Source organism: Trachypithecus francoisi, unplaced genomic scaffold, assembly GCF_009764315.1.
Source record: "Trachypithecus francoisi isolate TF-2019V2 unplaced genomic scaffold, Tfra_2.0 Lachesis_group8, whole genome shotgun sequence".
NCBI lineage: Eukaryota > Metazoa > Chordata > Mammalia > Primates > Cercopithecidae > Trachypithecus > Trachypithecus francoisi.
Genome location: NW_022681473.1, coordinates 1,618,813 through 1,755,195, shown reverse-complemented (window position 1 = coordinate 1,755,195; position 136,383 = coordinate 1,618,813). Strand labels below are relative to the sequence as shown.

General features: G+C 58.1%; 5 protein-coding genes and 1 long non-coding RNA gene across 41 annotated transcripts in view; 1 reads left to right on the top strand and 5 right to left on the bottom strand.

Annotated features, from left to right (window-relative positions):
• Positions 1-10,321: 10,321 nt before the first annotated feature.
• Positions 10,322-19,452, bottom strand: MRPL23 (mitochondrial ribosomal protein L23). Its single transcript, XM_033204707.1, has 5 exons — positions 19,298-19,452; positions 15,777-15,899; positions 14,603-14,685; positions 13,987-14,060; positions 10,322-10,574 (listed from the first exon to the last, which is right to left on the bottom strand). The coding sequence occupies exons 1-5, from the start codon at positions 19,312-19,314 to the stop codon at positions 10,410-10,412; spliced, it is 462 nt and encodes a 153-aa protein (XP_033060598.1). The 5' UTR covers positions 19,315-19,452; the 3' UTR covers positions 10,322-10,409.
• A 104-nt stretch (positions 19,453-19,556) lies between these two features.
• LOC117080790 lies at positions 19,557-43,025 on the top strand. Of its 2 annotated transcripts, XR_004435956.1 has the most exons (4): positions 27,586-28,728; positions 35,996-36,124; positions 36,497-36,649; positions 41,707-43,025. It is a non-coding gene; the product is annotated as an uncharacterized LOC117080790 (long non-coding RNA). The 2 variants fall into 2 exon arrangements; XR_004435957.1 differs by lacking the exons at positions 36,497-36,649; positions 41,707-43,025 and adding an exon at positions 19,557-20,472 and having other exon boundaries at positions 28,540-28,728; positions 35,996-36,042.
• A 6,530-nt stretch (positions 43,026-49,555) lies between these two features.
• TNNT3 (troponin T3, fast skeletal type) lies at positions 49,556-69,558 on the bottom strand. Of its 26 annotated transcripts, none has more exons than XM_033206320.1 (18): positions 69,436-69,538; positions 66,310-66,344; positions 66,142-66,155; positions 65,634-65,651; positions 64,092-64,109; positions 63,915-63,935; positions 62,650-62,670; positions 62,418-62,432; positions 60,109-60,132; positions 59,427-59,445; positions 56,781-56,826; positions 54,435-54,551; positions 54,264-54,341; positions 53,855-53,968; positions 53,531-53,640; positions 53,297-53,387; positions 51,989-52,029; positions 49,556-49,824 (listed from the first exon to the last, which is right to left on the bottom strand). In XM_033206320.1, exons 2-18 carry the CDS (start codon positions 66,324-66,326, stop codon positions 49,770-49,772), a joined length of 819 nt encoding a protein of 272 aa, XP_033062211.1. In that variant the 5' UTR covers positions 66,327-66,344; positions 69,436-69,538; the 3' UTR covers positions 49,556-49,769. The 26 variants fall into 26 exon arrangements, with proteins under 26 accessions (XP_033062211.1, XP_033062210.1, XP_033062217.1 ...); XM_033206319.1 differs by lacking the exon at positions 51,989-52,029 and adding an exon at positions 51,258-51,298 and having other exon boundaries at positions 69,436-69,536; XM_033206326.1 differs by lacking the exon at positions 60,109-60,132 and having other exon boundaries at positions 69,436-69,537.
• A 5,523-nt stretch (positions 69,559-75,081) lies between these two features.
• Positions 75,082-114,975, bottom strand: LSP1 (lymphocyte specific protein 1). Of its 5 annotated transcripts, none has more exons than XM_033206313.1 (11): positions 114,743-114,975; positions 87,353-87,490; positions 86,134-86,298; positions 84,155-84,296; positions 83,684-83,776; positions 83,383-83,426; positions 83,125-83,206; positions 80,430-80,564; positions 79,982-80,059; positions 79,726-79,828; positions 75,082-75,574 (listed from the first exon to the last, which is right to left on the bottom strand). In XM_033206313.1, the coding sequence occupies exons 1-10, from the start codon at positions 114,793-114,795 to the stop codon at positions 79,739-79,741; spliced, it is 1,020 nt and encodes a 339-aa protein (XP_033062204.1). In that variant the 5' UTR covers positions 114,796-114,975; the 3' UTR covers positions 75,082-75,574; positions 79,726-79,738. The 5 variants fall into 5 exon arrangements, with proteins under 5 accessions (XP_033062204.1, XP_033062207.1, XP_033062208.1 ...); XM_033206316.1 differs by lacking the exon at positions 114,743-114,975 and adding an exon at positions 97,879-98,228; XM_033206317.1 differs by lacking the exon at positions 114,743-114,975 and adding an exon at positions 95,444-96,757.
• An 11,406-nt stretch (positions 114,976-126,381) lies between these two features.
• TNNI2 (troponin I2, fast skeletal type) lies at positions 126,382-129,328 on the bottom strand. Of its 4 annotated transcripts, none has more exons than XM_033205537.1 (8): positions 129,210-129,328; positions 128,563-128,592; positions 128,412-128,418; positions 127,810-127,851; positions 127,598-127,726; positions 127,341-127,430; positions 127,043-127,219; positions 126,382-126,604 (listed from the first exon to the last, which is right to left on the bottom strand). In XM_033205537.1, exons 2-8 carry the CDS (start codon positions 128,568-128,570, stop codon positions 126,509-126,511), a joined length of 549 nt encoding a protein of 182 aa, XP_033061428.1. In that variant the 5' UTR covers positions 128,571-128,592; positions 129,210-129,328; the 3' UTR covers positions 126,382-126,508. The 4 variants fall into 4 exon arrangements, with proteins under 4 accessions (XP_033061428.1, XP_033061429.1, XP_033061430.1 ...); XM_033205538.1 differs by lacking the exon at positions 129,210-129,328 and adding an exon at positions 128,716-128,820; XM_033205539.1 differs by lacking the exon at positions 128,412-128,418 and having other exon boundaries at positions 129,210-129,325.
• Positions 129,329-130,723: 1,395 nt separating this feature from the next.
• SYT8 (synaptotagmin 8) overlaps positions 130,724-136,383 on the bottom strand; it is a 5,683-nt gene continuing 23 nt past the window's right edge. The window contains exons 1-10 of one of the 3 annotated variants that reach the window (XM_033205534.1): positions 136,164-136,260; positions 133,487-133,674; positions 132,904-133,009; positions 132,636-132,799; positions 132,171-132,269; positions 131,871-132,029; positions 131,632-131,799; positions 131,385-131,490; positions 131,155-131,288; positions 130,724-131,053 (exon numbers count right to left, since the gene is read on the bottom strand). In XM_033205534.1, coding sequence (XP_033061425.1) covers positions 130,814-131,053; positions 131,155-131,288; positions 131,385-131,490; positions 131,632-131,799; positions 131,871-132,029; positions 132,171-132,269; positions 132,636-132,799; positions 132,904-132,997 — 1,164 coding nt within the window. In that variant the 5' untranslated portion in view covers positions 132,998-133,009; positions 133,487-133,674; positions 136,164-136,260 and the 3' untranslated portion in view covers positions 130,724-130,813. Of the gene's footprint in view, positions 131,054-131,154; positions 131,289-131,384; positions 131,491-131,631; positions 131,800-131,870; positions 132,030-132,170; positions 132,270-132,635; positions 132,800-132,903; positions 133,010-133,486; positions 133,675-136,163 lie in introns of all 3 variants that reach the window. The other 2 variants (XM_033205532.1, XM_033205533.1) reach the window with 2 other exon arrangements.

Genomic DNA, 136,383 nt, shown 5'->3' with positions numbered 1-136,383 from the left:
GCCAGAGGGCCTTCCCCAGACTTCAGAGCTGAGGCCTGGGCCTGGCAGGCACCCCCTCCTCCAGCAGGACGGGAGCCAACCATTCACTCAAGCCACGAGCACCCCATGGGCTGCCCTGCAGAGCTGTTGGGAGCGAAGGGGCCATGATCCCAGGTTCTGAAGACCTCTGTGCCCAGCAGCAGGGCCTCTGGAGGGTGAGGAGGGACGAGTGTTAGGAGCAGTCCATTGCCGGCTGGTGGGGTTTATTTTGTTAAACAGAAAGAAAAACAGCAGCAGTAGCACAGAGCCCCGGGGCAGTTGACCTCCTGAAGCCAGGCAGGGTGCCTGGGCAGGGCCCCCAAACCACAGAGGAGCCCCAGTCAGCCCTCTGGGGAGGAGGGTCAGGCAGCCCCGAAGCCCCCCCAACACCTCCTCACTGGGGACCAGCCTGGCGGCAGGAGGCAGCCCTGGGGGTCTGGGACACAGTGCTGAGGAACACTAGGACCTGTAATGCTCCTTAAGGGAGTGAGGCACCCCTGGGGGGCAAAGCTAGGTCCTGACCAGGGTGGGGGCTGCAGAGGAGCTGAGCTGACTCCAGCTGGTGCATGACTGGCTGTCTAGGGGCAGCACAGAGGGAGGTCCCATCCCAGGCCAGCAGTGGCAATGCCATCTCCGAAAAGCGGCCCATGCCATGAGGCCTGAGCCTCCGGTGCCCTTGCCTGGCATGCTCTGCCACACCGTGGCTGCGTGAGGGACAGACAGTGAGGGACAGAGCCCCACCTGGCAGGGAGGTGGTGGGCTTGCCATGCACCAGCAGGCACCGGGGTAGGAGGGGCTGGGTATCGGGGGCGGGGACCTGGGGGTGCGAAGCTCGACGTTAGGCGGGCTTCTTCCGCAGGCCCGTGTCTCCTGGGCAAGCGTTATCATCTCCACATTTTATTGTATTATATTATTATTTATTTACTGAGATCGAGTCTTGCTCTGTCATCCAGGGTGGAGTGCAGTGGTGCAATCTCAGCTCACTGCAACCTCCACCTTCTAGGTTCAAGTGATTCTCCTACCTCAGCCTCCCAAGTAGCTAGGATGACAGGCACCCGCCACCACACCTGGTTAATTTTTGTGTTTTTAGTAGAGATGGGGTTTCTCCACGTTGGCCAGGCTGGTCTCGAACTCTTGGACTCAAGTGATCCAGCCGCCTCGGCCTCCCAGAGTGCTGGAATTACAGGCATGAGCCACTGCGTCTGGCCTCATCTCCACATTTTAGACAAAGCAAGACAAGGTGGCAGCCAAGGGCCTCAGGGTTACAAGGTGGCAGCTCCAAGTGGAAACCCGGACTCCTGGCCCCTCACCCAGGCCGCATACCTGCAGCCAGGCCTCCCTCCCAGAAGCTGCTACCAGGCCTGCTCCTAGGCCCCAGCCTCCTGTGCTCCCGGTCCAGGTGATGACCATTGTCTGCCAGCCACTAGGAGCCAGCTGGGGGGAGTGCCGTGCCCCAGCCCCTGGGCAGCCCATGTGTCCCTCCTACACCCGTGGGCAGGGCCCTCGAGTCCCAGGTCCCAGTGGCCAGCCATCGGTCCTCTCACTAACTGCAGGATGGCCACTGAAGGCCAGAACGGTGGGGGCCTTGGGGACCACCCGAGAATCTCACCCACCATGGCCCAGGCCCATGGGCGTTCTGTGGCTCCAGCCTGTGGCTCGGGTGGGGGTGGGGGACCTGGGATTTCTGACCCCGGTGGTTGGGAATGAACAGCAGACCCCTGTCTACGCCCCTGGCCTGCGGCTCGCTGGCCTTCCTAATGAGCGTGTGTTTCCAGAGCCCTTTGATCTAGGGCTTTAATGACCATCCCCTACCGAGGAACCACCAATCAATGGGCCCGCCCCCTCCCCGGTGTGCCCACAACCAAAGCAGGGCTTATCCAGGCCCCCTGACCGGCAGCCCTGAGGCTGAGGGCTCCTGCTCCCGCCCGGGGTCACCAGGATGTCCTCAGTGGCATTCCAGGTGGGACAAGCCTAGCTCCTCCTCAATGCCTCCATGCCCACGGTCAGGCCCAGCTGCCCTGGGGTCATCTGGGCACCTCCTGGCCCTTGATGGGGGAGGGAGTGGCCGAGCAGTGCTGGCTCCCACCTTCGGGCACCGGGGGTCTGCTCGGAACACTGAGAGAGGACAAGACACGGCCTCAGCTCCGACTCAGGGCATGGGAGCGGCCTGCGCTTCCCAAGGTCGGTGCCCCACGCTGCCTGGGGGCCTCCTCCTGAGCTCCATCCTGGGTGGGCCAGGGCCCTCTCCCCGTGGGGTCTCCAAGCACCAACACTTGGCCCGCAGTGTCCGGCGGGTGTGCCGTCCATACTGTCCTGCTGGCAGAAGCTGTGCCCTCCACCGGCCCTGAGGAGGCCGCTGCTGCTGTTCCTGCCACGGGGGACACCGTGACTTCCAAGGCCGGCTCTCCTCCCGTAGTTAACAAAGTGGGGGCACAACAGGCTGTGTCTCCAATGTGGCGATGGGGGGACCCACGCCGTCCCACTGATGGGGAGGCAGGGGCCACAGGGCAAGGCGGGAGCCCCAGGGGGGACTGAGGGGTCCAGTTCTTCGGGGCCACCCTTCCCCCAGGGCACCCCTCACTCACGCCACGCACGCACAGGCGGGAAATGAGACCTGTGAGGCTGGGCTCGGCCCTCCCCCTCTCTGGCAGCAGGCATGGGGTTTTATGAGTGCTACAAATCAGATATCACACAGTTTGGGGCTGACATGGTTTTTGTAAGAATTATTTAAGGCCCTGGCCGCCGGTAAAGTCCCAGGGAGAATGGGCAGGGCGCGCCCAGCTGCGGGGCCGTCGGAATTCCAAACACTTCGTAAAGCTAAGGTACTAGCCGGAGCACCTCGTTCTGTTTAACAGGCTGCTTCACCCCTGCCCCGGGCCGCGTGGGCTGCTGGGAACACCTCCCCCAGGCCGGGGGGCGGCGGGGGCCGCCCGCAGCTGTGAACGCTGGGGCCTGCCTGGGCGGCCCTGGCTCCAGGCTGAGAAGCTGAGAGGGAGTGAGTTGAAGGGTTGGTCCCACTAGCATCTTCTCCCAACCCCGAAGCTCTGCCCAGGGTCCTGCTATCAACGCCAGATACGGGGCCCAAGCCACTCCTGGTGGTCTCCTGTGCTCCATCCTGGGCCTGGCTCCCTCCTCCTGGCATCTGTGGCAAACTCCTGCAGGCCGGGACCATGCCCAGCGCCCACACGCTGGGAGCACGACGGTGTCCCGGCCTCGAGTGGGCCTCACTCGGCATCTGTGACTAGTCATTTCCGCCAGCTGAGCCTGCTGCTAACTGGGCCCAGTCACGGGCTCAGGCTACCCTCTGGCTACTTCCCTGCTCCTTCCCTTCAGTGGGCCCAGGCCAAAGCAGGGAGCACAGATGTGCACAACGTCACCACTGCCGGAGGAGGGACGGCCATGTGGGTGGCCTGGGGCACCCCAGGCACACCCTAGGAAGCTGCTCATGGGTGCCCGTTGGCAAGGAGGGTGCAGGGGGAGGCACATGCCAATCCACCAACCTCAGGGATGCGCCCAGGCTTCTATCCTGGGACATTTGAGCACTTCCATAATTATCCAAATACCGGTGTCGTCTCCTACTGTCAGACAAGGACACCTTTCCTTCTGTGATCCTCGCTAAAATCCATGACACTGTCATCACACCGAGGGCTGAGTGACCGCGCTGAGAATATGGGACACAGGGACACGAAGCTCTCCCAGTGAACCTGCGGGAAGGAGGCGAGCAGCATCACGTGACTGGGGCTGGCCCAGCTGAGCAGGTTCTGTGGGAGCAGGGCCATGGGCTCCCCAGTCTGGAGGGGGAGCTGCTCACTCATTGCCTGGCCTCTCCACCCACTGGAGTGGGTGCCCTCAGGGGAGCTCAGAGGACCGTGTAAAGGTGGGCTTTGAGTCCCTGGCGCTGCGTGGAGCACTCCTGCCATGCGGACGTTGGGCGGGAAGGAGTGGAGAACCAGGAAGGGGCGTTAGTGTCGGACCCGATGGGCCCATCCCTTCCCAGCCCCCAACTTCCCTGGGGTGATGGGGTCTGGACTTGTGGATCCCTGTCTCTGCGGGAAGTGTTTGCTGCAGGCCCCAGGGCTGCACCCTCCAGGGACAGGCTGGGGACCCTGCACATCTGAGCTTCTGTGAATTCCATGGAGAAGGGCCACAGGATTTCTGGAATCTTCTGTCTCATGTCTCTCAGTGAGGGAGGATGGGGTAGCGGCTCTGTCCTGGGCCTGAGGCCAGCACCCCCAGCCTCCCTCCATGGGAGCTCCAGAGCAGGGGTCACTCTAACCACGGGGTGAGTCCTCTAGGGTCTCAGCTTTGCAGAGCTGGGCTCAGGCCAAGGCAAGGAGTGCGGATGTGCAGGGGGAGGATGGGTGGGAGGTCTCCCACCCTCTCGCAGAGCTGGCCTCGTGCAGGGAGAATGCAGGCCCGGCTGGCCCTCCCCATTGGACACAGCGTCAGGGCCCCAGCAGCCACGGAGGCCAGGGCCAATCAAAGCCAGATGTCGAAGAAACAAGAAAAGCTGACTATTTTGACTAGAAAAAGCCCTATATACAAAGAAATAATGAATCGATTTGGGGGGACTGGTGCTGGGGATGATCTCAGCCGGGGTGGGGTGGTGAACGCAGACGGCAAACAGGTCACTCAGGGCCTGGTGTCCCCACCCGGCATGGTGCGGTCTGAGGCCTCGAAGGGTGCGGCTCCTGTCAGGCTGAGCTGGGTGGGAACCTTGAGGGACATCCCCTCAGACACCCAGGCCCAGGAAGCAGCAGCGTCTGGAGGATCAGGAGAGGCTGGAACACGGGGGCCCCAGCAGTCCTGTCCTCCCAGCGTGCCATGGCAAAGAGCAGCATCCACTATGGAGAGTGTCCTAGGGCAGGCAGAGGGGTGGAAATACGGTCAAAGAGAAGAATTCTTGGCCTTGAAAGAACTCTTAGCCGGCTATGGAGATGAGACGGGCATCCACGTGCAGCGCAGCCCAGGCCCCGGCCGCCATGTACAGGGGCACTGCAGACATTGTGCTTGCTCCCAGGGCCCCAAGACACAGAGGCGACAACGCAGGGAATTCCAGGGGTGTGGAGCTGTGAGTGGTGCTGGAGATAGAGAGGAGGGGACTGAGGGTGCGGCACCTGGGGAGGAGGAGGACAGAGACGCTAAGATGGGAGAGAATGACAGGGAAGGGAGCAAGCACAGGTGGCCAGAGCCCTGGGGCTGGGCCCCTCGGTCGAACTCCTGAGCCCCAACCCAAGCCCCAGCCCAGGCCAAGCTCCCAGGGCCCTGCAGGAACCCCCTGGGGGCCGCCTAAGAGCAAACACGCCATCCGCATCCACGCCTCTCCCCAGCTTCCAGGCCACTCGGGAGCCCACCTGCGCCCCTCGTGAGAAGCAGCCCAGGAAGACGTCGCCTTCATGAGCACCCCATCTGGAGCTCCACAGTAGGGACGTCTGTGGAGCCGGCCCCATCCCTCGGCCATCCTCCGGCCCCTTTAGAGCCTGGGACAGTCACTTCCTCAGTGAGGCTACAGTAGCCTTACATGCACACCACGGGCAGGAAAGTGCCCCATCCCTCCAAGAGGAATGGCAAGCTCACATCCACGTCAAAGTGTGCACACGCGTGTGCACCACAGCTTCGCTCACGAGAGCCAAAAGGCTGAAGCCGCCACGTGTCTGCTGATGGACGGCGAACGAACATGACGACCGTTCACACAGTGGAGCACGACTCAGTCCCAGAGGGAAGGAGATCCTGGAGCAGGCTGCGACATGGGTGCGCCCTGAAGATGCCACACCAAGTGAAATAAGCCAGACACGAAAAGCCACACAGACCCTGGGTGGTTCACTCATGAAACATCCAGAACAGGCCAATCCAAAGCAGACCAGTCGTAGCCAGGGGCACAGGGGAGCAGGGAGCTGGGAGCTCCAGCTAAGGGGTGCGTGCTGCTTTCTGAGTGATGAAAATGTTCTAGCAGGCTACACAACTCTGGGAATATACCAGAAGCCACTGAGTGGGTGGACTGCAGGGTACACGAACTTCATCTCAATAAAGCTGTTCTTCAAAAATAGAAAAGAGCATCCCAAGGCCAGTGCTCTCTCAGATCACTGCAGCCACAGGCCTCCTGTTCTGGGGGACCCACCATGGGCAGGCAGGGATGCCAGGCGGTGCTTGGCTCATGCCACCTGCCCACCCAGCCAGACCCTGGCCAGGAGCACCCATCAAACCCCAAGGAAGAGGATGACAGCCCAGCTTTCCCACCTGGCCAAGCTGACTTCCTGAATCGGGCGGTCACTCACTCACTCACTCATTCACTTAGCTAATACGACTGACGGTTGCATGAAAGGTGGGAGGTGGGAGGGCAGCCCCGAGATGGCAGCCACTACAGCTACCTTCAAGGGGCTGGCCTGCTCCAGCCTGTCCTCACTTTAAGCCCTGGAGTAGACCAGGAGGAACCGCTGTGTCCCTGGCCTTCAGTCCCTGCTGGACGCCGTTTAAGTTGGGAACCCCAATGCAGACGGATGACCAGGAACGTGACTTCAGGCTCTAGACTGCAGAGACATGTGTTGGCTAGCTTGAGGCAGAGGGGCCCAAGGAGGTGGGAGGGGGCAGGACGGGGCAGAGGAGGAGCCCGGGGAGCCAGGGCCAGGAAGAGCCCGTTCCTGCCCCAGCGCCCGGCTGCCCATCTGCCACCAGGTACAGAAGTGATGCCATTTCGAGACGGGACACTGTCGAGCCGCCCCAGGAACACCGCCAGCTCCCGAAGAGAACCAGATGCCCACAGGAGGGAGGGTGGCCAGGGGGTTCTGCTCCATTCCGGCAGCTTGGCTTACCTGGAGCTGCCAGGGCATGGGCTCCTGTGGGCTGGAGAGCTGGGCCCATCGTGGCTGTAACTCGTCAGCACAGACAAGTGGGGCCATCCAGCTCTGAGCACAGCCTGGTGCGGTCCTGAGGGCCCCCCCACCCCTTCCCATGCACGCAGTGGGGCACTGCCTGGACCTTGCATCACTCCAGCATGGCACTAAAGGAACATCAATGGGGACACGCAGCAGTGCGGCCGGCTCTCCTCGTCCTATTGCCTTTGTCTCTGGCTGCCCCCGACCCTGCTCCCAGTTGGAGATGTCCACAAGGGGTAGGGCTGTCATGTTGGGGCGACGGAGGCAAGGCCGCAGGCCCGCTTGCCATCTCTGGGGTCAGGGTTCCTCTCCCACTCCTGCCACGCTGAGGATGTCCAGACACAGGTGGGAGTGGTCTTGTCAGCACTGGGAGATTAATCTTTCCGGGCGAGTTCCTTCTGCAGGAACAGCCTGTTTGGGTTGGACGGGGGTCTTGCCCAGGTGTGGGGGTGGTGAGGCTGACGCCCAGGCCAGAGGGGCCCTGTGAGACCCTCTCTGGTCCCCATGCATGAAAGAGCCTGTGTTAGCACATGAGCCACTACAGTGGGGCCCTTGTACTGGGGAAAAGACAGACCTGCCCAGGTGCTGGTCCCTCCCTCCCCGAGCCTCCAGGCAGGAGCGGGTCATGGGAGCTGGCACGTCCAGCCAGTCCCTTCTCTGGGCTCTGAGTGTGCCTGGGGTGGTGGGAGCAGACTCCCGGCTGAAGCCCTGAGCATCCCACTCCACCCGGGGCCCTTCCCGTGGGCCCTCCCCGTACGGCCCTGGTTGGCTATCCCAAGCTCAGCTCCACGGGTGCAGCATGCAGGGCTCCTGGAGAGAGGCTGAGCCTTCCAGACCCCGAGTGGGGCCGCCTGCCCACCCCAGCCTGTTCCGCGCTCCTCTGCAGCAGGCATGTGAGGTGGGTGTGGATGCTTTGGGGAGACTACCCAGTGACATGGCTAGGTCATGCACACGTGGCTGGGACAGAGACCTGGGGGCTTCAGTTCTGACACCTGGCTCAGACCAGAAACCACTGGTCAAGTGAATGACCCAGAAAGTGGGGTCTTGTGTGAATTAGCCGCCCCAGCCGAGGACTGGCAGCCCCGTTTCTCACACTGGACAGCCACATGCCCGTTCCTATCCTCCATTCTTCAAGAAATGCGCTCAGCCTCACCCCCGCGCTCATCCCCGCGTTTTGGTCTTGCCTCCATCTAGGCACTCCCTAGGACTGGGCCCAGGCCAGGCACTTGGGAGGCCCTTAAGGCTATTATCTCCCCTAAGGCTCTGCCCTCAGCCAGCCCCTTTCCAGGGTCAGTGGGCTGCCATGCAGAAGGATGCCCAGTGACAACTGGGGAGTGGGGGAGCCCCCAGCGCGCTGTGCAGTAGCTCCCCAGCCCCTTTCTCCTTCCTGGCAGGGAGGCCTGTGGGAGACATGGGGGCTGCAACAGGACAGCACAGGCCAGGGTGAGATGGGGCGGGAGGAGGGTCTGGAGGCCCAGGCGGCTGGAGCCGGAGTCAGGGCTGCGTCTGGGGGCGGCGGCCGTGATGGAGTGTGCCTGGTGCGCTGGCCGCCAGCAGGGCTGCTAACAGCCTGGCCCCGTGTGCGGGGCTGGACAGGCCGCGGATGAAAGATGGGATTCTTCTTCCCCTGCCGTGAGTTAGGGTCCTCAGAGCTCCAGGCCCCATGAATTATTTCTCTAAGGAAAATACAGTTGACTCCATTTCTCCGGCTCCACTTCCTGACCTTCCCCATCCCTTTAAATCAACACTGAAGGGTGAGCTTGCCCGGGCCTTCACCCCCTAGCCGAGCGCTTCCCCCGCTGCATCTCATCCTGCCTGCACTCCGGGCTGGGGGAGGGGAGGCTGAGCCAGCTGCCACGCCATCTCCTCTTGCAAGACCCTCGTAGGCTGCCCAAGCAGAAGCAAAGGCCAGGACCCTCACTCAGACCGCAACAGGCCCACGCTGCAGATCGGGGTTGGTCCTGAGGCCACGTGACACCTGTGTCCTCCCGAGCATTCGGATGGGGAGGCTCACACGGCAAACCCAACTTTGTGCAACAAAGCTGTGCCGTGGGCTTTCCCCCAGATGCCCGAGTGCAGCTCCGTCCTGGTCAGGGCAGATGGCTCCCAGCGCACACGTGGGCTCTAGCTTTGGTTCCCAAGCCGTAGCTGCCTCCACACAGCAGGGAGGGGCCTTGCTCTGGCCTCCATGTTGGGTTTTCTGGGGAAGCACTGGAACCAAGGGCAGGTTAAGAAAAACAGAGGACCCCCCAGGCCTCTGGAACCCTTTCTGAGAACGCACCAGCTGCTGCACGGAGACGGGGCCAGAAGGGGCTCTGGAGGCCACGGGCCCCACCAGATGCAGGGGTTCTGGGAAGAGGGGCTGGAAACCATCCGGGTTCCTTGGAAGGTCCTGAATAATACATCATTAAAACCAAAAATCAATTCTGCATCCAGCTCAGGGCCCCCTGGAGGCTACCCCGGCCGGCCTGTCCAGCTTTGCTGGAACAGGAACCCAGGCCAGTCTGCCAGGTTCAGGCCCCGTAAACGGCGGCCGGGCAACCCCCTTGCTCCCACAGGCCAGGCCAGGCTAGCAGAGGCAGCACAGCGCCTCTGGCAGGGCCACAGGCTTCCATACAGAACTCTTTAGACAAGAATCAGAGGCAGCAGCTGCGCGTCCTGACCTGCCCTGGGCGACAGAACGAGGGTCTAGACGCAGGCATCCACCCAGACACTGCGAGGCCACCGGGCACCTCCAACAGGACACTCAAGCCCACCCTCTCCTCTCTCGCAGCCCACAGAGCTGTTTTGCAGTGGTTGCTGCTCACACCTTTCCAGGCTGGGTCCTCCCTGTCCCCTAGGCCCAGCCCTGGGCCCATTCCCGACGGCACCTCTCCGCCATGGCTCTCCTGAGATGCTGCTGCCCTCAGATCCCTTCCCGGCCCTTCTTGGGTCCTTGCTGCCAACTGTGCCAAACTGAAACCCACAGGCGGGCCAGAGTTCCCTCACCAGTACCCCTGAGGGCTGCTGACCTTGCAGCCCCTCCCCAGAACTTCTGTCCAGGCCAGGCCGTTCTCTCACCCAGCACCGTCCTGTGCTCTTGCTGACCCCTCTACTCCTCCCGACGCCTCTGGGCTCAGGCTTTGAATGTTAGCGCTCAGAACTATCTTCTGGGTCATTTCACCTGCGTGTCTCATTCCCCACCTGGCATGCAGCACCGAGCCTGTGTGTGGCCCTCTCTCTGGCCAACCCGCCTCCCCAGCATGGGGCCACCACGTCTCTAGTCTGCCCACCCTCAGTTCCTTGTCAACTCAGAGACCGGACCCCGGCCGCAACCACTGCCCAGACCCTGGAAAGCAGAGCCAGGCCACGTGGCACTCAGAGTTGGGGGGGTGGCTGCTGAGTGTCTGTCACCCAGAGACCCAAGAGAAGAAGGAAACAGAGCTTCCTGCTCTTTCTCCTGCAGCAAGACTTTTATTTAGGTGTCAGGGCTGCTCTGCCACAGTGCCCACCTGGGGCACATCCCTGATGGCTGCCCCGTCACAGCCCGAACCAGTTGGGGACGCCGCCCCGCCGAGGGTCACTGCTCTGCCTCTGCTGCCTCTCCTCCGCGAGCATGTCGTGGAGTCCATCGGCAGTGCTGCCTTCGGGGCTCTGGTCTTTCTCGGGAAACAGATCTGGGAACGTGAAGGTCTGTCCGTGGGCCTAAGTGGGAGAGCAAAGGCTCCAGCCAGAGCTGCAAAGACTCCTCAGCAGAGGGGTCCGTGGGGAGCCTCATGCTTTCTGGCAGCCCCTTTCTGCCGGCGCCGGATTCAACTGCTCAGAGGCACCTCCCTGGGCCTCCTGAGGCAGCGTCCCTGCCTGGAATGTAAGCAGCCCTATAGCCACGGCCCCCAGTGTCATGCCGCAGCAGAAGCCACAGCTCCAGGACAGGGCCGTTTTCCCCACCATTGTCTCTTTAGGGCCTGGTGTTTGCCCCCACCCTGGGTGCACCCATTTACCAGCACAGGGCCACCTGGCTGGACTGGGGGGCCAGGGACAAGGCATGGAAAAACATGACACAAATCACGTCTGGTACCACACTGAACCTATCCATCCAAAATGCCTCAGGCTGTACTCACATTAGAGCTCCCCCTCCTCCCAGCCCAGAGCCTGGCAATTAAAATGAACATCACGTACGAAGAAACATGCACGTGCAGCAGCTGATAAATCAGGACCGGCTCTGCCAATTAACTGGTCTTACATCTTTTGCTGAGAGTTCAGAATATGTCTGTGTTGGCCAAGCACCAGCCCAGGCCACGGCATGTGGCTCGGGTTCACGAGAAGGAGGGGATACTGCTCTTTGGGGACCTGAGCAAATATGAGGAGCCATTTTAACTTGCTGATTACTAAGTAGCTCCAAAGATAAGGGGCAAGAGCAGAAAGAAAGAGCAGACCAGAGGAGAGGGAAGGGAAGGGGGAGGAGTGGGCCGGCACATGTCGGGGCGGCCAGCCTCCCTTCTCTTTCCAGACAGGTGGAGGAGTGAGGATGGCACCCGAATCTGGAAACCTTTAGTGAGTAAAATCAGTCAAGTACATTTGGCTCTTGCAGACCCTTGTTGTGTAAATAAATTTGGATGTGGGCAAGCAGCCAAGTAGGATCGGAAACAGGCCCAGATTCCACCCTGCGAGGGAGGTGGATGCACCCCAATCCCTGGCGCAGAGCGCAGGGGCTGGTGGGGAAGGTGGCACTGCATGCGCTACAGCCGACCTGCAGGAGGATTGGCTTACACAGCTCTAAACTTTGCGTCTTTTAAAATACCGAGGGGCAGTCGTTTACATGTGAGGCTGATTGCCCTGAACGGGAGGTTTGCCTTTACTATGTGGAGGTGACTCTGCTAGTTGTCTGAGGCAGCCAGACATGAGAGTTTAAAACACAAACACGGCCATTTGTCAGTTTCGGGAAGAAATGGGGGAAGCTGGTGAGAGAAAATCTGTTTCTTACAGAAGACAAACACCGTTTGTGGATGCCAAGCATGGTTTCCCAGGGGGTTCCCCTTTCTAGAAGCGTTCACCTTGTACCTAAAAAAAAAAAAGCCCTTGATCCTTCCAGAAAGGAGAGAGCCAGTTGATCGGAGTAAACAACAGGAAGAGAAAAACGTCCTAATGACAAGTAAACAAGGCAGCCCTGCCTTCAGGAATCTCAGGGCGCCCTGGGGGCTGCTGCCCGCCTGGAGCCCGGAGCCCCGAGCACAGAGCTCAGCCCAGCTGGCGGCGGCGGCTTGTTCTGGAGTTGCCTCTCATGTCCTGTGCCCTTCATTCCTGCGCTGCTCAGCGTCCACACAGGCCTCGGGGCAGCGGGCGGTCAATGGTCTTTTTGTTGTGTGGGTCACTGAGGCGCTGGTTACAGCTCCCAGGACTTTGGGCCAAGGAGATGCTTATCAGGTTGTCGGAGAAAAAAATGTGGGACTCCCACCATGTGGGACAGGGCCTTTCCACAGCGGCCAACTCCAAATAAAGTGGATAAATTTATCTTTCTAATGCTCCCTCCCTGGGCTTTGCAATTAGCAGTGATTCTAAGCCCTGGCGCAGGGCCCAGGGGGACACGCTGAGCAAGGTCTCAGCAGACACGAGACAGGAAAGGGCCTTGAGAGTCCCCTTTGCGGGGGGACAGGGACCAACGGCCATGGCCCATTTCTAGGCTGTGCAAAGATCTGCTGGAGTTCAGGAAGGGGATGAGGACCCGTTACAAATTTTAATTCTGGAACCGGAGGAACCATGCCCAACAGGGACCCTCCAGGCTCCCAGTTGCCCTGCCCTGTCTCTGGCTGCCTGGACTTCACAGAGGGAGAACAACACACGGGCAGCAGCTGCAGACACCGGATCCCGGAGCTGCCGGGTTCAGTTTTCATGGGAGGTGGGGCCCAGAGGAAAAACGCAAGGGTTCGGATGACTCGAATGCCACTTGTAACCGTAGCTGCCTCTGAAGTGCCCGTGGCGGGGCCGGCACACGGGATGTCCACCCACATGCCATGACAAAGACAGATGGGCCCAATTGACACTGAGCACACAGAGGCCTTTATGAGGCCAACGGCTGCTCTCCCCACCTGGATTGGCTGATTTCATGCACGGCAAATATTAGGCCAAATTATTCCGGGGGCCCCTGTTTAGAACAACAAATGTGACTGTTTTCCAGAAAAGCTGCCACGCTAACTTGGCCTTTTGAACAAACTGCCTCCTTAGCCCCAAAATAAGCCGGCTGGCCCAGGAGGCGGTTTTCACAATAGTGTTACTGCCATCTAGTGGCAGGGGCCACTGGCTCGGCCTCCAGGGACTGTTGACGCCGGAAGAGAGCCCCATCCCCACCCAGTAAGGCCAGCCCCAGGGGCAGAGCGGGGAGGCCCAGGAGGCGGCTGGGGCGGTCTGCAGACATCTTGGCCCAGAGGGACGGTGCCTCTGGGTTTGACTGGGACTCAAAAGAGCCCGAAGAAAGGCTTTGAAACGGTGGGTCTCACTCCTGACAAGTATGCGTTTCAGAAACTAAGGCCCAGGCAATGTGGGGTGAGGGTCCTTCTTCCCCAGAGCCCCTCCAGGACACATAAGCAAGCACCTGCTCAGAACCAGCCTGTTGAGCCCCAACAACTCTGTGGGACCTGCTACCCGGCAATGCAAGGCATGGGCCTCAGCCAAGACCCCGGCCAGCCAGACCTGCCTGGGCACCAAAGACCTTTGCCCTCAGGGGCCTCTGTCTGAAACCTGGCCAAGGACAGGCTCTCCAGAGGCTGGGGCGTCCCATGCTCAGACACCCTGGTGTGTGCTGGAGCTGAAACCCACGAGGCCTGTGATGGCTGCTTTTGCCCAGAGAGAATTCAAACTTCAAAATCACAAAATGGCTGGACGCTGAGACGTGCCCCATGCGCCCCAGCGCTCACGTGCTCCCAGCGCCACCAGTGACACCCCCAAGGCCGTGACGGAGCGTGACCTTATGTGGAGACTGCCTCTGCACTGCGGCCCTGAGATCCGGCCTCATGGGAGCTCCCTGGGCCCCAGCGCAGCGTCTCTGGCACAAACATCCCCAAGGACACAGTTGCAAGGAGCCCCTCGGAGGCCCCGCCGGGGCTGGCCAGCTCACACGCACCAGCTGCACGTAGGCGACCTTGTAGTCCGGCTTCTTGATCCTCACATTTCTGTGATCTCTTCTCTTGTTAGAGCCTGCCGGAAGGGAGCGAAAAAACAAAATCAGAACTTTAAAAACTTATATCCTCAGAGGCCAATGCCACGAAAACGAATCTCCGCTCTCTTAAAAATGCAAAGATGTTTTTAAAAACTCAAAAAGGCTATTTCTCAGGGAAATGGGCATGGAAATCAAATGAGCCGGCACAGCAGGCTCGCAGGCTCGTCCCATCTCCAAACAGAGGCCAGCAGGCTCTCAACAAAGGAGCGGAAATGGCACCAGCCAGAACACACGACATGGGCTTATGGAATAGCGAGCGCTTTGCTGCCCAGCCTCAGCCACTGCAGTCCCACCTCGGAGTCAGGGCTCAGAGTGGACCCCAGGCCAGCCCAGTTGAATTCCAATCCCTGCTCTGGCATGTAAGCACCATGTGACCCTGACAAGTCACCCTGTGCCTCAGTTTCCATGAGCCAAGTCAGACCAAGACCCCCAAGCAGTGGCTGAGGCTGTGGCTCGGCAAGGTAGGCATGTGGCACAGATGGGCACGACACCAACAGGAGAACCTCCTGTGGGCACTCACCATACTGCACCCGTGTCCGCACGGCAGCCACGGGCACGTTATAGATGCTCTCGAGGTAATTCCTGAGGTCTACCCTTGTCATTCTGGAGGCGAAGGAGAGAGAAAAGGGCATCTTAACCAGGCTAAGCCAAAAATACTGTCCCAGACAAACAAGGGTAAGAGGCCGACAGACCAAGGCCCACAGGCGGCAGGGAGGAAGGCTGCGCACTGGTGCCCAGCACCAGCGGGGTCAGGCAGCCCCAGCAACACTAGTGCTACTGGTCACAAGGCTCCCTACTCTGGACACACCAGCATGGGGTGGCAGTGGCACAGACCCCAGGGAGTGGGAACACTGCCCAACCAACCCCTGGCCTGCTCCACAGCCCCACATGGCTCCCTACTCCGGGCAAGTGCCTGTGAGAGGTGACAGTCTCCACACACTCCTGGCTGGCAGGTGCCCCCCCTTGTCTGCCCTGGGGCCTGTCGGTAGCATCAGGGTTAGGCCCGCTCTGTGGCTGACGGTGCTCTGCGGTTCTAGGAAGGGCCTTCTGGAAAGGCCTGCCTGGGATTCGGTGCGTTAACTGCATGTTCCCTCTACTGTAGAACCTCACGGTCACTGTCAACTCAGCTTCTGGGCCTCTGCAGGTGGTACAGTCCTGACCTCTGCCCCCAGGGGAGCTCACGCTGCTATCCCGCCTGGCTCACGTCAGCCCTGAGCTGGGGACTTGTGGTCTTAAACACTGCACAGCAGCACCCCAGTTTTGTTCGCAGGGACTGTGCATTTCTCTGACAGTCAAGGAGGCTCTTCTGAGCGGTTCTGCACATCATGGCCTGCTCCCAACCCAGCCTCCCAGGACGCCTCTCCTAAAAAGAAGTTGCAAGAACTCAACAGAAGACGTGAGCACAGAGGTCCAAATTTTAAGGCTTCCGGTGAAGTCCTCCCCAGCGGGAGGGCGGCGTGCAGCATGCCGGCTGGGCTCCCTACCTACGCGCACTCCATCAATACTTGCCGGGCAGGGCTGCCTGAGGTGCCTTCCCAGCAGGAAGAGGCTAGCACGTGAGCTGAGTTGTTTAACTCAGGACCCAGGTCCCCCGAGGGCGCTCTCCCAACCCAGCCAGACTCCTTCTGGGTTCATTCCATGGGGATCCCCCCGAGGGCGCTCCCCCACCCCAGCCGGAATCCTCCCGGACTCACTCCATGGGGATCCGGAACTGCACGGTGTCCTCGGGTTGGGCCACACCGGGCCGCACCAGCTGAATGAAGAAGTTGGTTCGGAACACCCGAAGTTGTGGACCACCCAACTGGTACAGGGGGTACCTGTACAGAAGAGATTAGGTCCATGTCACACACTTAGGCCACGGCAGTCCGACATGCCAACGCTGCAGACCTCCGAGTGTCCACTAACAGGGCTGGCAGGAAAGGGGGTAGCTAACCCTGCAGATCCCCCCATACCCCGCATGTCCACTCACAACAGGGGCGGGCAGGAAAGGGGGTAGCTATCAACAGGTCACCACCCAAGGACACAGAGGTCCCCACAGCCCCTTTCTTACATGGGCCTGCCAAGGAGGACAGCCAGTCCCTAGCACTGACTCAGGGAGCACAGGCTGTTGACTCCCAAGGTCAGACTTTAGAAAGGGCCAATGAACAAAAATCAGAACCCCGCAGACAGCATTCCCCCAGTAAGCTGGTGGCAACGCTCAAGGACGTGTGTCAGGGCACTGATACCCCTGGGAGAGCAGACCCTACACGGCCGGCCCACTCTCCTGTTGCTCAGGTGAAGTGGAGCCGGAGAGGACCACACGCCATGGGACAGAAAGGCCAGCTCTGCACTCTCCTGGTGGCAGCAGGGCCTAGCTCCTCAAGATGGAGAACGCAGGCAAACCAGGTTCAGGCTCCTGGAAGATGGTGCTGCCAGCAGACTCTGGTTCAGTACACTAAATACAAGCTGACTGCCACACCCCACCACCCCGCTAAAAGCCAGCGGAGGCAGACTCTGATTTGGTACACTAAATATGAGCTGACCGCCATACCCCACCACCCCGCTAGAAGCCAGCAGAGGCAGCTGGAGAAGTGCCAAGTGGCTACCGAAAACTAGGCTGGCACTCAGCCTGGGCTGGTGGGCCATGTGACAATCGTGCAGAATCTCTAGTCAGTTGGTTTTGTGCATTCTCCCATGTCCAGCTGGGTGGACAGGCAGCGCCTTCCTAACATCCCCCGCCCCCGTTCCATCCCCTGCCACTGTCCACACATCCTGGCTCTATTTGGGCCTCAGAGCTGGGAGGAGGGACACAGGAGAAACTCAGGTCTGCAGGGTCTCAGGGGATGTGGGGTCTGAGGGCCCAGGTGCAGGTCTTGGTGGTGGTGGGGGGGGAGCAGAGGGGCTCTTCAGGGGTCCCTGGTGACCTATCTGAGGCACTGCACACGGCGCTGACCTTGGGGAGCACCCAGCAGCAAGTTAGAGAGAGGCTCCATAAGGCTAACACTGCCCCAAGCCTCACATGAATTTCACGCTGGTCTCTGCCTGTCTAGGGAAGATGAGGAGGAAGTGAGGGTCAGAGGCCTTGGGTGGGGTGTTCCTGAAGGGCCAAGAGTGATGGGCAGGGCTGAGCCTCTGGGCCTGGGGGCCTGGCAGGGGCCAGGAGCTGTCGGGAGCTCTTAGAGGCAAGGCGCCTGTAGCAAAGCCAAATCACTAATAATGTCCACCCCAGGCCTCCTGATGGCCACACTGACACATGACAGCCTGGTGGCTGGGCCAGTGGGGCTGAGTCTTCACTCCCCCAACCCCAGCAGAGCCTCCTCTTGGGCATGGCCTTGGCCTTTCCAAGCCTCGGAGTACAGCCTTCAGGGGTGGGCGCCAATGAGAGGCCGAGAAGGGTGGGCTCTGGGTGTGGAGGGGCCTGACTTGTTTTACCCACAGGTTCAGACTAGCCATGGCCACCCAAGGGGTTCACACATTCTCTCTGGTGACCAGCTATGGGATTGCAGGAGGGGAGACAAAGTTTGGGGACTCCCAGGAAATAGTAGAAAAGAGGGTACAACAGCTCCCAGGCCATTAATTGTCGAGTCTCCAGGCTTGGGGTCTGAAGGGCACACTTTGCTAAGGGTCTGAAGAGCTGTGTGCGGGCTTCAGGTGAGAGGCTGGTAGGGGTTGGGCCAGGACTATTCACTGTTCTTGTTCTCACAGGCAGAGCCTCTCCAGGCTGCAGCGTAGGCTGTCTGCGCATGGAGCCTGCAGATCTGGAACAATCTGCACTGTCGACACCCAGGGCTGCAGGACAGGGCTCTAAGGCCTCTCTGTAGGACTCGAACCCTTATGGGCCCACCAGCCCTCAGTTCCCTCAATCCCACTCTCCCCAGGGAGCACCCCAAACACTCCCCATGGTATTTCACAAGCACCTCCACCATAACCTATCTCAAGTAGAACTCTGCACTAACTTCTTCCTCAAAACACAAAAACCTGGCTCACTGCCACCAGCCTGCCTCCCCACGGCCCCACGAGTGACTCACCCAGGATCCCACCCTGTCAGCACCCCCGCCCCAGCTGCATCCAGTCCACAGCAAGTCCAGTCAGCACTCCCTGCAAAGGCTCCCCAGCAACAGGAGTGTGTGCACTGCCAGGCGTGCAGGCCTCGCTGCCTCCAGGGCAGCCACACCTGATGTTTCCAGGAACCCACCACCCTTGGAGTTTCAGGAACACCCCACCAGGGTCCTCTGACCCTCACTCCCTCCTCATTCTCCAGGGACAGGCGAAGGGCCAGCGTGCAATTCACGTGAGCCTCAGGGCAGTGTAGGCCTAATACCCTTTCTTCCTTGGTGCTGGGTGCTCCCCAAGGTCAGGGTCACGAGCAGCACCGGTCCCAGATGTCTGCTGAAGGAAGCCTCGTCCACTGAGGGTCCCACCTGCCACCCTCCCCTCTCTCCCCAGCTATGTGCAGGGGCCTCCAAAGCCACACCCTGGCCTCTTGACCCTCTCTCTCCAGAAATACTGATTACTGTTCTCCAAACCCCACCCGGGAGCCCACATCTACTGATGACGCCTGAGTCATTCGTTCACCAAGAAATATGTAGGGTTTCCTGCTTCAATTTGGGGAAGGCGAAGTGGGGCAGGACAGCACCCTGATGGCCCCCTGGGAATCCAGAGAAGATGCAGAGTGGGCGTGGGGGGTCTGGGCTGCGCAGAACCGGGTCTTCGGCCCTGCCTGCCCCAAAGCCGAGGGCTGGGGTCAGCTGCCCTTTCCCACTCAAACCCAATCTGGACTCCCAGCTCCTCTGCCTCAGGCCGCGCCCGAGCTGCGGTGGGGACCGCCCGTGCCTCCCGGCCTGGACCCAGCAGCCGCCGTGGCCCCTGCCCCGTGACGACCAGAAATGTCTCCAGACAACGCCCTCGGCCCTGGCAGCGAGACCACCCCCGGGCCGCCCTCCCAGCCCCCGCGCGGGGACACCGTGGCCTCCGCGGGTTTGGCTCCTACCCTCTGTCCCCAGCCCGGCCACGCCCGCCCCCCGGGGTTGCCCTAAACCTGGCGGGGGGCCTCTTCCGCCACCCGCCTCGCGTGCCCCAAGCCACGATGGGGGTCCCGGAGGACCCCGCCTCTCCCGGGGCAGGAGGGGACCCAGGGACGCCCACCCCACTCCCTGGAGTCCGCGCGCCCTGTGGGGTCCGTCTGCTTGTGACACTAAGGGGCGCCCCGCGGGGGGGGGCGACGACCCCTACTCACACCACATTCCGCGCCATGGCGGCCGCGCGCGCTTCCGGGGCCCGCGAGGCGGAAGGAGCAGCACGCCCACCCCGCACGGCCGCCGCCTGGCACAGCGCCCCCTCGCTTCCGGAGGCCGCGCCGCCCGCCCCGCACGCGTCCGCGCCCGCGCCGCCTGCCCGCGCCGTCCCCCGCCCCGCGCCGGCTTCTTCCACCTCTCCTCCCCGCGCCTGTCCCGCACCCCACGTTCCACCCTGCCCCGACCCCCACTCCCCGCGCCGCAGGCTCCGCAGGACGCAGGACCGCAGCAGTCCCGCCCCGCACTTCCGCCCCCACAGCCTGAAGCCGGGGCCCGCGCCCCTGCTGTTCGCGCCCCGCCCACGCCCGCACCCTCCCCAGCCCCAGAGGCCTCTCGCCGCCGTCGTACTCTTTTGGGCCTGTCTGCCCTACCTCCCAGCACTCGGGCCTGCACGACCCCCACACCCGTGCCCCTGCCCTTTGGCAACTCCAGGCTACAAGGCCCGCACCGCTGCCCTTGCAGCTGCCCCCGGGGGCTGGAAGTGGAGACCTGGGGCTGTAGTGCTGGGGAGGGCGGGTCCCCGGGTCTGGGGTCTGAAGCCCCTCTCTCCATCTGGCTGTTTTCCCCCCCGCGTCCGGAACCCCAGGGCCCCTCCCCTCGCCCTTCTGGCGAGCCCGGTTGGCGACCCCCACACCGGCCACACTCTCCATCCCCGGTGCTCCCACCACGCCTCCTCCAAGAGGGCCACGGACCTCTCCAGGCCTTGCCATTTGCCCACGCCCTCTCCACCCTTCTGGCCAGCCCCCTCCAGCCTCTGGCAAGGCCCTCTCTACAGGGACCCCCGTCCAGGGCCCAGTTCTCACTCCTCTCCTTGGGTACTGCTGGCCAGGAGGGCTGCTGGGACCTTTCAGGGTAGGGCGGCAGCCTCCCTCCCCTGTCCCCAGGCCTCTCCCTCCTCCCGTGGTTTCCTCTGCCTGGTGGCTGGATTCAGGCCACTTGATCTCTTTCTCAGGCCACTTCTCAATCTGTTTAACTGCCCGTGTCCCCCCACCCCCAAGCCTGGCTTGTTCCTGCACCCAACAGCACCCTAAGTGCAAGAGGCAGGGGTGTTGGGGACCCTGAGAAGCGGGGCCATGGGTCCTGGCTGCTGCTGGGGGCAGAGGGCCCAGGCCTGCAGGTGAGGACAGGGCTGCGGGAGGGCATTTGGGTTGATGGAAACTGGAGGAGGAGAGGGCGCTGTGCCCCTCCGAGGGCCTGAGCCGGGTAGGGGCTGGAGTCCGCCTGATGGGTGGGTTTGAGTGGAAATGACTCCAGGGGGTCTATCTAGCATGAAGGCATTGAAGCAGGATGGAGTGAGAAGTGGGACAGAGTGGGCAGGGAAGGTGGTGGCAGCTGTCCCCACTGTTGTCCAGGCCTGTGTGGGGTGGAGAAGCTCCAGGCTGCCAGTGGTAGGGTCCCAGGAGGCTGGTGACCAGACAGGCCTTTGCCCAGCAGCAGGTGCCCTTGGCCAGGCCCAAGGAGCAGACCGCAGGGGGGTAGGGACAGGAATGGAGCTGGAGAATGGGGCGTCCTGGGGCCAGGGGTCCTCAGGCTTCCTTTGATTTTCATGCAATGCTGCCTTTTTTGGCAGCCACATTGTGCAGTGTGCTTAGAGATATGTGGCTGCTGGAAATTGGGTTCAAAGTTGTGGGTGGCTGATGTGGAGAGGAGAGTGACTGGAGGCCGAGCTGCGTGTCGGGGGTGGGTGCTGCTCAGATCACTGGGGCTCCTGGAGGGCGGGAGTCGAGCTGGGAGCTGAGGTCCTTCCTCAGGGAGGGGCAGGGATAGGGTCTCCATGGAGCACCACTCCACTCCGTCCATCCTTTCACCACTCCTTCCAACCCTGCTTCTCTGATCATCTGCTAATGGGATCCTCCGGAAGGCATGCTGAGTATGGAGCGTCTCTGAGATGCCTGGGGAGCCAGTGGGGACCTCCTCTTCCTCCTTCCCACCTGCCGTTGAACGCAGATGCCGGGGTGACTTCCGCTCTGCCTGCCCCTCCTGAGATCAGTGATCTGCACGGGGTTGAGGCTGCCGGATAAATACAGGCCCAGTTAAATCTGAAGTTCAGATGTTTATCTGAACAACTAATAAATTGTCATTGTTTATTTATTTATTTGAGACGGAGTCTCGCTCCGTGGCCAGACTGGAGTGCAGTGGTGCAATCTCAGCTCACTGCAACCTTTGCCTCCCGGGTTCAAGCAATTCTTCTGCCTCAGCCTCCTGAGTAGCTGGGACTACAGGCATGCACCACCACACCCAGCTAATTTTTGTATTTTTAGTAGAGACAGGGTTTCACCATGTTGGCCAGGATGGTCTTGATCTCCTGACCTCATGATCCGCCTGCTCCGGCCTCCCAAAGTGCTGGGATTATAGGCGTGAGCCATCACACCCGGCCCTTATTTTATTTTATTTTATTTTATTTTTTATTTTTTGAGACAGAGTCACTGTGTCGCCCAGGCTGAGTGCAGTGGCACAGTCTCGGCTCACTGCAGCCTCTACCTCCCAGGTTCAAGCAATTCCTCTGCCTCCAGAGTAGGTGGGATTACAGGTGCGGGCCCCTAAGCCCAATTAATTTTGTATTTTTAGTAAGGGTGGGGTTTCACCATGTTGGCCAGGGTATTCTCAAACTCCTGACCTCAGGTGATCCGCCCGCCTCGGCCTCCCAGAGTGCTGGGATTACAGGCGTGAGCCACTGCACCTGGCCCAATAATTGGTCCTTTTTAAGTAGACCTTATCTTTTAGAGCAACTTTGGGCTTACAGAAAAATTGCTCAGGGAGTATGCAGAGTTCCCACAGACCCCCTCTCCCTGAGTCCCCCTCTGTTATTAACGTCTTGCATCATGTGGTGCGATCTGTTCCAATTGATAAACCAATATTGATACATTACTATTAAGTCCAGAGTTTACCCCAGGGTTCATCCTTGCAAAATGTCCTTTAGCCACCATTATGGTGTCAAACAGAAGCGTCACTGCCTGAAAAGCCGCCTCTGCCCCGCCTGTGCCTTCCTTCCTCCCCCAGCCCCTGGCAGCCGTGGGTCTTTCCACTGCCACCTTGGCTTTGCCCTTTCCAGGCTGTGGTGTCATTGGAATCATACAGCACGTAGCCTTTTGAGATTGGCTTCTTTCCATGAGTGAGATGCAGCTAGGGCTCCTCTGGGTCTTTTCATGGTTTCATAGTGCATTCTTCTCGGGCCGGATACTGTTCCATTGTCTGGATTTACCTCGGTGTATCCATTTGCCTGTGGAAGGACTTCTTGCTTCCTTCCAAGTCTCGGCAGTCATGAATAAAGCCTCTGTAAACGTGTGTGCAGGTTTTAGGGTGGACACAAGTTTTCAGTTCATTTGCAGACACCCAGGAGGGCCATTGCTGGTTGTATGGTAGGAGGACGTTTGGTTTTGTAAGAAACTGCCCCGCGACTTTCCAAAGTGGCCACACCGTTTGGCGTTCCTACCGCAGTGATGGTGCTTCCTGCTCCTCCACGTCACCCACGTGTGATGTTGTCAGTGTTCTGGGTCTGGACCATTCTCATAGGTGTGTCGGGACACGCTTTTCTGTGTCCACCTGCTAGACCTGAGCCAGGAGCCCCGCTGCAAGGGCAGCCCCTAGGCTGAGCTTTGTGAGTCAGGCTGGGGGAGCTGGGGCATTTTTACAGTGAGGGGCCCTGAAGGATTTTAAGGGAATGGACGGACAAGTTCAGCTGGGAAAGCACCTTCAGCCTGCAGATGAGAATCAGGTCAGAAGGTGGGGGGAGGGGCCGTTCACACATACACTCATTCATTCATTCATGCAGAGGGTGGGGGAGGGGCCGTTCACACATACACTCATTCATTCATTCATGCAGAGGGTGGGGGAGGGGCCGTTCACACATACACTCATTCATTCATTCATACAGAGGGTGGGGGAGGGGCTGTTCACACATACACTCACTCATTCATTCATAGACTCATTCATTCGTCCAGCCAATAAATGCACAAAAAAAGTGCAAACACTTGTAGTGAAATCAGTATAAGCGCAAACTGGTGAGCCACCATGTTCAAATGCAGGTTTTCAAAGGTTAGGAAGAATGGCAACCCCCTTGCTTTTTTTTGGTTTTGTTTGGTTTTGTTTTAAGACACAGTTTCGCTCTTGTGCCCAGGCTGGAGTGCAGTGGCGCAATCTCGGCTCACTGTAAGCTCCGCCTCCTGGGTTCACGCCATTCTCCTGCCTCAGCCTCCTGAGTAGCTGAGACTACAGGCGCCCGCCACCACGCCCAGCTAATTTTTTTATGTTTTTGATAAAGACAGGTTTTCACTGTGTTAGCCAGGATGGTGTCGATCTCCTGACCTTGTGATCCGCCTGCCTCGGCCTCCCAAAGTGCTGGGATTACAGGCGTGAGCCACCCCACCCGGCCCGTTTCTGCTTTGTGTGTGTGTGTGTATGTGTGTGTGTATGTTTTGAGACAGGGTCTCACTCTGTTTCCCAGGCTGGAGTATGGAAGTGCAGTGACACAACGAGAGCTCCTTGCAGCCTCAAAGCTCCTTGCAGCACCAGCCTGCGATCACCAGCCACACACGTGGCCACCTGGCATTTCTCCCAACCAGAAGAGAAGGCCCCCCACCCATGTGGGAGGCTGCGTTTGGGCAGGACCAGGACAGCAGGTGGGGGTGTGCTGGTGCTTCCCTCACGAAGCCCTTCAGAATCAGCTGCCATTGGAGACTTCTTGTCTCCCCATCGACCCCTCCTGCTCCTTCCCCTCCCTCCTCTCTCCCTAGCTCCCTCCCACCATCCCAGGCAACCTGGCCCCTTTGCTGCAGCAGCAGAGCCCCTGCCCAGCACCTGCTCCTGGTGGCCTAGGGCTCAACAGTACCCCCATTCTAGGAGCCCCTTCTTAATCCCAGTTCCCCCACCATTCTTACCCTCCTAGGAACCCTGCTCTCAGGTGCCACAAAGAGGGGGTGGCAGAGGTAGTCAACCCCTCACATGGCGTGGTTGGGGGCCTTTGAGGGTCCACATGGCCTTTTTGTGCCCCTGTAGTCCTTGGGATTCCCAGGCCTCAGGGCCTGGGCATGTGCTGACCCTCTCCTCCCAACCCCTGACACTTGCCACGCTCTCTTCCCAGGGAGTCCTCATTCACCACCTCATTGAAAACTGCAGCCTCGGCCTGGCACGGTGGCTCACACCTGTAATCCTGACACCTTGGGAGGCCAAGGCAGGTGGATCATTGAGCCCAGGAGTTTAAGTCCGGTCTGGGCGACATGGTGAGACCCTGTGTCTACAAAAAGTAGACAAGTGAGCCAGGGGTAGTGGCGTGTGCATGTCGGTTGCTCGTATTTCTGACCCCAAGGCTTGGCTGGTGCTGTCGCTCATTTTTTCTACAGGCTGAATGGTGTCCCCCTTAAAATTCTTACCTTGAGGCTGGTCCCTGTGGCTCATGCCTATAATCCCAGCACTTCGAGAGGCCGAGGCGGACGGATCAATCACCTGAAGTCAGGGGTTGATCAGCCTGGCCAACAGGGTGAAACCCCGTCTCTACTAAAAATACAAAAATTAGCCGGGCGTGGTGGCGGGCATCTGTAGTCCCAGCTACGAGGGAGGCTGAGGCAGGAGAATCACTTGAACCTGGGAGGTGGAGGGTGTAGTGAGCCAAGATCATGCCACTGCACTCCAGCCTGGGCGACAGAGCAAAATCCATCTCAAAATATATATGTGTGTGTGTGTGTGTGTGTCTGTGTATGTGTGTATATATATATATCGTATGTTGAAGCCTTAGTCCCCATTACTTCAGGATGTGACTGTTTTTGCAGATGGAGTCTTTAAAGACATAATTAAATTAAATGGGGTCCTATGGGTGGGTCTTAATCCAACAGGACTGGTGTCCTTATAAGTAGAGGAGATGAGGACACAGACATGCACAGAGGGCTAGCCCCGTTGGGGACACAGGGAGATGGTGGTATCTGCAAGCCCAGGAGAGAGGCCTCAAGAGGAACCAGCTCTACCTTGATCTCAGACTCCAGCCTCCAGGACTGTGAGAGCACAAATGTCTGTCATTTAAGCTCCCTGGACTTGGTGCTTTGTTACGGCAGCCTGAGCAAATTAGTTAGGGTGGGAATGTTTTCCTTACGTGTTTTTCCAAGTGCCTTTAATGTATGAATGACCTTACTCCTTCTCTGTCATACTTGATTCCAAGTATTTTCCCAGTTTTGTCATTTGCCTTTTACTTTTTAAAAACATCTTCGTTGGGAGTGTCATTGACACGCAGTCATTGCCATGTTTAAACTGTACAATTCCTTCCGTCTTAATCTACAAAGAGAGCCATGAAGCCAACCCCATCAGGAGACAAACGCACCCATTGCCCCAAAATTGTCCCAGTGCCCTGTGTGACTCTCCTTCCCACCCTGGACCTCCCAGTCCTGAGCAACCGGTGTCCTGGTTGGTTTCTGGTTTCTGCTTGTGTGTGTGTGTGTGTGTGTGTGTGTGTGTGTGTGTGTGTGTGTTTGAGACAGGGTCTCTGTTTCCCAGGCTGGAATGTGGAAGTGCAGTGGTGCAATGAGAGCTCCTTGCAGCCTCAACCTCCTGGGCTCAACGGATCCTCCTGCCTCAGCTCGCCGAGTAGCTGGGACCGCAGGTGCACACCACCACACCTGGCTAAGTTTTTTATTTTTTTTTTGTAGAGACAAGGTATTGCTATGTTGCCCAGGCTGGCTTCAAACTCTTGGGCTCAAGTGACCCTCCTACCTCCACCTCCCAGAGTGCTGGGATTACGGGCATGAGCCCTGCACCCAAGTGTTTGTGCTTTTTTACAGAGTTACATAAATGACATCCTGCGGCACGCACGCACTCCTTGTCTGACTTCTGTCACATAGCGTAACTATTCTGAGATCCATGCTTGCTGCTGTGTCTGTTGTAAACACTCATTTTTATTGCCGCAGCATGGGCACACCCCACCCCGCTCATCTGTTCATCTCTTGGTGGGCATCAGGGTGGTTTCCAGTTTTGAACAATGGAAAGTAATGTGGCCATTGGCATTCACACGCAGATTTTCAAAAGGACATACATTTCCTTTGCTCTTGGGGAGAGACCTAGAAATAAAATGACTAGATGCCGTGGGAGGTGTGTGTGAAACTTGTTCAGAAATGGCCTAGCTCTCATTTCATGTTGCAGTTGGAGTGGTTCATCTCGCTGACTTTGGCCCTTCTTAGACGTGTAGGGTGCGGTCTGTGATTTTGGCTTGCGTGCCTCCAAGGACCAACGGCGCTGTGCAGCTTTGCACATGCTACTTCACCACTGATATATCTTGTTGGGGGAAGCATCTGTGCAGATCCTTTGACTGTTGCTGTAAAAGTGGGTTATTTGTTTTCCTATTGTTAAGTCTGAGAGGTCTGTCTTTCTTCTTTCTTTCTTTCTTTTTTTTTTTTTTTTTTTTTTAGTTTTGCTCTTGTTGTCCAGGCTGGAGTGCAGTGGCACCATCTTGGCTCACTGCAACATCTGCCTCCCGGGTTCAAGCAATTCTCCTGCCTCAGACTCCCGAGTAGTTGGGATTACAGGCATTTGCCACCACACCTGGCTAATTTTTGTATTTTTAGTGGAGATGGGGTTTCACCATGTTGGTCCGGCTGGTCTCAAACTCCTGACCTCAAGTGATCCACCCGCCTTGGCCTCCCAGAGTGTTGGGATTACAGGTGTGAGCCACCATGACAGTTCTTTATCTATATTCTGAATCGGTCCTTGATGAAATAGATTTGCAAAGAGTTTTCTCCTGGTTGGTGGCTTGTCTTCTCACTGTTAACCATCTGAAGAGCAAATTTTAAACATTTTTGATGAATTTCAGTTTGTCAATTTGATCTTTTAGGAATTGTGCTTTTGGTATCATGTCTGAGAAATGTTTGCCTTATCCAGAGTCATAAACATTTTCTCCTGTGTTTTTATGGTTCCAGCTTTGCATTGAGACCCACGATCCTTTTTGAGTTCATGTTTGTGTATAGTATGAGGTATGAATGCAAATTCTTCTTTTCTTTTTGCACGTGGAGATCCAGTTGTTCCTGAATATGAGATTGCTGCAGCATGCTTTCTTGAAGAAGCTACAAGTGTGCACCAAGTCGCCTTTGTACCTTTGTCAAAAGTCTGAACTGCGTATGGTAGTGGGTGCCTGTGGTCCCAGCTACTTGGGAGGCTGAGGTGGGAGGATCCCTAGAGCTTGGGAATTTGAGGCTACAGTGAGCAGAGATTGCACCACTGCACTCCAGCCTGGGCAGCAGAGCGAGACCCTGCCTGAAAAAAAGTCATCAGTATGTATGTGTAAGCTTATTTCTGGACCATTTTCTTTTGGATCTATTTGAGTATTTTTACACCAGTATCATTCAGTTTTGATTACTCTGGTCTTAATATGAATTCTTAGAATGTTAGCTCTTCAGTTGTGTTCTTTTTCCAGATTGTTTGAGCTCTTCTACCTCCTCTGCTTTTCCATATGCATTTTAGAATGGACCTGTTCATTTATACAAATGTAGGGAGAGTTGACATCTTAACAGTATTGAACTTACTAATCCACAAACCCTGGATGTCCCTATTTATTCAGGTCTTCTTCAACTTCTTTCAAGAATGTTTTACTCTTTCAATTTGGGGGTCTTTCACATCTTTTGTCTGATGGACCTCTACGTGCTGTCTATTTTTATACAGTTAGGAAGTGGTATTTTCTACTGTCAATATCTGATCGTTGATTACCATTTTATAGAAACACAATGGACTTTGTATATCAGTCTTGTTATTCTATTAACCTTATTAATCTCACTTAGTAATTCTTGTAGCTTTCTTTTTGTTTTTTATTCTATCGGGTTAGATGGTCACGTTATCTGTAGATAAGATTGTTTTCTTTTTCCTTTCTCGTCTGTATGGCTTTTATTTCTTTTTAGGGGCCTAATTGCACAAGCAGGAACCTCCAGGTCAGTGTTGGGTGGAGGTGATGAAGGCAGACATCCCAGCCTCCTTTCTGTTCTTGGTGAGACGATGTTCAGTCTTCCACCATTGGTTGTGGGGTTTTCATAGATAATCCTGTATTAGGTTGGGGAAGTTCCCTCTATTCCTAATTTACTGAGTGGTGTTTTTTAAAAAAATCGGTAACCGATGTGAGATTTTTCAAATGCTTTTCTGTACCATTAAAAGAAAAACCTTGGACAAATTAAACTTAACAGAGTTCAATTAAGCAAAGAACCCCTCGCTAATTGGGCAGCCCCCAGACCCAAATAGGTTCTGAGAGGCTCCGGTACTGCTGCATGGCTGAAGATTGGTGGCCAGAAACAGGAAAGGAGATACAGAAAACGGAAGCTAAGCCCAGATACCACCGCAGGGGCTGCAGCTCGACGCTTGCCTTATCTGAACACGGTTTGAATGGCCGGCACCCTCGATGCGCGGAAACCCGGTGAGTGGCACAAGGGCGGGTTTCAGTCTGTTTACATCTCCAGTTAGGTTTCAGTTCATGGTGGATGGAGAAGGCGGAACGTAAACTATGTCAGGAGGCAGCTTTACGCCAAAATTAATTTAACGATTTCCCCCTTTAGACGTTGACGTCCCTGTCGCCATCGTAAATGTAGGTATTTGGTCCCAAGTCCCGCTGGGAAATAGCAGAACAATGGGTTTCGTAAGTGGGAACGAGGACCTAGGGTTATATTTTTTGTAAGGAATAGAGAGGAACCTCCTTGTGCTGGAATTTCGTGTGCTCAGAAAAACAAACCCTGGTCTGCCTTAGGACCCATCTGCTTCCGTAAAGCTTCAGTCTGATGGTGTCACATTTAGCTTGCGTGACTCCATCTGGGTTTGGTCTGATCTGTTGGGGCCTCTTGCAGGAGCTCAGTTCAAAACAATGGCTTCTTATAATGTTGTTTAAAAATTCCCTGCCTTTGGTCAGGTTCTCATTTAGTGGAAAGTGTAGCCAAGCCTGGGGCCTTCGCACCCCCCTCAGTTACCGCCACTTTGGGCTTCTGGTCACAGCATGTCATTCGTGGGTTACGATGTCCTCATGGCCATGTGTTTCTTTGAGTTCTTGTTGCTCCAGTCAAAGAGACACCATTTAACATCCTACAGATGGCCACGTGCAAACATGTGAAACTTCTGAGAGAATACAGAGCACCAGGTAGACGAGTATTATGACTGTTAGGAAGATCATATTTAATACCAAGAATTTGGAGCATGCTTCTTAGGTGGGGTCCTGTGAACCAAACCAACGAAAATCAAACAGATCAGAGAGTGAGCTAGATAAAGAGTCTACTCATTTCAAACAAGCAGCCTGTTTGTTAATCCCCCACAACCGAACCTTTCTAATACCCGATACATTCCTCCATGTGCAACAGAAAGTGTCAGCGATGGCACAGATACTCCTCTGTTTAGCTGGTAAGGAATCCAGAGCAAGTCTATCATCTCACACGCCTTTAGCAAGAGAATTTAAGGACTGTTGTATAACCATAGCCTTTGGAGTAGAATCTGTTCTAGAGCCAATTACGAGGGATACTTTTTATTTATTTTTGTTTTTTTTGAGAAGGAGTCTCGCTCCGTTGGCTGGAGTGCAGTGGCATGATCTCGGCTCACTGCAACCTCCACCTCCTGGGTGATTCTCCTGCCTCAGCCTCCACCCCCTGGGTGATACTCCTGCCTCAGCCTCCCGAGTAGTTGGGATTACAGGTACCCACCATCACACCCAGCTTATTTTTTATATTTTTAGTAGAGATAGGGTTTTGCCATGTTAGCCAGGATGGTCTTGATCTCTTGAACCTCGTGATATGCCCGCCTCGGCCTCCCAAAGTGCTGGGATTACAGGCGTGAGCCACCATGCCCGGCAGAGGGATACATTTTAAATCTTTGCCTCGTTTACTCCAAACTGTGGAAAAAGAGGCCTCAGAAATGATGCCCATCTAGAAGATTGAAGCTCTTGCCAAAGTTCTCTTTAAGCTGTGATGTAGAGGAACGGACCGATGTTTGTGACTGATTATAAAGCAACAAAGGCACCATTAACATTTTTCACCCAGGCTGGGCACAGGAGCTCATGCCTGGAATCCCAGCACTTTGGGAGGCCGAGGTGGACACTTGAGGTCAGGAGTTCGAGACCAGCCTGGCCAACATGGTGAAACCCTGTCTCTACTAAAAACACAAAAATTAGCTGGGCGTGATGGTGGGTGCCTGTAATCCCGGCTACTCGGGAGGCTGAGGCAAGAAAATTGCTTCAGTCCGGGAGGCAGAGGTTGCTGTGAGCTGAGATCACACCACTGCACTCCAGCCTGGGCAACAGAGTGAGACTCTGTCTCAAAAAAAAAATTTTTTTTTCCACCTACATTGACCCTTCATCTTCCAACTGTCAAGGCAAAAGGTTGGCCACATGTAGGATTGGCTGCAAAATCCTCCACAAATAAAAGTATACCCCACGAGCACACATAAGAGATCCCTTTTTAGTTCTATTGTTCAGAGGCATTAACAGTCTCAAGATAAGTTCTTGGGGAAAAGCTGTTCACATCTGCGATGCCATCTGCTTCTGGGCAGAGAATTCCCTGATTAGTTTTACCTTAAAATCTCCGATGGGGCTGCAGTTCCTAGAGTCTGGCGGTGCCCTCTTGAGCTGTGAGATAATGAACCCAGGGTTCAAAGTCCTAAAGTGTCACTGCAGTGTGGGTGGTGGCAAGGGCAGACTTCCTGTGATATTCTCAGAAAACCAAATGTCTGAGTTTTAGATTGTGAAGGGCTTAGTAGAGTCCTCAGTGTACCATGAAAAGCTTTCTGTACCTGGTGAAAATATACTCAGGCATAATGCATTAAGGCCTTGAAGCCTTTAGTCATATCAGAGATGAGGAGTGGAAGATACATGAGGTTCTATATAGGCCTTCCAGGGACTATTTCATAAGGTGTCAACCTATGATTTCCACTGGAAATGGACCCGATGGCCATTTACCTGCAACACCCTTGACCAAGGCAGCCCGCTTCGTTCAGTTCCCTTGCTTTTAATATTATCGTATCTGCGACAACTTATTTAGCAGTTTTTCCACTTGAGCAGTGGAACAAGCACCTCTGTCACTGGAGATTTCTCAGGGAACGTCCCATGAGAAAAACAATTTTCTAATAATCTTTTAGCTACTGCTATAACATCATTGCTCTTGCCTGGGAAAGCTTCTATATAATCAGAAAACAGGCATTGAAAATGACAATGGAAGGAAATCCCTCCAGTAATGTTTAAATGGCCCATCAAGTAGCAGAAGTATAATTGAAGTTTTGATTGTCCTCCCAGGATTATGGGTTTGGCAAACTAAACATTGGTCGTAAACCATTTTAACAACTTACAACAGTCACCATGCCAAACACATGTCTATATGATGTATATATAATTTGTATATATAAAAAATATATATAATATATATATATTTATAATTATATATAATTTGGATTGTTTTGTCTCTTCCATGATGAGTCATGGCATGCAGAGCATTAATAATAGAAGATTTAAGGACACAGGAAGAACCAGGTGGCCGTCTGGGCTATCCGTGTGTCCATGCTTGACACTGGACTTATATCTTCTTAAATACCAATTTTGTTTCTCCCACTCAGGTGTATAGCACTGTTTATTGGAAGGTTATCATAGGTAATCTGACTTGGACTATGGATTTTATTCAAATTGGGTACTGGCTGATTTAGCATGAAAAGCTGGCAAAGTATTTTCTTGGTATTCAATTAATTTTTGTCCTGCCCAGCTTAGCCATTTTATAAACCAGTCGATGTTTTCGTTAGAGTTCCAGGAATTTTTACCCAGTCCAAATGGTATTACACTAAAGTTATCAGAAGCCTATTCGAGGGGGCTTACCAGGGTCCTTTCTATCCTTTGAAGAACCTCCTAGAAGACTTAGTATTGTAGGATTGTGCATGCTTGTGAAGAGTTTTCAGAAACGTCAGAAAAAAGCAATTAACTATGGAAATGACTTAAAATGGCCATGGTTAAAGACAGAATTGACAAGGAATTTTGGTTATTTCTGTGGCCTACAATAACTTAACATAACAACATAATTATGTGACACACTGAATAACATAATTACTCAAATGTAATTATGAGTGACAGCATATACCAAGATGTATCAGAATTTTAGGAACCCCATACAATTTTGGAGCACATGTTAATGAGGGATTCATAAACAATATCTCAAATAAGGTTAGACATCATTTCTTATTTGGCAGTGCTTCCCATGTAATTTAGTTTATCAAATACTTCTGTCACTCTGTTGTTTGGATACTATAGGGGCCCTTGGTAGCATCCCAAAATTAGTTTGAAGTTGAAAAGATACCTGATTTTACAATTTAAGTGTGATTTTGGGAAACCTGTCAAAAATGTCAAAGATCTAAAACACTCAAGCAAAATAGGTTTAAGGTGACTGTAGAATTGTCATTCTTTTAGCCAAAGTGTTATTTCTAAGATTTTAAAAAGCAAAAACCTGTATTCTTTGTTAGAGAAGGGATTCAGTTTTTTACACTGAGAAAGACAGCATGAGACAGAATCTCTTTTCTCTCTCTCTGTCTCTTGCAGTTTACTCAAAAGATTAACAATCATTATTACTATCTCTTACTAATACACATAAAAATTCTTGTTCAAAAGAGAGAAGCAAATTTTACTTTTAGACTAGGATATTTATCAGTACTAAAACTAATTTTCATAAAACCTTATAAACAAATAAATCTGGCCGGGGGTGGTGGCTCACGCCTGTAATCGCAGTGCTTTGGGAGGCTGAGGTGGGTGGATCATGAGGTCAGGAGTTCGAGACCAGCCTGGCCAACATGGTGAAACCCTGTCTCTACTAAAAATACAAAAAATTAGCTGGGCATGGTGGCGGGTGCCTGTCATCCAGGCACTCGGGAGGCTGAGGCAGGAGAATTGCTTGAGCCCGGGAGGCGGAGATTGCAGTGAGCTGAGATGGCGCCTTTGCACTCCAGTCCGGGCAACAGAGCAAGACTCGGTTTCAAAAAAAAAAAAAAAGTCCATCCAATCTCACTCATCTCATGACTAAATAAGGTTTTCCTAAGCCTTTTAGAATCTTACATATAATTTTAAAATTTTTCTTCTTAACTTTCTATATTTTTGTTTTACCTGCATCTTTTTATTCTTTTGATTTTTTTTTTTTTTGAGACAGAGTCTTACTCTGTTACCCAGGCTGGAGTGCAATGGCACAATCCTGGCTCACCGCAACCTCTGCCTCCCTGATTCGAGCAATTCTCCTGCCTCAGTCTCCCGAGTAGCTGAGAAAACAGGCAAACAGTACCACACCTGGCTAATTTTTGTATTTTCAGTAGAGACGGGGTTTCCCCATGTTGGCCAGGCTGGTCTCGAGCTCCTGACCTCAGGTGATCCAACCTGCCTCGGCCTCCCAAAGTGCTGGGATTACAGGCATGAGCCACCACTCCCGGCCTATTCTCTCAGTTTGAAATGAGCTTTAAGTAGCTTCAAACTAGAAGGAATGATTTTTAAACACACATTTTTCATGCCTTTATACCTTTTCTCACCAAAAGCATATCTTGATTTTTTTATATTGTCTGTATACAGCATTGTTTTTCTTATATCTATAGTAGTCTTAATTGCAAATATTAACTACACTTATATCAGTAACCCAAATCCCAGTGAAAACCCTAAGAAATAATTGTGAACTATTTTATATCAGTATTTGTAGAGGAGAACCACCTCATAATTTTTTTAGAAAGATGTTACTTCAAATATTTGTTTACAGATCTAAAACATTTAGTTTTGTTTGTTTGTTTGTTTGTTTAAGATGGCGTCTCATTCTGTCACTCAGGCTGGAGTGCAGTGACCTGATCTCAGCTCACTTCTACCTCTGCCTCCTGGGTTCAAGTGATTCTTCTGCCTCAGCCTCCCGAGTAGCTGGGATTACAGGCACTGCCATCACGCCGGGGTGCAGGTGTAATTTTTGTATTTTTGGTAGAGACGGGGTTTCACTATGTTTTGCCCAGGCTCGTCTCGAACTCCTGACCTCAGGTAATCTGCCTGCTTCGGCCTCCCAAAGTGCAGGGATTACTTTTTTTTTTTTGAGATGGAGTTTCACTCTGTCACCCAAGCTGGAGTGCAGTGGTGCGATCTCAGCCAACTGCAACCTCTGCCTCCTGGATTGAAGCGATTCTCCTGCCTCAGCCTCCCAAGTTGCTGGGATTACAGACGCAGGCCACCATGCCGGGCTAATTCTTGTCGTTTTTAGTAGAGCCGGGGTTTCACCATGTTGGCCAGGCTGGTCTGGAACTCCTGACCGCAGGTGATCCATCCCCCTCGGCCTCCCAAAGTGCTGAGATTACAGGTGTGAGCCACCGCACCCAGCCTACATTTAGATTTTCTATACATGTAAAATAAGATGCCAAAGTATTTAAATCTAAGCTCATGAATCTCACGCCTGAAATCCCAGCACTTTGGGAGGCCGGGGTGGGTAGATCACGAGGTCGGGAGTTCGAGACCAGCCTGGCCAATATGGTGAAACCTCGCCTGTACTTTTTGTAAAAAAACAAAACAAAACAAAATTGTAAAAAAATACAAAATTAGCCAGGCATGGTGGCACTTGCCTGTAATCCCAGCCACTTGGGAGGCTGAGGCAGGAACTGCCTCCCCCTTGAGCCCAGGAGGTGGAGGTTGTGGTGAGCCAAGTTTGCGCCATTACACATGATCCTGGGCGACAAGAGCAAAACTCCATCTCAAAAAAAAGAAAAAGAAAGAGGCAAGATGGAGTCAATTAAGTTGGATGTCTTTCACCATCTCAAAGAGACAGTGCAAAGGTGGTTTCAGCTTTATTTCCTAAATATTATCAGATACATGTAATGCAAAGAGACATACAGTCGTAACAGACACAGATAGAAACAGATCTTACAGATTTCACAAAGAATTTTCATTTGCCAGCTTTCAGATAGTTTTTCTTTTCCCCCTTTAGACGATCAATCTTCTGATTACTTGTTTTATCATACTAAGCAATTGTTAGCTAGGGAACAATTTGCCTTCAAAAAATATAACTCTTAGGTGAAACAAGGCAGAAAATGTGTATCTGAAAAGTACAGAGCTGAGACTTTCAGCTTAAATACTGTACCATCATTTGCTCAAATCAAGAAAAAAGCAAGGCCCAGTTAAGACAAGATGGCCAGGAAAAACACGTTAAACAAAGGTAAGACTTGTTATGTAAATTTAAAACCAAGGTACGTCCCTCCCAGACATTGCAAATGGAAATGTCTTGTGGAGATGTAAATTTCTTGCACAATATGGTTTCAAGATAGTAGTTGAATGTCAGAAAGGTGCATTTGAGTTATTAGGCTAGTTGAAAAGTAATTGCAAAAACCACAATTACTTTCATACCAACCTATGGGTAGGTGGTCCTTCTAACTGTAACTACTATTTCTTAGCTAAAATTACTGAGTACAGGGTGGGGCCCATGAAGGAATAGGGCAGAGAAAGCCTCCCCTCTGCCTGGGCTCCGCGTGGATGGATCTGAAGTAAGCTTGCTGGATCTGAGAGACCTTTTAGAAATCCTTCATCTAGGATAGCTTTCTGTCCGGGATAGTAACCAGGCCAAAAGCCCAGAAGATTCTTTTTTTTCTTGTCAACTGGTCACTTAAGCTTTTTATTTGTCTTAATTAATTAATTTACATTTATTATCTTATTTTGTCTTTATCTTATTTGGCAGGGTGTTGCTCTGTCACCCAGGCTGGAGTGCAGTGGTGCCATCACAGCTCACTGCAGTTGTTACAGGAGAAGGGTCCTGATCCAGACCCCAAGAGAGGCTGCTTGGATCCTGTGCAAGAAAGAATTCGGGGTGAGTCCACAGCGCAAAGCAAATACAAGTGTATTAAGAAAATAAAGGAATAAAGAATGGCTACTGCAGGGACCAAGCAGCCCCGAGGGCAGCTGGTTGCCCATTTTTATGGTTATTTCTTGATGATATACCAAACAAGGGGTGGATTACTCATGCCCCCCTTTTTAGGCCATATAGGGTAACTTCCTGATGTTGCCATGGCGTTGGTAAACTATCGTGGCACTGGTGGGAGTGTAGCAGTGAGGACGACCAGAGATCACTCTTGTCACCATCTTGGTTTTGGTAGATTTTAGCCGGCTTCTTTACTGCAACCTGTTTTATCAGCAGGGCTTTTACGACCTGTATCTTGTGCCGACCTCCTGTCTCATCCAGTGACTTAGAATGCCTGACCATCTGGGAATGCAGCCCACTAGGTCTCAGCCTCATTGTGCCCAGCTCCTGTTCAAGATGGAGTCGCTCTGGTTCACACACCTCTGACACAGCCTCTGCCTCCCGCCTCAGCCACCTAAGCAGCTGGGACTACAGGTGAGTGCTATCGTGCCCAGCTAATTTTTTTTTTTTTTTTTTCTGTAGAGATGGCAGGGCAATGGGGCGGGGGCTGGGGGGGCGGGTGCCTCACTGTGTTGCCCAGGCTGGTCTCAAACTCCTGGGCTCCAGCGATCTTCCCACCTTGGCCTCTCAAAGTGCTGGAATTACAGGCGTGGGCCACCTTGCCAGGACTTACTTGCCTTTTGTGGAGACACTTTTAAAAGAGGGAATAAAAATATTGAAATCATGTTAGAAGCTTCTTCATATCAATCAGCGTCCCCGATGGGACTGATTAGGAGGCCTTGTGTTTAGGTGCACTTCTTTTTTTTTTTTTTGAGACGAAGTCTCGCTCTGTCGCCCGGGCTGGAGTGCAGTGGCCGGATCTCAGCTCACTGCAAGCTCCGCCTCCTGGGTTTACGCCATTCTCCTGCCTCAGCCTCCGAGTAGCTGGGACTACAGGCGCCCGCCACCTCGCCCGGCTAGTTTTTTGTATTTTTTAGTAGAGACGGGGTTTCACCATGTTAGCCAGGATGGTCTTGATCTCCTGACCTCGTGATCCGCCCGTCTCGGCCTCCCAAAGTGCTGGGATTACAGGCTTGAGCCACCGCGCCCGGCCAGGTGCACTTCTTAAAGTGCAGTGGTGTTCACCTGGAACATCCCACCGTAATTTCCATTCACTGTTAGTAAGATGCCACCATTTCTTTAAACATTTGCTGCGTCCGGGACCTAACGCGGATGGACGTACAAGCCAGGAGGTGCTCGGTTTCTCAGCGACGAAGGATCCCATTTTACATTAAACCTTGGCTTTGGCTCTTAGATCCCCTCAATTAACTTAGCAATGATTTTTCCCCACCTTAGTGTGCACGAAAAAGAAACCAAGAGAGTAGAACACGAAAATCCTTGTGAGTGTCCAAAAGCTGGAGCATGCACCATTTACAGTCCTGCAGTCCTGCCATTTACAGCTAGTTTCTGCCTGACCCAGTCAGACATACATGGGCCTCTAACTGGATCCAAGCCAGTGGATGATCAAATCAGATTCCATCCTGGACCCAGTCCAGTTTCTGTCACGACTTCTGAACCCAGTTTAGATAAAAAATTTGCTCAAGCAAACTCAGAGAGCTCAAAACACACATCCATGAAGCTTTGGAATCCAAGAGAGAACTTCCCACGAACCGCGGCTGCTCTGAGAGAGCAGAGGGCACAGTGGGCCCTGTGGGTCCTCCTTTGGTCAGTCAGAGCTTCTGGGGGCCTCTGGAAGCTCTACGCCAGATCCACTTCTGATGCCATCTGTTTAAAGAGAAAACTTGGCCGGGCGCAGTGGCTCACGCCTGTAATCTCAGCACTTTGGGAGGCTGAGGCGGGAGGATCGCCTGAGCTCAGGAGTTCAAAACCAGCCTGGCCAACATGGTGAAATTCTGTCTCTACTAAAAATACAAAAATTAGCCAGGCGTGGTGGCAGGCATCTGGAATCCCAGCTGCTCGGTAGGCTGAGGCATGGGAATCACTTCAACCCCGGAGGTGGAAGTTGCAGTGAGCGGAGATAACACCCCTGTACTCCAGCCTGGGCAACAGAGCGAGACTCCTTCTCTAAATAAATAAATAAATAAACAAACAAAAATTAGTCATGCATGGTGGCACATGCCTGTAATCCCAGCTACTCGGGAGGCTGAGGTGGGAGAATCACTTGAACCCGGGAGGCGGAGGCTGCAGTGAGCCGAAATCGTGCCCCTACACCCCCGCCTGGGCCACAGTGGGAGACCCTGTCTCAAAAAATAAATAAATAAATAAAAATAAAGAGAAGCCTTAGATAGTTCAACAGAGTTTACTTGAGTAAAGACTCGTTCACACGTCAGCAGCCATGTGGGGCCTGGATTTTCTTTGTGGGAGGGTTTTTGCTGCTCTCTTTACGAGAGAGTTATTTAGGTGAGTTGTTTCTTCTTGTGTGAGCTTTGGCATTTTCAGTTTTTCAAGAAACATATCCGTTTCGTCTAGCTTGTCAAATTAATTTGGCATAAAGCTGTTCACCAATATTTTCTTCTTTTTTTTATTTTTATTTTTATTTTTTTAGACGGAGTTTCGCTCTTGTCGCCCGGGCTGGAGTGCAGTGGTGCAATCTTGGCTCACTGCAGCCTCTGCCTCCCAGGTTCAAGTGATTCTCCTGCCTCAGCCTCCTAAGTAGCTGGGATTACAGGCACCCACCACCACCCCCGGCTAATTTTTGTATTTTTATTACAGATGGGGTCTCACTATGTTGGGCAGGCTAGTCTCCAACTCCTGATCTCAGGTGATCCACCCACCTCAGCCTCCCAAAGTGCTGGGGTTACCGGCATGAGCCACTGTGCCCGGCCTCTTTGTTCTTTGAATTTCTGCAGAATCTGTACTCACGCCACCTCTCTTGTTCCTGATATTGGTAATTTCTGTCCCTCTCCTCCTTTCCCTCGGCCCTCCCCCATCAAGTTGGTGAAAGGTTTATCAGGATTATTGATATTCTTAAAGAACCAAGTTTTGCTTTTCTCAATTTTGTTCTATTATTTATTGTTTTCTGTTTTATCAGCTTCCACTTGATGTTTACTATTTCCTTTCTTCTGCCCACTTTGGATTGAATTTGCTTTTCTTTTTCTGTTTTCCTTAAGCTGAGAGCGAGGTTGTTGATTTGAGACTTTTCTTCTTTTGTTTTTCTTTTTGAGACCGAGTCTTGCTCTGTCGCCCAGGCTGGAGTGCAGTGGCGCGATCTCAGCTCACTGCAACCTCCGCCTTCTGGGTTCAAACGATTCTTGTGCCTCAGCCTCCCTCGTAGCTGGGATTACAGGCGTGTGCCACCACACCTCACTAATTTTTGTATTTTTTGTAGAGATGGGGTTTCTACCAAATCCTGGTAGAAATGTTGCCCAGGGTGTTCTTGTCCTCCTGGGCTCAAGCAATCCTACCCCCGCGGGCTCCCAAAGTGCTGGGATTACAGGTGTGAGCCACCACACCTGGCCAGTTAAACCATATTTCTTATTGGCAGTGCATAGTTGGGCTTTGCTATTTTATCAGTTAGACAACCTCTGGTTGGGGGTGTGCGGACAGGGTCTCACTGTTGCCCAGGCTCGAGTGTGTTGATGCAATCACAGCTCATGGCAGCCTCGACCTCCAGGGCTCAAGGGATCCTCCTGCCTCAGCCTCGCAAGTAGCTGTGACTACAGGCACCGGCCACCACGCCCAGCTAAATTTTTTTTTGGAGAGATACATTCTCCCTCTGTTGCCCAGGCTGGTCTTGGACTCCTGGACTCAGGGGATCCTCCTCTACCAGCCTCTAAAACTACTGGAATTACAGGAGTGAGCCACCATGCATGGCCCCTCTGCTTCTTAATCGGGGAGTTGAGCCCATTGATATTTAACGTGCTTACTGGTATGGTTAAGTTAGAGTCTGTCACCTTGTCACTCGCTTTCTATTTGTCGCATCTGTTCTTTTCTCCCCTTTACTCTTTTTTCTGCCTCCCATTGCGTTCGTGAGACGTTTGATTCATCACGTCATCTTGTTCGTTGGCGTTTTCGCTGTAACTCTTTGTGTTGTTGTTTTAGGGGCGGCCGTAGGGTGTTAGTGGTGAGCTTTAGCGTCCCACAGTTGGCTTTGAGTGACGGATATTTCCTCTTTTTTATGGGTCACCCTTTCCTGCTTCTGTGTCTTTTTGATAATTTTTTATCGGAATGCAGACATTGTAAACTTTAACTCGGGTGGGAGCTGGATCCTTTTATATTTCCACAAATATTCCTGAGCTTTGTTCTGGAATGTAGCTGTTTATCTGCAAGCAGTTTGATCCTTTCAAGTATGACTTTGACCGTTCGTAAGGGAGGTCTGGAATAGTGTGGGCTGACTCTTCCCCACCATGGGGGCAAGCTGTTTCTGAGCACCCCACCGCTGTGCGTGATAGGGTTTTCTGCTGTGGCTGCTGGGAGCAGACACAATTCCTAGGTCCATGCGAGCGCCCGGCACCGCCCAGCACTGGTCTCTCTAGTCCTTTCTGATAGTGCTTTCCTGTCTTGGGACGTTTCCCCTGGCATGTGCTGATGGCTCTGTCCCTAATACTCCAGGGGGACTCTCGGGTCTCAGCTTCTCTCTCTGGGCAGCTCTCTGAGCTTCGTGAACTTCAGCTGCCTGGAGACCCCCAGCTCTGTCTCATCAGCTCAGGGACTCTGTGGCCTCCATCTCAACTCCCTCTTCCTGCACTGAAGCTTGGAGACCCACCAGAAAGTGCACAGGCAGCGAGAGGCCCCCAAGGCCAGTTCCCAGCCCGGGAAGCCCTGTTGTGCACCGCCCACCTGTGGGGTCTTGAGAGCCATTGTGTTGTGTGTTTGGTCTGTTCTGTGTTGCTGTTTGGTCGTTTCATTGTGTTGTGTGTTTGGTCTGTTCTGTGTTGCTGTTTGGTCGTTTCAGGCAGGAAGATAAATCCAGTCCCTGCTACCCCATCTCAGCCAGGAGTGGAAATCTGCCTTTTAATGTTGGTGGACATGTTTGGGTAGACAGAAACTTGATGTGGTGAAGTAGTGAAATGGGCTGAGGTGCCCTTTTCTTCCATCGTGTTTCCACTATTCTAAAGCTCGAAACATTGTTCCCCAGCATGAAAGCAGATGAGTGTGCACCACACATCTCTCTAGCTTATGTATTTATGTATTCAAGATGGAGTCTCGCTCTGTTGTCCAGGCTGGAGTGCAGTGGCATGATCTTGGCTCACTGCAACCTCCGCCTCCGGGGTTCAAGCGATTCTCCTGCCTCAGCCTCCCCAGTAATTGGGATTACAGACGCCCGCCACCATGCCCAGGTTATTTTTTTATGTTTTTAGCAGAGACAGGGTTTTGCCATGTTGGCCAGGCACGTCTCGAACTCCTAACCTCAGGTGATCCAACCGCCTCAGCCTCCCAAAGTGCTTGGATAACAGGGGTGAGCCACCGCGCCTGGCCTCTGGCTTTATTTTTAACTTTTTTTTTTTTTTTTTTTCACATGTCATGGCCTCTGTAATTCACCTGGAATGTATTTTGGCATTTGATGTGGAGAGCAAATCACACTGCCCCAGTGCACACCTCATTTTCTCGACCTCTTTTATGAAATATCCCCGCAGCCTTCCTTGACCCTGCCACCCCGAGGTTCCCGTGCACACATAATATTGCGGGATAGGTATTGTGGAATGAGGATCCGTGTTACGACCTACAGAAGGTGTGGTCGTGAAGTCAGGAGTCACAGTCTCAGAGTTGACAGCACTGCCTTGTAGCTGTGTAACCTTCGGGATTTTGTTCACCCCCCTCTGAGCTTCGGTTTGCTCTCTGGGAAGACTCCAAGGGTAAGAGCATCTACCTCCTCAGCCTGCTGTGAGAGTTACGGGGCCTGGGCCAAAGACGCTTTGTCCGCCTGCTGGTCTGCAGGGAGCTCTAAATACGAATCTGCTACATCACCTTCACTTCTGAAATCTGCTCTGATGTTCCAAATGTTCTTGGCCGTTCCTCTGTGTTTCTCCTGTATGAATTTCAGCTTCTTTTTGCCAAGTATCTCCCACCCCCGCCCACCCCCACCCCCAGATAAACTCACTAGAATGTTGGTTGAAAATCTGATAAGCCTACACATTGATTTGGAGAGAAATGATTTTTTGTAAGAGTCAAACTCCCTACCCATTTTTTTTTTCAAAAGTTTTTTCTTATATTTGTCATTCAAGTTTGTCATTTTCTTGCTACAGACTCCACACACTTTTCAAGAGGACCATCGCTAAGTACTTTATACTCTTGTTTGGGTTTTTTTAGAGTAAAAAATGTTCAAATTCTACCTTATCTTCTAGCTGGTGGTTGTTGGAAAATAATTTTAAAAACGGATTTAAAATATGTATTTTGCATCTGGCCACGTTCCCGAATTCTCTCATTCTTTCTGAAAGCTCTTCCGCCGACTCTCTGGGGGCTCCTAGGAATGTGCTGTTTTGGCTCCTCCTTTCCAGAAGTTATACGTCTCATTTCCGCCTCACATCACTGGCATTGTCCTTCATTTCCAGACCAGGGTCGAATAGTAATGGTAAAAGCAGGCATCCTTCTTGGGTTCCTGTCTTGGACTGGAATGCCTTAGTGTTCCAACAGCAAGGGGAGATAAAGGAAGTGCTTATTTATAGTTTTCTATAGTTTCTTGAGCTTTCGTGTTGTTTTGCCTTCAGAAACAAGAATTGACTTTTAGCAAATGCCTTTCCCCCTATAGTTAACAATCAGGAACTATTTAAACTATGCCAGTAGGCGTAAATAAAGTTAGGAAGAGCCCCCATCTACCCAGCCCCCACTTAGCTTAAGAAAAACAACATGGCTGGGCATGGTAGCTCAAGCCTGTAATCCCAGCACTTTGGGAGGCTTAAGTCCAGGAGTTTGATACTAGCCTGGGCAACATAGTGAGTCTCTACAAAAAATACAGAAGTTGGGGCCAGGCGCGGTGGCTCACGCCTGTAATCCCAGCACTTTGGGAGGCCGAGGCGGGCGGATCATGAGGTCAGGAGATCGAGACCATCCTGGCCAACACGGTGAAACCCCATCTCTACTAAAAATACAAAAAGTAGCCGGGTGTGGTGGCGGGCGCCTGTAATCCCAGCTACTTGGGAGACTGAGGCAGGAGAATCGCTTGAACCCAGGAGTCAGAGGTTGCAGTGAGCTGAGATCGCCGCTGCACTCCAGCCTGGTGACAGAACGAGACTCCGACTCAACAAAAACAAAAACAAAAAAGTTAGCCAGGCATGGTGGTGTGAACCTGTAGTTCCAGCTACTCAGGAGGTTGAAATGGGAGGATCACCTGAGCCTGGGAGGTTGAGGCTGCAGTCCGCTGTGAGGGTGTGAGTGACTGCACTCCAGCCTGGGCAACACAGTGAGACCCTATCTAAAAAAAGAAGGAGGAGAAGAAGAAGGAGAAGGAGAAGGAGAAGTACAACATGATGACTTCATGTGAGTTGAGTGCTCTGTGCAGCTCCTTTGCGGTGGAGCAAAGGCCCCTCTGCTGGCTGGGACCTTTCATCATAAGTGTGTATTCTCTATATCCAGGTGCATGTGATATTTTAAAATATAAAAATATTGTTTAAATGTCATGTAAGTAGCGTGAGTTTTCCTTTTGCAACTGTTTCACCGCCACCCCAGCGTGGTTGCTGTGTCTGGGACTTCGCCATTGGTGGCTCACAGCCGCAGGTCAGTTTTAATCGTGTAGAACCCATCTATGAATACACCACAGTGTACCTGTCTATTCTCTTCTTGGTGAATGTGTGGAGGTTTTCTGATTCTTTGCAGTGACCAACAGCAATCTGTACCCAGCAATGCAAATGCCGGACTGAGGGATGCACCCTGCATGCTGGCCGAGGTGTCACTGGGCGCCATTGTGGTGTTTTTTTGTTTTGAGATGGAGCCTCGCTCTGTTGCCCGGGCTGGAGTGCAGTGGTGCGATCTCGGCTCACTGCAACCTCTGCCTCCCGGGTTCAAGGGATTCTCCTGCCACAGCCTCCCAAGTAGCTGGGACTACAGGCACCCACCACCGTGTCCAGCTAAGTTTTGTAGTTTTAGTAGAGACAGGGTTTCACCATGTTGGCCAGGCTGGTCTCAAATTCCTGACCACATGATCCGCCCACCTTGGCCTTCCAAAGTGTTGGGATTACAGGAGTGAGCCACCATGCCTGGCTGTTGTTCTCTATTTTCAAGACACCCTTTTAACTTTATAAGTAATCAGTCAGATGGTTCTTTGAAACTGCACATACTGGCCCCCGTTAACTTTCACCTGTGACTTGGGCATCCAATGATAATCCTTGTCTCAATCAGTGATCCCATCAGTGGTTGCAAAACAGTGCATTCTTAATGCTGTCATTTCACCTCCATTTAGCTGATGTTCTGCAAAAATGAACTTTTCCTTCTCCAGACTGATGTTTATATTTTGTTCATCCACTTTGCAGTTTTAATTTAGTTTCCCCTTTCATGCGTGTGCTGACAATTCAGCTTTTCTTCTCTGCCAGCTACCTGTTACCACCTCTCGCTCATTTTTCTATTCAATTGCTTGCCTTTTCTTCTAATGGCATCCTACGTTCTTTTTAGATAGTGAAAACTAATTCTTGATCAGTGATATGTGTTACAAACACCTCCTCCCAAGAGATGGCTTGTGTTTTTTTGGCTTGGTTTATGGTGTCTTTTGATGAACAGATGTTCACTTATTAAAAACCTTAGTTTTTTCTTGTTGAATTTACCAATTTCTTTATTCTTTGGTTTGTGGTTTTTATATCTTGTTGAACATATGTTCCTTGCTACTAGCTGGGTGTGGTGGCTCACGCCTGTAATCCCAGCACTTTGGGAGGCTGAAGAGGGTGGATCACCTGAGGTCAGGAGTTCAAGACCAACCCGGCTGATGTGGTGAAACCCTGTCTCTGCAAAAAATACAAAGATTAGCCAGGTGTGCTGGCAGGAGCTTGTAATCCCAGCTACTGAGGAGGCTGAGGCAGGAGAATCGTTTGAACCTGGGGGACAGAGGTTGCAGTGAGCCGAGATTGTGCCACTTCACCCCAGTCTGGGTGACAGAGTGAGACTCTGTATCAAAAAATAAAATAAAATAAAATAATAAGTGGCACGATCTCAGCTCACTGTAGCCTCCACCTCCTGGGTTCAGTTGATTCTCCTACTTCAGCTTCCCGAGTAGCTGGGATCACAGGCACCCGCCACCATGCCTGGCCAATTTTTTTGTATTTTTGGTAGAGACGGGATTTCACCATGTTGGCCAGGCTGGTCACAAACTCCTGACCTCAAGTGATTCGCCTGCCTCGGCCTCCCAACATGCTGGGATTACAGGTGTGAGCCACTGCGCCCGGACCTCTCTTCTGTTCTTAGTTGACAAGAATGTCTGTCTATGAGTGATGGTATATTTTATCCAAATTATTTTTTAGTCTTTACATTCTTTATGTGTTGTAAACATGAATCACTACGTCATTCAGTTTTCTGATGTAAAACTATTATCACATTAAAAGAACTCCCAAGGCCGGGAATGGTGGTTCTCACCTGTAATCCCAGCACTTTGGGAGGCCAAGCTGGAAGGATCACTTGAGGCCAGGAGTTTGAGACCAGCCTGGGCAACATAGTGAGACATCTCTAAAAAAAAAAAAAAAAAAGTAACCAGGTGTGCTGGTACGTAGCTGTGGTCCCAGCACTGTGAGAGAGTGAGGTGTGGGAAATCGCTTGAGCTCAGGAGTGTGAGGCTGCAGTGAGCCAGGATCTCACCACTGCACTATAGCCTGGGTGACAAAGTGAGACTTCATCTCTTTAAAAAGGTAAAATTTAAAAAAAAAATAATAAAGGACCCCCTTGGTCATAATGTAATTTTAAAAATTCATACTGTTTTTTGCTTGGTAGGAGATTTAACTACTGGTTCAATGTCTTTTTTTGTCTTCGCACCCCTGATTCGGAATGCAAGGTCCAATGTCTTTAAAATGAATTAGTCTATGCAGGGTTTGAACTTCACTTTGAGTCCATTCCATGTTATATTTCTCCTGGGAGTGGGCTGTTTTGCTCAGTTTTTAAATTGTCATAAAGTTGTTTATGGAATTCTTTCACCACAATGTCATCTCTGCAGCCTTTGTCATGGCGTTCCTCTTTTCGTCGACGTTGCTTATTTGTGTCTCTTCCTCTTTCTGCTAATTTTGTTGCCAGATGTTAGACTATTTATTAGTCTTTTCACAGAAACAATTTTAAAATTATTTATTTATTTTCAAGCCAGAGTCTCACTCTATCACCCAGGCTGGAGTGCAGCGGCAAGATCACGGCTCACCGCAACCTCTGCCTCCTGGGTTCAAGCGATGCTCTCACCTCAGCTTCCCAAGGAGCTGGGATTATAGGCACCCACCACCACACCTGGCTAATTTATTTTTATTTTTTGTAGAGACAGGGTTTCGCCATGTTGCCCAGGCTGATCTGGAACTCCTAGGCTCAAGTGATCTGCCCTCCTCGGCCTCCCAAAGTGCTGGGATTGGAGGTGTGAGCCACTGCACCCGGCCCACACAGCAGCGATGTTAAATTTGATTGATCTTCATTAATTTTTATTTTTCATTCTGTTAACCTCTTACATTTCTTAATTATTTTCATTCTTCTCTTTCCCTTGGTTTTCGTGTTTTGTTCATTTCCTAAGTTCATAAATTAGATGCATACTTATGAATACTTTCCCCTCTCTATTTTTTTGTTCGAGGGTAATCCATACTTTGTTTTCTTTGTTTTTTAGTCTTCCCCCTTTCTGATGTAAGCATCCAGGGCCCCATGTCCCTCTGTCTTGTTTTAGCTGCACCCAGGGCTTTGCTCTGGGGTCTCCCATTCTCCTTCAATTCCAGCCTCGCCCACTCTCCCTGACCACATCCTCTCTGATCCCTGAGCGATTCAGGTGTGTTTTTACTTTCTCACCCTTGCTGAAAGGGCCGCCTTCCACTTAGTTGGGTTCTGACTTGGCTGCAGAGGGCAGATAGTTGACTGGGGCATTCTTGTGTCCATGGCCAGCTTTGGTCACTGTCTCCCACGCGTCCTCTGGTTTGGAGGCTCTGCTTCTGTCCCTGTCTGTTCCACCAAGCCAAGTCGTTTCATTCCAGTCCCAGATGCCTCACCCTGCGCTCTGCGGTGAGCACGCGCTGTGTTGCGCACTGGGATCGCGGACTCCTTTTCCCTTGTGATGCTGCCACGGGCTCCCACCGCGCTCCCAGTCCCAACTGTGCGACGCGTGGGGGACGGAGCCCCTGCCCGTGGGTGGTGACCACCTCTGTCCCCAGCATAGCTGCTTGCCTCCTGTTCATTTGGTGCTCCTTGGGGGCCTTTCAGAACCAGGCAGCACAGCAAGACTGGCGACATCCAACCAACGGATTTCACCTGGGGGTACCCCGGTTCCCACCTTTGCATTACCCAGTGAACACGCCTCGTCGGGCACAGTGCAGCTGAGACTCCCGCGTGCAGGCCTGCTGTGCGGGTGCAGGCTGACGGTGTACATTGGTGTGTGTTGTGGGGTCACACACCTGGGATGACGTTGTTGTGTGTGTGTCTGTGTGTGTTGTGTGTGGGGTCACGCTCCTGGGATGTTTCTGTGTGTGTGTGTTGTGGGGGGGTGATGTTTTTGCGTATGTGTGTGTGTGTGTTGTGGGAGTTGATGTTTGTGTGTGTTGGAGGTGATATTTCTGTGTGTGTGTGTTGTGGGGGGTGATGTGTGTGTGTTGGGGGTGATGTGTGTGTGTTGTGGAGGGTGATGTGTGTGTGTATTGTGGGGGGGTGATGTTTTTGTGTGTGTGTCGGGGTGTTTGTGTGTGTGTCGGGGGTGATGTGTGTTGTGGGGGATGATGTTTCTGTGTGTGTGTTTTGGGGGTGATGTGGTGTGTGTTGTGGGGGGTGATGTGTGTGTTGGGGGTGATGTGTGTGTGTTGTGGGGGGTGATGTGTGTATGTTGGGGGTGATGTGTGTGTATGTTGGGGGTGATGTGTCTGTGTGTGGTGTGTGTTGTGGGGGGTGATGTGTGTGTTGGGGGGGTGACGTGTGTGTGTTGGGGGAGGTGATGTGTGTGTGTGTGTTGGGGGTGATGTGTGTGTATGTTGGGGGTGATGTTTGTGTGTGTGTTGGGGGTGATGTATGTGTGTTGGGGGTGATGTGTGTATGTTGGGGGTGGTGTGTGTGTGTTGTGGAGGGTGATGTGTGTGTGTGTTCTGGGGGGTGATGTGTCTGTGTTGGGGGGGTGATGTGTGTGTGTGTGTTGTGGGGGGTGATGTGTGTGTGGGGGTGATGTGTGTGTGTTGTGGGGGGTGATGTGTGTGTGTGTGTGGGGGATGATGTTTCTGTGTGTGTCTGTGTTGGGGGGGTGATGTGTCTGTGTTGGGGTGATGTGTGTGTGTGTGTGTTGGGGGTGATGTTTCTGTGTGTGTGTGTTGTGGGGGGTGATGTGTGTGTATTGTGGGGGGTGATGTGTGTGTATTGTGGGGGGTGATTGTGGTGTGGGGGGTGAGGTGTGTGTGTGTGTTGTGGGGGGTGATATGTGTGTGTGTGTGTTGCGGGGTCTGCACACGTGTGATGCTATCTGGAGGTTCTGTGTTGTCCTCCAGGTCCTGGCCTTGTCCCCATCCCCATCACAGACTGAGGAGGCCTTGCTGGGCTGCTCCCCCATCCTTCCCTCCTTGGCCCCCTTCCCCAGCAGCAGAACTCCCAGATGTGGCCGCCCGCCCCGGAGTCTTTCTGGGGCCCGTTCTGGACTCCAAACCTTCCTCTGTGAATATTTTGCTGTACAAGTCTCTGCGTCTTGATCCAATTTCTGTGATTTATATTTTCCATAATTCTCTCTGGTCAGGATTTTCAGATTTACGACCCGCATGCGCTCTGCTGTCCTGCGTGCTGGAGAAGGCCGTCTGTCTCCCCTGCCTGCTGTCTGCTGGGAGTGCGCTCTCCCGCACTGTTCTGTCCCCACCAGGGCCTGGGGTGCGCCCCTCACGCGGGAGCCGCTCCCGCCTGCCTTCACCTTTCTGGGGGGTGGCGAAGTCTTCCTTGCAGCCCTGCCCTCCTCCATCACCCCCTCCCGAGGCAAAGTTTCTCTGTCCCCAATGGATTGACAGCTGGCACAGAGGGACGGGGTCTGGGGCTGGGGGTGTGGCCTGCAGATCCCTCCTGCACAAAGACCCCAGGGAAGTGGAGAGCGGAGGGTCCTACAGGCTCGGGCGGGCGGGGATGGGGCCTGCGTTTTAGAGGGAAAAGCCGTGGGCAGCATCTGATGGGCATCCAGGCACCACCCTGGCCATAGTAACAGGTGGCACGTGCTGGCCAGTGCCCTCCTGAGCTGGCCCCGCGGATGGCCAGGACGCTGTGCCCTTGGCTAGCCGCTACCCGCATCCCCCCCGTGTCCCCCAGGGCCCCCCATGCAGAAGCAAGTGCACACCGTGGAGGGGGGTCTGCGGCTTTATTCACAGGCCCCAGGGGATAGAGGCAGCAAGGACAGAGATGCGGGGGGTGCCCTGGGATGGCCTCTTCACCCCCAGGATTGTCAGGGAGCCCCTGACAGGATTGTGGGGGCTGGAGGATGTGGAGTCCCACGGGCGGCCCTGGTGTGCACGAGGGCGGAGGGTCTCTGCCTCGAGGGGCCTTCCTGTCCTCTCTACTTCCAGCGCCCGCCGACTTTGCCCTTGGCTGGGGTCCCAGCCTTCTTGCTGCTGCAAATGGGAAGCAAGTGATCCTTGAGGGTCAGGACCTCTGGCCGTGCCGCTCCTGGTCCTCCACTCCGGGTGGACGCTCAGCCCGACCCCACGCTGCTCTCCGGGCACAGGCCCGGCCCAAGCTCTCAGCACACACCCAGCTTCAGTCCAGGCAGTGCCCACTCACCTGTGCCTGGCGGGCCTAGGTCATTAGTGTGGTTAGGGGGCTGGCATGTGAGCCCAGGGCACCCTCCCTTTGTCCTTCCTTCCTTGCCTGAGGTGCCACTGCAGACAGACCCCGAGCTTGGGAAGACTGTCTTGGCAGATAATGATAATCCTTTCACTTGGCCTCGAAAGAGCCCTTGCCCCTCCAGACGGTGGCCTCTGAGGGGTGGCAGTCCCAGGAACCTGCCCCGTTTGTCTGAGGCCTTCATGTGGCCGAGAGCCAGGAGGAGCGGTTCGGGTGAGGGATGGTGGCAGGAGAAGGACAGGAGTGCTCCGGCCCGCGAGGCCAGCCCCTTTCAGACGCAGCTGCTCAGCAGGACGCCTGGCTGGCAAAGGCCGTGCCCTCACACACGTTCCTGAGCACCCTCAGCACATGCACACGTGCACACACGCAGGCACATGCACACCACGCCGACTGCCCGCCCTCAGAGGGGCCTGCAACGACCCCTGATGGCACAACAGGGAGACGGTGAGGTCGCGTGCACCAGGGAGGAGCCTGCCCTGGGCGCCACAGGGAAGCCAGGGCTACAGGAGGAGGGAGAGGAATCCCAGAAAACAATGAGACTCCAAGTAGCCCCCAAACACCGCGGTCCTTGGAGAAATGGAACTGGCCGCACAGCTGGGCTCAGTGACAGGATCCCCAGTGTGGCGTTGCCGGGGGCACCCTGGGTGCAGCCCCGTGCGGGTGGTCAAGTAGCTGTGCCAAGGGATCCCACAGCCCCCCGGGACACGATTTGATGGACGAGGCGTCACCCTCCTGAAGAGTCCATGATTTTGCCCAGCGTCACAGAGGGGCTGGTGATGAAGACCTGGCTGCTTAATTCCCTGTCCTAGGTCCCCTTGGAGGGTGGGACACTGGCAGATACCCCGGGGCCCAGGTTGGCTACACCAAAGGCCACCCAAGCAGCCCCTTCTAGGGGTCCCCTGGCTGCCCTCTCCCTGCAGCCAGTGCCAGACTTGGGGCGAGGGCGTGACAAGCAAGCCCCATTGGGTTCCCTCCTCCTGACTCTGCCATCCCCCAGGGCTCCCCTGCGTGCAGGAGAGGGAGGAGGCTCCGGGTCCCTGGCCACAGGCCTGTGCATGCTGGCCTGGGTGGCCTGGCCGGGTTAGTCTCGTTACTGCCTGCCCAGGCCGGCCACCACCGGCCCTTGTTAGGTACTGGTGACAGCGGCCGGCCCGGAGGGCCCCTGTGCCCAGCGTGGAGTGAGGACAGCAGGGCTACTCACTGCTTCTGGGCCTGGTCGATGCGGCTTCTGAGCGTGGTGATCTGTGAACAACATGAGTGACTCACTGCGACGACCCAAGGGCCAGGCCTGCGTGTCCTGGGTGAAGGCCCGTCTCCACCGCAGGGTGGGCTGGGCTGGGCGACCCAGGGCTGCTGGGCCCCCACGAGGGCTCCTCGGCTCCCTTACTGTCTCCTGGCTCCTTGTGCAGGGGGACACTGTCCCTTGGCCCTCGGGCTCGTGCGTAGACTTACTCTCGCCAACCTGTACTGGCCTGGACTGCCACACACAGCAGCCCGTAGCTGGCCACTTACCTTCAGCCTGCGGCAGGATGTGGGGCAGGGGGCACGGAGCATGGATGAGGGGGTGGGGAGGGTGCAGGTGAGGCCTGCGGACCCCTCCTTCCCAGCTCCAGCTCCCTTCAACTGCTGAGCTCTGAGCTCCTGGGCCAGCCGCTCCTGCCCTCCTGCCTGCACCCGGGGGCACTCCGTGGCCGCTGCCGGCTTGAGGCGGAGCTCCTGGGAAGGTGGGGGCCCTTCCTCGCTTGCCAACAGGGCAGCGGCCACTGGGAAGCCCCCGGCTGCAGGCCCCAGGGGAGAGCGGGGGCAGGAGGAAGGCTCCAGGCCCCCTGCCACCAGCATCCTGAGCGACCCAGGTTTTTGCCATGCGAGAGGTTCACCTCACCGTGCAGCGCACACCCACGGGCCTGGCCCAGGGTGGACCCGGCTACTTACAACTTGGCCAGCATCTGCACTCTGGCCCGGACATTCATGATCTAGAAAGACCAAGATGGGTACAAGGCTGGATGGGCGGCTGAGGCATCAAAGCTGTGGGCTAGCTTGGCCTGGTGATGGCCCTCCAGGCTCTGCAGTCCCTAGAGACCCGCTGTGGCCACGTCTATCCAGAGCCAGTGGGTCCCTGACTCCGCTCTGGGAACACAGCCTGGGCCCTGTGCAGTGAGGCCCATCTCAGGGCCAGCCCCTCTGGGAGAGCCTCGAGGGTGAAGTAGGGCCATCCCCCGTGCCTGGACCCCTGGGGACAGCTCTGGGAGGGAGTGTAATCATCCTGCTTCTGTCGGAGGGGAGCTCGTGGAAACTCGGGTGGAACAGGTGGCATGCCCAGAGCCCCTGAGAAGGTGCTCGGATTTGCCTGGCTGGCTTGGATGGGTCGTCCCGCACCCCCTGCACCCGAGTGGAGCACAGGCCCCGTGGGCAGGCTGCTCTCCCCTGGGGCCTCTGGCGGTGCTGGAGGGTGGACATCGTGTCCTTGATGGTGATGCTGGAGTGTCTGCATTCACCCCGAGCACACAGGTCACCCACGGCTGCGCCCCTCGCCCCTGGAGCCCACACGGGTGTTTGGGAGGGTGGGAAGCAGCTCGGCCTCCATCCTAGCTGCCACATTGCAACCCAGCCCCTGAGGCCACCCAGGCAGGCTGCCTTCCTCAGCCCCAGCTTTGCCTGCAGCGATAATGCCTGCATGGGATGGGGGCTCTGCTCCTTCCCGGAGGGGCACAGTCTCAGGCCCCCTTTTCCAGCCGCAGGTGCAGCGTGTCACCCCTCTCTGCCTGCCCCGAGGAAGCAGATGTCTGGGGCCCTGGTGGAAGCCAGAGCCTGGGTTTGCGGAGGAGGCTTTGTGGAAAGGACGCCCCACACCGGACGGCCTCGGTGCCCCGGGCCTGAGCTCGGTGATGATGGGGACTTTCTTTAAGCTTAAAGGGGTTCAGAAAATGAACCCTGAGTCCACTCGGCCATGGCTGCTCTGCCATGACAGTCCTCATGGCAGGGGTGACAAAGGCTGCCCACAGGGGTCAGGTTCATCGCTCAGGGTGCTGCGTGGCCAGCCAGGAGGACGGGCTCTGGCCACAGTCCCCAGCAGGAGAGCAGCCTCAGCCAGGGGTCAGTGGCGGCAGCCTGTGTGGGCCTCTCAGGGCCCAGGGCCCTGCGATGGGCAGGTCCAGAGTTTGCCAGGGACGCAGGGAGTGGCTGCTCTGGCTGGTGGGTGAAAGCTGCTAGGGCCCCAGGGCCGGAGGTGCCAGGACTCACATCATATTTTTGGCGTTTCAACTTCTCCCCAAACTCGAACTTGTCAGTCTCCAGCTGGTGCAGGGTCTCCCAGAGCTCCTTGGCTTTGTCCCTGGGGCAGAGGAAGCGGGGAGGCTTTGTTGAATAAGCCCCAAAGGCAGGGCCGGGGCCCTGGAGTCCTCCTCCAGCCACTGAGGCGCACAGTCCTTGGCGGCTTGGGGAGCAGTCGGCAGCCCCGCAGCAGCCACCCCTCACCTCAGTTTGTCTTCACTGAGGTGGTCGATGTTGAGCGGCTTGCGTCTCTCAGCAAGAATCTTCTTCTTCATTTCACGGGCCGTCTGCTTCTTGCCTCTCTTCTGGTCAGCCTGGAGGGGAAAAGTCCAAAGAGAGGGGCTTGGTTTCAGGAGGGCGCAGGACGCAGCCCACAGGGAAGGCTGCCACCATGCTCCCAGCAGCGGCACGCGGGAGGGCGCAGGGCGCAGCCCACATGGAAGGCTGCCACCATGCTCCCAGCAGCGGCACGTGGGAGAGCACAGCCCACACGGAAGGCTGCCACCGTGCTCCCAGCAGCGCACGCACCTTGGCCAGGTAGCTGCTGTAGTTGGCTCCCATGGAAGACAGAGCTTTCTTCTTCTTCAGGTCGTCCTCTGCCCTCCTCTTGGCATCCTCCTCCTCCCTTCTGGCCTTTTCCTCCTGTGGAGACCCCATCCCCAAGACGCTCAGGGGTGGAGAGAGGGCTGTGCTTTCTGGGCAGGCTTTAGGGACCCACCCTGGGCTTAGAACTATCTGGAAGGAAGCTCCAGGTCTTGGCCAGGATTTGTTGTCTTGCAAGGGGTTCTGCAGGGCATGGGGGACTTAGCCAGTGGCTCTGATCATTGGCCAGTGACAATGGGAACCCCAGGAGGAGGAAGGCCTCGGTCCCCTGCATTTCTCTGGGCCTGGGGTTCATTCGCTGATGAGACAGTGGTAGGGATGGTGCCCTCCTCACCGCCAGTCTGTTCTGGCGCTCCCTCTCCTTCTCTGCACGAATCCTCTGCTGCTCCGCTCTCTCCGCACGGCGCTTCTCCTGCGGCCAGAGAAGTGCGTCTGCTTAGCCCTGTCCCCAGGTCCTCCGAGGGTGTCCACCAGCCCCTGCTGCAGCCTGAACTGCCCCACTCACGATTCTCTCCTTGAGAGCGACCAGCTCTTCCTCCTCCTTCTTCCGGGCTTCAAAGTGGCTGTCGATGAGGGCCTGGAGCTCCATTAGGTCTTTGTTCTGACGCTTCTTCTGGATGTCCTGTGGGCAGGGGCAGTGGGCGTCAGCCCCACCCCTCTCCCCAACCCCTGCCCTGCCTGGCCTGCCTTGCAGCAAGAGGCCCTTTCCCTTGCCCCAGCAGATAAGCCCTGAATCCCTTGGCCACCATGAAAATGGCAAGTGGCAAGGAATGTTTTGCCTTCTACACATTGCCACAGCTGCTATCCTCATAGGGGCCAAGGGTGGCCTGATTTCTGAGCTACAGAGCAGGGATGGTGCCCAGCCATAAGGTCCTCAGCATCCTTAGGATGAACTGGCCCTGACTTGGCTCTGTCATCATCCTCAGAGATGCCCTGCATGGGCCTGGCAGAGAGAAGACTGCTGAGTGAGAGAAATTGTTGGATAAATAGATAGGCATGTGAACAGATGAACTGATGGATGGGTGGATGAGTGAGAGAGGATGGAGACAGATGACTGGGTGGATGGATGAATGGATGGATAGGTAGATGGGTAGAGGGATGGATATGTGGATTAATGGTAGAGGATGTGTGGATGGTGGGTGAGTGGCTGGGTGGGTGGATAGATGGGTGGGTGGATGGGAGGATGAATGGGTGAATGGGTGGGTGGGTGGGAGGGTGGATGAGTGGATGGTTGCATGAGTGAGTGGATGATACATGGATCGATGGATGGATGAGTAGATGAATGAGTGGGATGGATGGATGGATGGATGGATGGATGGATGGATGCGTGGGTGGATGGTTGGGTGGATGGTTGGGTGGATGGGTGGGTGGATGGGTGGGTGGATGGGTGGGTGGGTGGATGGATGGATGGATGGATAGATGGTTGGGTGGATGGATGGATGGACGGATGGTTGGGTGGATGGGTGAGTGGGTGGATGGGTGAGTGGATGGATGGGTGGGTGGATAGATGGTTGGGTGGATGGGTGAGTGGATGGATGGGTGAGTGGATGGATGGATGGATAGATGGTTGGGTGGATGGGTGGGTGCATGGGTGAGTGGATGGATGGATGGATAGATGGTTGGGTGGATGGGTGGGTGGATGGGTGAGTGGATGATACATGGATCGATGGATGGATGAGTAGATGAATGAGTGGGATGGATGGATGGATGGATGGATGGATAGATGGTTGGGTGGATGGGTGGGTGGATGGGTGAGTGGATGGATGGATGGACGGATGGTTGGTGGATGGGTGGTGGATGGGTGAGTGGATGGATGGATGGATAGATGGTTGGTGGATGGGTGGGTGGATGGGTGAGTGGATATACATGGATCGATGGATGGATGAGTAGATGAATGAGTGGGATGGATGGATGGATGGATGGACGGATGGTTGGGTGGATGGGTGGGTGGATGGGTGAGTGGATGGATGGATGGATGGATGGATGGATGGATGGGTGGGTGGATGGGTGGATGGATGGAGGGATGGATGGATGGATGGATGGTTGGGTGGATGGGTGGGTGCATGGGTGAGTGGATGGGTGGATGGATAGATGGTTGGGTGGATGGGTGGGTGGATGGGTGAGTGGATGATGGATGGATGGATGGATGGATGGATGGTAGATGAATGAGTGGGATGGATGGATGGATGGATGGATGGATGGATGGATAGATGGTTGGGTGGATGGGTGGGTGCATGGGTGAGTGGATGGATGGATGGACGGATGGTTGGGTGGATGGGTGGGTGGATGGGTGAGTGGATGGATGGATGGATAGATGATTGGGTGGATGGGTGGGTGGATGGGTGAGTGGATGATACATGGATCGATGGATGGATGAGTAGATGAATGAGTGGGATGGATGGATGGATGGATGGATGGATGGACGGACGTTTGGACGGATGGTTGGGTGGATGGGTGGGTGGATGGGTGAGTGGATGGGTGGATGGATGGAGGGATGGATGGATGGATGGATGGTTGGGTGGATGGATGGATGGAGGGATGGATGGATGGATAGATGGGTGGATGGGTGGGTGCATGGGTGAGTGGATGGGTGGGTAGGTGAATGGGTAGAGCTCATGTGCGTGGGTGGATGGATGGATAGAAGGATAGATAGAGGAGAAGGGAAGAGAGAAGTTTAGTTTTAGAGGGGTTTCCTCTGGTCTAGGAATAAGTTATGATAGAATTGCCCGGACCCAGGAGGCCCCAGCTCTGGCTGCTTGGGAGGAAGTGACCATCTGAGGCCTGGCCTGGAGCCCAAAAGCTGGGGTGTGGGGAAATCGTGGCCATGTTGACCAGAGTCCTGTAAACTTACATCGAAGTCCACTTTCTCCCCTTCTGGGATCTTAGGAGCAGTGAGTCTGAAGAGGAGACAGAGAGGCCCATGAGCAGAGACCCAGGAACCCACCCCAGAGGGTCAGCCTGGCGCTTTCCCTACTGGCCCCTACTGACCCTGGTGCCCTCCTGCTCTGGCCCCTAGCCGAGGGTGCCCCGCCAAGCGGCATGTTTGCCCCAGCTTTATTCTTACAAGGTTTGTAGCCCACCGTCCTGAGAGTGGCTTGAGACCCTCAAGAATGCTTTAGCTTTCAGCGCTGCCATCTGCCTTTCGGCTTCTGGCCGTTGCCAGTGTCGCTGCACCCCAGCTACCAGGAGGGCACCTCCATTTCCTTCTCAAACAGATAAACAGACGCAGCCAGGTCGGGTGAGAAGCTACAGCCACTGTGGGTGGCGGTGACCTCCCTGGGCAGGAACAGCCACTGCGAGCCTGTGCCTTTCCCCAGCCCCTCTTTCATCTTTCTCTCTGGCAGCCCAAGGAAGGAGGAGAGGGGGCTGGGAAGAAAGCAGTCTGAAGGGGAAGCGAGGCCCCCTCTCCGGCTGGGTGTGCAGTCCCCTCCTCTCACCAATACATTCCAGATGCAGCAAAGAGTTAAAACAACAACAATTTTTTTCCAACAAACCATAGAAGAAAGTGGAGCTAAATATCAATCAAAAACTGGAGCAGGAAAGGGTTTCCTGGGCTCAGAAGCACCAGAAGGTGCCTCTAAGGGAAAGAAGGCCAGATGACGCCACACAAATGAGAAACTTATGTATGTGAAAAAAAAAAAAAAAAAAAAACACGGAAAATGGAAAGGCAAAAAAAAAAAAGACTAAAAAAATATTTTCAGCAAATACAGAGAAGACTTATATCCTTATGCAAACTGATGACTAAGAAAACACAGAGATTCTTCCACCAGGAGACAAATGAGCAATGGTCATGGCTATGAGTTCTCAGAGAAAAGGCGACCCATCCCAAAGTCAGGGAAATGTTGGCCCCGAGTGACTGTTAGGGCACAAAGCCAAACAACCATGAGGTGCCGTTTCTCATCCATCAGAGGCTGCGATGTAAAAGCACGTTCCTGTCCCTGGGTGAGGAGGGTGTGGGACACAGACCCGCTCACATCCCACGTAGGAGACGGTGTTGGCCAGGCCCTTGTGGAAAGCAATTTGGCAGTGGATGTCAAAGCCTTAAGAACATTCATACTCTTTGACCCAGTAATTCCAGTTCTGGGAACGTGGCCTACGGAAATAACCCTAAAGACAGAAAACGCTTTCCAACCGGCGTTATTTATGATAGTAAAATATTGGGGAAAGCCTGCAATAGGGGAATGGTTAGGAAAATTACGGTTTGTCCAATTGATGGAATATTATGTGGCCATTCAAAATATTTAAGAAGACTGTGTAAAAACATGGAAAAATACTTATGAATAGTGCTAAATTTTAAAAAAGCAGAATTCAAAGCTGCAGAGACGGTATGATGTTTGAAAAACAGGGCCGACTTTAAATCTTTTTTTCCAAGCGCTATGCATGGAAAAAAGGAAGAAATAAGGCTTTTTAGTTCTTTCTGCTCTTTTCCACAGTCTGGCTGGCTGGGTGGGAGAATTATAGATGACGTTTTTTCTTCATTTGACTTTTATATATTTTCCAAATTTTCTTTCATGAGGTGTTTTATTTTCATAATGAAAACACAAACAATTTTTCTAAAATGAGAAAATATCTCGTGATCTGGCATTACTGTACTTAAAATCACTGAAAAATACAGTGCAAAGGATGGGAATATGCCGGCTGTACCCTTCAGATGTTCTCCCTCTTCTGAGAATCTGCAGTGCTCCCCAAGTGGGAACCAACAGTGAGTGTGTGTTAAGACACTGAGATTCCACCTCGCACAGAGCAGAACGCAGGCAAGAGCCCTCGAGATAAAAGGGCGAATCACGTAGCGAGTGCTGCAGCTTGTGAGCACTGATCAAAAGCAGAAAAGTCAGAAGAGCTGCAGTAAAAAAATCAAACCCGTGAAGTGCTCACAAGCAGGTGCCATGAGGACAAGATTCTCCGAGTTCTGCCCCAAAGGGGGACAGGGGCCCCTGCACGGTGAGCGATTTTGGACACGGTCAAGGTGTCATTCTGCAGTGGGTTTCTGGGGGGAGTCTCCCACCTTTCTCCACTTCTGGACTCCCTTTCTTGTCGATTTTCACATCTAGGGCTCTGGGAGTCCTCGAAGTATGGCAGGGCATGATGTGGCCCCCCGAAGGCCATGAGGTGTTGTGGTGGCCCAACTCCCTGCACCCTGCACCCTGCCTTCCTTCTTTGACTCTCTCCCACCCACCTCTCCTCCCTTCTTCTGCTTCAGTAGCCTCCTCCTGCAGGAAGCCCTCTTTGTCTGCCCCGAATGACCCCGTGCAAAATCACACCCTGCTGGGCCTCCCAAGCCCATCTCCCAGGTGACCCTCATCCCTCCCACCCTGTGCTCTGAGCATCCCTCCGAATGCAGGCTCCAGGCATCTGGCCCTGGCCCGCTCCTCCACCCCCACCATGGAGCACACTCACTGGGCGCCACACTCACTTGGCTGCCCCCTCCCCAGAACACACTCGGCGCTGGGCCTGCCAGGACCCCACACTCACTTGGCCGGCCCCACCCCACACTCACTTGAGTCTTGGTTTCTCCTCTGGTCCGCACAGCACCAGCGTGGGAAGAGGGACACCGGCGTGGGGAGAGGGAGAGAGACAGCCTGGGTGAGACGGGGTCGCCTGGGGCCCTGGGGTCCCCCTCGCTGAAAGCTGCTGTCCTTTTCAGCTGGGTGTGCCCCCAACCCCCAGAAACAAGAGGGTCCTGTTTCTGCTCTAGGCCTGCAAAAGCCCCTGGCAGGGTCAGAGGGGAAGAACTCAGGGCCTGGGGCCAGGAGGAAGGGTGAGGAAGAGGCAGGGAAGAAATAGGAGCGAGACAGGCAGCATCCTTGAAGTCTGGGAAGGGAGGAGACGGAGGAAAGAGGACAGAGGCCCGGAAAGAAGATGGGGAGGAAAGGGGCTCGGGAGAAAGGGGAGGGGGCGCTCTGCCCGGGCTCTGGCACTGCTGGCTGGTCCCGCTTACTCCCCCTCCACTGTGTGGCAGAAGCTTGGAGCGGTGGCACCCGCGAGGCCCTGGCAGCCCGACCCCAGCAGCACCGTGCGGAGCAGCAAGGCCTGGCCCTCTGAGGCCCCCGTGCGAGGGGAAGAGAAAGAGGACAGAGGGAGAGGGAGGCAGGGCAGCGAGGGATCCCAGCCCGTCCTCTTTCCCTCGCGTCGGCTAGAGCCAGGGTCCTGCACCTCCCGCGGCGGCGACGGGCCCTTACCTTCCGCGTCCTCCTCTGCGGTGTCTTCCAGGTGGCAAAAGGCACAAGCACACATGCAAGAGAAAAGCCAGCGCAGCTGCGGGAGCAGTGGGCAAGGGGCCTGTGGCGGGCAAGGGGCCCACCCCCTCACTCCGACCCTGTCTTCCCCAGGGTGTGCCTATGGGAGCCTACAAGTGTCAAGGGGCAACGTGGGGGGCTAAGAGCAATGGGTCTCATCTGTCTCCCCGGTCTGTCCTCTTGGGTCTGGCAGGGCCAACCTTGGAATCTAAGAGCCTCCCCACCAAGAGGGCATTGCAGCCGGGGTGGGTGCAGCTCCTTCGCTTGGTGCTTCCTGGAGCCTGACCCCTGCCTGTAAAGGCAGTGTTGCTGGGTGGAACCCAGCAGGCCATGGAATGACTACAGCCCTCAGGCCTCAGGAGCCTCTGTCGGCAACGTGATGTCTAACTCCTTGCTGGTCTCAGCCCCAGGAGCCCCTGCCTGAGCCCAGAATGTCCACCGCAGCCCCCATCCACAGGCCGGGAGCCCAGGCGTGCTCACCCCTGACCTCCCTGGGGCCTGCCGTCTGACTGCCACATGGCTGCTGTCCTGAGACTGGGCCCCTCTGGGACCCCCCTGCTACCTCTCACTGGCTTCTCTGGGGCCTGCCTGGCCTGCCCTGGCCACCCTAGTAACGGGCGGCTTCCTTTAGGATGCACTCGGCTCCTGGACCCTGGGGTGGACCTGGCTGGCCTGGCCTGGCTGGGGCCCAGGAGGGGGGTCTGCTGCTGGCGTAGCGGCACCCGCCCATCCTGTTCCTTCAGTCCCTGCTCTGGGCCTTAGGTAGCAGCAAGGCCGTTGACACGCGATGCCCTCGGCCCTCCGAGTCTGGCCCAGTGCTGTCCCCTGCACTTGGCTAAGGCCAGCAGTCCTGGGCCCGGGGGGTGGGGGTCCTGCCTTGCCAGTGCCTGGCCTGGAGTGCACTGGTCCTTGAGTCCTCCTTGCTGGCAGATACCTCAGTTGCCTGGGAACCCCCACCAGAGAGCCCGCCAGCACTCTTGATTTTGCAAGTGGGCCTGAGGTCACCCGTTCCAGACGCCTTGGGGGGCGTGTGCACCGGGAGTGAGCGGTGGGGCATCCTGAGTGCCACAGCCTGGCCAAGGGCCCTGAAGGAACGGCGTGGTGAGGATGATGAATGGGCTGCTGGCCCCGGCCTCCCTGACTTAGGGATTTTGCTGGACGCATTGCGTGGCTGAGGAGCCCCCCCGGGTGGGAAGGCCAGCCAGGGAGGAGGGTGAGGTCGGGTGGGAGGCTGAGCGCTTGTGGGGAGCGACCACACTGCCAAACAGCAAAGCTGTCCTGCGGCCCTGCCTCCTCTGCTCCTGCTCCACCCTCCCCTGCTGTCTGTCTGTCTGTCTGTCCACTGGCCTCAGTGCTGGTTCCAGAGTGACCCAGCGACCCTGTCACCCCCATAGGCCATCTCCTGGACACCTCCCTGCACGGCTGGAGTCCCATCCCCCTCCTAGCATGTCCCTTCTTGTCCAGGGGCCTCTCTGAGGCTCGAGTCATGCAAGAGCTCAGGCCCAGCAGGGAGGAGCCCCGCAGCTCCACAGCCCGTGAGTGGGGGGAGCTGAGAAGCGCTCCCCAGCTGGGGCCCCTGACTTGAATGTGCAGCTCTCTGACCTCCACCCAGGGGTATGGCCAGCCCCACTGCCAGGGAGGCCAGGCCCACCCAGGGGGCCTCCTCACTCCGGGTGTGTCTGGCTCGGGCCCAGGCAATGGGTGGGATGCTGTGACCTGGCTGCGCCTTTGCACGCATGGCCCCCGGCTGTTCCGGGTCCCCAGCGTCCCCACCTTGGGCCTCAGCCTGCCTTTCTGCTTCACTCCACTTGCCCCTCCACCCTCCCTTCCACCTCACCCCTCCCTACCTTCCTACTTCTGGCTTGCTAACTGGAGCAGAGTGGAGGCCTCTCCCGCGCTCTTCCCACCCCACCCTGGTGGATCCAGAGGGTCCCAGTGGACCCCAGCACAGTCCTCCCAAGGCGTGCTCTGCCTCGCCCTCAAGGCTGGCCACCCCCACCTCCCACCTTCCTGTTGTCAGCCCAGGAAGAGCCTCGTTGTCCCCAGGCTATAGAATCCATCCAGAGGAAGCCTGCGCCCCATTGACCAGCCCGTCCTAAGCCGGGGTCCTCACTCTGTCCCCAGCCCAGAGGCCAGAATCGGTTCAGTTGTTGGTAGTAAATGTCACAAGGAGTGGTCAAGAGGGAGGAAGTGAGAGAGGACGGAAGGGAGGATGGGGGCTCTGGCCTGGAGGCTGGGGAGCACCAGCATACCTTCTTGAACTTCCTCTGCAGAAGCAGCATCATGGTAGGCAGAAAGGGCGGGAGGGAGAGAGAACCAGTGTGAGCGATGGCAGCACAGAGAAAGGGGGTGTTGGCAGGGCTGAGGTGGTGGGGCGAGCAGTCCAGGCTGTGCAGGGTTATGCGGCCCCTCTTGTTCCTTCTTGGGTCCTGCACCCCCGACATGGCCACATGTGCCCATGTGGCATTGAAGTCATGCACGTACCTGGTTCATGAACTTCATGGGCTAAGGAGGCCATGGAACAAGAGGCAAAGCCGCGGGTCAGAGGTCAAAGGAGAAGGGTCCGAGGTTAATGGAAAAGCGGCCCGTCGCCACTCGAGGCCGAGGGTGGGGCGCGTGCGGGGATCGAGCAAGACACGGTCAGAGTTAGCCCAGGCACGGCCACCACACCAGTCCCATGTCCCCAGACCCTGCTGTCAGCATCTGGGAGCACCCCAGGTGGGGAAACTGAGGTGATCTGTGGCTCTAGCCCTTGGTAGAGAAGACTCGGTACTGGGGCTGGGCCTTCCTTTGCCCCCATCCCGTCTGTCCTGGGGTGACCCCGGAAGGGGGTCTGTGCCTCTGGCCGGGGCACCAAGGCCCATGGGCAAGGTTGTAGCCTGGCCAGGCGGCCTCAGGGGCCCACAAAGGCAGTGCTGGTAGCCCTGGGAGGCAGAGCCACAGATGGGCCATGGAAGGCATCCCCAGGACCCCCACTTCCTGCCATCCCAAAGCTGGAGGCCCACTTCCTGTCATCCCCAGGACACCCACTTCCTGCCATCCCAAAGCTGGAGGTCCACTTCCTGTCATCCCCAGGACCCCCACTTCCTGCCATCCCAAAGCTGGAGGCCCACTCTTTCTTTCCCTGATGGGATTCTTTCTTCCCTCCTAGGGTGCTGGCAGCCCTGGGCACCAATGATGGCTCTGCCTGCTGATCTGGGCATGGAACCCAGCCCTCCCGTCTGCCCCCAGCCTGGGTGCACCTCAAGGGTCTCACAGCAGGCCTGGGGGCTGGCGAGGGCACGCGCACGAGGGAGCTGAGTATGCCAGGCTGCAGGGTTCTGCCCCCAGCTGCTTTCTCTCCCCTCACTCTGTGGTGTCCCAAGATGTGGCGGGGGGTCCTGGCCAGGCCCAGGGCTCAACACCGCCACGGGCTCTCGGCTGCTCACCCTGGGGTGGAGGACTAGGGTGGGCCTATGTGTCCCCTCTGCCCCATGCTTGGGGATGCCCTGCCAACCAGCAGCCCAGCCTGTACCTGCCTGGGGAGTCCCTGGCCCTGCTGCCTGGGAGGCTGTGGGGAAGGGGGTCCACCCTCGAAACCCCACGCCCTCTCCGGTCAAGCATTGGCCGTGGTTAGTGGGTTACATTAGGGCCACATGTGGAGGCCCCTTGGCTGGCTGGTACCTCGTGGCTTCCCCACCCTCTCCCCCACCCCCACGTGGGCTCCAGCCAGGCCCCGGGCCCCACATGGGGACCAGAAGTCCTCATACCTTCCTCATGGACTTCTGCAGCTGAGGAGAGCCGGGGGTTGCAGGTGGCAGGGGGAGAGAGGAGAGGGTTAGACAGGGGCACACGGCAATCCTTAGAGGCAGGGTGGAGGTCAATGTCGGGTGGGGCAGGAAGGCTGGGGAGTGGGCATGGGGGCTGGGGCCTTGGACCCCACTTACCTTCCTCCTGGGCTTCCTCTGAGAGCCGGAGAAGCCAGGAGCAGAAGAAGGCGGAGTTGGGGGAGAGAGGGAACAGAGACGGTGATTAGAGTGTACTCAGGCCGCAAGGACAGGAGGCCGGCTGGCCGGGAGAAGAGGGCCTGGGGCTCGCTTGGCTGGGGTGAAAGATGGGGGTCAGTCCTGCATCTCTGGCCAGCCTGAGGAGCACGGAGTCCCACCAGCAGAGCTGGTCACTGTCAGCTGGGCTGGGCCCGGCCCCTGAGAGGGGTTCTGAGGTCCCTCCTACCCCGGGGGCCAGGGATTCCCATGCCTGGAGGCATTTGTGCACAGAGGCCCTTGCTAAGTCCTGCTTTGCAGGTGACGCAAGTGAGGACAGGGACAAAACCCACAGGACTTGTGGGAAGCCCCGGCTCTGAGTGCGCCCGGAAACAAGGCTGGCACCGAGGGGTCTTTGGAGACATGTCGCATGAAGACCCTTCCGTGGCCTCCCAGCCTACCACGTGGCTGCCCCAAGAGAAAAGATGGCTCCCCAGGGCCATCGTTCCCTCGCAGAAATGAGTCTTTCCACCTTTTCGGGAGAAAAAGAAATGTTTTGCTGACGTTGTTAGGGTAGCCAAGTGTTTTCAAAATATTTTCAAAACATAGCACTTAGGACTCCTCACAGGACAGCCCTGTCTGTTAAGGTTTCGTGAACGTGCTCCCAGTTGAGCGGGTGCCAGGGATTCCGGGGCAGCATCGTCGGCCTGAGAACTGCCGCCCCGCACGGTTCCCAGGTGCGCCCACGCCCGCCCACGCCTGCCCGGGCATGATGGAGACGCCCAAAGACCACACCTGGCCAGCACAGGGAGGGGTCTCCAGGCTCCACCCAGGGTTACAGCACAGAGTAGGGGGGTGGTACGGAGGGATGGAGATACAGAGAGACAGAGATGGAGATGGAGGTGGAGAAATGGGGACAGAGAGGCCAAGAGAGACAGAGACTGAGAGAGAGAGGCAAGGAGAGACAGAGACCAAGAGGCTGAAAGATACAGAGACAGAGAGAAGCTGAGAGATAAACAGGCACACAGAGAGCCCAGGGTGCCAAGAGAGATGTGGAAAGGAACTGAAGAGAGATGGAGAGACTCTGAGATGCCGGGAGGGCAGACAGAGAGAGAGAGGCTGAGAGACAGCAGCACTGGGCATGGTGGGGCACCCGGTGTTAACGAGAGTGAGGCCTTCATGACCAGCCCCAGCCAACCCCACACACCACGGCACACGGAGGATGAAGGATAAATGAAGGATCAGGAGTGCATATTAATCAATTAAAGAGACGGGGTTAGTGATGATTTACTGGCTCATGCATCATTAATTAAGTGACGGCCTCATTCATCATTAATTAGTGATGAATGGTGATTGTTAATGACTAATGATGAGAGAGATGGATGGTTGATTGATAAGCTCAAGGCAGCCTGGAGCAGCCTAGGGAGGGGGTTCTGTGAGTGCTACACGGGGAGGGGGTTAAGTTCTAAGGAGGGGCTGGGGGCTTCCAGCGCTTGCCAGAATTACCTTCTTCTTCGTACTGCTCTGCATTGGGACAGAACAAAAGAGGGGAACCACGTTAGAAGGGGCCGCCCGTGAAGGGAGGAGGAGGAGGAGGAGAGGCCGGTGTGTCCTAGCCCTAGACAGGCCAGTGACTCCCCCTGGCCAAGGGTGTGGAATTGGGGGTCCTCGGGCCCAGAGGAGGTGCTGAGGAAGGCAGAGGCTCTGGTGATGATGGTGGCTTTTGGTGGGGTCCTGGATGCCCACGTCCCACAGTGGGCATGAAAGAGGCAGAGAGACAAGACCCAGAGCCTGACCTGCAGGCCCCTCAGGACTGTGTGGCCACCCGTCAGGGAAAAGACCCTCGAGGCCCCCAGTCGGACAACTGTTTTCCGAGGGTCACTCATAAGGCACCCGTGGCATGCAGCCAATGTAGGGCTGCTGAGGGGACACGTGGTACGCACAGTCCAGCCCCTGCCCAGGTGCGACCCTTCCTTCTAGAGCAGGAAGTAGAAGGAAAATGGGTTATACTTACCCTCCACCTGTTCACTGTGGGGCAGGGAAAGAGAGAGAAAGAAGGAGAGAGGTGGTGAGGCTGGGCTCTGCTTGGACTTGTGCAAGTTAGGGCATGCTCCAGGCCCACAGAAGCCAAGGGGCCAGGGTCCCGAGCTGGGCGGGGGGCAGCCACCAGCTGGGTACTCACACTTCCTCGTCAGACATGGTGAAGGTGGGTGGTTTCTGCAGAGAGAGATTGAGAGAGAGAGAGAGAGAGAGAGAGAGAGGATGGAAAGAGAGTTCGGAGCTGCCTGAGCGTAGGGTGGGGGATGGACTCTTGGAGCAGTGCTGTGGGGAGACTGCGTGCAGGGTTTGGGGGCCAGCTCTGGCCTTGGACGAGTCCACCTCTTTGGGCCCCCCCTTCCTCCAGGGCTCCTGGCCCCTCCCAGCCCTTGGCGCCCCGGACTCTGTCCCCTCTTCCTGCCTTGGCTCCAGCCTGGAGCTTGGAATCTTGGAGTTGGACGGGATGTTGGAAGGTCGTGGCATCCACCCCCACCCAGGGCAGACATCCTCTCCACAGCGTCCCCTGAGGAGGGTCATCCAGAATGCAGGGCGTGTGCCGTCCAGCCCGCTCTGGACACGGGAAAAGTCCTGCTGATGGAGCTAAAACCTATCTCTGGGTATTCTCTGCCCAGTGGGTGTGGGCGGGGTCTCCCTGCGAGCCCCTGGATGACCGAGGCTGGCTTCCCAAGATGGGTAATCTGCTCAGCCTACCACTCCCCATGAGAACCCCTCTTCCCTATGTGAGCCGAAAGCTCCCTTCTGTGCCTGTTTTCCTATGGGGTGCTCGGAGTCCCTGGTGTGCCCACCACATCCTTCTGAGGACCCCTCCTCCAAGATCACAGAGCAGGGAAGCTGTTCTGTCTTGTCACCCCTGTCTCCTGAAGACACTGAGGCTGAGCCCCAGAGCACATTGGGTTGGGTCTGGGCTGCTTCCCGTGCACCCCCCGAGCCAGGCTCTGAGCAAGGCACACTTGGACTGCAGGAGCCCACTGAGAAGCCCCCCCATTTCCCTCCCAGTGGCCGCTTTCCCCAGCCGGGGGTGGTGCTCGGATCGCTGTTCAGGGAAGCTCCATGCCCGGGACTGGCTGCCCTGTCCATGTGCGGCGGTGGCTCCAGGCCAGCATGCTGGGGACCATCTCTCTGTGAGCTGGCCACCATGCACACCGGGCGGCCAGGCCTGGGGAGGCTCTGAGCAGCTGCACCGGCATGTTGGCCGGGGTTTTAGAAAACAAAGTTCATTACAACACAGTACAGATCACTCGAAGACAATAGTTACACTCCCCCCTGGGAGTGCTGTATAAGAAAAACACACGTTCATCAGCTAAAAATGCATCCACGTTGCCTTGCTGAGGTGGGAAACCGTTTTCCAAACCCTTTGTCAAGAATGTTAATTTTCCCAGAGCAACTTAAGCTCCATGCAAAATTACCCAGCAGATAGCTGTCTTCCAGGCAACGGGGGCCGCTTTTTCCTATCCCAGAATCTCTTCCTGAACTCTGCTGCCCCTCAGGTTAAGCCTCTTGCAACTGCCACGGCTGGGCCAGGCTCTCCTCCGTCCTCAACCCCACCAGCCAGTGTTGTCCAGGGCCCCGGCGTGACCCAGTCCTGGGCTGCCCACCGCCGACCCCTCGTGCTGTCCCCCTAGCTGCTTCAGGTCCCGAACCCCACAGCCTCCTCTAGGGCCACCCTCTGTATGGAGGAGGGTCAGTGAAAGGAGGGAACGGAGCCTGGCCCCGCCCTGCTGTGCCCACCCCTGACCCTGGCCGGGCTGACACCTGTCGACTACTGCAAGATGGGGGCGGCGTGGCCCTCGCCTGGAATGGGTTATTTATAAGGAGCCAGTGGCAGCTGAGGTGTCCAGAAATAGGCAAGACATTTCTGCCCAGAAACCCAAGACGTGGGTGAGGCAGGTGTGACAGCCCAGCCCTCCTTGGCCCGCAGTGGCCCCCTCACCCTCGGGCACCCAGGCCCTCCCCAGCTCCTCATATTTCCCTCCTGTCCCCCCAGGCCAGAGTCATATGGGTGCCCCGACACCCCCAGGCAGGGTGACCTCAAGGCCCACCGACGTGAGGTGGGAAAGGCCCACTCTTCAAGTGGGGAAACTGAGGCACCTGGTTTTCTGCTGAGCGCCTGGAAGCAACACAAGGCTGTTCTGTTCCCCCCAGTATGGCCTGTGTCATCGCCCCTCTTTGGGGAAGGGGCTGGTGGCAGGGATGTGGTGGGGGCAAGGGACAGCATTTCAACAGCTGAGAAGCAAAGCAGGTGTCCAGTTAGTGCCTGCCTCAGAGGGGCTGCATGAAAATAACCTATGCGGTCAGGTTCCTTAGGCACACACGTCACCCTTCCCTCCTTCGGAGGTGACGGGGCCAGGGTGGGATGGGGAGGCAGGAACCACTGCCCCTTGCTTGCTGTGGTCCTGACCATGCCCCCAGACCTGCTGTCCAGCCAGCCAACCTATGCCTTGCCGCATGTTTGCCATGGACTTCAGGAGGGGCGCCCAAGGCCTGATCAGACGGCACAAGTCAGGGGGACCGTGTCCAGGGCAGGGAGGGTAGGTGGGGGCTCTTAGGAGCACCAGCTCCTCCAGCCTCCAGCCAGGGGGACGCCGTGAAGCCCAGCCCCTCATTCATGCCACGTCCTGCCCCAGTCCAGCCCCTGTTCACTTCTGTCCTGCACCTCCAGACACTGGCCTCCAAGACTGTGAGGGCTTTAGATGTCCCTGCCCTGACACAGTCCTGGGCTGGCCATACATGAGCCCCTGGCCTCCTGTCCTTGTTTTCGTCTCTACAAAATGGCGGTGTTGGAGGCCCAGGTGCGAGGGCAACATGGCAAGGCCAGGACGGGCCCAGGCAAATGTCTGCATGGCAGCTGCAAGCCGGCAACCTAAGCCCTGGCAGCGCCCCTGCATGGCCTCTTCCCTGCCACTCACATCCCACGCCTCTCTGCCTCCTGCTTTCAGGCCACTCCCTAGCACTGGGCGTCCCTAAGCCCCGACTTCTCCCCTCCCGGCCTTCCACACTCTGCCTTCTTCTGCATCCTCCCGGTGCAGAGACCATCACACCACTGTGTCCGCATCCCACACTCTCCGGACCCTGGAGCAGCCACCTGGGGGCTCGGAGCCACGATGCTTCAAGTTGAGATGCTCCGCACCACACGGCCTGGGACCTCGGTGCCCCAGGACCCCAGAGTGTCCCTGGAACAAGGGGCTGTCCACCCGCACGCAGGAGGCCCCATCGGCCCCAGCCCTGGGTGGCCGTTCCTGCCCATACCCACCTGCGGGTTGAGTGTGAGAAGGGCTGGAGCTCCCTGTGGACAGGACCGGCTGCAGGCACTGGCGCCCGGCTTACACCCTTGTGTTATAGTGACATTTGATCTTCCCAGCAGCCCATTGGCCAGTGGCTGGGTGGCCGGGGTGTGTGTGGAGTCAGCGGGGGGTGGGGGGGCTGTGCCCGTGCAGGCCCCTTACCAAGTATAGGAATAGCCAGAGGAGGAGGATGAAGGAGGCCAGGATGCAGAGGACGTGCTTGGAGAAGGAGGCAAGGTCCTCCCTCCGCCTCCAGGAGGTGTCAGCTGCTATTTTTACTTCCAGCAGCGGGTACATTCTGGATGGGCCGAGGAGGGAGGAGGAAGGTGTTGGGTGGCCCTGGGGCACAAAGCCGAGGCTCTCTTTGGGCCAAACTGGTGTGGGGGTCACCAGAGCTGGGCTGCCCAGTTTCCCATTCCCCTGCCCCTTCTTTCTGGGATGTTCTGTGGGAGTAAACCTTTGTCCAGGAAGAGGGTCTGCACAGCCAGGGTTCCGTCCCGCTACCCAGCCCAATGCCCCAGGCCCTTTGCTGTCTCTCCTAGGGGAGGAAGCAGCCTGAGGCCTGGGACACCCCCCATGAAACTGAGGCCAGGCCCCCATCCCATCTGAGACCCCCTTAGAAGTCAGCTGTGCTTCCCCAGGTGGACGCCACTGGGGCCCACACAATAAGCGGGCGAGGGACATGGCCAGGCTGGCTGCAGTCCGAGTCTGCCATACTTTTCGTGGGGCTGGTGCCATCGGAGGGAGCCACATCTGGAGTTTGCTGGGTGATGGTCTGGGTCCTCCCTCTAGGCCCTCTCTCACCCCGGGGCCCCGGGACCCTGGGCACTCTCAGTGGCTGTTACCATCTGTGCCGGCATCTCCCACAGGCTCATGGTGGCATGTGGAGTCTGGCTTTCTTTCCTCAGGACTCCAGGTGGCACCGTCCGACTAGCAGACACCCTTCCTGCCTCTGATGACCCTTATGCTGGCCAGTGAGGCCACCAGCTTGGATGGCCCTGCCTCTTGGATCAGGGAAACTGAGGCAACAGGTAGGGGAGAGCAGTCTGGCACCCTGACCCGCCCCCTTACTCCCCTCAGACCCCACAGGCTGAGCGTGGGCGGCGGTATCTGTGGAACTCTCTGGTTTAGGCACAGGTTGGTTCCTTCTTGGCCAGCGCCCAGGACAGGGGTGAGTCCCGAGAGGCACAGACGAGGTCCCTGTCCTCCCCAGGCTCAGAGTCAGGGACATCAGGTCAATGCACAGGGGCTCACAGTGCCGGGGGCCAGGCCGGGGGCCTTCTGGAAGGCTGCGGTTGGCACCTCATTTCACCTCTCCATGGAAGAGTGAGGCTGCAGAGCCCAGGGACAGGCAGTGTGTGTCTAAGGTCACACGACAAGGCTGCCATTTCAAAGGACAGGGCCCGTCCCCTGCCTGCCTCCCCCTGAGTGCTGGGCACTGGGAAGGCTCTTGAAGCTGGAGTTGCTGGGAACGTCCCTGTCCTCCTGCTTTGGGTCTGTGGCTTCCTCTGCACTCCACACCTTCCCCTCCCCGTCCATGTCTGCGATGGGCAAGGCTTTGGGGGCCATGTACAACCCTGGCCCCTGGACATCCATGACCAGCTTTTTGACCACTGGGGACATCTGCAGAGCTGCTCCCTCAGAGGCACCTGAGCGGCTTCCTGCAGGTCGGCGGGCCCACCCTGTCCTCTCCCATGGTGGGGCCAACCTCCTTTTCCAGGCGGGCTCTGCCAGCTCCCCTAATGGAGCCCTGAGCCCACCATTGTGGTTACACATGGCTCAGTCTGCCGGCCTGGGAAGCCTGTGCCCACCCAAGTCCTCGCCCAGGCCAGGGGTCCTGAGGGGTGCATCTGAAGGTGGGCGTGCCATGGCCCTGCACTGGCCCCGGGTGACCAGCAGGGGAGGGTGCTGCCCGCCCAGCACCTCAGGTTTTGGCAGGCGCTCTCCGCCCAGCCGGCTGAGGTCAGAAGCACAGGGCAGGTTTTATTTTGGGTATCGGCGACCTCCCGTTCAGGGCACTGGGCCTGAGGCGTAGCAGGGACTGCACAGAGCAGGCACCAGCGGCCTCGAGGGTCTGCACCAGGTAACCCGCACCCTGCTGCCGTCTGGCCTGACTAGGGTAGTCCGAGGAGAGGAGGCAGGGCAGGGGCCTCCCGGGGGCCACCATATACCTGGGTGAGGGCACAGCACGAGGGAGGCCCAGCCTGGGTTGGGGACGCATTTCCATGCGGGAGGAGTCTGAGGACGGACCGTGGGGCCTTGGCTCTAGGGCAGTTGTTGGGGGATGGGGGAGGTTCTGAAATTGGTGAAAGTTGAGCCAAGCCCAGGGAGTGGGGAGCAGGCTGTGGGAGGGAGGTTGACCTCCTGAGTGTCTTGGCTCCAGCTCTTTGCCTGGGTGACCCCCAGATGGTGGCCGGGGCCCCTCAATCTAGGTCCCAGCACCCAGTACGCATGGTTGGGAGTTGTGGAGACCAAGAGGGTCCTGAGCCTCTCCTCATGCCCTGAGCCAACCTGAGTGCCCAAACTGGTTCCAGCCTGAAGCCACTCGGCCCCGTTGTGGGCTCAGACGCTGCCAGGCCCAGGACAGGAGCAGCTGACACAGCACTTCGGGACTGAGCTGCTCCAGCCCTAGGTAGCTGCCTCCCCGCATGCCTAGTGCTTCTGATTGTGCAGACTAACTGACTCATTCTGCAGAGATGATGGCCGTCTTCTGTATGGGGCTGGCCTAGGGGCCTGTAGCGAGGGTCACAGGATGTCAGGTGGCTGCTCTGGCAGGCAGGACAGAGGTTAGGGGCTTGGTCTGCCATCCCTGGCCAGGGGCCTCGTAGGCTGCAGCCCTTTTGAGCCTCCTGACCTCTGCACTGGGCATGGCCTGACCTCCAGGTTTCCAGGAGCAGAGGCATGGAGTTGCTGTAACCGTGGAGGGGAGGCTGCACCAGAAACACAGCAGGGCTGTGGCTGGGCAGAGCTCAGAGGGACAGGCCCTGGGTCCTTGTCCTCGAGGCTGAGCTGAGGGGTGCGGAGGATCTGACAGGAGGCCAGGGCTGGTCGGGGGCCGGTGGGGAAGCGGCTGCCTCCTCAGCACTGCTGACCCCAACTACCCCCTGCCCCTGGTGCTGTCCACTCTGCACCCCAGTGTTGAGTGCCCAGCTGTGGCCTTTGGGCCTGCCTCTGCCGGCTGCCCTTGGTCACCGTCCCATCCAGATCGGGTGGGAAAGGAAGGGAGTGCTGTCACTGGGTGGTTCCCCAGCAGGGCAAGGTGGCCTGGATGCTCTCTCAGTGTCTGGGGCATCTGAGAAAGGGTGGGGCACATCACCTCCCTTGCGTGGGTGGTGGCTCTGTTGAGGTTTTGCTTTTCCGAACTGTGCGTATTCATGAGACAAGCAGGGTTTGACACGAAGCCTTCAGAAAATAGTGGCTGTGAGGAGCCAAGAGAATGGCAAAGTGAAGTCCAGAACATCAGAGTTTGGGGGGCCTGCTCCTCAAAGGGGTTTCCCAGACACTGAGGGCTGCAGGGCTGAGTGTCAGGCCCCAGTGCAGGACCTGGGAGAGGAGGGACAGGAGGGAGGGTGTCCCCAGGCTGTCTGCTGTTTCACAGTTGTCCATTCATCCACCCATCTATTCATTCCCATGCATTCACTCTCACTTTCACTACTTCCTTTCCTTCTTTCCTCCCTCCTTCTCTTCCATCATCCACTCCTCTGTCTGTCCATCCCTTCATTCACCCATACATCACCTACCCATCCACTCATTTATCCCTCCATTTCATCCATCCCTCCCGCCATCTGTCCATCCATCATTAGTCTATCCATCCATTCATCCACCTACCTATCTATCTATCTATCCATCCATCCATCCATCCATCCATCTCTTCATCCATCCAGCTACCCATTCATGCATCCATCCATCCCTCCATCCATCCCTCCCTCCATCCCTTCACCCACCCACCCTTCATCCATCCCTCCTTCCCTCCATCCATCCATCCACACATCCACTCATCCATCCATCCACCCACTCACTTACCCATCCACTCATTCATCCCTTCTTCCATCCGTCCTTCCCTCCCTCTGTCCATCCAGGCATCCATCCCTTCACCCATCCATCCACCCACCCATCTACCCACCCACACATCCATCCCTCCATCATCCATCCACCTATTCATCCATCCATCCATCTGTCCATCCACTCATCCATCCCTTCATGCATCCGTCCATCCATCTACCCATCCATGCATCCATCCCTTCATTCATCAATCCCTCCAATGCATCCACCTATCCATCCATCCAACCACATACCTATCCCTTCATTTATCCCTCCTTCCTTCCATCCATCCATCCACCCACCCACCTACCCATCCACTCACTCATCCCTCCCTCCATCCCTCCCTCCCTCACTCTGTCCATTCATCCAGCCATCCTTTCATCCATTCATCCACTCATCTACCCATCCACTCAGACATCCCTCCATTCATCCATCTTCCTATCCATTCACTAACCCATCCATCGATCTATCCATCCAGACAGCCAGCCAGTCAGCCAGTCAGCCAGCCATCCTCTCACCCACCCATCCATTCACTCACCTATTCACCCACTCATTCATCCATCAATCCATCCATCCACCCACCTGCTTACCCATTCATTCATCCATACATCCCTCTATCCATTCATCCATCCCCTATTCATCCACTCACCCATCCCTCCACTCGCCCACCCAGCCATTCATCCACTCACCCACCTACCCATCCATTCACCCACCTATCTGTCCACTCATCCATCCATTCATCCATTCATCTATCCATTCATCCATCCACCCACCTGCTTACCCATTCATTCATCCATACATCCCTCTATCCATTCATCCATCCCCTATTCATCCACTCACCCACCTACCCATCCATTCACCCACCTATCTGTCCACTCATCCATCCATTCATCTATTCATCTACCCATTCATCCACCCACCCACCTACCCATTCATCCATCCACCTATCTGTCCACTCATCCATCCATTCATCCACCCACCTACCCATCCATTCACTCACCTACCCATCCATTCACCCACCTATCTGTCCACTCATCCATCCATTCATCTATTCATCTACCCATTCATTCACCCACCTACCCATCCATTCACCCACCTACCCATCCATTCACCCACCTATCTGTCCACTCATCCATCCATTCATCTATTCATCTATCCATTCATCCACCCACCCACCCACCCACCCATTCATTCATCCACCCATTTGCCTGTTTACCAAACCTTCACTGAGCACCTCCTGGGTCGTGTTGGGGGAGGCTCTGAGGTGGATCTTGCCCTCAGTGGGTGCATAGTCAGGGCACAGAAGTTTATATTGGGCTAGTCATGGTGGGGGTAGGGATATCACAGACATTCTGGAAAAGGAAGCCTGGACCCCACCCATTGTGTGTGCTCTGACTTAGGCCACCAGAGAGCTTATGTCCTGGAGGCTTACACTGCAAAGGCCATGAGACAGGTCAGACTGCCTGAACCCAGAGGCCACAGAATGCTGTGCAGTGTGGGAATGGGCTGGCCACTGGCCCAACCTTTCCATCCTGGCCAGCCCTGCCCCCTTAGTGAGTACAAGACAGCCAGCACACGAGAATACTCGGGGAGCTTTATTATACAAAATGGCGGGGTGGGGGGTGGCAAGCAGAGTGCGGGGGGGATGCAGCATCAAGCTTCCTGCATGGTCGTTACCAGTCCTTGACCTGCAGTTTCCCCTTGGATCTGGGGGGTGACCCGCCCTCTCTGCACAGGGCTGTGCCTCAACCTCCTAACTTCCTAGAAGGTACTTGGCCTCTCCAGCGGTAAGTTCCTTTGGCCAACGATCAGGAGTTTCTTTCCTCCCCCAAGTAATGAGAAGCAGAGCTGGCGGGGGGTGGTTGGGGTCAGAGAGTAGAAGGGCAGAGAGGTTAAAGGGTCCAGGAGCAAAAGGAGGTGGCAGCGGGGGGCGTCAAAGAGGCGAGGGTAGGTCATGCTGGCAACAGGAAGCAGCTTCGTAGCGAGGGTGGGGGTGCAGGTGTCTGGCTGGGATCTCCCCTGGGTACATGGAGGGTGTCGCCCGTCTGGACCTGCAGACCCAGGAAGCTGGAACATAGGCATGGGGTGCAGGGGGCATTAGGCTAGGGTCCAGGGAGGGGCCACAGACCTGCCTCCTGCAAGCCCACAGAGCCTGCTCCCTGAGCCTCTCGTTGCTGGCCTCCCGGCCCTGCCCACACTCCCACTCCACCACGGGAGAAGACGTCCTGCCTCAGAGGCCTGCTTCCCAGTGTGAGCACTTTTGCCCTGGGTCAGGACCTCTAGCTGGAGACCTGACTCCAGGTGGAGGGAAGGCAGCCTGCCCGCCCAGCAGCCTGCCCACCCTGGGGGCTAGAACTGGGGTTCTCGTGGTTCCTGCCGTCCCGTCATCCAGAGGAGACCGGCAGCTGAGAGTAGGTCCTGGGCAGGCTCCTTCCACCCCCACCCCTCCAGCAGCTCTGTTCTTGCCTTGGCAGAGCCAGCCCCCACCAGTAGCAGCCCCCAGGACTCCTCCTTCCCCAAACCCAACAGCCTCTGGCTCGGCCCAGATGCCATTTGTCAATGTCCTTGCAAACACGTGGTGCCCAGAAACCAGGGTGGGCGGCTTGGCCGGACCACCCCAGACAGGAGGTCTGCGGGAATATCCCATTTAGCATAGCTCAGCGAAAACTGCTCCCACCTTCCTGCCGATCTACCTCTGATGATGCAGCCTCAGCTTTCCCGAGCCTCTTGGCCGCCACCCCTCACCACTGGCTCGCAGCGGACGCGCCTGTGGTCGGGCCGGCGACAACGGAGCGCCCCTCACGTGTCTGTGGGCAGCCGCTCTTCCAGCCGTGGGCCCGGCCAGCAGCTGGCCAGGGGCATGCCTGTCACTTGGGGCTCACCCACGTCCCCCACCCCAGCCCACATGGCACGGTGGCCTGACCCAGGCTGTATATTTGGGGCCTGCTTTGTGCTGGGGTGGCATGGGGGACAGAGACCTGGAGGCAGGTTCTAGCCCCATTCCTGGAGGGACTCGGCCTCTGTGGCCTCATTTCTACACTAGGGTGATGGTCGGGCCACCCCAAAGTCCCCAAGGCACAGTCGAGCTCAGGACACCCCCGGCAGGTTCTGGGTGCTTAGGAAGCAGCATACTCGGGCCTCCACAGCCCTGGCCCCGGGTCCTCCCTGGATCACAGGAGGCACAGGCCTCCTACCTCGGGAGGGAGGAGGGCTGGCCTGACTACTGTTCCTCCCACCCTAGGACACAGCCATGCTCATCTCAGCCGCGTCGATGGCACCCGAGGTGGGTGGTCCGAGCCTCCAGGGAACCCCTGGACCCCCACCGCCCCTGCTGCCCAAGCCAGGGAAGGACAACCTGCGTTTGCAGAAGCTCCTGAGGAAGGCAGCCCGGAAGAAGATGATGGGGGGCGCGCACCTCGCCCCACCCGGGGCCTTCCGCACCTCCCTGTCCCCCGTCAGTGAGGCCAGCCACGACCAGGAGGTCACGGCCCTGCACGCTGCTGAGGGCCCACACCCCGCCGAAGCCCACGCTTCCTGAAGCCCCACGCCCCACTGAGGCTCCCCGCACAGTGGCTGCCCTACCCCGCTCCCCACACACCCCCATCATCCACCACATGGCGTCACCCCTGCAGAAGTTCACGTTCTCTGTCGGCCTCACCCAGCGCAGGATTCTAGCTGCTCACAAGGCCACGGGACCCCAGGTTGTAGCCCCGGCCCCAGAACCTGCCCGGGCCCCCATTGGCTTCATCCCTGACTCAGCCTCTGTGGCTGGGGGCACCCACATCACCCAGGTGCACATCCAGCTGGCACCATCCCCACATGACGGGACCCCTGAGCCCCCCAGGACAGCCCCAGAAGGGGGATCCAACAGCCTGGACGGAGATGCCTCCCCATGTCTCCCCAGGGCCCAGCCCCTGGTCCCCGTGGCTCACATCCGCCCGCTGCCCACCACAGCCCAGGCTGCCAGTCCCTGGCCCGAGGAGCCCCCTGTACCACGGCCGCCACCCAGCTTCCATGCCTCGGCACCCAGAGAGGCTAGTGCCAGGGTCGTGGTGCCCATAGCCCCGACCTGCCGCGCGCTGGAGTCCTCACCGCACAACGTGGCCCCTGTGGGCCCTGGCGGAGAGCAACTGGAGGCGCCCCCAATGGCTGGCCCTGCCGCTGAGGCCGAGCGAGTGTCCAGCCCCACCTGGGCCTCATCCCCTACCCCAGCATCAGGCCCTCACCCATGCCCTGTCCCCAAACTTGCACCCAAGCCCCGGCTCAGTGGCTGGACGCGGCTCAAGAAGCAGCTGCTGGAGGAGGCCCCGGAGCCTCCGTGCCCAGGGCCACGGCAGAGCCTGAAGCCGGAGGTGCCCGCCCCCACAGAGCAGGAGGCGCCCACCCCTGTCGTGCCCCGGGTCCCCGCCTCCCGGGCCTCCAGGATGTGGGATGCTGTGCTGTACCGCATGTCGGTGGTGGAGGCCCGAGGGCGCCTGACGGGGCCCAGCGGTGGGGAGCGCACCCCAGCCGGCCTCACCCGCCTGCCCTTCCTGTACCGGCCTCGTTTCAACGCCCGGAAGCTGCAGGAGGCCACCCGGGCCCCTCCCACAGTCTGCTCCATCCTGGAACTGAACCCCCAGCCCAAGAACTTCAACCGCACAGCGACTGGCTGGAGGCTCCAGTGAAGTGGCCGGAACGGTCCCCAGGGCCCAGAACCATGAGGTGGACAGAAGAGGGGGCTGAGGTTCTAGCTGGGGGCCCATAGTTACTGCATGAAGGTGCACCAGGGCCCAAGGGGCATGGGGTGCAGGGCAGCCTGGGAAGGGCACACGGGGTGCTGAGGGAAGTCTGGGTGTCAGGAAGGGGGTCAGGTGGAAAGGGCAGAGAGGACGAGCTGGAGCCCCTGGGCTGCAGTGATGTGAGGGGAACAGAGAAGGGATCTGTGTTGGGATGTGGGATGGGGGCCTTGGGATGAAAACTTCAGGGAAGATGGTGGAGGACTGCACCTATTGACCTAGCCGGGCTCCTCGGGGGCCTGGGCCTCGCGTTGTTCCTCCCTTTTGCTGTCAAAGGTTTGGGGGCAGATCTCTGCTTGCTGAGGCATGGGTGCGGTCAGGCTGGCTTGGCCATCGGCCTCAGGAGCAGTCAGCAGTTTTGCTGCCTGCACTTCCTGATGGCAGAGCCAGACCCTGGGACTAGGGTGCAGGGGGAGCCTCAGCCAGCGTGAGACTTGGCACCAATACAAGTGCTCAGGGGCAGGCAGGGAGGGGCTCATCAGGGGGTAGAGGAGGGCCCACCGTGACCCCTCTCACTGACCCCCTCTGCGTCCCCTACCAGGGCTGACAGCCTGAGGAGGCAGAACTCGAGGGACTCACTGGTGGGACAGCGAGGGTCTCAGCATTGGCCACACCCAGGCTTTGACCACTGGATGAGGAGGGAGCCCTCAGTCCCAACCCTGTGGGAACAGCTTGGCCAAGCGGGACTGAGAAGGGGCTATGGTCCCGGCAGGGAGAGTGAAGGCGCCCAGTTGGCAGTCAGCCAGGCTCTGGCAGGGGTCACCAACCACAGGAGAGGGACACAGAGGTACCAGAAAAAGCCTCTGCCACAGCTGCTTGAGAGTCAGGGTTTGGTAGGGAAGATGGTAGGAGGACAGTTGCCCCACCCTGGGGTGGGATGGGTGCTGGAAATGGAGCCTGGGGTCCAGGTCACTAATAAATGTGTGTCTAACCATGGCAGGAGTGGCACTGCTCTGTCTACAGCATGGGATGGGGAGGGCATCAGGACCTCTGAATGACTCTCGGCTGGGACAGGGAGTAGGACCTAAGTTCCTGCCCCTCTATGGACCACCAGCATACAGATGGTCAGGGAACCTGGGCTCCATGCCACCTGCTTTCTTCAATGCTAGCCCTGTGGTGGCCAGGCTGCCCCTCACTTCCCTCATGAGCCCTGCTGGGGCTTTTGGGGAGTCCCAGATGGGAACCTTGAGCTTCCCTAGTGGAGCAGCGGCTGAGCCGGGCTGTCTCCTGTGAAGTGAACAGAGAGTTCGAATCTGGTGTCAGATGAGGGAGGCAGCATCTGTGCAGGGCTGGGAGACTGAGATGGTCTGGGTTCTGGCCAACTCGGAGTCTACCCTTGCAGCCTGCAACAGGGCTCCAGGCCCCCTCCAGGCTACCAAGTTCCCAGCACAGTGCACCTGTGTGCACCTCGTTCCACTCTGTGGGTTGACGGGGACTCACCGAGACAGGAGGCCTAGGGCGCTGGGCCCCCTTCCACAAGCACCTTCTCATACTTCCCATGCCCGGTGGCCACAAACTTATACCTCTTCCCAGATGGGGTGCTCTGTTGGGGAAGGAGACCAAGAGTGAAGGTGAGAGCAGCACAGAGATGACGCCTCTGCCTCTGGGAAGGCCTCCCAGATGCACAGAGGACAGTCTCTCTTTGCCCTCCCCTGCTGCACCCACCCTGCCTGCACCAACCACATTAAGGCTCTACCTTAATTGTTGATGAGGTCTTGGAGCCTCCCTTCTGCTCCCAGAGGCTTTTCTTGCTCATGTCTCCAGCCACAATATCCTGGGGGCAGCAGAAGGATATGTCACACATGCAGACCCCTGGATCTCGGGGAGTAGAAGCCCTAGGCCCTTCTCTCCTGCCTTGCCTTACCTGGCCAGGGGGCCTGGGACCTGCCTACCTACCCTTTTTCTGTGTGATCCCAGTGGAAGAGGCAGGGAAAGGGATAAAGGTGCCATCCACCTCCACTCAGACAACACAGCCTTCTACACCAGCAAGGGTGAACCCAACCCTACTGCAATGCCTCAGTGTTCTGTCTACCCACATTCCTGCTGGACAGTCCCACGTTTGCCTTAGCAAAGAAAACTGGCCTGCTGCTAAACTCCCAGCTGCTGGCTCTGCAGCCCAGCCTTGCCCCTGGAGGGGACCTTACCTTGCAGGACGGAGTCTTGGTGGCAGACTGAGCCTGTACCTCACCCGTCTCCCACCGACTCTTGGTACTGGCCACGGCCATGCTGGGCAGCTCTATGGAGGCCTGGCGGGCTAGCTTGGGGGTCCGGCCAGCAGTCTACAGAGGAGGCAAAGCATCAGGATTACCTTAGTGGACAGCCACTGTGGTCACATCAGAGGGTCACACTGGGCAACACTCTGCTTTGTGTTCATATTTTCCCTGGGAGTGCTTTCCCAAGGCAGCCCTAGAGTGGGGAATCACTGAAAACATGTGCCTTCCTACATTCAATGCAATTGTGAGACACCTCCCAGTCCTGAAGAGCATCAGGGAGATGATGGTGCACAGGACAGATGTGGGTCTGCCTCCATGCTGCTCATGGGGTAGGGCTGGGGGACCATGGGATGGATGGAGAGGCATTGAATGGATGGAGGCACAGTGGTTAAATTGCAGAGTATTGGCCGGGCGCGGTGGCTCACGCCTGTAATCCCAGCACTTTGGGAGGCTGAGACGGGCGGATCACGAGGTCAGGAGATCAAGACCATCCTGGCTAACACGGTGAAACCTCATCTCTACTAAAAAAAAAAAAATACAAAAATCTAGCCGGGCGAGGTGCCGGGCACCTGTAGTCCCAGCTACTTGGGAGGCTGAGGCAGGAGAATGGCGTAAACCCGGGAGGCGGAGCTTGCAGTGAGCTGAGATCTGGTCACTGCACTCCAGCCTGGGCAACAGAGCGAGACTCCGTCTCAAAAAAAAAAAAAAAAAAAAAAAAATTGCCGAGTATTGGTTGGATGGAGGAGCATTGATTAGATGGAGGAGTATTGGTTGTACAAAAAGGTGTTGATAGATTAAGGCATATTGATTGGATGGAGGGGTACTGATTATATGAGGGAGTATTTGTTAGATGGAGGGGCATTGATTGAATGGAGTAGTATTGGTTGGATAGAGCCATATTGGATCAATGAAGGGATATTGATTACATGCAACGACATTGATTGGATGAAGGAGTATCGGTTGGATGGAGGGGCACTGGTAGAATGGAAAGGTATTGACTGGGTGGAGGAGCACTGAATGAATGAAGGAGTATTGATTGGATGGGGAAGTACTGGTTGGATGGAGGAATATTGGTAGGATACAGGAGCATTGATAGGATGGAGGGGTACTTGTTGGATGGAGAGGGATTAATTGGATGGAGGAATATTGGTTTGATAGAAGGATGTTGGTTGGGTAGAGGAACATTGATTGCATGGAGGAGTACTGGCTGGAGGGAGGAGTATTGGTTGGTTGAAGGGGAATTAGTTGAAATCAGAAGTATCGGTTGAATAGAAGGGCATTGATTGGGTGAAGGAGTAATGTATGGATGGAGGGGCATTCGTTGCACAGAAGAGCACTGACTGGATGGAGGAATACTGGCAAGATAGAGGAGTGTTTGTTGGATAAGTGAGTACTGGGTGGATGGAGGGGCCCTGGGTGGATGAAGGAGCACTGATTTAGTAGAGAAGTATTGGTTCAATGGAGGGGCACTGGGTGGATGGAGGGGCACTGATTTAGCAGAGGAATATTGGTTCGATGGAAGGATACTGGTTAGATGGAGATGTCCTGATTAAATAAAGGAGTATTGGTTGTATAGAAGGGCATTGATTGGAAGCAGAGGCATTGATTGGGTGAAACTATTTTGGTTGGTTAGAGGGAAATTGATATGATAGAAGGCCATTGATTGGATGCAAGGCATTATTGGATGGAGGGGCATTGATTGGATGAAGTTGTTTTGGTTGGCTGGAGGAACATTGGTTGGATAGAGGGGAATTGATTGAATGGAGGAGCACTGAATGAATAGGGGTACTGATTGGATGAAGGTGTATTAGTTGGATTGAAAGGAGTTGGTGGATGAAGGAATACTGGTTGGATGAAGGAATATTGGTTGGATGAAGGGACATTGATTGGATGGAGGAGTACTGGTTGAATGAAGGCACAATGACTGGATGGAGAGATACTGACTGAATGGAGGGGCTGGCATGTGGGATTGGCATCGGTTACATGGTGAATCATTAATTGGATAGACAAGTATTGGTTGGATGGAGGGTATTGGTCAGATGGAGAAGCATTGATGGATGGAGAAGAATTGATTGGATGGGAGGGGCATTGATTGGATGCAGAGGCATTGATTGGGTGTAGTAGTATTGGATGGATGCAGGAATCTTGATTGGATGGAGGGTCATTGATTGGATTAAGGAGTACTGGTTGATTGACTGGAGGAGTATTGGCTGGATAGAAGAGCACTGATAGGATGAAAGGGCATTGATTGGATGGTGGAGTATTGTTCCGATGGGGGCATTGATTGAATGGAGAAACACTGAATAATTGGAGGAGTATCGGTTGCAGGCATATTGGTTGTATAAAGGAACATTAACTGGATGCAGGAGCATTGATAGGATGGGAGATTATTGGTTGGATGGAATAGCATTGATTGAATGGAGGGGCATTGATTACATGGAGGGACATTGATTAGATGGAGAGGCACTGATTGGGTAGAGGGGCACTGGCTGGATGGAGAAGCATTGGTTGGATAGGGTGTTGGTTGAATAAGGGGGCATTGATTGGATGGAAGGGCGTTGGTTGAATGAAGGAATGGTGCCAGGATGGAGGAGGGACCTGGCAGCAGACGGGAGCCAGATCATACCTCGATGGCCTGGGTGTATTGTTCCAGCCGCTGGTCAATCTTGGAGATGGGCAAGTCTGGCTGGGACTTCTTCACACTGTTACTGGAGGGTAGAAGATATGTCAGGCCCCATGTCTCCCACAAGGCTTCTCCCAACCTGCCCAAGCCTCTCCCAGGGCGCCCCTCGGTTTCCAGATCTCCACCCTGTGACTCCCTTCAACCCCCTCTTGGAGAAACCTAAGATCTGAGCCCAGAAAGCAGACAGATAGACAGACAGACCTCTTCTCTATGGAGCGGTTTAGGGACTCGGTCCTGTCGATGAGCTGCAGAGGGTGGAGAGAGACACAGGCCTGCAGCAGCTGAGGGAAAGCCCCCCCCTCCATCCCCACAACTACTCCATCCACTAATCCAACCCCCAACCCTTATATCATGGGGATTTGCTGAGCATCAGGCAATGGGGGGGATAGCAGACAAAAGCCGGGCCTGGGCCTGGTCTTCCTGTGGCTGGCATGTGGGACTGGCCTTTTGGGTATGAGTCCAGGAGAGGGGAAAAGATGGCAGGCTTTGCAGCTTGACCTACTTTAGTGGTGGGGCTCAGGGGCGGCGAGCTGTGTTCAATGGTCCTCTCCAAGATCAAGGGGCTGGGTGTCCTGGGCTGCTGACATTTCTGGTGCTAGAAAAGAAACAAAACAAAACAGACATCCCAGGTGACCCTCTGCTGCTCTCCCTCCTGCCCTGCCCAGCACCTGTGGAAACAACGGCTGTTCCTCCATGAGCCCCAGGCTCTCTGTGGCCCTGACATGCTCCCGTTCTAGAGCTGGTGGGGAGGGACTGAGGAATCTGGGGAAATGTGTCCGGATCTGACAAGAGGATCACCGAGCCTCACCCTCTCTGAGAATGTGGGCCCAGAAGGGGCTGCAAGGTCTAGGGGTGTGGGCTGCTGACCCACTTTGGGCTAGACCCACAGGGCCCACAGAGTGGTGCAGACAGCAAAGGCAGGCTCATCCCTGGGGTGGGGGTGCAGTCAGACCCTCTGAGGTGGAGCCATCACCTCCTCCTGTTCCTCCTCAGCCCCTGCGGCCCCCAGGTTGTCCTGGACAGTGTCCTCTGGGTCTGGCCCCTCCTTGCTCAGACTCAACTCCTCCAGGTGGACTTCGTCACCGTCCTCCTTTTCGCAGGCATGCAGGCCGGGCCTGTGGGTGGAAAGGGAGGCAAAGCCGTTCTAGGGCCATTGGATTGCTTGGTTGACCCCTTCCTTTTTCCAAGCCTCAGTTTCCCCATCTGTAAAATGAAGGTAGTCAGGCTAATCGAGTGCCAAGGGATCTGAGGCCCAAGCCCATTGGGAAAGAAGGTCCAGCAGCCTCAGAGCCAGCGCGTTCTACTTGGGCGGGGCTCTACAGACTGAGGGTCCCCCAGGCACTGAGGCTGGGTTCAACCCCAGCTTTCTGGCTGGGCCTCAGCTTGGCAGCTGCTCGCCGACCCAGTTGGTCTGGTGAGGTCCCCGGGGGGCCAGGCTGCCGGGACCACCACTCCTGCTCTGCTCCCTGTGGGGGCCCTTGGGTGTTTGGGGGACTGGAGGCTGGGTCATTTGGAGGGCTAGGCAGGGGTAGGGGCCAGGTCACTGCGTAGCAGGGCCAAGGGGCTGCCGGCTGTGGGGGAGGGGAGGCCAGCCAGCTGGCAGCTTCCAGCAGCTCTGCATTTGAGCAGGACTGAACCTGGAGGAGAAGATGGGAAATTCTCGAATTTTCCATGATTTCAGGCCCCTGGGTGTGCGTGCCAGCCAAGACCCAGACCCACCCGCCCAAGGTGGGCAGGGGTCTGAGCCAGCAGCAGCCACACAGAGCGGCCGTTCAGCAGCAAGTCTGTGCAGCCTGGCAGGTGCAGGGGGTAGGGTGGCTTTTGGAGCTGGGCTTCACGGAAGAGCCAAAGCGCCCCCTGCTGTTGGGAGCAGCCTTGCCCGCCTAGGCCTGAGGCCAGGGAGAAGGGCGCTGCCCCGTCTCAGAAATGCAGGGCCGCTGACTCCCAAGCGTGTAGGGGGAGACTGAGGCCTGGGGAGGGGACGGCGAGCACTGTGCCAGACCACGACTGGTGCCCTGGTTATAGGAGGGACAAGGAAGCGTCGCTCAGCAACCCTGGTCCCGAGAGCTCCAGGCTGGGTTAGGGCCTCAGAGGGGGCAGGAAGGACCCGACCAGGGAGAACTGTCAGCCCCGCCACGGGCTCTGGTCCCACTCAAGGCAAGGGGGTCCTGAGCAGGGCTGGGGTCCCAGATGGCCCGGGCCCCGCAGGGCGGGTGGGGCTGGCCCCATTGTGGCCGCAGGTATCTGAGAGCAGCAAGGACCCTGAGCAGGCTGGGCAGGGGTAGTGAGGTGGGGCTTGGGAGCAGCCCCCGTTGGGCCTGCTGGGGTTGAGACCGGCACACACATCCACACATCTGGAAAGTGTGTCCTCCCACCCCACTCTCCGGCATGCACATCTGGAAATACCTGCTCCCCTCCGTGGGAATGGAGATCAGCCAGCCCCGAGGGAGGAAGGGGCGGCGGCGGCTCTCAGCCTCCATTACGGAAGCGGCCGCAGCTGTGTGCTGATGTGGCCGCACTCGGCCTGGCCCCGCAGCTGCCTGGATGGGGCCCAGGGGCCCTGGAGAGCCCCAGAATGAGGTTTCCTCGCGGCCCCTCGCCGGCCACCATGCTGTCTCGCCCTCTTCCTCCCTCCCCTCCTTTCTCCCCCTTTCCTGGCCATGGGGGCATTTCAGGGGCGGCTTGGAAAGGGGAGGATGAGGTGGCTGCTCAGGCGCAGGTTGAGGGCCTGAAGGGAGCCTGCTGTGCCCTGCTCTGCCCAGCGCCCGTCCTCGAGGCCCAGAAGGAGCCCCGCTCTGCCCAGGGCCTGCCCTCGAGGCCTGGAGGGAGCCCCACTCTGCGCAGCGCCTGCCCTCGAGGCCCGGCGGGAGCCCCACTCTGCCCAGCGCCCACCCTCGAGGCCCGGCGGGAGCCCCGCTCTGCCCAGCGCCCGCCCTCGAGGCCTTCACTCACTTGTCCTCTTGCTCCCCCTCAGGACTCCTGCACCGGGGGGGTTCTCTGCTGTCCGAGGCGCCCTGGACCCCCTCGTGCTCCTGCCGCTGCTCTGGCCTCTGGGACCAGTCGCCAAAGCCCTCGTCCTCATCCAGTTCAGGGGCCTCCGAGGGCTTCAGGCTGAGGCTGAGGGTAGCAGGGGGGAGCTTAGGACTGGGCAGCTGCTGCCTCCTCTGCTGGGGGCCCACACTCACCTCATGGCACCTGCTCAGGCCCTGGGCTCCGAGTGTGGGAGACCCTGTCTGCCACAGAGCTGGCTCTGGGCTGTGTCTCCTGTGGTTAGAGAATCCCTGAGGGTAGGGCTGTGCCTCCCCCATCAGTCTGGGGCAGCCTGACAACTGTGCTTCCTCCATCAGTTCAGGACTCCTTGAGGCTCGGCAGGGTTGTGCCTCCTCCATCAGTCTGGGGCTACCTGAGGGCAGGACTATGCCTCTCCCATCAGTTTGGGGTTCCCTGAGGGTAAGGCTGTGCCTCTTTCATCAGTATAGGGCTCCCTGAGGGCAGGGCTGGGCCTCCCCCATCAGTCTGGGGCTCCCTGGGGCAGGGCTATGCCTCCCCCATCATCCTGGGGCTCCCCAAGGGCTGCCCTGGTCCCCAGGTTCCTCCTAAGCTCCTACGTGGCAGGGTGAGCTCCTGGAGAGCTATGGTTCTTGGCAGGGGTGGCCAAGGGCCTGACCATGGTGACCGCTGAACCCCACTCTGCCCAAGGCTGCTGACTCGGAGAAAATGGAACAAAAGAGGCCAGGAGGAAGGGGAGCATTATTGGAAAAACAGCCCAGCCCAGCCGCGGAGGCCTCCTGGGCCCAAGGAGGAAGCAAGCCAGCCTGGCCGCCAAGTTGGACGTGGCTCTGTGAGTCACTGGCGGGGGAGTCTGGTGGGGGGCCCAGGGGCTGGCTGCGTGGCTGGGGTCAGAGGCAGTACAAGCAAGGGCCAGCACACAGGCACAGAGCCTGGGTCAACGCCCAGGAGGCAGCCAGGCATTGGCAGACCCTCAACCAGGGCTGCGGCCCCCCTCACCCCAGGAGCACTCGCCCCCTCCCGTGCCTGTTTCTGGGGGCTTTTCCTCGCTCTCGTGCTGCACTGGGACCCCCAAGCCCAGGCCCTGGACCTCCCCCTCTGCTCAGGCCCCAGGGTGCACGGGCAGGGGTCAGAGGCCAGGCACGCGGTGGGGGCTGCTCACAGCATCTCGTGCTCCGGCCGCTCGGGGACATGGCCGCCTCCGTCCACATCCTGGGCCTGAAGCTGCCTGTCTCTCTCATGCCGGCATGGGTCACGGGTGGCCTCCTCCTCGTCTTCCACGCTCCACTGAGCAGTGGGCCTGGTGGGGGACACAGAGGGACAGTCACGCCACAGCCGAGACAGGCGCTGTTTTGCACCCACTCCTCCCGTCTATGCAGGTCTTGCTGGGCCACACGGTGTGGGCAGCCCTGGTCCACGAGGGCAGTCCCAGGCTGGCCCTCAGGCCTCACCTTGTCCATCTTTAAACAGAGGCTGCCCACGTGGTCATGAGGTGCCCTCTGACCCAGGCGAGGGTCCCAGGGCCTTGTGAGGATCTGGGCACCCCTGTGCCCTGTGGGGATGAAGGTGGGACTCCAAGGCCCATTCAAGCCTGAAGAAACTCAAGGACATGACAAAAGACCCTCTGTCCTCCTCTCCCAGCCCACCTCCCTCCCTAGGTAGAGCCAGGACCTAGACCCAGGCGACCCTGGAGGGCCCAGGAAGAAGATACTGGAGTCCAGGGAGACTGGCCACAGTGCGCCGCCAGGCGGCACCTCCACCCTACCTGCAGGTGCTCCCTCCTGCACCCCAAAGGCAGGGTGTGTTGGGGAAAGGGGGCCCCACACGAGGTCCAAGGCTGAGGAAAGGAGGCTCTGCACATGTCCAGGCAGGACACCTCCTGTCCCACCACCACCCCTGCTCACAGAAGCCCAGCAGACCGGTGGGCTCCTGCCTGGGCCTAGCCCCATAGCTGGGGGCACCTCACAGGGTCGGCTCACCCAGCCCCACCCATCCTTATTTCAGAGCCCTCTGCGGAGTCTCTCTGAGCTGTTTCTTTTGTTTGTTTGTTTCAGAGTTTTGCTCTTGTTGCCCAGGCTGGAGTGCAATGGCGCCATCTCGGCTCACGGCAACCTCCGCCTCCCGGGTTCAAGCGATTCTCCTGCCTCAGCCTCCTGAGCAGCTGGGATTACAGGCGTGCACCACCACACCCGGCTAGTTTTGTATTTTTTAGTAGAGACCGGGTTTCTCCATGTTGGTTAGGCTGGTCCCGAACTCCCGACCTTTGGTGATCCGCCCACCTCGGCCTCCCAAAGTGCTGGGATTACAGGGATGGGCCACCTCACCTGGTCATTTGAGCCATTTCAAAAATGGTGAAACTGAGGTAAGGGAGTGCTTCTGCTCTCAGAGACTGAAACCATGGCTTCTCGAGGTCCCACATGCCCCACTCGGGGACAGAGGTAGACACAGGCTGGCCTGGACCTGGTTATCAGAACCCCGGCCCGGCAGCTCTCAGATGATCCAGGTCCTGCAGACACCTCGGCCTCAGCTGTCATGGCCCTGCCTCCCATCGCCCTCCTAGAGCCTGAGTCGGGGGTCCAGGGTCTCCATACTCCTCCAGGGCTTATTATCCCAGACCCAGGGAGGGAGCCCAGGCCAGAACAGGGAGCAGGGCTGGGGTCTTCCCGCTGGGGTCTCAGTTCCTCCCGGCCAGTGTCCGCTGCCTGACCCTGCAGCCTGATCCCCACCAGGCCCCAGTCCCCTGGCCAGACAGCCCTGCCAGCGCATGATCTAATCTCTCCTAGGTCTCCCCTAAGCCTCTCAGACAAAAGCCAGGCCCTTCCACAGGCCCGAGTTCAAGGCCCACTCCCCCCACCGAAGCCACAGGGGACTCCAGCCACGCAAACCCAGCCGCCTGTGCACCCCGCCCCCCACGCCCCCGAATCCGCCTGCCTGTCCTGCTCCTCAGAAATGCCTTCAACTCCCGGCCCCCGAGGAAGCCACTTAATTCCCCACACCTGGCTCCCATCATCCGGGCAGATGAGGCCCAGCTTCCCGCTTCTGCCGGCCTCCGCATGGCTGGGGGCTGCTGGGCCTCGTTCCACCTGGGGAGGCAGAGCCTGGGGCGCAGGGGCCCTCGTGCTCACTCACGCCCCAGCCCCTCCAAACGGAGGGTGGTGCAGAGCTGGGGCAGAGTGTTGAGGAGGTGGAGGGGTTCCATGGAGGGGAAGCCTGGCCATGTTGCTCTCTGTGTTCCCATGTCCCAGCCCCTCCATGTGAGCAACGGCTCAGCTGGGGTGTGTGCCCCTGGGCCTGGGACATGAGATGGAGCCTCAGCTCCTCCTTGGACCTGGGCTTCCGATGGGTCCAGGGCCCTCCCTCCAGCTCCACAGACCCCCTCCACCAAGCCGTAGGGGAGAGGAGGGCTTAAAAGCCCACACTGGTGCAGAGACCCCAGATACTCGTGTGCACACGTTTCCTTGGGTCCACCCTATGGGCAAGGAGTCCGGGCCCCAGCGGCCTCACAAAGGCCCTGGCTCTGCTCACAGCTCATGCCCAACACATGGAGCGCAGCTGTGCGTGGGCTCCCCAGGCCCAGGGCACACGCAGGTGCACACCCGACTCACACACATTCTTCATGAGCCCACACTCCAGCCACACAGACATGCACGCCCGCACCCCATAGGCACATACAAGTACGCTTGTGCTCACACACAGGAACCCTTGACATTCATGTGTGTGCAGACAGGCTTGGGGACACGGGGACCACGTCCCCCTCCAGGGGTCCCTTCCGGGTGCCACAGCTTCACTTTCGTGAGGCTGTTTAGTGAGGCAAACATTGACTGTTTGCCTTGCCATTGCCCTGACAACGGCAGTGCGGCCCTGGCACGAGGCCCAGGTGTGTACTCTGGGAACATCTTCCCTGCAGAGCTGGGGCCCCTCAAGGATCACCCCGACTGAGCTCTCCCTGGCTAGGGGCCTGGAGGACAGAGCAGGGGTCCAGAGTAAGCATCTCCTGGTGTCTCCCCTAAAACCCAAGGCTGGGGAGAAGCCCCGCCAGCCCCTGGCCTCTGACCCAGCAGAATGAGGACGTGGAGGCCTCTGGGCCCCTTCCCCGTCTCCTCCCTTTCCCTTACCCCAGGATATGAGTCATGCGGGCCCCCTCCCCATGACCTCACCCCCTCACTATTCCACAGCTGGGCTCTGTTCTGGGAACTGAAAGGGGGGCAGCTCTCCTGGGGTGGGGTGGGGGCCTCTGGCCTGGGAAAGGCACCCCCCGGCCAACGGCCCAGGCCCCTTGGCATGCACAGCAGAGCTGTCAGGACTCTCGGATGGCCGACCCCGCCCGTGGCCCTGGCTCAGCCCCGTGCAGCTGCGAGGGATTTGGTGTTCCTGCGCAAATGCAATTAGGCGATTTCCTGTGTCTGTTCTGGCTCCGAAGCCCAAGGTTCAGCCCAAGGGGCCAGGCAGTGGAGGGGAGGGCTCCATCCACCTCCCACTCCGGCACACCCCCGCACCCTCACAGTCCCAGGCTCCACTTCAGGGCTTGGCCGCCAGCCAGGGACACCAGAATGCACAGAACCCTGACAGATGCCTTGTTCTGAGTGGGACTCCCCAAGCTCAGGTCTGTTTCTGCCGGCCTCATCCACTGCCGACCACCCCCCGACTCGGGACGCTGGCCCTTCTTCTCCTTCCTCCACAGACCCCCCCACTTCTACCTCCCAGTCTCCACCGAGGGCCTGACAATGCTCGTCCTCAGCTCAGCACTCCCAGCTGCCCACCTCCAACGTCCCCCTGCAGACACTTCCAGAATGAGTGCCCGGCTCGGTCCCTGTCCCGACTCTGCCCCCTGCAGGCAGCTCCTGTGGCCGCCCCACCCGGCTGTCCTGAGCCCAGTAGTCGGCTGGAGAGGGTCCTCTCTGGGGTCCTGGGGAGTGAGGAGGTTCTGGTGAAGAGCAGGGGCTGCAGGCAGGATGTCGAGAGGAGGGGGAACTCCTCCTCCGGGCCAGACCACAGGTCCCCTGGACACCACAGGGAGCTGGCAGGAGGCCTGGAGAGCAGGGCTGGGCCTCCAACCAGGGTGGCTCAGGGCTCCCTGCACAGCACTGAGGTCTCTGGTACCCTGATGAGCCCAGCCTCCCCTGTGGTCATAGACTTGCCCCCTCAAGTCACTGCAGAGCCCAAGAGTGGAGAAACACAGCACAGTGTGCCGGGAAAAGGTGCCCACAGGGGCCCTTCATGACTGCGGCTTCCAGAGGGTCGTGGGACAGCAACCCCGACCCCACCAGGCACCCACCCACAGCATTCATGACACAGCTTCGGAGTGTGGGTCTGGGTCTATCTGGGAAGCCAGGGCAAAGGCGGTGGCAGCTGGCAGCACCCACACCCACGGCTCTGGGGCACTGCTCACATGAGCCCCATCAGCAGGCCCCTTGGTTGTACCACACGCAGGGGTCCCGCCCCAGGGAGGGGCAGTCCAGGGAGGGGCACAAGGGTGTGGCACGGGCCAGCTGTCACCCCTCCCTGGAGAGGCAGCTGGGGACGAAGCTGGGAGGGGAGCCAGGAGCAGAGACAGCCTGGGGCCAGCAGGTGGGTGACAGGTGGGGCAGCGGGAGGGGCACACACCATCCCCCTGGGGCCGGGGTGTAGAGACGGGAACCTGCCCCCCAATGCCTGGCGCTGGTCCAGCCTGACCCCTGGGCCTCCAGCACCTTCCCAGTTGTGTCTGCACCCTGCTGGGCATGGAGGGGAGGGAGGGAGTCAACCCCTTTCCTTGTAGTCCTGGGCCAGGGGGCAAGGGAGACGCCCCAGCGATCAGAACCCTCACCTCTCTGCCTGGGGAGGCCAGGTGATGAGCCGCCTGGAGCAGGAGGAGGCCTTGAACTTGGGTCTGAAAGATGAGCTGGGGTTTGCCGGGCCGGGTGCGGGCAAGAGCTAATGCAGGAAGGCAGAGAGCCGGAGAGCTTAGAGGGAGTAGCTCTGTGCGGCTGGAGCCAGATGGGTGACCCCCACTCAGGAGGAAGCACTCGGACCCTCTCTGCACATGCTGGGTCCTCCGCCTCCTGCTAGGATCCCCACGCCTAGGTCCTTCTGGGCCTCTGCCGCACAGATGGGGTCTGGAAGGCTCCCTGGAGGAGGCAACGGCTGGACTTGGACACTGGCCTGCAGAGCCGGCTTCCCTCACAGCCCTGGGAAGACGGAGCTCCCTGGCGGGTTGATGTGGGGGAGGGCGGAGCCTCCCTCCATGGCACCAGCCCAGTGTTGGGGGCGACACAGAGAGCCGGAAACTGGTGGGGGCGGGAGGCTCTGCCTCCCATGGGCTTTACATGCCGAAGCCCTCATGGCCAAGCTGGACCCAGGGTCAGCTCGGGGAGGCCGCGAGAAAAGAGACTGTGGGCCCCACCCCATCACACAGGGAGGAGGCGCTGTGCCCCTGGGGGGGCAGCTGCCCCTCTCTGGGCCCTTTTGGTGGGAAAAGGCTTGGTGAGGCGGAAAGCCCAGCCCCAGCCGGCAGGGTTGCCTTCTCGCTTTGTAACCTGAGGGGTCCCTGCAGGGCCTCTCCTTGGTCTCTCACCATGGGGCAGCATTTGGGGGGCCTCGTGAGGGACCTCCTAGGTGCTTCTACTCAGAGCCCCCAAAACCAAGGAGCCTCCACTCCTCTGTCTGCAGCCTCCCCTGCCGGCTCTCGGTACCCAGGGCTTAGTGGCCTGGGGGCTGACAGAGGGGGTCGCCTCTGACAAAGCCCCTCCTGGCGCCTCCCTGACTCATGCAGCCCACCTCCCTCCCACGCTGGCTCAGGCAAAGTGCTCTGGTCACCAGGCGCCCTTCCTGCCCAGCCCCGGCCCCTTCTTGGCCTTCACCCCACCTGGCCTCCCCTGGAGCCCTGGCCTGGGTGCCAGGCCTGCTGGGTTCAGAGCCCCACCCCGCCCTGAACAACCCCGAGCCTCAGTCACCCTCAGTTCTCACCCATTTCACAGCTGGGGAGTGGAGCCTGAGGTCTCGTCCCTAGGAAGAGGCATGGGGAGAACAGACCTCACCCCGACACTGTCCCTACCGTCCCCAGCCTCCCTCCTCTGCCGGGCTCCCTGCTCTTCCGGCTGCCACCCTGATGGCTACTTCCTGCCCCACAACCACCCGGCTAGCCCAGGCTTGGTTCCGGCTTTTTCTTCTCAGCCTGCCTGGGATGGCCCAGGGCACGATTCGATTCTTCCATAGCCATAGCCTCGGTCCAGTTCCTTCCTCCTCCCTCCTCCCTCCATTCTTCTCCTTCTCCTTCCCTCCTTCCCTTCCTCCCTTCTCCATCCTCCCTCCTCCCTCTTCCCTCCTCCCTCTATCCTTCCCGCCTTTCCTCCCCTCCTTCCTCTCTCCCTCCCTCCCTCCCTCCGTCTTTCCTTAGCCAGCAGTTTATTTTGTCAGGTGCTAGGGACCCAAAGACGGAGGAGTTAGCTCTCTTCCCTGCCCTTACAGATCTTAGCAGTTGCCAAGAAACCAGCGCTGACCCATGATGTGGATCAGGAGCCACAGAGGGGAGCTGGCAGGAAGTCTTTCAAAGGAGGGGTTCCTGTGCCTGCTCTGAGCCTGGGGGTCGCCACAGTGGGCAGGGTCCTGGCAGGGAGGAAGGGGTGCCGTGGCCGTGCGTTTGTCTAGGACTCCCCAGGGAGGCACAGCCAAGGGGAGACAGAGCCACTCCCAACCCGCACAGCCCTCTCCTCTCCCCATCCTCCCCGAATCTCAGATGCCAGTCCCCAACTCCTGATGACCTGAGGCTTGTCTGTGTCTCTGTTCCCTGCCTCCAACTCCCCCTTGCCTCCACTTCCCCCTGCCTCCACCTCCCTCTGCCTCTACCTCCCCCTGCCTCCACCTCCCCCTGCCTCTACCTCCCCCTGCCTCCACCTCCCCCTGCCTCTACCTCCCCCTGCCTCCACCTCCCCCTGCCTCTACCTCCCCCTGCCTCCACCTCCCTCTGCCTCCACCTCTCCCTGCCTCTACCTCCCCCTGCCTCCACCTCCCTCTGCCTCCACCTCTCCCTGCCTCTACCTCCCCCTGCCTCCACCTCCCCCTGCCTCCACCTCCCCCTGCCTCTACCTCTGGGGAGAGGCACACAGGGAGGGGTCTGTTCCTCTGGGTTCCCTACCCACCCAATCCAAACCTGCTTCCCTCTGTCCCCCCACCCCCGCCGCTGGGACTGCTATCCAACTTGGGAGGCGATGGGTTCACCTCCTCCCATGCTGAAGTCCCCTGAGCTTCATGACCCACCCAGTGCTACATGAGGGCCCCGAGCTCCTGCCTCAACTTCACCCCAGAGTGGTGATGCCATGACCAGGCTATGAGTGCGGGCTGGGGTGACTGCAGTCCAGGCCTGCCCGCCACACACACCCAGTCCCAAAGGTGCCCTCGCCAGCCGGACAGACCCCAAATCTACCAGTGTGGACGGGGGTGACTGCAGTCCAGGCCTGCCCGCCACTCACACGCAGTCCCAAAGGTGCCCACTTCAGCCAGACAGACCCCTAACTCTGCCAGTGCCAGCCAGGGTGACTCTGCAGCCCAGGCCTGCCTGCCACACACACCCAGTCCGAAAGGTGCCCATGCCAGCCGGACAGACCCCAACTCTACCAGTGCGGACCGGGGTGACTCTGCAGCCCAGGCCTGCCCGCCACACACACCCAGTCCGAAAGCTGCCCACAGCAGCCGGACAGACTCCAAATCTACCAGTGCGGGCCGGGGTGACTGCAGCCCAGGCCTGCCCGCCACACACACCCAGTCCCAAAGGTGCCCTCACCAGCTGGACAGACCCCAATTCTACTAGTGCGGGCCGGGGTGAGTGCAGCCCAGGCCTGCCCGCCACACACACCCAGTCCGAAAGGTGCCCACAGCAGCCGGACAGACCCCCAACTCTACCAGTGCCAGCCAGGGTGACTCTGCAGCCCAGGCCTGCCCGCCACACACACCCAGTCACAAAGGTGTCTACGCCAGCCAGACAGATCCCCAACTCTACCCAGACACCCAACAGGAGGGGTGCCCACGCACTGGCAGACAGTGTTGACCTCAGGGCATCTATGACCCTGGAAACCTCATGGTGTGGCCTCCACAGAGCCCCAAGCTCTGGCCCCCTGCTAAGACTGGACAGTGGAGCCTTGTTTCCCCCAGCCCCTCTACCCCTGGCTTCCCATTAGTCCTCAGAGGCTGGATCAGGGACTGTCCTCAGAGCAGGGTCCAGAACCAGCTTGATGTCCCGCTGACCAGCCCATCACCTCCCTTGCGCTGGGTGCCCTACCTCTTTTGATGTGCTCCGTGGTCAGCCTTGTGCCGGCAGCACCCTCGTCCCGCTCTGCAGCTGTTTCACATCTCTGCCCCATCTGCTGCAACCGGCCTGGGTCGGAGGTTAGGGCCCCGCCCTGTTCGTGGGTGGCCCTGCCTGCTGCATCCCGGCATGGCTGCGGCTCCACTTGCCCCGCGCCTGCTCTTTCTTCCCCCTCCTCCTGCTCTGCGTGCTGTGCACATGGCTTTCCGTCCTCCTCCGTGCCACTGACCACAATGCTGCCGGGCCCGTGCCACGAGTGAGGCGACCTGGAGGACCTTCCCGGGGCCCTCATCTGCACCCGGCGATCAGTGTCATCCGCCGCAGCTCACCCTAACAGGCATCTACATGCACCCCCGCTTGGTGCCTGCTTCCCACAAGAGGGGAACAAGGAGCCCTGATGCCCACAGGTCCCACCGACAGCCCGGCTACGCCTCCCGCCTTTGCTGGATGGCCCTCGGGAGCGCTGCGGCTCCTGGGCCAGCTGGTACTGCCCTGGCAGAGCTCTCGCCATGCTCACGAGGCAGGTTTTTGGCACGTTCCGGGACACGCGACCAGTCCCTGGCATCGGTTTGAGGCTCTGCCATCCTCTTTCCTTCCCAGCTAGTTGTGCCCAGATGTACCTCACATCCCTGAAGGCTCTGCCCACAGATGCTGCCCAAAGCGCTCCCGTCCTCCATGCAACCAGAGGCTTCATATATTATTCAGACGTGGTGCCCACCTGGGCGGGAGCCACAGCCGACACCCACAGAGAACGGCCAAGCCAGCCTGGCATTCAACCACCTGTCTCACTCTCACAGCACCGGTATCTTCCTACCATAGCACCCAGCCACCAAGCTCTCTGCCTGATGCCCCCATGCCATGTCTGCGTGTGGAGCTCTGGGGTGCCCAGCCTGGCCACCAGCCCCTCTCCGAAGCTTTCATGGGTGACCAGCCCCTCCCAGACTCATCACCCCTGGGGTGCAGAGGAGACATCACAGCGCAGAAAAGAGTCTGCCCCTGGGCTGGCCCTCCTTCCCCAGGAGACTTCCTGGTGTGTGTGTCCTGGTGCTGTGGATGCCCCCTGCCAACTCCCAGGACAGGGGTAAGCTTTGGAGGCTCCCTGAGCCTCAGCTTTCCTATCTGCAAAATGGGGTATGAAGGACCAGCTTCAGTGGGCCATGGGAGACTCACATGGCCTTGGGATGTCCTGGTGGCTGAGGTCAAGTGGAACTGCCCTGGTCCTCTGCGCCTGAGGTCCAGACATCCCCGTTTAAAGTGGCACAGCGAGCACCAGGACAGCCAGCACCTCCGTCCTCACTGCAGTTGCCAGGGCCGCAGTCTCAGCATCCCCATTACAGACGCACACACGGAGGCTCGGAGGTGTGCGTCTCAGGCAGGGGTCCTAGGGAGCTGATGACATGGCTGGGGCTCCAACCCCTCAACCCCCAAGAACTAGGTGTGGGGAAGACCAGGCAGGGACAGAGGCTGGAAGAGGTGCTGCCCCTGAATGTGAGTGGAGGGCAGGGTCCTGACCCAGGGGGTCCAAGTCCGGGCGCAGAAATTCATTCCTCAGTCCCAGAGAAAGCCAGCCCTCCCCCGTATCCCCTTCTCTGTTGGGCGCTCCATTTTCCTCGCCCGTCCTCTCCTTGGCAATCTCGCCAGCCCTCGCCTGGCCTCACCGCGTTCCTTCAGCATCCATTTCTTGATTCTTTGGTTTTCCTCCCACCTCCCGTCTTGGCAGCACCAAGGAGCTGCGTGAGACAGTGGCTCCGCAGCCTCCTGCCCCAGGCACCTGCCAGGTGGGGCCCATGTGGGAGAGACCCCTCCTCTCACGCCTGGGGTCGGCTGCACAGGGCAGTGCCCGGGACCCTCACGCAGCTTTCATTCGCAACTCAGCCCCTCCCTCTGCCCTTTCCCTCCTGCCGCCACCCTGCACCCGCTTCTGCTCCCCTCTCCCTCCTTCAAGGCAGCCCCTGCTCTCGCCTTCCCTCTCCACATTTTTCCCTCCCTTTCTCTCATTTCTTTCTCATGCCTTCGCTATTTCTTTCTTTTCTCTGTTCACTTCTCCCCAGGTAGGGCTTGTTCTCATTGAGAGACCCTCACAGCCCCAGGCCCAGTGTTGCCCCCTCCCAGCATCCCTGGCCAGGCCTGGCGCCCAATCTCACCTCCACAGGCACCACCTCGGCTCTCACCAAGACCTCCCTAGTCCGTCACGGGCAGTAGCCAACCCTCACGGTCACGCTCACGCCTCCCGCGTCTCACTCAGCCCACTTGGAGCCTGGGGCTGGGGTTAGAGACCCTCACCCTTCTCTCCGATGGTCCCCACCCCATCCAAGGGCCACCCAAGGGCTTCTCTCCTACAAGCTCCCACCTGCAGCAGCTCCTGTCTGCCCTCCAGAGACCTCTGTGGTCAACCCCAGGCTACCAACCTCTGCCGAGCCACTCTGAGCCGGGTGCTCAGTCCCCGGGGCCATGCTCCCTCTGGGCTCAGGGTGCCTCCCCTTTACGGCTCCAGCAGGGGCATCTGGGGGTCGAGTGCCCAGGGCACCCTGGCTGCCGCTTGCTGGCCGCTCTGCCCAGCTCTGGTTCGCCGGCTGGGACTGAAGCCTGAACCGCAGTCCTCTGGGCTCCGGCCCTGACACCCTGCCCAGGGGGCTGGGCCACTCGGTCCCTGCACCCCTGTTGCTGGCTTGGCTGGGCTTCTGGGCAGGACGGGCTCTGTCCGAAGACGGACTTCCAGCCCTGCCAGGGCGGGGGCTACCCCACCCTCAGGATCTCGGGCCTGGATGGGCCCAAGGCAGCCACGCCCTTTTGGACACTGTGGTTGGAGGCCTGGCTTCCCCCAGCCCCCTCAGGGCCAGCCCAGCAGGCTGCCAGCCCATTCCTGCCCCACTGGCCACATCAGGAGCCCCAGAGGTCCCTGGACCAGGCTGCTCAGGGCGGGTCCCTGCCTGAGGGGTCTCAGAGCTCTGGGGAGAGCCAAGCACGGGGTGGCCGCCACGTCTGTGGGCAGATGTGTGCCTGGCACGAGGGAATGGAGGGGCTCACACCACTCAAAGAGCCGTGGCTGGGGTGGGCACAGGGCTCTGGGGACCTCAGTGCTTGATAAGGATGTCTGCCAGGCTGATCCCCAGGCCCCCTCTTCACTCCGGACCAGGCTACAAGGCACTCGCAGCCGGCCTGGTGCCCTCTCCCAAACCAGGACCCCACAGGTGGCAGGACCAGGCCAGTGGCTGAGTCCGGGTGACCTCTGGAGTTGAGTGGGCTGAGGTCCTCTTTAGGTCCCCTGACCATCCCTAACACTGGCCTGGCCCAAGCTGGCCCCGGAGAGCTCCGAGTTGACCAGGAGTAGGCAGGAGGCACAGGGCAGACTCCCAGGTGCCTGGAAGGGCAGACTTGACAGGGAGGCATTGGGGGGAGGTCAGCCCAGGGCCCGACCCTGCCCGCCAGAAGCCGCATGCTGGCAGAGGCTGGGAACAGCCAGACCTGGAGAAAATGGTATTGTGCGGCTACATGCAGAGCCCCTGGGCTCACACCAGGTGTAGACAAGGAGAATCGCCGGGGCAGGGGTGGGGGACAATGGGGCAGGGGAGGATGGGGCAGGGGGGACACGTTTTCCCACTGGCCCAGAGCACCGTTTTTAATGAAGGTAAACTGCATTGAATTTACTCCCTGGCGGCTGCTGGCACCTAGCATGGCCCTTCAGGGCTCATCACGGAGGACACAGCACCCTGACTGCAATGCCTCTCCCAGCCCTGCCCCCGGCATGGTGAGACACCTAGGGGATCCCCGTTGAAGGGATGGGGTGATGTGGGTGGAGGAGGGACCTGGGGACCTGGGCTTACCATGCCCTGCTGAGTGGCCTTGGGCAAGTCTCTTCACCCACAGCTTCTCTGAGCCTGGCTCCCTCCTTTATCCAACAGGGAGTGGGTAGGGGGCAGCCTGCCGGGCCTGGAGGGCTGAGACTGGGGAAGTTTGAGCTGTTGGAGACTGCAGAGAAGTGATCATGGCAGTGGTGGTGAGTGCAGCACTGTCCCGGGTGGCAGTGCGTGTGTGTGCATGTGTGTGTGCACTTGCGAGTGTGGGTGTGGTGGGTGGGTGGGTGCAGTGCAGTGGCCTCTGGGTCTGTGTCCTGGAGGGGGTGTGTGTCAGTGCACACGCGTGAGCCTTGCTTCATGTAGCTCACCATGATTGTCCCCCATAGCTGGACAAGGGACTCTTGCTGCCTTCTGCCAGGCCCCCGTCAGGGCGAGTTCCCAGGGAGTTCAAAGGGACGGGTCCTTATGCCACCATCCCACTGCCTGACTGCCTCTAATGAGGTCCCCTCCCCGCTGTGTCCTCCCCAGGTCCACAGGGACTGGCCCCGAGCCTGGGCCCACGTGACATCAGTGCCCCCCGAGTGCTGCTTGCTCACATGGGGCTGCAGTTTGTGCTGGGCCTGCTGGATGGGTGCTCATGGCCAAGACCCTGGTGACAAGGGGGTGAGCCCCTGCACAGACAGGCAGGGACTCTGCCGCTCCCCCGGGGGCTGTGCTTCCTTCTCTTGGGCCCATTTGTTAAGTAGCACTGGTGAGCCTGGGGGGTTGACCCCAGGCACTCCTCAAATCCCAGGCCACAGAGCTCCTGGGGGACGCAGCGTTCCCTGGGGAAACACATTCCCACTGGACAGGGAGGGGAGGTCTGACCAGCAGAGCCTGGAAGCCCGAGAGGAGGAGGCTCATGGGGGTCAGGGGTAGGGGGAGGCTGGGATGAGGTGTGCCCAGCCAGGGGCCCACTGCAGATCCTGGTGCTGGTCCTAAACTGGGGTGGCAGCCGGAGACCCTGTAGGTGAGGACCAGATCAGAGCTATCTCTCTGCGTCTGCATGGACTCAACAAGTGGGAGCTGGGGAAGAGGGGTGAGCCGGGCTGTCCTCAACTCCTCAGACCCTGCAGAGCCCACCCCCATGGGCATCCCTGGCTCTCTGCTCTCTCAGAGACTCAGCATGGAGTGCCTGGTCTGGGTGGGCAGTGGCAGGCTGACCGATCCAGCTCTGCCTCCTAGGAGCTCGAGGCCCGGCCAGCATGCTCTGTGCCATCAAAGGGAGTCAGGGCAGGACAGCCCTCCAGGTTAAGAAGCAGCAAGGGAGCCTTCAAGGGGGAGGCGGCGTTTCAACTTGGCTTAAAAACCTGAAAGGGTTGAGGAGGAGGAAGGGCCCTACAGGTGGCTCAGAGTGGCTGAAGATACAGAGGGATATCTCTGACTGCCCAGGCTGGGTCCTGAGGAGTCTTGGGCCCTTCAAACTCTGCTCTCCCACCTGACCTCATGAGGGGCCACACCACTCATTTACAGAGGAAGTAACAGGCGGGGAGAGGGCACCACACTGGCCCAATGCCTGCAGGTAGACAAGGCCTAGGTACCCTCCCTGGCCCTGAGGAGCCTCCCACTCAGGATTGGTGTGATGCGGCCAAGGCAGATGAGCTCAGCCCAAAGTCGTTTCATGATCTGTGAAGTGAGGGTGACAGGAGCGTGCCCAGGGTCCGAAGGACCCCACGGGAGTCTCCAGAAGCCACGCAGAGGATGGGCCCTTCATCCTGGGGGCTCAGAGTTGAGCAGAAGCGCTGGGGCTCCGGGAGAGGTGCGAGCGAGCGACAGTGCAGCCGGCAGTGCAGGTGGGACAGGGGAGGAGGATGCGTGGGCGGCTGCCAGGAGCCGGGAGGAGGAGAGGCCCCAAGCAGCCTCCATACTCACACGTGGACAGGCGGCCAGCCTGGCACCTTCTCCCTGCCCACTCCTGGGGCAGCAGAGCCCACTGAAGCTGGGGGAGGCCCAGTGGCCTCATGCCTGGGGGCCTGGCCCGGTGCATGTGGCAGCCCAGCACTGGCATCCTGCCCTGCCCTCCATGCCCAGCCGGGGCAGGAGGGACCTACCTCAAGAGGATATCCAGGCCCTGTCTGCTAGAGTTCCTCCTCAGAAGCTCAGGACTGCCCGTGCTGCAGCCTCTGCTCAGGCGGCGACCTGGCCTGACCCCAGCCCCAGGGATACAGCAGCATCCTCGAAGGCTCCTGTCCTGCTTGTCCTCCTCTCTGCTGTCCTCCTCCCGCACCCCCGCCCCCTATGCCTGGCTCTCCTTGGCTTTCCTGCCTCTCCCTGCCCCTCTCACTCCTGCACTTCCTTGGCGCTCTGCCCTGGCCCTCGGTCTCTCACTGGCTCTCACCCCTCCCCTGTCCCTTCTCTCTGTCTGGTGGTCTGCTCGTCCCTGTGACCCTCTGCCTGTGTGTCTTGGCCCCTCTGGTCCCTGGCACAGGAGTCTGTGGGCCGGCTCCCTGCGGGCAGGCTGGTCCCTGTGTCCCCATCCCTGCGGGTCTCCCTGACTGTGGGTCTCCCGTTCCCCTCTCCTACTTCAGGACGCCCAGCAGCTGCTTCCCTTTCGTTTCCCCCAGCCCCCTTCTCCTCCCGCCTCCATCTCTTCCACCTCCACCTCCTCCTCCTTCCGAGAAGAGTAAAAATGTCAGAGCGAAAACCTTCCCAGCCCAGCAGCGTGGGGGCTCAGCCAGATCTCTGTGGCCCGCTGATGGGCAGCGTGGCTGCCTCCTTTCCTCCCTCCCTCCCTTCCTCTTTCCTTTCCTCCCTCCGCCTCTCCCCTCGGGCCACCTTGGCAGCCGCTGCCCGCCTCTCGGTCTCCCCTAGCCCTCCGTGGTGCCCGTGCCCAGGCACAGGGGCCTATTCTGCCCATCGCCGCCTCCCACCTCAGAGTGCCTTATGCCCTCTGCCAGGCCCTGCCCAGGCCCTCCTCTGTTCTTCTTCTTCGACAGCCATTCTGGTCCAGCCCCCGCTCAACCTGCCACCTCCCTCACCATCACCGCAGGCCTGGACCCTTCGCTGGTTCCTCTTTGTCCCGTCCCCTCCTTCCCCGTCTCACACTCAGCCCCTCTCTCCTCTCTCCTTTCCCTCTGGTGTCTCTGTCCCTATCTCTGTCTCCCTCCCTCCTTCCCTCCCCCCTCCCTTCCCCTCCCCTCCCTTCCTCTCCCCTCCTCCCCTCTCCCCCGCTCCTGGTTCTCCACTTTCCCTTTGTTCATTCCCGGCCTCTGCTCTCCTTGTCACCTCTGGAGAAGGCTTGACACCCCAGGAACCCTCTCTGGTCCCCAAATGGGGAGGCTGCTGCCTTTCCTGGTGCCCCCCTAACCGACTAGACTGTAGAGATGCCCCGAGAAGCAGAGATGCCACCAACGTGGCATCTTCAGTTTGGTATTGGGACACCATGGTCCCAAGAGGTGGCCAGTGGGCACAAAGTCGCCCTGGTGCCCTCGCCAGCCAGGCCCCCCTTGCCCCCGTCCTCTGGCCCTGGCCCAGGGAGGAGCAGCCCAGCCCTCTGTTCCTCTGGTTGGGCTTGGCTACTGTGACTCACTGGAGAACATTCGGGGCTAGTGGCCGGGCGAGGGGAGGGACGGGTGGCCCGGAGAGGGGAGGGACAGGACTCGTGTTCAGGGCTCACCGAGGGTCAGCTCCACGACGGCAGTCTCACATCCGGCAGCTTGCCCAGCTCGCTGGCACTCAAAACCACCACTGTACCCATGTCCAGGATGGAGAAACCAAGGTCTAGCCAGCAGCACTGGCCTCCAAGGTCACAGAGCCAGGGCCTGGCACAGCCAGAACCAGAGCCGGGTCTGCCGGCCGCTGGCCACCAGGTTACTGTCCCGGGCCACCTTCTGTGCATGCGTAGCCACCCGCCCATGCCACTCCCTGTCCCCATATCCACGGAGAGCAGCCCCCTCTTGTTTCCCCAGCTATCGTGACTAGCCGGGCCAGGCAGTTGGGGCTGCGTAGCACCTTGGGAACACTGAGGGAAGCAAGGGTGAGGCTGTGAACAGATGGGCGAGCGGGTGAATCACTGCTGAGGGCAGCGCGCCCGGGGGTGGCGGCGACAGTCGGAAAATTCCACATGGGTCCATAGCTCGGGCTGTGGTGACTCAGGTGGTGGGCTAGGCCATGGAGACTGCGGGGGTCAGGAAGTCCGTCCCCACTCCCTACGCACGCACCAGGATAGGTCTCGGCCAGGCCTGGAGAGAGGAGCCCACAGCATCTCCCCTCTCCCGGCACAACCCAGGAGGAGCAGGGACTGGACACTAGAGACCACGGTGTTGGCCCCACATCCCCAGCATCCACAGAGCTGCAGAGACCACAGGATTCTGGAGTAAGCAAGAGGGATGGTGGCCAGGGTTGGACCTCAGGTTGGACAAACATTTAGTGAGATCACCCAGGGGAGGGGAGATCACCCAGGGGAGGCCAGATTACCTTGGGGAGGAAAGGTCACCCTGGGAAGGTGAGATCACCTGGGAGAGGTGAGATCACCCAGGGGAGGGGAGGTCACCAAGAGAAGTCTATATCACCCAGCGAAGGCAAGATTACCTAGGGGAGGTGAGGTCACCCAGGGGAGGTGAGATCACTCAGGGGAGGGGAGATCACCCAGGGGTGGTGAGATCACCCAGGGGAGGCAAGATTACCTAGGGGAGGTGAGGTCACCCAGGGGAGGTGAGATCACCCAGGGGAGGGGAGATCACTCAGGGGAGGGGAGATCACCCAGGGGAGGAGAGATCACCCAGGGGTGGTGAGATCACCCAGGGGAGGCAAGATTACCTAGGGGAGGTGAGGTCACCCAGAGGAGGGGAGATCACTCAGGGGAGGGGAGATCACCCAGGGGAGGCCAGATTACCTGGGGAGGTGAGGTCACCCAGGGAAGGAGAGATCACCCAGGGGAGGTGAGATCACCCAGGGGAGGTGAGATCACCCAGGGGAGGAGAGATCACCCAGGGGTGGTGAGATCACCCAGGGGAGGCAAGATTACCTAGGGGTGGTGAGATCACCCAGGGGAGGTGAGGTCACCCAGGGGAGGGGAGATCACTCAGGGGAGGGGAGATCACCCAGGGGAGGCCAGATTACCTTGGGGAGGTGAGGTCACCCAGGGAAGGAGAGATCACCCAGGGGAGGTGAGATCACCCAGGGGAGGTGAGATCACTCAGGGGAGAGGAGATCACCCAGGGAAAGTTAAATCACTCGGGGGAGGTGGGATTACCCGGGGTAGGTGAGATCACACAGAGAAAGTGAGATCACCCACGGGAGGTGAGATTACCTGGGGTGGGGGCGCCGTGAGCTTGTGCTTCATTTGTACCTCAACCTGCCTGTTTCCTCCTTGCCTCCTGTTTTGACTTCTGGAGGGAGTCCCGGCCACAGAGAGCCAGGAATGAAATGTGGCCAGGGCATATTTGAGTTCAGAAGAAGGAAGAATATTCCCACAGGGAAAAGAGCTACCTTGGAATGGCAGGACTTTCCTGTCACTAGAGAATGAGCATCTGTCAGAAATGCTGATGGATGGAAAGTGACAAGAACAGATATTTCCATGTAGTGGCCAAGACTCAAGGTTTTACAACTAGGGCATGTCCTGTGAGGGACAATATGGGAGAGTATTTGATGTCAACTCCACTGTTATGTGTGTGCTCATCCATCCACCCACTCATCCATCCATCTCTCTGTCCGTCTCTCCATTCATCTATCAGTTAATCCATCCATTTTACCCATCCACCCACCCATCTATTCATCCATCCATTTATCCACTCATCCATCCATCCGTCCATCCATCCACCCATCCATTCATCCATCCATCCACTCATCAATCCATCCATCTATCCATCCATCCATCCATTCACTCATCCATCTATCCACCTATCCATCCATCCATTTACCCATCCATCCATCCATCAATCCATCCATCCATCCATCCATTCATCCATCCATCCATCCATTCACTCATCCATCTAGCCACCTATCCATCCATTCATTTATCCATCCATCCATCCATCCATCCATCATCCATCTATCATCCATCCATTCACTCATCCATCTATCCACCTAGCCATCCATCCATTTACCCATCCATTCATCCGTCCATCCAACCACTCATCTATTTATCTATCCATTATTCATCCATCCATCCATTCACCCATCCATTCACCCATCCATCCTTCTATATGAATGCCTGTCTTTTCATGTGTCATTTATCAATCATCAATTTCCAATGTAACTGTTCATCCAATTATCTATATAAACATAATATATCCTTCTATTTAACCCATTCAGGCATCTATCCATATAACCGTGTCCACCCCCTCTATACATCTATTCATTGAACAAGTATCTGACATCCATCCATCGATCCTTCCATTCATTTACCTAAATGTCTTAGTACATAGAAAACACTTCACAGATGCATTCAGTAAGCCATCCATTTAGCCATCCATCCACTTATCTAAATGTCTAAATATGTAGAAAACACTTAGAAGCATTTAGCAAGCCATCTATCCATTTGAACTTAACCACTCATTACATGCTAATTACTATTATCTACATGTTCACTCATCCGTTTGTATGTCCATTTGTCCAGCCAGCCAAACAGTGAGCTATTTATCCTTCTTTAATGTATCTTTCTATATCCAAATGTTCTTCTTTTCTTATTTTCATTTATCTGTCCAAATATTCTATTTACCCATACCATCCATACATCCATTCATACATCTTTCTGACTATCCATCCATATGCCCATCTATCTTCTCACCTAGCGAGTCCCATTTCCAATTATACACACACATGTGTGTTTACCCTTCTGTACACGTGTGCCCATCAGTTTGTCTATTAAGTCATCTAAATGATTTAACACTTACAACAGTTACTGGAACATAGTCTGCCCATAATCAATGTTACTTATTATTTTCCACTCACCTATTCACTCAACCAACCAAACATCTATCCATTAATTTCTCCATTTACAAATTTGTATATGAGTCCATCTATCCATATATTTATCCATCCATCCATCCGGCAGGCCGGCCGGCCATCCGTCTGTCTGTCGGTCTGTCCATCCATCCATCCATCCATCTCTCCATCCTTCCATATATTTATTCAATAAATTTGTACTGAACTCAGACACTTTGAAGGTGCTGGGAATTCAGCACTAACAAAGTCCCTACTCTCAGTGAGGATCATGCTTCATTTGGAACAAACAAATAAATAAATAAATAAAGGTCAGATGATGGAAAATATAACAGAAAATATAAATCAGGGTAAAGACATATGGAGTTCTGGGGGGATTGATATTTTATGTGTGATAGCCTCATGGAAATAAGTAATTATTTCCTTGGATTTTTATATATGAAAGCCTCATGGAAAGAAGTAATTCTTTTCTTATTTAAAAAGAGATGAGAGAAATGGGAGGACATGTTCCAGGAAGACAGTGCAAAATTACTGATTTAGTAGTGTCTGCTCACACATCTGTCTTTCTAATCGTTCACCTAGCACGGATTCAGTTGTCTATTGATTCATTATCTATCCATTTATCTTTCTACTCATCTCTTGTTATATCCGCCCATATATCCATCTATTCATCTATCTATTACCCATATCCATCCATATGTTTACCTCTCCTGACATCCTTCTATTAATCTTTCCAATCATTTATACGTCCATATTCCAGCCATCCACTCATCCACCCATCCATACTTCCATCTCATGCGTCCTTCCATCAGTACATTCATTCATTCATCCATCTATACACCCATTCATCCATCATCCATTCATCCATACATCCACTTCTCTTTTGTTTTGGCATATCTGCTCGCTTAGCTATTGGGCTGATGATCAGCCGATATACACAGGTACAACACAGTTGAATGTATGAATATAATCAGCACCCATTCTCATAGATTAATATTTGTACCACATGCTTTGTTAAATATTCTAAAACTCACATCTGCATTTATCTATCCACCCATCCATTTGTCCTTTCCTCCAAACACCCATATATACATACATATGTTCTTCTATCCATCAATCTATTTTCGTTCATCTGCTCATTTGTTCATCCATTAATCAATTACTAAATAATTCTTTCTTTTTATTTATACATGAGTTATATTCTATTTGTACATGAGTCCATCCACCCATTCATCCATCCACCCCCATCCATCTGCCCATCCATTCATTCACCTGTCCATCTATCCACGCACCTATCCATCCACTCATCCCTCTATCCATCCACCCATCCATCCATCCATCCATCCATCCATCCATCCTTCGATTATCCATCCATCCATCATTCAATTATCTATCCATCCATCCATCCATCAACCCATCCATTCATCCATCCACCCATGGATCCATCCATCCATCATTCAATTATCCATCCATCAATTCATCCATCCATCCATCCATCCATCCATTTGTTCCTACTTCCTATCACTCTTCATTCATCTTTCCATTCGTTCATACTGTTCTCCATAATTGATTCTTTTCTAATCTTTATTTTTCCTTTCTTACGTGACTAAGACATGGTTCATAAGCTCATGGCCCAAGAATAAAGCAGACCACCATGGCCCAGGAGGCTGAGCACCTTGATAGAGCCTAAGCAGGGGCTACAGAGGTAGGGATCTGTCTTCTTATTGACACACTCTCATCATCCCTGACATATACTTGCAAATATGTGTTCACAGAGCAGCATCCCAGTGCAAGGTGCTTTGAACAAGCCGATGGGGACAGGGGAAGATGGGGTGGTGGCCTCAGTGGCTCCCGAGTGATCCCTGGTAGATAAATGTCTCTGATTTAAAGAGGAGGTAGCCTCCAAATGCTTGGAGCATGCATCTGTTCAGTGTGGCCCTCTGTCCAAGCAAGCACTGCTGACAATAGGAGAATGGGCCAGAGCCATGGGTAGGGTCCAGGGTGGTGGGTGGTGGGTGGTGGGTAGTGGGTGCTGGGAGCTGGGCGCTGGGGCTAGGTGGTGAATGTTGGGTGCTGGGTGGTGGTGATGAAGCTCAGATGTTGGTTGGGACTGAGTCTAGGAGAAAGGCTAAAGGATTGTTTCTAGATTCATCTGGAATGAATTGGCTAGATCCTTCTATCCCAAGTCCCATTGCTTTTCTGAGGACAGGTACCCTGGAGAAGAGGAGGAGTCAGCCTTGCCTCAGAAACCAAACTGTCAAAAGTGTAATTTCCACCCAGGAAGGAGGAGCACAGGCACCTCTGAGATGAGGGGGACGTGCTCTTCTCTGGAGCAGAAAGGAGCAATAGGTGAGGTCCCACCTGCCAGGGGTGGAGCAGGGCAGTGACCCATGTGCAACTTTGAACCCTCATCTGCAGCCCATGAGCAGCTGGAGATCGGGGGCTCTGGGAAGGGCACTGGGTATAGAACCCACCCCCTGCCCCAGTGGACAGGGCCTCCTGGACACCTCAGCCACTCTCCCTAAGCGTGTGGAGTGTGTAGAGGCCCCTGCATCTGCTCCCCTGCTCCCGGGGAAACTAGGAACCCAAGAGGGATGCTAGAACCCTTCATGCTGTTGAATGCCCTGCACAGAGCAGCCCTGCTCTAGGCTCCATGGTCAGGGGCCAGAGTGCCTGCCCCCTCCTGCCGGGGTATGCAGGTGACTCAAAGGCCCTCTCTGCCACAAACTCCCTTCCCTGACAACACACAAGCAGCTTGGAGGCAGTTAGCAGACGGAGTGTGGATAGGACTTGCCTGGCCCCAAGAAAGGGCCAGGGGCTTTCTTCCCTCCACCCCTGCTCAGCATCTCCCTCCTCCCTTATCTGCCTGTGTCTGGCACTGGCGGGGCTGTGCTGGGTGGTACATGACTAGGAGGTCTGACTTTCTCAACCGCCTAATTTCCTATCAACCCCACCCCCATGCAGCCCCTCGAACCTCTTTCCAGGTCCCTAGATGTTGGGGACGGGGTGGGGGCTGGGCTGGCTGGAGACAGTCTAACCCTGGGGAAGGCACCCTGCTGGGCTGCCCTCTGGCCGAGCCCCTCCAACCCGCTCGCCTCCCTCTCTTCTAAGTATCAATACATCCTTGTCCACAGCCAGGGCCTGGTTCTATCTGCCTCAGCGCATGTGGAAAGCCCTCTCCGATTGCCTTGTGGTCCTGGGTTGCCATCTCCCGGAAGGTCTTTAGTGGCCCCCAAAAAGATGCAGAGGACTGGGATTTGGGCGGGGTTGGGCTAGAGGGAAGTGGAGGATCTTGTTGGTGCAGCAGCGCCCAGTCCCAGTTCTGCTTTTCCAGGAGGTCCCTTTGGTTGCATGCTGAGCTTTGGCCATGAGCAGTGCTCAGGCGCTCTCAGGAGCCTTTGAGTCCAGTGGCTGGTGAGTGGTGTGAGGTCAGAGAGTCCCCGGGAAGGGCAGCCCAGTCCTGCTCCCTGCTGGTGCCCACAGGTCTTGTGGGCCCTCAGCACCCGAACCCCACGGGGGCAAGGACTCTGGCCCCTCCCCAGGCAGGGAGCAGCCCTTGGACAACGCACTTGGCCCCTGTGAGCCTCGGTTTCCATCTGTGACATGGGAAGCTCCAAGGACCTGCCTCACAGCTCTGGGGGATGAAACAAGAGGCTTGGTTTAAAAAGCATGGCAAAAGTGGGGCACGGTGGCTCATGCTTGTAATCTCAGGACTTTGGGAGGCTGAGGTGGGTGGATCACCTGAGGTCAGGAGTTCGAGACCAGCCTGGCCAACATGGTGAAACCCTTGTCTCTACTAAAAATACAAAAATTAGTGGGGGCCAGTGGCAGGTGCCTGTAATCCCAGCTACTCGGGAGGCTGAGGTGGGAGAATTGCTTGAACCTGGGAGGCGGAGTTTCCAGTGAGCCTAGGTGGTGCCACTGCACTCCAGCCTGGGCAACACAGCGAGACTCTGTCTCAAATAAATAAATAAATAAATAAATAAATAAATAAACAAATAACTTGGCAAAGACTGGCATGGAGCAAGTGTTTGGTCTGAGTAGCTACATTCTGAGCGTGCAGATGGGGAAACTGAGGCCTCAGAGGGGTAGGGCCTACTCATCCAGAAAGCACTCCTAGGCCTATAGCAGCTCATGCAAGACCAGCCCTGGGGCCTTGCAGCCCGTCCCCCTCCTTCTCCCCCAGCAGTGGGATCTCAGGGGCTGGGACTGCAAGGCAGAGCTCACACCCCCACCCTTCACCAGCCTGAGGACTCAGAGCGGGAGACCACTTGGCTGTTTCCACTGCCAACACCCTCCTCTTCTCTAGGGCTCACCCATCCATCTGGCACCTTCTCAGGGAACTGAGCAGGCTGGCCTGCAGGGTAGTGGAGGGGAGGCCCACCATCCTGCCACCCCAAGGTGCCACCTGCCAGGGCCTGTCCCAGCTGGACCACCTGGCCCCCAGACCCTCCTGGCACTGCCCTTCTGTGGCTACAGGATTGTTTTAGGAGACACAAGGGAACCAGGAAGGGGGCGGGGGAAGGAAGGATTCTGGCTTCCAGAATCAGCGGGGGTGGGGCCTGTGATGCTCCCATTTGTGCACACAGCCCAGCTGGGTGTCAGCGGACAACAGCGCCTGCCAGCCCAAGAGGAAGAAGACATCCTTCTGCTTCCCTGGGAAACTTCCAGGTGCCTGAGACCCCTTGCCCAGGGCAGGAGGAAGGGGACCTCCCCAGGGATCCCGGGTCCAGACATCAGGTCTTGACCACAGGAAGGTGTAGGGAGGGAGCCCCAGGGCTTAGACCTCAATGCCAACCTCCCTCAGCAGCCCCTGTGGGGCCAAGCCTGGGGCTGAGGTGGCTTCCCCAACTGTCCCCAGCTCTGCCTTCTTTCCTGAGCAGCCATAGGCACTGCTGGGGGCTCTCGGGGCTGCCTGCCCCAGCTTGGAGCATTGTGCATCCTCCGGGTGGTGCCCGGCCCTTACTCGGAGGGAAGGTGGGCGGGAGGGCTGCCCAAGGGCCTGGCTGCCTGGGGGGTTCCATCCCGTGTGCTCCTGCTGCTCAGATGAAGGCTTCCCAGGGGCTGCCTGGGGCCTCCAGGTGGGTTCAGCCCCTTCCTCCTGCAGAATCTGGAGCTCTGAGGCTCTCCAGGGACAGAAGTTCAGCGAGGCCCCTCAGGTCGTCCCTCCCCTTCCCAACTCAGCTCAGCACATGGAGAAGTGAGGGAGGCTCTGATGGGCCAGGTGGGGCTGCAGGACTGGAGCTGTCCATGGCAAGTCCTGCCAGAGCCCTGGGCAGCAGCCTCCCACCGCGGGCTGGGCAAGCCTTTGAAGGTCTGCAGAGGGGCAAGGTGATTGGATGATGCTAGGAGGGGCACGTGCCAGGGCTCTGACACCTTCCAAAACTGGGAAGAGCTGGGAAAGCTGGTGGGATGGGAAGTGAGTTCAACCAGGCCAGGAGGGCCTGGCGTGGCCACCCAGTGGCATGGTCTTTGTCTGTAGCTGGTGAATGGTTCTTTGCGTGGGAGACACGGCCTGGTCATGCATGGGGAACAGACTGGGGGCAGGGTCATCCTGGTGGGGGCCTAAGTTGCACAGGGGCAGACTGAGAGAGCCGCCAGGGAGCCTGTGGGATGGCATGCGGGCAGGCAGACTTGCCTTCTAGGTGTGGGCATGGGATGGGAGCCCCAGGGCAGCTGGGCCAAGGACAGGCACGGCACTGCAGCCACGTAAGCAGTGTGACCCCAGGGAGGGTGCACCCCTGCAGAGTTGGGTTCCAACATTTGGATATGTCGAACCCAAGGTCTGGAGGGTGTCCTGACCCTCCCTGCTGTGGGCCGGGACTGCCTCGTCCTCGTCGCCTCAAAGCCCTCAAGGCTGGGTAGGTTCTCAGTGTGGGGAGTCTTGCTCCTGGGGGCTGTGGAGGGCAGGCGTCCCCCCAGCGTCACCAGAGAGTCCCCTCAGAGCCACAAGGGAGCTCTGTGAAATCCTCGTCCCTGCCCCCAAGGGACAAGGACAAGCTAGTGACTGTCAACTGGACAGCCAGGCGAGACAGGAGTGCCCCCGAGTGGAGGAACCGCAGTCCAGCCTGGCTGGCAGCCGAAATGGAGCCTGGACCCCGCCCAGGGTCAGGGGACCTGCTCTGGCCTGAGGCCCGGTGGGAGAGGACAGTCCTGTCCTGGGGGCATCTGAAAGGCCACATCATGGAGGGGTGGTTCTGAAGAATTTGGCCCCATCCCGGGCAGTCTGAGGGGAGGGGCCACATCATGGGACAGTCTGAGGGGCTGGACCCACTTGTCCGGCTGGAGGGGCTTGGCCTGCCCTGGGCCTCGTGTGGCAGGCATGTCCTGAGACCGTCACAGCCTGGCGTCCCTGGTGCCCTGTGAGATGCGTGGGGGGTTGTCTCATCTGCTTTTCTCCAGCCTCAGCCGAACCCACCCAGCCTGGGCCTTCCTGGGGACTCCCGCGGGGGGCCTCCCAGGCCACACATCCCTGTCTGGGTGCAGGGGACTTCTGTCCCGTCCTAGACAGGAAAATCCCCGGTTCCCTTAATCACCTTTTGAAATGAGAAGCCTACCCCGCACGGGCTCTCAGTTTCATTCTGAAAGGTCAGGTTTGGCTCCCCACCCCATGCAGTTTGGAGGGGCAGGGGCTGTCTAAGGAGGGAGTCCAGGCTCTGCAGAGCTCAGGAGAACCATCGTTCTCCAGCTGGAGCTCCTGACAGCGCCGGCACAGGTGCAGCCCTGGCCTCCCGGGATCTGCACCAAGATGCCCCGGGATCATCTGTGCCTTGGCCATGGCCGCCCAACCCCCTACCCTGCCCGGCCCCGGGGATCAAGGCATTTGAGACAGCTGGGAGGGGGTGGCCAAGGATGAGGCCAAGGAGGAAGGCGGGGGTGCCCTAGCCCAGAGGCTCAAGTCCTGCCCTTCTATGGGCAGGAGGTGACCAGGAGCAGCACCTCGTCCAGGGCTGGGGGCGGAGCTGACAGAGGGGCCGTTTTGGAGCCGACACAGCTGTTGTGCACCCAGCAGCCTGTCTCCCTGTGCACGGCCTGGGCAGGGCATCCTCCCACTTCTCCCTGGGGACAGGCACGGACATCCCGACCCAGCCCCCAGCCAGCCGCGGCCTCTGCTTAGCCTCCACTCCACTCACGGCACGCGGCGTCCCTTCAGCAGCCCCCACACCTGTGCCCCAGTGGGATTTGGCAGCAAGAAGTCCAAGATGCAGACCCTTCACACACACCAGGCCCACGGCAATGTGACAGCTACCAAGGACACAGACACAGGACAGTGACTGCAACTGCCAACACAGCACAGGAGCTGGGGCCAGGACCCACTTTGCAGGAAGGCAGGGAGGTGGTCCTGCACCACCCTGGGTCGATTAGACAGGGACCCTCTGCCGTCAGCACCCAGGCAGAGCCTGGTAGCAGCCCTGGCTGCAGTTTTGGGGTGTGTGAGCGTCATCCTGGGCCTCCTCTCAGGTCCATCCTGTGTGGCTTCGGGTGTCATGCCCATTCTGTGACCTGGGCCCCAGCACCTTCCCTTCCGCACACCAAGCCACAGCCCCCGCTAGCCTGCTCCTAGGCTGGCCTCTATCCCTAGCACGGGCCATCCCTTGGCCATTAGCATGTTGCCCCTCTGCCCCTCAAAGCCCTGCCTGTCCCCGCACCCCACACCCTGAGCCCTCCCATCTCTTCTGGGACCTGCACCGGGGGCAACTCAGGTTCCCCTGGTGAGGCTTAGCTTCGATGCCTGGATGTCTGCTGGCCGGCAGCTCCTCCCTGCCAGGGAGCCCAGTTACCAGGCCCCTAGCCCTCTCCACCCACCCCAGCACAGGGCTGGATGCCCATTGGTACCACAGAGTACAGCTGCCCACTAGGAGGCCTTTGGCTGTGGGGTTTTTCTGCCCAGCTCTGGCCTTAGTAGTCCCACACACAACCTCTGCCATGCCCCCTCATGTCCCCATCCCAACCAACACACGGTGGCCAGCACCCAGCACAGGCACCTGTCAGAATCCTGGGCCTTGTCCTTTACAGCAAGTCAGGGGCAGCTCTGGGTGTCCTGCCTTGAGGCCTGCTGGACCCCAAGCTTGGCGGCCTCCAGACCCTCAAGGCAGGATAACCCCTCTCAGATTGTCCTGTGGGCAGGTGGCTGGGCCCTGGCCAGTTCCACCCCTCACAGAGCAGCTGCTCCCCAGCCCCCACCTCGTCTCTTCCCAAGCTAACAGGGCCCACAGTCCCCAGCTCCTCCCCAGCAGTCCAGGCCACGTCTTGGGGTCTCCCCGCTTCAGGCATCCACCATGGGCTTAGGATCCCACGCGCCTCCCCCAGTGAGTTCAGGGCACAGAGGCAGGCAGAAGAGGCCTCCACCCTTGTTATGAGACGGGGGTCCCGGCAAGACTTCCTGACACCTGTCTGTGGGTCCCCAGTTTCCCCATTGGACATCCACGTTCTCTCATTGAGGAGCCCAGATTCCCCATCAAGCACCCCAGTTCTCCACCATCCATGCAGCTCAAGGACTATGTACCCGTGGACACAGCACAGGGCGCTGGGTGTCGCCACAGACCCTTACCCCAGCAACTCTTCCCGCTCCTCGGCGCCTGGGTCACTCGAAGCCTCCGCCATCGGCCTGTAGTCTGGACCCCACAGGGTGCTGGCTGATTCCTGGAGTGGGTGTACGTGCTGTGGCTTTCAGCGCTTTCTGGGGCGGCCTCGGAGCCCCCACCCCCCGCTAGGTTTCACTTCCCCCTTCCGGCTGCAGGTTGAGGTTTGGAACCTATCTTGGCTTGGGTCAGGGTGTTGTTTTTTAATCTGTTGCTACAAGAGGAGAGGAAGAAAAAAAAAACAAAAACCCAAACCACCTCTCAGGAAGCGTTAAGCAAGTTACAGGGGCCTGGGGGACAGAGACGGGGTGCAAGGGCTGAGATGGCCTCAGGCAGCTCGTCAAGGCTGGGAGGGGCAGGGCATGCTGCCCGTGGTCCTCGCTAGTAGCTCTGGCTGCCAGGTTCACCTGTGAGTGGCTGGTTCTCCTGCAGCATCAGGGACAAGCACGTCCGTGATCCCATAAGCACCATGTGAGCGTGGTAGCCTCTTTGGCTGAAATCCCCAGAGGCCGGCTCTCCTACAGGTGCTCATGGAACTTGGTGGAACCTTTTCTCAAAGCCTGGGGTCATAGCCTTGAGCACCCCAAATGGCTGTGGGTTCCAGGTGGCTTTAGGGGCTGTGCCCGGGATGCCCCTACATCCTACCCGTCAGGTGCCTTGCTCTGTCTTGGGTTCCCTGGCTGATGCCGAGCTGTTGGGCAGCTGCCTCGTCCCCCCGCTGCCCCTTGCTCTCCATGCTCTGGGCGCTGGAGTTGACCACCAGGCTCTAATGGGGGTGCCTCAGGGACCCTCCCAAGAGGCACAGGCAGGGCCAGGGGGAGGGATGGAGGCTGTTTCCAGCCCCCACTGCCCTCAGCTTCTGGGAGTGGCCACACAGCGGCTCCAGGGTCAGGAGGAGGCGTGACTGCGGGGGCCAGACCCCAAAAGCTGAGGCAGGGGAGGACTTAAGCTGGGCCGAAGTGGAGCAATCACGGAGGTGGTGGAGGCTTCCCTGCTGGAAACCTCAGCCCCGGAGAAGGGCAGAAGGGAGCCCTGGCCAGTGGCTGGGCCTGAGAAATCCAACCAGCAAGGATTTGCAGGGGTTCCCGAGGCAAAGAGGGGCTGGAGAGAGGCCAGGGGTCGGGAAGGCCCAGGGCAGAGCGTGCTGGCCCGTCAGGCTGGGCCCGAACCACGAGCCGCCTCCACGGGAGGCAGCGAGTCCCCCACCCACCAAACACCGCAAACACCGGCAGAGGCTTGCTCAGAGCCCCACGAGTGGAGGCACCAGAGGGATCTGTGGCCCAGATGATGGGCAGGGCTAGAACCAGGCCAGGCCCAGCGCCGTGGAGATGAATAGGCCATGCTTGTGTCTTCCCCATGCCTCCTCCCTGAGGGTCCCTAAGGGCCCCCAAGCCCCGCACAGCCCTGCGGTTCTCACCATGCAGCCTCCCTCCTGAGGCCATCCTGAAACGTCTCCCCTCGGGGCGGTAGGGTCTCGCCTCCAGGTTGCAGCCATCCCGCTCACCCACCCGTCCAGGCACCGTGTCGGCAGGTGCAATGCCCATGTCCATCTGCCCTTGAGTTCCTTTGCCTGGCCTGTAGAAGGGCAGCTCCAACCTCTTCACTGGGAGCTTCAGGAACCTTGCCAGGAAGAGAACAGGCAGATGGAGACTGGGGTCCACCCCGTCCCGCCCTCTATGGCCCGAAGGCTGGACTGGCTGCCTCACTTTTGGAGCTAGAGAAAAATGAGAATGCAGGACCCTGTGGTTCAAACTTAAGAATTTTGACAGGGTGCGGTGGCTCAAGCCTGTAATCCCAGCACTTTGGGAGCCCGAGGCAGGTGGATCACTTGAGGTCAGGAGTTTGACACCAGCCTGGCCAACATAGTGAAATCCCGTCTCTACTAAAAATGCAAAAATTAGCCAGGCGTGGTGGCACATGCCTGTAATCCCAGCTACTCGGGAAGCTGAAGTAGGAGAATTGCTTAAACCAGGGAGGCGGAGTTTGCAGTGAGCCAAGATCGTGCCAATGTGCTTCAGCCTGGGCAACAGATCTAGACTCCGTCTGAAACAAAACAAAACAAAACAAAATCAAAAACAAAAAAACCTTAAGAATTTCAAGAGGGAGACACAAAGCACAAAACCACACTCAGCCCCAGGTCCACAAAGCCACTTGGCCAGAGCGGGAGGCCCATAGACCCTGGAGCTGAAGGTTGGGGTGATGATCAGCCTGCCCTGGGGGCTTGGAGAGTGTGCCCTCCTCCCCTCTGCCTACCCAACCCTGTTGGGGCTGAATCATGCTCCCCACAACATTCATATGGTGAAGTTCTAGCCCTACCCCAGCTCAGTCCCTCAGAGCATGACCGTGTTTGGAAGCAGAGTGGCTGCAGGTGTCATTAGCTGGATGAGGTCATGGTGGAGGAGGGTGGCCGCTCATCCAGTGTGACTGGTTTCCTTACAAAAAGAGGAAATGTGGGCCAGGCCCAGTGGCTCATGCCTGTAATCCCAGCACTTTGGGAGGCCGAGGCGGGCAGATCACGAGGTCAGGAGACAAGACCATCCTGGCTAACACAGCGAAACCCCATCTCTACTAAAAATACAAAAAAAAAAAAAAAAAAAATTAGGCGTGGTGGCGGGCGCCTGTAGTCCCAGCTACTCAGGAGGCTGAGACAGGAGAATGGCATGAACCTGGGAGGCGGAGCTTGCAGTGAGCCGAGATCGTGCCACTGCACTTCAGCCTGGGTGACAGAGCAAGACTCCATCTCAAAAAAAGAGGAAATATGGACATGGACAGCCATGGTGGGGAACTTCCCATGAGAAGACAGCAGAGATGAGGGTGAGGCATCCACAAGACAGTCGTACCAAGGGGCACCAGGACCCCCAGCCGTGGGAGAGACCTCGGGAGAACCAGCCCTGTCCACCCTGGGATCTCGAACTTCCAGAATGTGGGAGTTCGACACCATAGCAGCGGCAGGGCAGCAGGACGGCCCCTCTGGTGGTGCCCCCCGCAAGCCGGCCACAGCGTGGGGGAGCCCTGCCCTGTTCTCCAGGAACCCAGGCTGAGGAACAGGCCACACTCCAGGATGCTCTGGGAGGCTTTCTCAGCAGATGTGCGCCCTCACCTCCCGAATCACAGAGGAGAGGGAAGCCAGGGTGCGGGGTGTCCTCCTGTGGCCATCCAGCCCTCTCTCCTGCCCACATCACCATGGTGGAGAAGGCAGACTCTTGCTCTCTCACTCAGCTCCTCCTCCCCAGACGCTATCTTGTGGCCCATCCACCTTCCTCCCCGTCCCCTGAGCCTCTCCTCCGTACACCCTCCACGTTGATGTGCAAATCACTCAACATTTTAACAAAGAAACAAAAGTAAAAACCATCCCAGAGCGTGCCCAGTCCACGTGGCCCACCCCCTTCTCACTTCTTCCCTCCCTGGCCAAGCCCCTGCCTCCAGCCCTTCCCTCCACTCAGCCTGGACTGGCAGGCATGGGCAAGGGGGGAGGTGTCCCCAGCGGGGGCCCAGCCACCCCTCAGGCAGTCCAGGCATATTCGTGTGTGTGTGTGTGTGTGTGTGTGTGTGTGTGTGTGTGTGTGTCAGGGTCTTGCTCTGTTGCCCAGACTGAAGTGCAGTGGTGCAACCAAGGCTCACTGCAGCCTCCACCTCCTTGGCTCAAGTGATCCTCCCGCCTCAGCCTCCTAAGCAACTGGGATCACAGGTACATACCACCATGTCCAGCTAATTAAAAAAATTTTTTGTGTGTACAGACGGGGTCTTGCCATGTTTCCCAGGCTGGTCTTGAGCTCCTGGGCTCCAACTATCCTCCTGTCTCAGCCTCCCATGTACTCCCATGCTGGGAGTGCAAGCAAGAGCCACTGCACCTGGGCAGTCTGTGCATGTTTGAGGACCTTGTGGGCCCCGCTGGGTGGGAGGTTAAATAGGAACTTAGCCCTTCCTCTGAAGAGCTAAGAGTCTACCCAAGAATGAGACGCAGAATCATTTCTTCCCTCAGTGCCGCTCACTCCTGAAACTCTAAGGGAGGGGTGTGGAAGGCGGACTCCGGCCCCTTGGTTGTCCTGTCTCCAAATCTGGTGCAGGGTCCAGCCAGCACCATGGGGACCAGCAAGCGGCCGCGTCAGGCGATGAGTTCGTTTGAATTTTGGGATGGAGGGAGTTGAGGGCATCAGACTCCAGGGGATGGAGCCAAGCAGCAAAGCCCTGAGGGGTCATCCAGGAGGAGGTCTGTGCCAGGTGGGCAGGACACAGGGACACTCCAGGTGCAGAGGCCACAAGGCAGATGTCTGGGTGGTGCAGGGTCTTGCTCTGGATTTGAGGGGAGAAGCCGGCAGTTAGGACCTGTGTAGCAGGCTGGAGGTGCGTGTAGAAGTCCCAGCTGAGCTGGGAGAGACCTGGGCAGGAGATGCTGTGTGCTAGCACCATGGGCTGGAAAGGATATCTCTCGGTACAGGACATCCCGCAGCACCCCTCCCTGGTAAATCACTCCGTGGGCACACCCAGGTGCTGGAGGGGTTTGCTGTGGGGAGCAAAGCTGGGGGCTGTGCTCTCTCCCTGCACGTGAGCTGGGGTCACTTGGCTCCTTTCCTTCCACTGACCGTGGCCACTGGCGAGCTGGGGATCTGGCCTAGGAGTAAAGGGAGTGAGGAAGAGAAGCTCTCAGTAGGGACAGAGACAGAGAAGAAAGGGGCGGGGAAGCCTGCGAGGGGGCCGGGTGGATCGGAGGGATGCCAGGAGAGGGCAGTGACCAGAGAGCTGCCCCTAGCAGAGTGGACAGGCCGGGCGGTGGAGAGGCAGCACTGGGGGAGCCCAGGGTTCAGGGCCAGCCGAGGGCAGACGTTTTCCAGCAGGCGCAGAGACACAGGCTGGGTCGAACAAGATGGGCGTCGGTTGGCACGAAAGGCCTTGAGTGGGAGAGCTTGGCTATTTATCTTGCTTGCTTTTAGTTTTTACTTTATTTTTCACTTAAAAAAAATTTCGTAGAGATGTGGTTTTGCTGTGCTGCCCAGGCTGGTCTCAAACTCCTGGCCTCAATCCACCCGCCTTGGCCTTCCAAAATCCTGGGGTTACAGGCATGAGCCATTGGCCTGGCCTTCTTCTTCTTTTTTTTCTTTCTTTAAATTCTTAAAGCTTTAATTTTTGAGATAGAGTCTCGCTCTGTCACCCAGGCTGGAGGGCAGTGGCGTGATCTGGGCTAACTGCAACCTCCGCCTCCTGGGCTTGAGCGATTCTCCTGCCTCAGCCTAGCTCTGCCTCCCTAGCTGGGACCACAGACATACACCAGCACACCCGGTTAATTTTTATATTGTTTTGTAGAGACGGGGTCTCACTTTGTTGCCCAGGCTGGTCCCAAACTCCTGAGCTCGAGGCCCCCACTCCGCCTCCCAAAGTCCTAGGATTAAAGGCGTGAGCCACCACACCTGGCCTTTATTTTATTTTATTTTTTTCCTCTCTCTCTCTTTTAAAATCTTTAGAGCTTGGTTTTGTCTCCACTATTTGGTGGCATCAGAGTGACTGGGGCCTTCACTCATGAGAAATTCAACCTACAGGAGAGCAGGGCTGGCTGGGACCTGCAGGCAGGGAGTGAACCCGGGTGCCGTGAAGGGCCTGGCTGTGGACATGTGCTCTGGGGGGCATGGGACGCTTCATGAGAGGGCGGTGATCATTGCTGGATTCTGCCCCAGTGGCCTCTGGTTTGAGGTGGTGGACCCAGGTGATTTGGGGTGTGAGTGAAAGATTTTGGGGCCTTGGTGGAGGGGGCGGAGGGGAGGATCAGAAGGAGGAAGCTCGTGGAAACCGTGCCTGACCGGATGCTGTGATGATTCTTGGCGTCCTGCTGGAGGGGCAGCCGCAGATCCTCGAGCCTGCGAGGACCCAGGCCTTCCCGATGGCACAAGGAGGGGACAGGGACTCAAGAGCAGCCTGGCAAGGACAGGGAGCAAAGGGAGATGAGAGGGGGTGGTGAGGAGGTGGGGGTGACGGGGCCAGGAGAGGGAGAGGCCCTGGGGCCAGGCTGTGCTTGTCGAGGGGGCGGAGGTGCTTGCAGGAGGCAGAAGCAACAGCGGGATCCGGGGAGCTTGGTCACGACCAGCCCCGCACAACGGGGGACGCTGGCTGCCGGAGGACCCCAGTGTACATGGTGGCCCCAGCGTCCTGTAGGGACTGTTAGGCAATCCCCATGCAGACCCCATCCCTGTCCCCAGGTCCCATCATGGGTGTAACGCTAGCCCCTCGCCCCAGCAGCGCTGACGCAGCTGCAAATAACTCCAGGTCCCCGACTTTGTGGAGTTTCCCTCCCAGGGGAAGAGACGAACAGTGAACAAATGAAAAATCAAGCCCATGATCATTCTGGAAAATGACCAGGAGAAGTCACAGAGATGGCTGGGGGAGTGCCAGAGGGCTTCACGGAGGAGGTGACCATGCCGGAACTTAAGGGTGTGAAGGAGACGGCCACGGGGAGAGTCTGGCGAGAAGCTTCCAGGCCTGGGGCAGAGGCAGGTGTGGTCCTGGTGTGACATGCTGCAGCTGGGTGGTACAGGGGGCTGAGCCAGGCCTTGCTAGGGCTGGGGGAGAGTCGCTTAGGGAGGCAGGAGGTGCCAGCTGGGTCCCTGCCTACCTGATGGTCCAGTGAGGCAGACACTCTCATCTCCATGTTCACTGTACGTCTGGGTAAACCAAGGCTGGGCACCCCGTTGGGGTGGGGTGGGGGCTGAGCCAGAGGGGCAGCTCTAACCCTGGGTTCCAGAGCTGTCTGGTGAGAGCTGGAGCCAGAGGAGTGGGTGAGGTCTGGCAAGCGCCGGGCTCAGCTTTCCAAGGATGGCTGGAGCCAGGCACCGGCCTGCAAAGGTGGGTCTGGGCCCAGGCACAGCCGGTGCCAGGGGAACAAAAAGGACACAGGGCTGGACAGGTCAGGGGTGAGGCGCAGCTGGGGAGAGAGCGTGAAGCCCAGCCCTGATCCTGGGGCCCCTCAGTGGAGGCCCAGTGAACCCCTGAGGACCACACAGGGGGTCCAGCAGGTGGACATTCATGGGGGAACTCTGTGTCCCCCTCTGGGACCCCACTCCTGGCTTCCCCTTGACCGAGTATGTGAGGGTGATGGTCAGGGGGGAGCCCCTTCTGAGTTCAGCCCTGCAGAGAGAACGAAGCCCCGTGACTGGCTTCGTCCTAGCTCCACCCAGCGCCCACCCTGCCCAGGGCACCCGGGCCTCCCTCCTGCTGTCCCTGAAGGGCAACTTTCCAGCCTTGGATCCCTGGCCCTAAACCTAACCCTAACCCTAACCAAGGTGTCCCCGGGGCCTGGCACCCAGCCCCGCCCTTGGCCCTCAGCCAGGGGCACACACGCAGTCGTCAGCCTCTCCCACCACCCCCAAAGCCCCCCACACCCTCTGGGGCACCTTTCTACCCACACCTGAGCCCTGGGAGGTCCTCTCTGCTAACTTGTGGTGGTTTTCATGTCATCTGTTTTTGTTGTTGCTTACAAATTATATTGCTTTAACGTTTAAAGAAAAGTTTAGCTTTGGGGGAAATAATTTCAAACCCACAGAGAAGTTTCAAGAATAAGAATTTGACACAGTGCATCTGTACCCCCCTCACCCAGGGCACACGTCCCCCCTCACCCAGGGCACACGTCCCCTTTGCCATTCGACCCCTGCTTCTCCGCCTCTCAGCCTCTCTCTGTTTCTCTGAACCTCTGTCTCTTTCTCTGTCTGCCGCTGTTCGTGTCTCTCTGCCTCTGTGTCTTTATCTCTCTGCCTCTCTGTCTCTCTGCCTGTGTCTGTCTCTCTGTCTCTGTGTGTCTCTGTCTATCTCTCTCTCTGCCTCTGTCTCTCTGTCTCACTGCCTCTCTGTCTATCTCTCTCTCTGCCTCTGTCTCTCTGTCTCACTGTCTCTCTGTCTATCTCTCTCTCTGCCTCTGTCTCTCTGTCTATCTCTCTCTCTGCCTCTGTCTCTCTGTCTCACTGCCTCTCTGCCTCGTGGTCTCTGTCTCTCTCTGTCTTTTGTTCTCTGTCTCTCTGCCTCTTTGACTCTCCGTCTTTGTGTCTCTCTGTCTCTGTCTCTGTGTTTCTGTGTCTCTCCATCTCTGTCTATCTTTCTGTCTGTCTCTGTCTCTCTGCCTCTGTGTCTCTGTCTCCATGTCTCTCTGTATCTCTGTCTGTGTCTCTCTGTCTCTGTCTGTCTCTGTGTCTCTCTGTGTCTCTGTCTCTGTGTCTCCCTGTCTCTGTCTCTCTGTCTCTGTGTCTCTCTGTCTCTGTCTGTCTCTGTGTCTCTCTGTGTCTCTGTCTCTGTGTCTCTCTGTCTCTGTCTCTCTGTCTCTGTGTCTCTTTGTCTCTGTCTCTCTGCCTCTTTGTCTCCCTCCTTTCCTCCTGAAGACTTTAAGGTCTGTTTCCTTGGAATGCAGATGTTGTTTTGTGTAACCACAGTGCAGCTGTGAACTTGAGCACGTTCACCACGGACACGGCTTGTTATCTTGTCTGCCAGTCTGTGTCCTGATGGCCGCTCCCATCGGCAGGGGCACAGGGCAGGCCCTCTGCGTCACCGCGGCCTCCCCGCAGAAAGGACATGTCAGGCTCTTCCTGCACGTTTCCTGCCCCGCCCTGCAGTCAACCTTTTCTTCCGAGGAGCGGTGGGTCCTCAAGGGAGGATGGTTTCAGAGAGCAGGGCCTGGGGCCTGACATGCTCCTTGACACTGCGGTGTCTGCGTCTCAGTGGCTCAGCCTCAGAGCAGGAAACGCCCACGTGTGCAGAAGCACCCACACCTGCCCTGCACCCACGCCTGCCTTCCCCGAGGAACCCCTGCCTTCTGTCTCCAGCAGCCGCAACTTCCAGGGGTGCCCCGTGCACTTCCTCCCACCCCTCCCCCCTTGGCCCGCTGTGCCCAGTCTTCCCCAACCCCTTCCTGGCCACAGCCCAGCACGGGTTACCTGGGACTTCAGAGGCCATGTCCTCCCTGACCTCCAGAGTCATGCACAGGGCTGCCCACATCCCCTGCCCTGGGCCTGTCCCCCGCCTCTTCTGGGACTACCCTGGGGCTTGTGGTGGCTGCCCCGGCTGCCCTGGCTGTCTCCACCCTCCCCCTCCTCTCCTCTCGCCCTGGCCTTGGGCACCTCTGCCCATCGGCTCACCACCCAGGACACCCACATCCACATCTCCAGCCCAGCATGGCTCCAGCTGCCTGGGCCAGCTCTCCCCTAGGAATTTCCACAGGGCCCCAAACCCAGCAGCCCCAAAGTGAGTGCCCCACCTCCTCCCAAAGCCACTTTCTCAGGGCTCCTGCCCTGGAGAGCAGTCCCTGCCCACCCGTGCCCCTAGCAGGTGCCTGCCTTCCTCATGTCCTTCAGCCAACAAGTCCTGGGGACCCAGCCCCTTCCATGTCTCCGTTCCTCACTCCCCCAACCCAGCGGTGACTTCCTCTGTGCTCCACCCTGCTGAGGTCTTTCTAGAATGCAGAGCTGGGGGACAGCCACACGCAGCACTGGCTGCAGGCCTCGCTTCCAGCAGGGACTCCAGAGTCACCCGAGGGGTCGGAGCCGGTCTCAGAGGGCGCCAGGTTGGTATTTGCTGGTCTGCTTTCCGCAGGCCTCTCACTTACTCCTTCATTGACTCACTCACTCATTTGTTGGAAATTTAACAAACACTCGTGCATCTACTATCCAGCCCAAGAACGAAAACATTCCCCAAACCTACATCAGCACAGGGTTCCTCTCTCCCTTCCGCCCCTGCTCTGCCCCCACCCCACCCACCCCAGAGGGTCACTCTTTGGAATTTCGTGTTTGTGTTCAACATTTCCTTGCTTTGAAATAAAAAAGATAATCTTCCCGCATAGCGTGTCTGCCCCGGCCGAGTTGAGTCTTGTGGCTGGGAGCCAGGTGTGATGCTCCTACCCCAGCTCCTCTGCCACACTCCTCTAATGCCCTGTGGGATCGGGTCCAGCCCCTTTCCAGTGGGCACAGGCTCTGGAAATCTGCCGTGTCCCCTGCAAGGGGTCCGAGGCCAGGCCCCACCGCCGCCTGTCCCTTGCTCTGCCTGCTGCCCGCCTGGTTCCGCATGCGACGTACTCCGGCTTGCAGCACCCTCTGCCTCCACACTTGTCCTCCTTCAGGCCACAGCTGAAGCTTGGCCTTGTGCAGCGTCCCCCCCACAGACCAGGTCTCTTCTGTGCCTCACGGCCTCCTACACCCTGGGCCGCGCCTGGTCCCATCATCCTGGCATGGGGTGCCATGCACCTCCACCATGGCTGCACCCACCAGGCAGTGCCCCCTTGGCCCCAACCTGCCCTGCTCCATGTCTTCCCCTACAGAAGGCTCCAGGAGAAGCCCCGGGTGGGGGGTTCAGACTGGCGTGGGGCTCCAGCTACAGAAAAGGTCAGAGCTGAGTGCCAGGGCTGGAGGGTGCCCGGGGGGGCAGGGGACTGCACACAGCCAAGGCCGTTCCAGGCGCCCACTGACGTCAGTCCCTCAAGGCAGCCCAAGGCGGAACTGCTGCTGCACGTCCTACCTCCGGCAGATCAATCGAACAGACCTCCTGGGGACAAGGGCAGAGCGCGGGCTGGCAGCCTCCCCAGAGCAGATCTGAGCACAGGGACCTTGGCTTGCCTGCTCTGTCAACCTTCAAAGAGCAGGGCTGATAACGCGGCCTTGCTGTCACCGGCCTTGTCAGGACCTGTCAGCTGCCTTGTCCTTGGTGGCCAGATGGGGCTGGGATCTCGGGGCTGAGTGGAAAAAAGACTTGGGAACCGCACTGGGGCCAGGTCAGGGCCAGGACTAGCCCCTGCCCGATGGGCACAGGTCTCTTGGTCCCCTGGCATGGTGAGGAGTGACACAGCCTGCCTTTCAGGGTGGCAGTAAGGACCAGTGACCAGGCCGGCCAGCCCCCAGCACCATGCTGGTCCCCAGCCCGGAGACTACCAATTTGGCCTGGTCACGGCCCACCATGCAGGCTTGCCCCTCCACGCTCCCCGTGCCCAGCCCTACCCCCAACTCAGGCCTCAGCCCTCAGGCCAGGGGGAAGATAGGAAAAGCAGGAGGCCCTGGGGCTGGGGGTCTGCCCCTAAAGTGATGTGGGAGGGGGATGAGCAGGAGGATCTGGAGGTGGGCACATGTGGACAGCAGCCTGGGGTCTAATGTAGCCCTTGGCTTCCTGCCTCAGATGAGCTCCCTGAGGAGGGACAGCTTGGGAGGAACAGGGGGCCACCCCCAGCACTGTGGGGGCTACGTGTGTGTCGCATGTGTGGATCTCTCTGGAGCCCCGGCAGGGCCTTTGGATGGCTGTGCAAAAGGGAGACCTGCTCATCTCGGAAACTCCCACCCAGACCTGGCTCGGTCCCGCAGCCTCCGTCCCCAGCCCTGCGTGTCGGATGTGCTCAGGCTGAGCCCCAGGAACGCCAAGGGACCTTTCAGGGCCCTCACCAACCAGCCCCATACAGCCTGGGGTGGATTCTCCTGTAGGGGCCTTCCCAGGCCCACCTCCTTGCTGGAAGCAGCTTCCCTCCCAGCCTGAAATCCCCAGGCCCTGTGTGGCCTCCTCCCGGGCTTTCCCCGCTGGCCACTGACCACACTGCAGGCCACGGATGCGGGGGTCCAGAGCACAGCCGATGAGGCTGGGGAGAGCCAGACCAGACCAGCCATGGGGATTCAAATCCTTTATTGACAGTGGAGGTGAGGCCAGCCCTCCCTGGCAGGCTCTGGGTGCATCCCCCTAGGATGTTCTGCTGGGAGCCGGGCACCGGGGCAGGCGTGGGGGCAGCGAGGAGCCTAGGACTCGGTCTCAAACATCTTCTTCCGGCCTTCCATGCCGGACTTCTCCTCGATGTTCTTCCTCCAGTCACCCACGTCTCGCAGGTCCCGCTCCTGTGGAGGGGAAGGCAGGAGAGGGCTCAGGCCCACCCACTTATGCATGCACCCTGGTCCACACCACCTTCAGCTTCAGTTTACCCTCTGCTTTGGGCAGTGGAGTGTCCCCTGCATGGCACCCTGGAGGGGCAGTGGTGCAGGGCCCCTGGCAGGGCTGGTGTGGGAGGTGCTCCCCAGGGACAGGGCAGGTGTGGGAGGTGCTCCCCAGGGACAGGGCAGGTGTGGGAGGTGCTCCCCAGGGACAGGGCAGTGTGTGGGAGGTGCTCCCCAGGGACAGGGCAGGTGTGGGAGGTGCTCCCCAGGGACAGGGCAGGTGTGGGAGGTGCTCCCCAGGGACAGGGCAGGTGTGGGAGGTGCTCCCCAGGGACGGGGCAGGTGGTGTGGTGCTCCCCAGGGACGGGGCAGGTGTTGTGGTGCTCCCCCCGCGGCACGTACCTTCTCTGTGTCCTCCTTCTTGACCTGCTTCAGGTTGGCCCTCAGGTCCATGCACACCTTGTGCTTGGAGCCCAGCAGGGCCTTGAGCATGGCGTCAGCCGACATGCGCACCCTCCGCAGCGGGGGCCGCTTGAACTTGCCCCGCAGATCAAACAGCTTCTGGTTCATGTCCTCCAGCTGTGGGCAGGAGAGCCAGGTGGAAGCCTGAGGTCCTGGTGGCCTCGGCCTCCCTGGCCCACCTACTTGCCTGCTGGGCCACTGCCTGCCCACCTGCTGCCAGCCTGCCCCCACCACTCACCTCCTTGCTACTCTTCTGCACCTTCACCTCCATGTCGTACTTTTCCTCTTCAGCCGCGTCGATCTTGGCGTGCAGCTGTTTGCAGAGCTCCTAGGGGTGGGTGTGGGGGCGGGTGACCGTCTTGACACTTGGCAGCTATGGTCACCTGCCTCTGCCCTGACCACCCCGCTGGCCCTCTTGACAAGTGGGGAAACTGAGGTAGCAGGCAGGCCTGCTGCTGGGGAGGGGAGGCGAGGCGGCCGGGGAGGGGCCAGTACCTGCACTTCTGACATGGAGCCCGGGATGTGCAGTGGTGGGCAATGTTCTGCCAGGTAGTTCTGCTTCTCGGCCTCGCGGCGGCTCTTATCCTTCTCCAGCTCTGTGGCCGCTATCTGCAGCATCACGCTCTGCGGCGGGGCAGGTGGTGAGGGGGCTGCAGCTGGCCCCCCTGCATACCCACCTGGGCAGCCCCCGGGGAGCCCACACCTACCTTCAGGTGCTGCCTGCGGGCCGTGATGGCCCTGTTCCGCTTCTGCAGGGCAGGGGACAGGGGGTTGAGTCAGGGCCTCCAGGCCTGGAGCACCCCCACCCCTCTCGAGGCTCCCTGGCCAGGTCAGGGGCTCCGGCTCAGGGACCAGCGGAGCCTGGGGGCTCCCAAGGCCATGATGGGCAGTCTGGGCCTCACTGGCCCCAGACCTTGCTCTGGGACACGGTGCTGTGTGGTGTGTGACACTTTGCCCAGGTGGCACATGGTGCTGGGAGGCCGGAGGTTGGGGGAGAGGAGTCCAGACCACAGGGCCAGTTGGGGGCAGGTTGGCCGGCGAGGCAGGGGCAGGAAGTGCAGGAATCAGAAAGAAGAAGTGATTCCCCTGTGACCAGGCCACAGCCGCACTTCCCCTGCCCCAGAAGGCTCGGGGCAGCCACTTCCTCTCTTTCGGCAGCGTCTTGGTGGGTGGGTGGGGCACTTTCGCCAGCGGGGAGGGCCGGGCCATCTTCCCTGGGCCTTAGGGCCTTGAGGCTGTGACCGATGACCTATCCTGAGTTGGGGGAGCTCCCTCCTCGTCATGTTTTGAGACCCCAGCAAGTACTTACCTCCTCACTGTCCAGGGAGAGAGGACGCAGGCAGGACGGGGAGAGAAGACAGAGGTTAGGGCCATGTCTGGCGGGGTCAGGGTGTGTGATGGGGTGGACAGGGCAGGAGGTGGGCAGGGTCACTGTATGGGGGTACAGGGGTGCTACTTACTCTCCCATCGTGAGGTCCTGAGCTTGAAGCCTGTGGGGAGAGGAAGGCAGGGGTGTTGGCCGGGCCCTTGCCGCCACGATGCCTGTGCCCATCAGGTGGTGAGGGGTTCAGGCCTCCCGATGACAGCCCCTCCCTCCCACCCCCTACTCTCACCTCCTTCAAGGACAATGTCTTGGAATTCCCCAGGGTGAGAAGTAAGAGGAGAAAGTGTTCCCAAAATGTCCCAGGCATAGCCTGAGGAGCTGCAGCTGTCCCCGAGGGAGGGCGGGATGGGCCAGCACAGGTGGCCTCCTGAGTGACGCTGTTATTTTTAACCCTCTGTCTTTGGCTTTGGGCCTAAGTGCGTGGAAGAAATCGCTCCTCAGTTTGGCCTGGGGGCTCAGGTTCTGGGGTTTCTTGACCCCTAAACTCTCCTTCCAGGGTTCCCAGAGATGAAGCCTGGTGGTCAGGGCCTGTCTAGAACCTGCCTCGCACTATAGCTGCCTCCCCAAGCCTCTCCTTCTCACTCCCGGATCCGTGCAGGCCCCCAAAGAGGGCTGCTGGCGGCATCCCCCAGGCCCCCAGACCCCTGCCCCAGGGAGTCCTCCCTCAAACTAGCTCGAGCCACATCCTGTGCCCCGGCCTTGGCGGGCCGGGCTGGGCCTCACCTAGAATCTGGGCAGCAGGGCTGGGAGCGAGGTCAGGCCGGCAGCAGTGAGTTGGGCTGGTGGGCCCAGGGGGAGGGGTATAAATGGCCTCCCCCAGGCTGGGCCCCTGCTCAGAAAGGGCATGGAGTCCTCCTCAGACCAATGGGGGCACGGAGAGCCGCAGAAACCTCCCCACCTGTCCGGCCGCCTGGCCTGGCCGCGTGCTGCCGCCCAGTCCAAGAAGTCTTGGTGGGGGATGCCACGGCTGGGCTGCTCTATTTAGGGCTTGGTGACGCGCTGGAGATGCCTCCGCTGTTCTTGTAAGGAGCCTGAGGACAGTGTGCCTGGCTTTGCCTGTGGCCTCGGCCGGACACACGGCTTGGGTCAGCTGAGGGGTCACTGCGAGGATCCACACCTTGCCTCAGCCCATCTCGCCCGAGGTCAGCGTCCAGCCCACCGACCTGGCTGCTTGCTGGGTGACAGCCACAGCCCCTCCCTGCTGGGCCAGCTTCCCCGCTCAGTCCCTGCAATGGGCTGTTTCCCACTGCAGCCCAGGCCTGACCCCCTTCGGCAAGCCTGGCTCCCGGGGTGAGGCCTGGACCTCCAGACATGGCCTTCCAGGCTCCGTCACGTGGACCGAGAGCTGGGGGGCTGCCCCCTCCTTGCGTGATGCTCTCTCCCTGCCTGGGGAGCGGGACCAGGAGTGAGGGGCACACCGCATGTGCCTCTGGGCCCCTCCCAGCCTTCCCGGAACTGTCCCCTCACCCTCGCCGGGCGACTTGGAACACGTCCTTCAACCTAAGGGGAGTGGCGCCACCTGCCTTGGGGGCCTCTCTGACCCGCGGGGGCTTGGGGCCCGCCTGGCTGCCCGGGCAGGCCTGGCATTGCCTTCTCACTCAGGCCCTGAGGCCCTCGCCCCCCCCCAGCCCCCAGGCCCCCGCCCTGCAGAGGCCCCCTGGACCGTGACTTGGCACCCTCTCGGAGTGGGGGCTCTTGGCCCCAGCCCTGCCGGCTTCGCAGCCCCATGGGGAGGATCAGAGGAAACAGCAGCGTGGAGGCTCCAGCCGCTAAGGCAGCCCAGATGTGTGGGGCCTGGGAGGGGCATCCGGCCAGGACTGAGCCCCTAAAGGCCCCAGCAGCTTCCGAAGGCATCTGCTGCCCCCTGCTGCTCATGCGGGGAAGGCCCTGCAGTGCTGGTCTCTGAGGTGTTGGGGGTCCTCCCTCCACGCTCACCGGCCCCCAAACACCACTGCCCACTGTGTCCCTACAGCGCTGGCTCTAGCTCGCCCCATCCCATGTGGTCCTGACTCTCTGGCCCCCACCTCCCAGGTCTTCCCATGTGGCCCGGGGGTGGGGACCGGTGCTCCCGGGCAGGTTTCCCACCCCTACCCGAGGGTCCGGCAGGCACCAGTCAGAGGCCTCAGGGCCTGGCTGACTCTGGAGAGGAGCCCCTCCCCTGTCATTGTGGGGGGGCCCTGGCCAGTGGAGCCAGTCCCTGTTTCTGCATCCCCTCCAGGCTCCAGCCGGACACACAGTGGCAGGAGAAGGCGTTTATTGCAGTGGTCCTGCAGGGCGGCCTGGGCAAGTGCCTGGGCTCAGCAGGGAGACCGAGGCACGCGGTGCGTTCAGGAGTGGGGCAAGGGCAGGTGCAGGCGCAGGCGGGGCTGCAGGGCCAGCACGCGGTCCACCTCCCTGGCTGGCTGCAGGGGGTGCCACTGGGCAATGGGCCGCCGGGCGTGGGCCAGCATGTCTGCCCAGTGCTGCAGGGGCTGCCCCGAGGCCCGGGCACCCAGGTGCACCTTGCCCACAGGCTCAGCCCGGAGCGGCAGGCCGCGGTCCCAGACGGCCAGCACCAGGTCCACATTCTGTGCAGAGACAGGCCATGTGTCGGAGTTGGAGGAGAAAGACCGTGGTCATCGTGGTCTGGCACTGGGTCCCGCTCTGCCCCCGCCTCCCGGAGACCCACCTGGACCTGACTGAAGGGCACCAGGAAGGTGAAGGCCTCGTTGAAGTAGGGGGCAGCCGTGCCCTTTCTGGAGGCTGTCCTTCTCTTCTTCCACTTCCTCTGGTTCAGCATGAGCTGGACCTTCACGTAGGGCTCTGGGAGGGCAAGAGGTGCCGAAGGGGCATCCCGGGGCTCAGGGCCGAGCACAGGCTCCCGCTTTGTACACCAGCATGGGCAGGTGTGACCCTCACCTGCCAGTCCTGGACGCAGGCCTCGAGCCTCCAGCACCACCACGGTCAGCCGGCCTGAGCTGGGCACGTACCGGAGAGAGAAGCACAGCTCTCCCACCTGCTCGGGCTGCGGGCAGCAAGAGGGACTTCAGCCCGGGAGGCTGATTCTGGCCAAGTTGGGGTTCAGGCTCCCGCAGCTGCTGCCCACCAGGCCTCAGGGCCCCTGCCAGCTCTGCCTGGGGCTGTGACCTGGTGATCAGCGCCTCACCTCGGTGGCAGCCGGCGGACCCAGCGGGTACCAGTGCTCCAGAACGTGCTGTAGATCCACGGTGCCCAGTGGCAGGCAGAGCTCACCCAGGGGCTCATGCCCCGAGAAGCGCTTGAAGTTGAAAAGCTGCACCTGCAGGGTGGCCCCCGGCAGCTCCTCCTGCGGGATCTGAGGCAGCGGCGTGAGCCAGGCCCTGCTGCCCCAGCCCAGGCCCACCCAGCCGACCATCCCTGACTCACGTGGAAGCAGCAGGTCTCGTCAAACACAGGGCAGAGCGTGCCTCGGTGCACTTTTGTCTCATGTCTGTGCCCGGACTGGGTGGAGACGCTGACCCGCGCATAGGGGTCCACAGTGCCCCCGGGCCTCAGGTTGGCTGCCTGCCTCAGGCCCACCCTGATCTGGGAGCCAGGGGGGTGGGCTCAGCCAAGGGCCCCTACCCTGTCAGCTCCCCACCACCCAGGGCACAGGGTCTGCACTTCACCCATCACCCCTTCCGGAAACTCGCAGAACCGCTGCTCCTGCGCAGCGGGGTCCTTCACCTCCTGGCTTCCAAAGTCGTACTCCAGGGACAGCTGCAGGCGCCCCCATTGCTGAGCGCCCCCCAGACTGGACTCCAGGCTATCCACATCAGGCTGCACCTGGAGTGAGTCGGGACAGGGGGCAGGTGGTGCTGGCATCATGCCCCATCAGAGCCCTGGGCTCCCGGGCAGCACTACATGACAGGCCAGGCCACCCGACAGGCACAAACCCTCGGCTTCACTGTGTGAGACCGGTTGCCTTCCTCAAGAAGCCGCTGTGGCTCCCTTGGGCCCGTGGAGCAGCCCCTGTAGCCTGACCTCCTCCTCACCTCTGTTCACCCACTTTCCCTGCCAGGAAGGCCCTCGCCGCCCCTGCCTCTGTGGGGGCTAAACCATCCCTGGGGCTGAATTCGCCTCGCTGCCCTGGGCTCTGGAACCTGGATTTCGAGCCCTCTCTGGACTGAGCGAGAAGGAGCCGCTCCTCACCAGGTGGGTGGTGGTGGTGCCACGGGCACTGCCCAGACCGACCACCTCCTTGTCCCTGCGCTTCTTCCTGTGGTGGCGGCAGCAGCAGCAGGCGGCACAGAGGAGGCAGGAGACGACGAGGACGCCCGCAGCAAGGGCGCCTGCAATGAGAGCCCAGCGGGGCCCTGGGGTAGAGGCCGGGCTGAGTGCATCCATGGACAGCTGAAGCCCCCACTTGGCTGGGTGGCTGGGTTATCCCCACGCCCCACTTGGGAGTCCCACAACTCACAGGGCGTCCCGGCGATGAGGTCTGGAATAAGCCCAGGTATAGCTGTGGTGCCAGCTGGGTCCAGGGCACTGGGAGAGTCTGGTGGGTGTCCCATCTTTCCACCCTGCTGGTTTGGAGGAAGCGGCCCGGTAGGCTGGGTCAGCTGGGAGGGTGGCCCCTCCAGCCCCTGCCCGCTACTCCATCTGCCTGGCAGCAACCAGTGCTGGGTCTGCCTGGGCAAGGAGGCAGCCTAGGGTGGCCAGGGGCGAGGGTTCTGCACGGCAGGAAGCTGAAGGGAGGGAGGCTCTGGACCCTAGCCAAAGCTCCAGTTTAGCTGCCCAGGCCCAGCCTCCTGGCCACCTCCCCCCAGCCCCCAGCCCCAGCCAAGCAAGCAGGGCCTGGGCAGCCTGGTCCCTGCCTTCACCGGACCTCAGAGCACCCTTGCCCCCACTGTAGGATGCCTCCTCCATCAGGAGGCCCTCTCCCTCCCTGCTTCTCTCTCCCGGGTCCTGGACCCTGGGCCCTGCCTGGGGGATCCCATCTCATCCCTGGGGGTCTCATCTCTACGGTCCCATCAGTTCCTTGCCCCTACCCCAGGACCCACCACAGCTGGGGCCCACTATGGTTTCCAGCCAAGCAGGTGGAGCATGTTCACTGTAGCCTCCAGGAACATGGAAGCCCAGAGGGGTCTGCAGGGTCGTGGGGCGAGGGGCAGGGCTGGCTGTTGGGGGAGCTCACTGAGCAGGCCTCAGCGAAAGGTGCATTCCTGGCAGGGGCTCAGGGCCACAGCGCCTGGGGACGAAGGTGAGGTGGGGGCAGGTAGGGGCAGGGTGCAGCTGGGAGCGGCCAGAACATTCCTCACACACTGACTCAGCCACCGCCTGGACTCGCCCACCTGCCTGCCTGGCCACCCTTCGGCATGTGGGTGGGAAGGAGGGTGGGGCGGGTGCAGCTGCTGGCCCCTGTACCCGCCTTCCTGAGGCCTGGGGAGGGAGCACACCTGGACAGACTGGCTCCTCCCACCTACAGGCAGGGGAACCAGGGTGCCACATGGGGCCCACGGTGACCCCAGGCCCGGGGTGACTCCCCAGCTCAGCTCTTCTCTGACTCCACCCACCCCGGAGAGAAGCAGCCGGCCAGGAGACTCTGTTCCTCCACCTGGGCGCCTCCCCTGCTTTGCCCACAAGAGCCTGGGGCCCTTCTCTCCATGTCCCAGTCAGCCTGGCCTTAGGGGCCCAGTCCGGGCCATCCCTTTGGGAATAAGCAGCTGTTCAGGCCAGATACCCTTACCTCTGCAGCCCCCCAGTCTGGGGCAGAGGAAGGAGACAGAAAGGGACCCCACCATGACTCCAGACACACACACAGACACACACACACACACACACGCGTGCACACACGCATACAGCATCAATGCCCCACTCCTTGGCGGGCTGGGAGAGGCAGATGCACTCCCAGAACGGACCCAAACCCCCAGTGTTCAGAGGAGGCGGCTGCAGCTCAAAGAGGGGAGGGAGGGTCCGGGTTCCAGCCCCACACGCATGTTGTCCCTGTGAGGTCAGCAGGCCAGGTGTTTTACAGGCGAGTGGACCGAGGCTGGGAGTTCTAGTTTTGTGGCTCTGGAGGCCATCATGGCCCTGGAAGCCCAGGCTGTCCCCAGAGCAGAGGGGCCAGCACTGTGGAGGGATTATAGGTACAAAAAGGAGATGCGGAGATCGGGGCCAGCTTTCCAGGCTGCATCCTGTGCACAGGGCCCCATGCTCAGAGGGGTCCCTGCTTGGTTTAATGTATGCTGGGGCCATCTTGAAATTCTTAATTTTGGAACAAGACGCTGCACATTTTCATTCTGCACTGCACAAATTACGGAGCTGGTCCTGTTCGGGGGACCCCTTGCGTGAGTCACCTGCAGATGGAGTGTGGGTGTACTGGCCTCGGCAGCCCTTCGGCCCCTGGGGGACACTCCCAGGTGGTTGGGCGTCCCACACGTGGCTGGCGGAGCGCCTCTACTGGTGGCTGATGGAATGGGCTGGGTTCACAGGGTCCCTGGAGCAGGACTGTGCCAGCTAGATTCAAACAGGCCACTGCCTCCTCCCCACGTGGAGTTTAAAGGCAACTTCTCCTTTTGAAATGTCAGAGCCTGTATACATGCTGAGATTAAAGTAGCTTCACTGGAGATTTTTATGGTTGACATTCCGGATAAGTTGCCAATACATAATCTGCATCTGTGAGTGCAGGCATGTGTGCATGTGCGTGCACCCCTCCCCTGTGCCCCTGCTTTGCTGGCATCCCCCCTCCTTTAGTGTAAGAACGGTCAGGGCAGGGAGGTGAGAGCACCCCTGCAGTGATTTGCTGCCGCCGGCCAGCGGCACTCCTGGGCCAGCCTGGTGACCTTGTCCCCTGAGGAGCACGGGGCCACCCAGAAGCTGCCCTGGAGTACCCCAGGACCCTGGGGGCTCTGGCTGCCAACGCTGAGGGTGCCAAGGCCTGGGGAGGTGCAGGGTCCCTCTGGACCGCCGGGACCCAAAGGAGGTGCAGGTGCAGCAGGCGTGTGGCCACCAGGTGGCGCCGTCCACCCCTCGGGATCCGGCCTCCCTCCCGGCTCCTGGGGACAGCGCCCTGGAGACCCTTTGGGCGCTGGGGGCTCTCGGGTCTCCCTGCCCTGATCTGGGAATTCCCCGCCCTCCCTGCCTGAGCCTCGGGGCCACTCTCTCCGTTGTCTAGCTTTGGCTGTCCATCTCCTGTGGCCCTGCTGGGAAAACCTTCTCTGGGAGTTCACGCCATTTTCCCAGGAAAGGGAGACGGGTCCTTCCTCCCTGGCTCCCGGCCTGGCCACCGCTCCAGGAGGCTCCTTAAAGCTCTGGAAGGCAGCTCCGCTCTCCCCACGAAGGTGGCTGCTCTGCTCCTGCAGCTGCCAACCTGCCTAGAGTACTCCCGCATCCCCAACCTGCTCACCCTCCAAGGCCAGTGTGAGCCCACCTCTTCCAGGAAGCCCTCCCTGGTCACCCCAAGGACCCCCAGATCTGCCATGAGGTTTTGTGCTAAATCCCACCCCGTTGGGACCCCCAGCCCCCACCAGGCAGAACAGGGGTGAGCCACTCCTTTAGCCTTCTTGTTAGCCCAAGGCCAGGCACTGATTCAGGCTTGCTAATGCTTCCCTCCATGGTGAGTCTACACGGAATGCTTTCTGCTTCCGTGGGAGCACCTTTCCGTGGGCCCTTCCTCTGGAAAAGCAAGATTTCCCCGAGTGCTGGGGCTGGCAGCCCCCCAGGTGTAAAAGCTCTCACCTGACACCCACTGCTTCCTGTGGCCGGCCAGCCACCAGGCCTTCCTCTCAGACACCCGGAGGCCGGTCCAGCTCTCGGACAGCACTGCCTCTGGTGACGGGGAACTCTCTCCTGGGGGAGGAGGGGGTGCGGGGGGCAGGGCTGCAGGAGCCCCACCTTGTGGCCGGAACTGCCGGCCCGTGAGAACTGGGCAACTCCCTGCATTAGGAAGGCCTCCCCG

Bases quoted from the DNA above. Each gene is read 5' to 3' on its own strand.
- MRPL23 (XM_033204707.1), bottom strand. The intron at 14,686-15,776 runs GTGAGTCCGGGA...CTTCGCCTCCAG, and splicing joins CAGTTCCGGATCCCCATGGA to AATGACAAGGGTAGACCTCA. The intron at 14,061-14,602 runs GTGAGTGCCCAC...CCCTTCCGGCAG, and splicing joins GCGGACACGGGTGCAGTATG to GCTCTAACAAGAGAAGAGAT.
- TNNT3 (XM_033206320.1), bottom strand. The intron at 53,969-54,263 runs GTGAGGAGGGCA...GGGTCTCCACAG, and splicing joins AGCGCCAGAACAGACTGGCG to GAGGAAAAGGCCAGAAGGGA. The intron at 52,030-53,296 runs GTGAGTCCTGGC...TGGTCTTTCTAG, and splicing joins TGAAACGCCAAAAATATGAT to ATCATGAATGTCCGGGCCAG.
- LSP1 (XM_033206313.1), bottom strand. From the start codon at position 114,795: ATGGCGGAGGCTTCGAGTGACCCAGGCGCCGAGGAGCGGGAAGAGTTG. The intron at 84,297-86,133 runs GTGAGTGAAGGC...TTCCACCCACAG, and splicing joins GAGGGGGAGCAAGAGGACAA to GCCCGGCCTGCATGCCTGCG. The intron at 83,427-83,683 runs GTAGGTCAAGCT...CACCCTCTGCAG, and splicing joins CCCTGAGCCCCACCACTAAA to CTCATCGACAGGACCGAGTC.
- TNNI2 (XM_033205535.1), bottom strand. From the start codon at position 128,793: ATGCCTGGGACATTTTGGGAACACTTTCTCCTCTTACTTCTCACCCTG. The intron at 127,220-127,340 runs GTGAGTGGTGGG...TCCTGCCCACAG, and splicing joins TGCAGAAGAGTAGCAAGGAG to CTGGAGGACATGAACCAGAA. The intron at 126,605-127,042 runs GTACGTGCCGCG...TCCCCTCCACAG, and splicing joins AGAAGGAGGACACAGAGAAG to GAGCGGGACCTGCGAGACGT.